The 121,896-nt window shown below is 40.7% G+C and overlaps 5 protein-coding genes across 10 annotated transcripts; 2 read left to right on the top strand and 3 right to left on the bottom strand.

Annotated features, from left to right (window-relative positions):
• Positions 1–359: 359 nt before the first annotated feature.
• LOC137195271 (RIMS-binding protein 2) lies at positions 360–62,632 on the bottom strand. Of its 6 annotated transcripts, XM_067607491.1 has the most exons (32): positions 62,361–62,632; positions 60,367–61,383; positions 37,987–38,094; positions 37,497–37,625; positions 35,610–35,786; positions 34,682–34,867; positions 27,124–27,291; positions 24,699–24,782; positions 24,455–24,544; positions 24,174–24,296; positions 23,975–24,079; positions 23,673–23,723; positions 23,063–23,095; positions 20,872–21,052; positions 19,932–20,021; positions 19,274–19,479; positions 17,222–17,328; positions 17,018–17,127; positions 16,055–16,930; positions 14,134–14,285; positions 13,545–14,012; positions 13,064–13,444; positions 12,275–12,430; positions 10,295–10,394; positions 8,613–8,755; positions 8,075–8,243; positions 6,302–6,370; positions 5,584–5,631; positions 4,705–4,850; positions 4,540–4,611; positions 4,126–4,245; positions 360–3,552 (listed from the first exon to the last, which is right to left on the bottom strand). In XM_067607491.1, the coding sequence occupies exons 2-32, from the start codon at positions 61,291–61,293 to the stop codon at positions 3,244–3,246; spliced, it is 6,084 nt and encodes a 2,027-aa protein (XP_067463592.1). In that variant the 5' UTR covers positions 61,294–61,383; positions 62,361–62,632; the 3' UTR covers positions 360–3,243. The 6 variants fall into 6 exon arrangements, with proteins under 6 accessions (XP_067463592.1, XP_067463594.1, XP_067463593.1 ...); XM_067607493.1 differs by lacking the exon at positions 6,302–6,370 and having other exon boundaries at positions 4,705–4,843; positions 5,580–5,631; positions 62,361–62,631; XM_067607492.1 differs by lacking the exon at positions 6,302–6,370 and having other exon boundaries at positions 62,361–62,631.
• Positions 10,405–12,266, bottom strand: LOC137196240 (uncharacterized). The gene is made up of 2 exons (XM_067609110.1): positions 12,258–12,266; positions 10,405–11,950 (listed from the first exon to the last, which is right to left on the bottom strand). Exons 1-2 carry the CDS (start codon positions 12,264–12,266, stop codon positions 11,075–11,077), a joined length of 885 nt encoding a protein of 294 aa, XP_067465211.1. The 3' UTR covers positions 10,405–11,074.
• A 712-nt stretch (positions 62,633–63,344) lies between the features above and the next one.
• Positions 63,345–82,516, top strand: LOC137195268 (scavenger receptor cysteine-rich domain-containing group B protein). Its single transcript, XM_067607487.1, has 12 exons — positions 63,345–69,435; positions 71,825–71,964; positions 73,216–73,248; positions 73,931–73,969; positions 74,541–74,843; positions 74,963–75,031; positions 76,520–76,834; positions 77,792–77,875; positions 78,178–78,243; positions 78,435–78,749; positions 79,518–79,598; positions 79,689–82,516. The coding sequence occupies exons 2-12, from the start codon at positions 71,829–71,831 to the stop codon at positions 80,003–80,005; spliced, it is 1,758 nt and encodes a 585-aa protein (XP_067463588.1). The 5' UTR covers positions 63,345–69,435; positions 71,825–71,828; the 3' UTR covers positions 80,006–82,516.
• Positions 82,517–86,118: 3,602 nt separating this feature from the next.
• Positions 86,119–103,069, top strand: ywhag1 (3-monooxygenase/tryptophan 5-monooxygenase activation protein, gamma polypeptide 1). Its single transcript, XM_067607489.1, has 2 exons — positions 86,119–86,370; positions 100,871–103,069. The coding sequence occupies exons 1-2, from the start codon at positions 86,284–86,286 to the stop codon at positions 101,525–101,527; spliced, it is 744 nt and encodes a 247-aa protein (XP_067463590.1). The 5' UTR covers positions 86,119–86,283; the 3' UTR covers positions 101,528–103,069.
• An 11,307-nt stretch (positions 103,070–114,376) lies between these two features.
• On the bottom strand, positions 114,377–118,673 carry hspb1 (heat shock protein, alpha-crystallin-related, 1). Its single transcript, XM_067607490.1, has 3 exons — positions 118,188–118,673; positions 115,765–115,828; positions 114,377–115,128 (listed from the first exon to the last, which is right to left on the bottom strand). The coding sequence occupies exons 1-3, from the start codon at positions 118,573–118,575 to the stop codon at positions 114,972–114,974; spliced, it is 609 nt and encodes a 202-aa protein (XP_067463591.1). The 5' UTR covers positions 118,576–118,673; the 3' UTR covers positions 114,377–114,971.
• Positions 118,674–121,896: the final 3,223 nt, after the last annotated feature.

The following is a 121,896-nucleotide window of genomic DNA, read 5'->3' as shown; positions in this document are numbered from 1 at the left end:
GCCACAGTGTAGTGTTTCCTACTTTATGGATGAGTGTACTGTTGGCTTCAGGGAGAGGAGAGGACCCCGGCGCCAGCGCTCACACAGGAAGTCAGAAAAGAGGAAGCTGCTTTGTCTCGCAAGGCCACGCGTTACTCAGAGTGTTGCCCCAGTCTGTTCACATGGGCGGCGTGTGGCTCAGAGCAAAGCTAGCGACTCTTTCCTCCATTTTAGAATTCATGTTTCAACTGACCTGAAAAAAAAAATGTACATACATAACATGTGAAATGTAATCAGTATGATATGAAATAAAGATGAACATTTAAAATGATCTCTCTTTTTTTTTTTTAACCTTTAAGAAACATACATTACAAACTGTGTTTTCTGTGAAAATATACATACTTTATTCCTGTAAAAAGATCCATATTGAAAGAAACCATCACAATTTCAAGTCCTCTGTGCACTACATCTTTAGTTACTGATCCTCCATCGATACTGCCTGAACATGCAAAAAAAAAAAAAAAAAAAAAAAAATCTGAAAAACAATATTAACAAAAATATTTACAGATGAGCTTCCAAAAGGGTAATAAAAACAGTAATATATAAAAAGGTCAATCTTCCACTGGTTTCAAACAATAAATGCAGGTCAGGAAAGACAAAAAAAAAAAAAAAAAAAAAAAAAAAAAAAATCTTGTGCTGTATGAAAATATACCACATGGTCAAAGTCCCAACACTGTTCATTATATACAGACAACTCCTATAGCTTCCTCTCCACTGCATCGACAATCTACAACTCAAATATTGTAGACGAGTCAGCCTAGAAAAACATAAATATGACAATAACATAAATAAGGCCGAACATGGGTATAACATTGGTATGCATGCAGTCAATAAACATCCTGTAAACAACATATTAAGACTAAACAAGGTTGTCTTCTTGTAAGGCTAAATATTATCAACTGAGCTAAAACACTACCTACATGTATATGGGTCTAGGTCCTATTCAGTCAGCAGAGCGGGAGCAGCCTACTCACTACACAGCAGGTAGAGGAATACTTGTGCATTAAAGGCCGTGAAATACAATATCAGTACAAATATTCGCTGTACATTTCGGCAACTTTTTAGAGCATCCGCCCCACCCTTCAGAAAATAAGAAAAACATGAATTAAAACGACACGTACAGTACAGCCTCAGACTTGCCTCTATCCCGGCTATTTCACATCTAAAGTGTCTTTGTCCGTCCGCCCCTCCCCTCCTTCCCTTTTAGTCTTGGCATCATCAAGCTCCCTTTATGTAACACTGACAAACAGTTAAAACTAAAAAACATTCATGACGTTAAAGAAAAAGGTTTGCCTCCGACTTGTGCCTTTAGGTGTGCTCCATCGAAACTGAAATCAGGTCTGATCTTCGCCACAAACCTCCGCGCTCATATCCCCCCGCGCTGTTGGACTGCTCGCTCTCTCTCGTAGCTATGGTAACAGGCAAAGCACCTAAAGATTTTGGCATATTCTGCACTTTTTGACAGCCGGAGACCACGGGTGGCTCGGCATGAATAAGAAACTACATGTATAAACCTGAGAAGTTACAGTGCCTACTGTAACAGCCCTGTGTCACACAGATAAACCATCCGATCAGACTGTTCAACTAGAATACTAAGGCCTGGTCCACACATTCACTTCAATAACACCGCTGCATCCCTAACGTAAAGCTGTCACGAAGCATTAAACGGTACAGTATGGTTCTATTAAACATTGCGGTACACAGTATGCTATATTGCTGAAGTCATATTACTTAGTTTTAACAGAACAGTCGGCATGTTATGGTGCAAATGTGCAGACGTTAAAAAAAAACAACTAATCACTGCTACACTGCGTGGGCTGATAGAGATGTTATAACACTGTTTAGCCTGTCTGACCCAATACTCACACACCACTCACATGGAGGCAAAACAATAAATACGTAATCAACTTATTGCAGAGTCTATCACAGTACAGTAGTGCCGCAAACCACCAGTGCCATGACTGAAAACTGTTCAGTATAAATGCAATTCTACTGTAGCAAGTTCCTGTCAGCTGTGTTATATACTGTAGCTAAAACACCAAACATGCTACATTTAAACCAAACTGAATTTACCAGCCTGATGCTCCACATACAATCAAACCAGGATATTTTGAGTATAAATTAGCCTACTGAACACCAGATACTACATCATTTTTGGACATACTGCAGGTCTCTCTTTCTCTCTTGCACAAACACACACTCACATACGCACAAACAGAAAATATGTAGTATGCAACATTGAGGCCAGTCGTGACTGTTGTCACACACATCGAGAGTTCCCATGTTAATGTTTGAGAAAGGCATCTGTTTTCAGTCTCACCAGTGGACTGGGCGGCTTCGTCTACAAACACACACACACACACACACACACAAACACATACACACGCACATAGAAGGGCGACCCTTCACATTCTGAACATTATCTTCAGCTTCAATTAACAGCGCCGACGGTTAACTTTCTCCATCTAAACTACACATATCAAAGTGGATCGTTGCTGTCTCTGACAGCTCTAAACAACTAAGCTTCTACCCTGATGTCACTTCATGCAACGTGGCCATGATTAGGGCAAGAGTCTGATACAAATAAATAACATGATCTGTACAAAGTACTGTATAAATACTCTTAAAGACAGGAAACACATGTGAGGGACAAGCAGACATATTTAAAATAGTGCATTCTTTACAGTCACACAGAGGAAGAGATGGACTGCTGCTTCTATTCGTTTGCTTCAAATAAATAAAGTGGCACCAGTACACGAGCGGTAAAGCTAACAGTTCATTAGCTGTGTCTGACGTCTGGAGCTGCTTTTCAATAGCGTTCTGTATCACACTGATACAATTAAATAAACCGGCAGAGTACTAAGTGTTTTATATCAAGCGTTAAAGCCTCTGATGAGTTTGCTTCGATAATTAGCAAGTATTTAGAGAGTATATTTGTAAGAGTAGTGAGTTTGCACACTTCAACATGCACTTCAACATGCTCTTGTGATGCTGTAAGCTGTATGTTGATGGTTTTAAGTACTCTATAATTAACAGCTGGTCTAGCAGTGCTCTAAGGCAAATGTATAATTGCTGACGGTTGAAGTATCAGTTATTATATCTGATAGCCACTAACCGCGCCGACTACCAACCGAGAATAACAGTGTAGATAGAAAAAAGTGCTTTCAATGTGACGCGAGTATTCTGAGTTAGATGTTCTAACTCTCATTCTTTCTTGCTGGATCCCAGCCTTTTGAACAGCTTCTTGCCTTTAGAGAAGAAGCCTTTCTTCTTCTTGGCTTGTGCAGAGCAGTCTGTCTGTGCCGGGCTGTCTGCAGGGAGCGGGGCAGGAGGAGAGCGGCAGACGTCTGCTGCAGCTGGAGCCGTGTCCGGGTCTGACGTGGGGCTTGCAGAGGGTAGCGGGTTGGGTTGGAGGTCTATGTGCTCTGTTGGGTCAGGGCGAGGAGGTTCTGGTTGGGGGTGCAGGATTGACGGCCCAGGATCTTGTGGCTCTGTAGAAGATGTCCAGGTACCCTTCAGGAGGAAAAGAAGACTTGTTTAACACTTTATGTCTGTTAAAAATATCCAAAGCTTGGTTTTATCTCAGTATCAGTATTTACTGTGCAAACTAATGTTTAAAACTGCAAAGGAAAAAGGAAACATAAGGATAGGAGCACAGGAGGAAACAAGTTGTTTTTGTTTCGATAACATAAAATCATAAGCAGGTGCAGGATCCTAACCAAAGAAGGAAAGTAGAACTACAGTTAAAGGTGGGAGGAAGAGGACATTAACAAGGAGTAAACAGGGGGCACTACTGTTGATCACTGGGCTGCTATAATCCTGTCAAAAAACACTTACGATCAAGTCTCAAAGTGTACAGTTCGTTTCTGCTTCTGCACAAAGGCCATGCAGGAAACGGTGGGGCAAAAAGAAATCCAACAAAGAAGAATTAAAGAAGCAGAACAAAAAAAAACCACAACAACCAGACTCTGCAAATACTCACAAATGATGAAAAAATAATCTGATGTCAGGGATGATGTATCTGACTGCAGGTCAGACGGACGCTCAAAGCGTAGCACAGTTTATACAGTAATGCATGCTGGGTACCTGCGATTCTTTCTTGGGTTCCGGTGCAGGCGGAGCAGAGACAGGCTCTGCTGGAGCATCCTCTGGTAGGGCCTGCAGGAAGTTGGAGGGCACTAAGCCTCTGTGTCCGTTCAAGTCTCCCTAGAAGGTAAAAACATCATCAGACATGAGAGCATGTTTCAACAATGAGGTTGAAAGTTATATTGAGTTTATTAAACTTTTTGTATTTACAGTCAATAAGGGCTGGGTAGATTTGTGTTCTAGTGTGTTTTATTTTTCAGCAGTTATAACAATGGTTTTGTGAAATAAATGCAAAGAAGAACCTCTCAAAGACCTACACAGTAGGCAAGAGGCACCATAAGTTCATCAGGAAGCGTGGTGAAAATATAACAAAGAACAAACCACTTTAAATTCTACAGGCTTTTTAACACTTACATAAAAGAAGCCATCTTCATCCATGTCACCAAACACATGTATGATGTCTCCTGCACTGAAAGTCAGCTCAGCCTGAAAAAACAAGGCCGATCATGAGCAAACAGCTACTACAAAATACAGTGTCTTGTCTTGAGAAAAGATATCATGCAAAGTGCAAAGTCTGACCTCTATGTCAGTGTTGGGGGAGCTCTCTCGTGGATCATAGTCAAAGATGGCTACCATCCTGCGAGCTCCTGGGGCTGGGTTCCCTGCAGCAGCAGCAGCGGGAGCGGCAGCAGCAGCAGCAGCAGCAGCAGCGGCCTGACTGGGATCTGTCAGTCAAACAGACAGGAGGATAATTAGAGGAGTAAGCTATCTCTGATGTTCTGATCAGCTCATCAGCATGCAGCTCGTCGTGTCTGTGGGTCTGATTCACTCAGCGTCATGCTAAGCTGAGGGAGAGTCACACCACTGCAGTCCGACACATGAAGTAAAAACAAAAGGAGATTAGCAATGAGAGTTAATCATTTATTTCCATTAGAAAATTGCAACACTGTAAAAATGAAGAAAATTATTTGATGATGAAGTGATGCTACTTGAACTGAAATGAAAATAGGAGTTAAGAGGGGGGCACTGCTTGATATTTATAAGATGGGGGTTAATGAAGAACTTAGTATATAAAACATGGTTTAATTTATGATAAGAAGGATCATTTACTTTCTGAAATAGCTCATGCTATTGTTTTCCCATATTTTCATTATTTCTAACTCAAGGAAAGTGCATTTTTTCATGCAGACTGGAAGAATCTATAACAGTTTTTGCTTTGGAGAGGATTTTTTAAAAAAGGTCCACATTCTTCAAGGTACCCCAGTATAATCAAACAGCCCCTAATAAGGATGGATGAAACTAAGTCCTGGTATTATAAGACCTGGTGTTTACAACCAAACAAAAAGAGGCCACAGAATGGCATGTAAAGGCATGCAGGCCTCCGGTGGACACTGAAACAGTCGTCTGGTCATGCAGGTGAAAACAGAGAGGAAGAGGGTCCAAGTGCCGACTACAAACCTTGACTGGAGGAGTCTACGCTCTCCTCCCAGAGTGCTGCAGACTCCACTGGAAGAGATGAGGTGAGGGAAGAGAGCATAAGCACAATCACAGAATCAGCTGTGATTTAACACCCAAATTACACCTTTAAGTCCAAAGAATAATCCTGTCTGACGTTATAGTTTGTATCAGTCATCACACTGGAGTACATAAAGTCACAGATGGAGATCAGAGGGGATGGATGTTTCAACAAGTGACCTTTAAGTGATCATGTAATTCATTTGTGACACAGGAGCAGAATACTGGCAAAAGGACTTTTTCTTTGAGATTATCATTCATTACTGTGACATTCTGCTGCTGTGTCTGCGTAGTATTACATGAATATCCAATGAAAGCTGACAGGACTGGCTCAGTATTCATGCATGTGTCTTTTTACAAGTGTGATGCTGTTGCACAGGTTAAAAATTGAAATCAGGAGAACCTGTGGAACTAGGATAGAAAGTGTAATACTAAGTCTCAGTTATAGAATGTGAAACTAATGCAGGAGACTTATTCATAGTGGAAGTATTTGACTATAATGCTGGGAAACAGTAACTGACCTAAAAATCCCCTCTGGTCGCTAAGTGAGAAGCAGCAACTGAAAGAGCAGAAGCTAAAGTGAAAGAGACAGAAAGAGAAGCAAACCAGGTAACTGAATAAAGGAGGGAGGTGGGAAGCCGCAATCTGCAGCGAGACACACCTTTCTTGGACCGTCTCGGTTTCGGCGGTGGGACAGGGCGACGCGGAAGCTGTGCGTGTGTGCGAGTGCCTTTATGGAGTTTTAGACAGGAAAACCAAAAAATAAAATTGAAACCAAAAAGAAAGACAGAGGTGCAATTTTGAGAGAAGCAGACCAGACAAGGAGACAATGAAAAGCCAGTGAAGAGCAATTTAAAAATGACAACCAGTGAGCAGCAGACACGGCAGCGAGAACAAGTGGAAGTGAAAAGGTTAAAACCATCTGTAAACACTGCTCCGGGTAGAAAGCAGGAAACAGAAGCAAAGTGTCAGCTTGATTCTTTTGAGCAAACACTTTGACTTTATGTTTTAGACACCTGCATGACAATGCAGTCAGTATGTGTTTGAGAATATGTAGATGGTTATGAGTTCCTTCATAGCAACACAGTGAACCAGAAGCCATAAAATAAAATGCCACAATGAACAATTTTGGGTCCATTTTAATGCAGTTCAACTGAAACCAAGTCTTTCTTTGTGCCTCCTGGTGAGTCAAAAAGTCAACAGTCAAGAGGGAGTTTTTACTTCTTCCCTCTAATCTGGTAAGCAGCTTTCATTTTTCAACCAATTGACTGCAGACAAAAAATATTCTAGTATGTCTCAAGACACTGAGCCTCATACAAGAACATTTTCATCCTCTTATCCTAAACCTTGCTTACTTTTTGCTGTGAAGTTTGTTTGTACGAGTGTTCCAAGTCATATTCACCAGACTCTCTTCACAAATTTGTTGTAAATCACTTGTTTCAACCTGAAGAATTCCACCTGTTTATGAGGAGGGGTGCATTCATGAGATTTCTTCATTGGCATAATGAGACAGCTAAAATTGCCATATAAGACTACATGTTCATGTTTCATTTACAAATATAATACCAAAGAAGAATTTCAAATCGCGGAGCTTCAAGTCCTGCCGTCAGAAATCAGCAGATATATTTATCAGTGTCAGTAGAACAATGGTGTTAAATATTAATAAATATTAATAGTACAGCTGCCATCAGAGCAGTGCTGTACTGTGTCAGAAATAAAGAGGGAATTATTTGATATAAAGTTAGATGCTAAAAAATGTCTTTCTAAAGCGAAGTGGTCCGTGACTAATATGAGAGGCGGCCATGTGACATTCACGCCAGTAGGTGATGTTACACTGTCAGGTGTTATATCAGAGGTTGATACTGGACAGATACCTTCATAAAAACCCAGAGGCAGCTGACAGATTGAGACAAGTTTCTTTACTAGTGAAATGTAGAAATTGCTGTGTGAAATATACCAATAAAATCATGAAATGGAGAAAACCAAAACTCTGGTGAATGGTCTCTTAATTTCTGTCATATTTAAACTAGGAATTCATTCAGATGAAGGCATTATGATTTCAGCTCAAATGAGGTTTTTTGTCTTCAAAGGCAAATTTCATTGGCACCACTCGTATCTGACACTTAAGAACAAATCTGTTTGTATGAGTTGTTCTTCCATGAGGCCCCTTATCTTTACATAGCTGAATAGGTTTGGATTCTGCATCACTTGTGCTGCTATTTTCACTTACCACTTAAACATGAACAGCGGTGATATCATGAGTAAAACATTAACATTTACACCTCTGGTAAAGGATGTCCAAATGTACTCCTTTTCTAAGTGTAACAGAACACATTTAACAACAGACAACATCATTAAGATTTACACACAACACACTTTGTTTGTCATTTGGTCTGAAATCTGCTAACAGTCTTTGACTGACAGCATCACATACCTATCTTCTCCATGGAGGCTGCTGTGGACAAGAAGCCCTGCTGCAGTAGCTGCTGCCGGGTCTCCTCATCCTCCACCTGGATCTCAGACACCATGTTGCATGGCACATAACCCAGACGACCACAAGACTCCCCTCGGTAGAACCCGTCTGCATCTTTATCCCCGTAAACCTGAGGAGAGGGGTGTAAAAGTTTACCTATTGAAATGGAATGAGGTGTACGGCCTCTTTCACACATGGCACATTACTGGCTTCATCTATTGGTTCAAGTAATGGCTTCTGTGCTTTAAAACATGGGTCACAGGTACATGTATATTTAACCTTGTGTGCACCATCAATAGGAGCTTCAGATTTGTTGGAAATGTCACAAAAATGTTATTAGTCTACCTATTCAGACTACAAAAATGACACTGACATGTTCAATTGCCAGCAAACAGTGAAGTGCATATGTGAAAAGAGGCTTTACAGAGATGCTTTGAAAGGAAAACATGCATGATCGTCAGTGTTATTCCAGCAGTGTCTGAGCTATGTAGGGACATACTTTGATGATCTGTCCTTCAGTGAAGGGCAGCTCTTCATCAGCAGCGTCAGGATTGGGTGACATGGTGGCGGGATCATAAGGAAAGAGGGCCACAAAGATGCGTATGTCTCCGTCTCCTTTCATCTTTGGTGAGTCAACACCACCTGCAGTAACACACAGAAACTCAGTCACACGCGACCTTCCTTTTGCTTAGACAAGTGAAATGTCGAGAGCATTGGTAATGGTTTGACACGCACACTGAATCAGTTATTTGTTACAACTAATTTGCATAGAATTAAAAGGTGTAACTTGTTTCTTAAACAAGCTTATATCATTTTTGTTTCCATGCAATTCATTTTTCTCTATCTATTTTTTGGTTGTTATGCTTTATGTGCTTTGTAAACATTTTATTGATAAAACTGAAATACAATTTACTATTACTAACATTACAATGACTATCATTATTTCAGCACAACACACACAGTACGAGTAGGAAGTTTGGACACAGTTTATCAGTCCCTTGAATGATAAAGTGTGTCCAAACTTTTGACTAATACTGTACTTTGCCGAAAAGCCATGCACAGCTTGCAAAGCTCTGCAATCAGTGTAGGCAGCTTTCCCCTCCCCCACTGCCCACCAACTGCAGAGCTGCTATGAACAGTGTTCGCTTAGCACAGGCATGTCCTTAAAAGAGGTAATCAAGCTAAACCACTGATCCTAAGCTGTGTGAGCTGTTTGACAAACGTGCGCTCGTTCATGATCTGCAACCGAGCAAGAGGGAACTAGCGTTTGACCCACTCCCTAATCTAAATCTGAGGACGTTTACTGACAACGCAGCCACAAGCACACATACAAAAGAATTATATCAAAGGGGCTTTTATAGTTTGTCACAGATTTTGCAAGATAGCTAATAAATGTGGTGTGTGGCACTGTGTTTAGCACTGCAGGCATGGGGTATGACACCACTAAAAGCATTACATCTGAAGCCTATTTGACAGGGTGAGACATATATGAAGAGCTGTAGTGAGACTTAAGCTGCACTGAAGAGACGTGTTCTCTATCTCATTAGGGAGAATCAGCCCATCTGTGGCAAGAGTCACGGGCAGACGACTTGCACACTTTCACATCCTCACTGATTTTCGAGTAGATAGGACAGAACTTCTCCCTGCTCCCTTCCTCTATCTGTATGCACGTTCACGCTTATGCATGTGTGTGTAGTCAACTGTGCTCCGACACGTATACCAGAAAGGTCAGGTTTACCGAATGAAAACTGCGGTCTGCCTCATTAAGACAAGCGAGAAGAGAAGAGAGGGAGTGATGGGAGATTGTGGAACGAAGAAGAGAAAGAGAGGGGCCTGTACGTTCAACACTGCAGCTTTTTTCTTTGCTGGCTAATCGAGGTTACTATTTTAATGTCTGTCACTTCCTCCTGTCATGACAAGCCACTTTGGGTTAAGCCGGTTCTCAGCTTAGCAGCCTCTCTCTCTCTTCTCCACTGCGGCTACAGCAACCCCCCCCCCCCGCCCCCGCCCCCTCTAACACAAGGTGCTAATCTGACTACCATCATGTGAGAGAGGAGGAGGCTTGCCGACAGAAAGCACAGGTGTGTCAGCATCGTCTCATGCATTTCCACCGCATATGTTAGGGGGAAAGAAACAAGAGACGGAGGAAACAGGAAGACAAAAGAGGAAAGAGTCTCTGACCTTTCAGTTGCCTCGCCGGCAAGCAAGCTGGTTTAGAGGAGAGCTCTGCCTGGGGGGCCCATGCTGGACCGCCCTCAGCTGGTGGCATTTGGCCGGGCTCCTGCTCAACATACAGAAAAAGAAACACGACAATAAGAAAAACAGCTAATACAGAAACAGATTCACTACAAGGGAGGAGAGGACAGCTGGGGGGCTCAGAAAAAAATGAACAGCAAATGCAGCAGTTTATTTTTCCAAACAATATTTCTCAATCTATGCTTCATGTACTGATAATCCTTTTGAGTTGTTGCTTATTGCAGTAGAGATAGAAACCTCATCAAATACAGCAAACCCAAACATTCTACTCTTTAAACATAAATGTGTTGCATTGGGGTGATGTCAAAGCATATCTAGAGTAAGCTAATGCACAAGGCAATGACAAGGCAGTACTGACTAGTTTAAGACAAGAGCAGAATGGTTTACAAGGTGCAGGAGAATTTGAGTGGAACAGGAAGTAGTGCAGTCAGACTGAGGGAGGACACATTCAGCTACACTTTGGCTAAAACAAAATCTTAGTATATACTGACAGTTTGAAGCCTCAGGGTAATGGTAAAAAAGTTTGCAATCACTTTTTGGCTGCATCTGGAAACTCAACAACTATTACTGAATAACAACTTGTACTGTGCTTGCTGTTGTAACAGCAAAACATGCCTCAAAATGAGCTACCTGACCTCCCTCTGTTCACTGCAATGATGATGATGGAACCGGAGGTTGTTGTCTACTGAGCGGTGAGAAGTGATATCAACTAAATGACTCAAATGGGACGATCCACACTGCTACATGGGAAAGGAGGGGGCTGGGACAACACACCCAATGCGGCTGGCCCGCAGCAACGTTTACCAGTGGATCAGCCTTTGGCCCTCGGCGGTTGGGGGGTCTGCTGTGCTCCATTTGAGCCCCCTCTACCCACCATTCAGAACTTATCTGCTCCACCACCACTTCCCCTGGACTGTACTCCACGGGCTCCTCGTTGTCATCTGTGCCGTACTCCACATCGATCTCCATCCCGTGACCAATAGGTGACCTCAGAGTATGTGCTGTTTTGCTGACTGGGTAGGGTCTTGGCGGGGTAAGGCCATGGCCGGGGTTGGCTGCCGCGGCGACAGCCATCTGACTCCTGAGCATGGCCTCCCTCCTAAGGCGGTCCCCTAGCCCTCTGAGCAGTACTCTTTCTTTGCTGTTGGGGGTCGGCTGGGGAGGACAGTGGGCTGAGACCCGCCTGCTGGTGGGACCCTCATATAAACTCATGTCTTCTTCTTCAGGATAAGTGATGGTGTCCACCGTGTCTGCATAGTGCACCCTGTGCTGTGTTTTAGGCTTGACCTGCAATGGTCCGTGCCTCAGTAAAGGCTCTTTGGTTAGGGATCTAGGATCCCTGTTGAAGTGGTGATGGGGAACGTGTGGGTGAGGGTTGGGGTGATGTGGGTGATGCTGGGAGCCATGGTGGCTGGGCCTGGGCTTTCTGTGGTGGGGTAAAGGCTCTTCTTGACTGCTGTCTTCCTCCTCTGTCACCTCGGGAATGCTGAACAGCTGCTTGCTGTGGTAGACCTGAGGAGGCAACTTAAGGATCTTCTCAAGAACCTCCTCATCACTGTCTGGAGGCTCCACCTTGCATGACTACCAGGACCACGCGTCAAAGCAAGTAAGAATGGGTCGGTGATGGTGGGACAGGATATCATATTGTTCAGTGAAAATAAGGGAGGTGCAAAGTAAGCAGAGGACAACGCAACCATGCAAAAGAAAAAGGAAAGAGGAAGAAAAAACAAAAAGAATCACAATCAAGCATGATCAAAAGTATGACAGAAGAAACAAGGCCACTACAAGAACTTGACTATGCAACTTAAAGAAAAGTAGTTCATGTGAAAAGCAGAACTCACAAAGTGAAAACATTTTTTTGGGTGCATATTAGACGCAAAGTATGTACTGCACTCATTCCTTTACCCTGTTAGCTCTGATTGTGTATCCCCTGGCCTGTGCCTCTCCGAGGTGGTCAGAGTAAAGGTCTTCCTCTTCCTCCTCCAGGATGTCAGACAGGTCTGAACGGCTGTTGTCTGCGTGGTAGTCACTGGGAGGCTCCACTAGCCCTCTGCCATAACTCTGTGAAAACATACATCAACATTCTGAGTGAAACTATCCAGAGTGAATTTATTTTGTGAATTTATGTTCAAATTTAAATTATTATTAGTCATTCTATTGTATATTGAGTAAGATAATAAACCTGCAAGTTAAATAATGACATGTTGCCTCTTCGGTAAGAGCTCACATGACTGAAATATGTATCGACTTTCCATGATTTAGGCTTTCTTAACATGCTAAAACTGCATCATTCATTGTCTCTATTCATTTATCAGGACAAAGTGACATTTCCACAGCAACAAATAATCATCAACTAAAAAAGTATATTTTAAAGCTTTCATCCTTCAATGCTGGTAGATTTGACGATGTAATGAACACCGATGGACATTATGGTAAACTTTGACATCAATAGCTGCTCAAGTAGCTGAACATAACCATGGTTAAGTCTAGGATAAACAGCTTAGGGCTCCAAAAGACTTTTATGTAGAGTAATGTTTATTGGTGAATTAGACCTCTGGAGCGTCTCAACCAAACATTCTGGCGTCCCAGAATCTTCCCCCCTTTCAGATCAGTTCTCAGCAATAATCGATAAATAAAAGTCTACTTAGTAAACTACTGCAAATAGTAGGTGGATGTCAATACATCAGTGCTGACCTGCTGCGTCCTGCAGTATGCCGGCTCTTGGTCCTGTCTCAAGAACTCCTCGATGGACACCAGGCGGGTATTCTCTCGCTCATCCTCCACCTCTGACTCCAGCGGTGAATTGCTGGGAGGTCGGAGGAGCAGAGTGTCCTGAGGGTTAAGAATCGCTGCGATCGGGGCTTTGGGTGGTGTGGGGATGCGCTCAGGGATCTCGAGCTTGGCACTGGGGTCCTCAATGAAATCTGTGATAGATGGGAAAGGACGAATTGTTCCGGGGCTGTCGGTGTCTCTGCGCTGCTCCAACTCGGCTGCTGCTGCCAATGCTGGTGCTTGTGCAGCTGCTGCTTCAGGAGAGGGCTGGGGTGATGAGATGGTGGGTGAGGTCACATTAACCTGAGGATGAGAAATACAGTCAATGCAATATCTTTCAATTATTATTCTAGAAAACAAGTGGTGTCTCATATAGCCAGGAGGATGGCAGAGTGAGGATTACCACTGGAGTGATGATGGCAGGTACAGGTGATGTGGCCTCATACACAGCCAAGGCAGCAGCAGATGAGGGGTCGGCCCAGGCGTTCACGTATGAGGCAGATGAGAGAAGAAGATCTGAGTGGAGGGCGTGAGGAGAGTTGGCAGCAGCCTCCACTGTGAGGCCAGTGAACTGTGTGTCTGATGGTAAAGTGCTGGGCAGCATTGAGACTTTGGCAGCAGAGTTCCCGTAGGATGGCGGTGAGGGCAAACCTGCAGGGCTGCAGGATAGGGGTGGCACAACTGGGGCAGTGATAGCTGGGCCGGCCATGATGGCAGCCAGCTTGGGGGGCACATTGACTGGCAAAGAGTCACAGGACTCCCCGTGGGCAGACATAGTGCGGACAGTGAGCTCCTGAGCTGCCTGCAGGGACTGGATCTGAGAGGGGCCCAGCAGGGCGCTGCCAGCTGTTGGGGAAGACACCTCCAGCACCTGGGAGAGGAGAACAACAGGTATGACCCCACCTTACATGTACTGTACATTTTAAAACTCCTTCAAACAGCAATGCACTGCTTGGTTGAAAGGAATTTCAAAGAAAAAACTGAAGTCTTGCCTTTTTCTTGTCAGCGTATATAGTATATCCAGTGACACGGACTCCATTGGAGGTCCCGGCAGCATCTATGGTGACCGGCAGCCAGCTGATGAGGGCAATCCCAGGAGAGGGACCGTGCTCCAGCTGGACATCCAGAGGAGCATCAGGGGGGCCTGAAGGGATCAATAGCATAATACCACAGCCAGTGGCAAGCAAAAAATAGAGAACCATGTTTTTATATTAATATAGAATCAACTGAATAAGTCATATTGAAAATACAGTGCTTGGGATGAGAAATAATTACTATACTCTACTATATACTACACTCTAAAGGGACATTCAGAAATTTAGAAACCATATACCTGTATTCCCAGACTGTGGGCATGAAACTTAAGGAAATTTGAATGATCATTTAGAGAAATACAACTCAAATCCAATATGACACTGATCACAAATACACATCTCTAAGATTTATTCTTGAAAAAAAAGAAAAAATGTTGACTGGGAGGAGCAGAATGGTAATATGATACCTCAAATTGACCAAAAATATTTCTGGGGATTAAAAACTCAGCACATGAATGACTCAGCTCTCATCAAAATATGAACATTAAGCACATTAAGATTCATCATTTACGTGGAATTCCAATTCTTTGAGCTGCCCTTTATACTCTTGTGTAAGGGTAGGAAAATATAAAACAAACGGGTAAAGTGCACTTCAAGATTGGGAAAACACCAACTACTTCTCTCTAAATTATGTCATCACAATGAATACTGGTTTAGAAGTTGTGGTAGAGAATTTGTCATAACAAATCAAGTCCCCAGTTTTCCTTCCTTTTACAAACAATGAATTCGGTGAGTGCCTTAATGTTTTGGCTATTTAATACAGGAAATGAGATTCAGAGCAGCTCACAAAAGCTGTTCTCATGAATAAACTGATGTCCTTGTTTGGGAGGTTCAGAATCACCTCTACATCTTAACCACACATTTGGTTAATTAGTAGCTGTAACTGTGTTGCTCTCATTGAAGAAGAAAAGCTGCCAAACATTTCAGTGAAATTACTGCACCTGAAGAGCTGGACAGAGCCAGCAGTGGACTGTAGGAACAGTTTGGGAGCTGTAGCCTACCAGACAGGTCCCTGATATTAATAGTGGATGTGACTGCCTCAACAATCTATCCAGCAGATGCTAACAGTGCAACTGTCTATAAAACTTCAATCACCACCAACACTACGGCCATTTAGCACATAGGCCTATTTAAAATTAAACCTTAATTTTTGTGAGATTTATATTAAAGACAATTTGTCAATTTATCATCCACACAAAGCTTTGGTAAGCTTCTGCATATGATGTGGGATCTCATTTTTAGTAGATTCAGTACATGTCTGTGATATTTTCATATTTTCCTTTTTTGTAAAAGTCTCATAATGTGGGCTGAAGAACATCAGGAGATACTGGTGCAGAACTTTTCCCACTCCGATTGCTTCAAAAGAGTCACATTTCCATGACATAATCGAACACGTACACATGTACTTGTTCTGTAATGTTTTGCGCTCAGCCATTTTATTCTTTTCCTGTGATTAAAATATGTGTGAATCATAAATTCTATGCAAATAATGTACTTTCAAATTGCCACACTGTGTGGCACTCTGAGGTGCTGTGTGGATAAAATATATGTGTATCTGAGTTACCCAAGGTCATTGGCCATATTCATGGACATACAGTTTCAGGCTACAATAATCATTTTAATAGATTCTCCAAAAGTTTCTCCAAAACTCTTCATCTGGAACAAATATCTGAGCAAGACTGAGTATTAATTGTTCTTAACTTATTCTTTTCCAACTTAAATGTTTGAACGTCAATGTTTTTGAGTGGAGAAAAATTATTCTTATATGTAGTTAGCATTGCATCCTTTGAGAACATCTGATATTAGACAAAATACTGACCTGCCATCAGTGTGTTGAAGGTGATTGTAGCGCTTCTGTGTTCACGTCGCTCCACAGGTAACTCCCATGGTGTGCGGTGAGGCCGCGCCTCAACTTTGACTGTGTACTGCAGGCTGGGCAAAAGGTCATTGAGGCACAGCGAGTAGCAGCCAGCCTTCACCAGCTCACACTCCTCCTCATTCAAGGACACAATGTGCACATAGTTACTGTTGCTGGGCAGCCAGGTCAGGTTGGCAGAGGTGGCAGTTATCCTCTCCACACGCAGTTGCGTGGGCGCCACACAAACGTCCCGACCAACAAGCATGCTGCAGCGCAGCTGGTCAGAGAGGCCCTTCTCTGTCAGGCTCTGCACTGACACACGGTAGGCCTTGAGGTTTATGTCTAGACGCTCCAGAACCGCTTTGGTCTGCGAACCGAAGGGCACATTGAGCCGCAGCTCCTGGTCCACATACACATTATAGCTCCACACATTGCCCCACCCAGCCGGCACCAACGGAGGGTCCCAGCCGATGATAATGCTCTTGGCAAGCTGCTTGATGAGGGTGAGCTTACGTGGGTAAGGCACAATGTCCACTCCCACCTCCTCCAAATCCAAGTCCAGGCCGTTGGTGAGGGGGGCTGGGACAGCCAAGGCCGATGCTGAATCTGAGGGGGCTGAGGCAGGGCCAGAGGCAGCAGAGGCCTCTGTCCTTTCTGAGGCGCTGACGCCTATGTGGAGGTGATGCTGGTGGCTGGCACTGTGCAGGCTGCTGTCTAGCAGCGAGTTGTGGGACATGTCCCCTGTCTCTGGATGGTGAGTGCTCATGACATCATCGTCCGATACACGTTCCACAAAGTTGGAGGGGACCAGCCCTCTCCGTCCATCCATCAACTCACCTGAAAGCACCCAAAGTAAAATACTCTAGACCATGGACAGACAGAAATATGAAAATGTAGATGCAATAAAATATACTTGAAACTCACCTTCATAGAAGCCGTCGTCATCCATGTCTCCATACACATAGATGTATTCTCCCGCAGTGAGTGGTAGCTCCACTTCAGGGTTGTCATTGGGGCCATCATAAGGATTATAGCTGTTGAAAGTTAATTTACCAGGAAGTTATTTTCATCTCATAAAAACAAACTCTTGATGTGGTGAGTTGACTTTTGTCTTAGTATAATACTAACCTGTATCTTGCAATAAAAACCTGAAGCTTTGCAGCTCCTCTGCTGGCTGTGTAAGGTGCCGGGGCCACGTCAATGTCCAGCTCCTCTACTTCACTGGCAGTGTCCACCTGAGAGCACCATAAACAGATGCTAAAATGATTCAACATTCAGACAATTCTAAAACTGATTAAAAATATGAGTTAAAAAAGGGAACAAACAATTTTTTTTTTTTTTTTCAACACAGTAAAGCCACATTCTAACAGACATTGGTGAGACATACTGACATATCCAGAAGGTTATTTCTAAGAAATTTAACATTTTTCTCAATACTAAAACCTGCTTCTAGTAGTGATTATTAGTGATGGGATATTATTAAATTTGGTGTTAGATGAGTGAACATCTACACATATGAAAACTTGAAAATCTTGAAAGGCCATGACTGTTAGGAGTGACTGTACAGGAAATCATTGTCTTTGACTATAAATGACTGTTTCCAGTTTTTTACTCAACTAATCTATTTAAATACAGACCTACAGAGCTAGTTATTAGCTAACACAAATGACTGCTCTCATAAAAATACCATGTACAACCTTCTTGTTATATAGTGAGCTAATAGCTCAATGACTCACTGTTGATGTAGAGAATCAAACTGATACCTGATGTGGAGTTTGATTTCCATTCATAGTTACACACAATACAATATGAGAAGTTGTATATTTATAGCTCCTCGGGAAAACCTTTTTAAGGATAATCACTTACAACTACTACTGTATAACCTTCATAATCCACAGCGGCGAGTGGATTATCTCACTAAATATGAGCTTTATTGAACTGTAGGCAGACGAGTGACTAGATGAAAAGACCACCAACCTGTCTGTTATGCGAGACCAGACACTAACTGTTTGGAGAAATGGCACAATAAAAATACTTAAGCATGGGGGCAGATCCACATAACGTTTCGTGTTTACTATATGTATGAGCTCTGGCAGATTCAGCTATAGTTTGTACTCGCGTGAGATGACAGAGAGTTTAAGGAGGGCTTTTTAATCCATTAAATCCACACAATCAATGCTTGTGCTTGTGCGTAGCTGTCTTGGTAATCTTGATGAGTGATCTGCCTGTCTATAGAGAAACAAAGAAAGCACTGGAGCTACAGGCAGGGGTCCTGACATGAACTCAATGAACATCAAGAGACCAAAGGAGCATTTTCACAAATCTATAACCAAGGCTTAAAATAAATACTCATTAACTGCCAAATGTGGGTAAAAAGAAAACCATTTTGCCTAGCAGATGTCAAAAGGGAAACTCTACTGATTTCACACATCAAAGTCTGTTTAAAGGTGGGCAATACTACTGCATATGTGAAAAAGTTGTATAAAGCTCCAGAGGGAGTTGCATGAAATGTGATAAATTGTTTCAAGTTATGTTACTGGAGTCAGCATCAGTTGGGGCTGAAGACTACAAGTTTGAAATTTTTAAAAATGTGGGGGTGTGGGGTTAGAAAGAAGCAAGATTACCAAACCTCTGTAGCTAGAGGCTAGTGGCTTGAGGCTACATTAGCTGCTACTAGCATAAAAAACCTGAATCTTAATCCGAACTGTTAGCGGTTGAGTTGCATTGTGGGTAATGTACGTACTAGGTTTTGACAAGGAAGAAGAATGCTCGGAATAGAAAAAAACGATATCTCTGGTTCTGCTGCATCAATTCTGATCTTTTTTTTTTTTTTTTTTTTTTACTGCTCATCATGAGTCAACAATGTTGTAGGAGTGCAATGCTAAATTGGTGTACTTGCTGAAGAGTTGTACATGCAAAGTGTATAACTGACTAATAAGTACATTCAGTGTTGTGTGGTAAAACAGTAATGCATTGCAACAAAGTTTATAATTTCTCCAGCAGCAAATTGCCACTTCAATTTCCAAATAATAACAATAGTAATGGTACTAATACCATATTCTCTCAATGACAACTAAGAAAAAACTGAACTAAAAAAAAACAATAACAAAACACAACTGGAAAAGTATGAATTCTGACATGAGTAGCAAATGATGCACTGTACATCCTCATGGTTGGTACCTCATGTGTTGGGCTTGATTTGTGTGGACTGAGGTGGGTGTCAGACTTGGGGGTGAGGTGTGCGGTCTCGGACTTGCTGGAGGAAGAGCCTGACTTGTTGATGCTGATGGTGGGCAGCTCTCGATGTTTGGTGACAGGCGAGCGCTCCACCCTGGACAGCCCTGCAGCGTGGGGGGTGGCCCCCATCCGTAGTGCAGCGGCCACATCTAGCAGGAGAGACAGGAGGAGGATAATGCATAATCCACGACTTTAATAGATGACACCAGCCCTCTCATTGGTAACCTGGTTGAATCCATGAGCAGCTAGGTGGGTGAGGTCACTGGTTGACATGCAGGAGGCTCAAGGTTGAACCTGGCTGATTAAACAGTGGAGAAAAATCCTCCCTCCATCTGTCTGAGGTCAGAGGTCACACTACCTTGTGGCAACTTGCATCACACCTGCACCGCTAAGGGGCTTAACTGGTTCCACAGTCCACAGACATTTCTCACCTCAGCCCATGAGAAATGACCCTCATGAGATTGTGAGACAAGCTCTGTTACACTGTTGGACTGTGACGGTGTGGGTGAGATGACAGGTTAGAACATGCCGTGCTTTTGTGACAGTGCCCAACACATATCATGAGTAACGGAGACAGAACGAGTACCGAGCGGATCATTACCCTCAGGGCAGGAGAGAGTGTCACCTCCCTCGAGACTCCAGAAGGCTATTTCACTCAGAGACACCATATCCCATGAGCCACCAGTGCAGTCTAAAACACATGAACAGCGTAGGAGAAAGAGGTTGGATACATCTGTGGGACACATGCAGTAGTAAAGATATGGACTGTTGTTTCATTTAAGGCAGCTGTGGCTGGGATTACATTATAAAGGATCTTCTAAGAATGCTGCTTGTTCAGTTGAAAAGTAATTTAAAATGCGACTTTAATTCATACTGTAGTAGAGAAAGCTGAAATGTGACACACACAGAGCGGAAATGTAAGAGATTGTGTTCAATTTGTTGTATTGATAAACAAAGGAGACATAATAGTATGACAATAATTTTATTCAAAATAAATTGTATCCTTACTGTTTAAAAGGAAACTACATAGTCATAATGAAAATTATCTACGCATAACGAAAAAATACTACAACCTGAACAGCTGCATCCCTGATGGGACAGTTTAAAAAAAAGGATATGAGTCTTTTTGAAAGCATTTTGTCCATGAGTGGACTGATGCTGTTGGTCTATATTTCCCATGCTATGTTTTGTGCCAGGGGTTGATTCCTCTTTTAGTGATAACTTTTTTTTTGGAACAGAAAGAATTCTAAAAACACTAACAAAGATTATATAACGTGAAAGTTGAATTATGGCAATGATTTAACTATCAGGGTATCAGAGGCAGATAGCTTGAGTCAAAATGGCACTTGGACTTTATTTCTTTGTTGTGAAAACTCTTCAAAGAAACATGGCTGTTGTTCATCTGGTTATTAAGTACCTTTTAAAGCATTAATGCAAGAAAAATTACAAAGAATCCTCTGAAGTAAACGTAATTATAATAAGAAATCCATGATGACAACTATTATTATCTCAAGTGCAAAGCTTGTGGTGGTGGTGCTTACCTCGTTCTGTAGTCAGGCCCACCCCGTTGGTCAGAACAGAGAGGCTGGGATTGTTAAGGAGGCTGGAGCCAGCAAGGTCCACCTTCGAGGCCTGCAGTCGAAACTTCTCCAACTCTTGGGACAGCAAGCCAAACTGTTCGCTCTGGGTGCGACATTTCTCCTCCAGGTCTCGTACCTTTGACTACACATAATGTGTAACAAACATGGAGAACATACATACAGTGAAAACCCAGTTTTAACAAACAAAGAACTGTGACTTGAAATAAGAAAATCCACCTTTCAGCGCCTTTATACAGGCTATCATTGATTTGTGATACATATCAGGTGTAACAGTGATGAAGTGCTTACTTAACTTTACTGTACTTATTTTCTTGTGTACACACTTTAAAGCAATGTACTTTGTTAAATACACAAACAAGTGAGTTAAACGTTGATTACTAGGCTTGTAAAGTAGTATGTGAACACTGTGCTGTGTTTTAAGGTGGATTTCTGCTTTAAATGAATCTCAAATAGATTATTGGAACACATGTGGTCAGTCATGTGGAGGGGTCTAACCCTGTAAAAGTAAATAATAATAATAATAATAATACATAATAAAATAAAGGTAAGCTTCTTTATAAATTGTCAGTGTCATGCAGAAACCTTTTACACCTATACAGCCACTTTATTGGTATTATGGAAAACTTTTTTATCATTGATGTACACACATGTTTAATGCATAAAATTTCACATCTGATCTCGCACACTTATACATTGCTGCTTATGTAAGATATAAGCAATGCATTGTAAAATGAAGTATTGCAATATAAGGTCAGGTTTCTGCAAGACAGACCATATAAACTGTCACTGAAACATTTGTTACAAACTGCAAACACAAATCACAAGGAATTACAAAGATCAGTGGGAAGAAAAGGGAAGGGAAATAAAGGCAGGTAGTTTTCTGGTAAGATGGGACACAAGAGTAAAAACCAGAGTTAGATAGGAAGCATAGGTTATAAGAAGTTATATGTTGTGCTTCTGTCTTACACTGCATTCACTTTAACAAAGCCACTAGACAGCATGATTATTTGCCAGAACACTACAGAGTCTTAGCCTCACTCAGTTTCTATATGTGGCTGATTTCACTTCCGGTTGCGGTGGGAGTTTCCTGGCAGCCTCTGCACGAAACTGTCTGAACAACATTTCCTGTTAGCTCTCACCTACGCAAAGCCTATTCTGCAGTCATCTAGCTACATCGTTATCTAGCTGCACACACTGAGCTGAGGTGGTCATGTACTAAAACAGAGCAATTCCTTATAAATTATAAGTACTCAACTATACACAGCAATCTGCCTTAGTGATGTGTTGGGTGTATACAAAGGAAATCTCAGTATAATGAGATCAAGTAACTAGCCAGCAAGATAAGCATGATAACTGTGCTCAGTGCAGCTGGGAAAATGTGAACGACCTGATTTACACACACTTCTATAACCTAAAAAAAATGGCATCCGCATTTAAAATGGGCCTCTGTAGCCACATGAAGCATTTATGCAAGATGGTTTTACAGTAATAACTGAAGGGGAAATACTCCTGCCTCTAAATTTCTATACACGAAACACAAATGACATACAAGCCAGGCTGTTCTGTCAATGTCCTCAAACTGAAGAATTTAAATAAAAGTAACTGGGGTTTGGTGGTTCTACCTACAGCACAGGGGCTTTTGTGACAGAGAGATTAAAAATTTGGTCCAGGGGATCAAGCAGGCTAAAGGTTAACAGTACCTGCATGCAGTCCAGTGTACTCTGGTTAGCACAAAAAATAACACAAAGGAAAAAGATGTACACAAAAGTAAACACATGCTTGTGAAACATTTAGTAAACATATGAATAAAGTAGAAACACAGCAGCCTGAGTCCAGGTCGGCAATAAAATCCTGTCAGGAGCAAGCATCACCAGAATGTCTCTTGGCCCTCGGCAGTCAACACCTGCCTTTTAAATGAACACACATATTCCTTATAACCTTTGAAAAAAATGTTTTTATCAGATTGGGGAAAAACAGTGTGTTGACTTAGCAACAAAGCTCAGGCTCTCTCATAAGGGAAAGAGACTTTCTCCTGTGATGCTTTAAATTTAAATAGAGGCAGAAAGCGAGAGAAACTAAGCAAGAGGAAGGAAATGAGCATTTTTTAAAAACAGGAGCAACTATACTCTACCAGCTCCCTCCGCAACACAAGCTGAGTCAACTCCTAAAATAAAATACACAATTCATTTAGGAACAAATTTTCATTAAAAAAAAAAAAAAAAAAAAGCAAAAGTGTGGAAAATGGAACACAGACAGTAGGCACACACACAGTCATCAATTGTGGAAGATGAAGTCTGAAGTCTTTTTGATCTAATGTCGTCATTCAAAATCAGCAGCCAATCAGACAGATAGGCATTTCAACTGTCATCGGCTGTCTGGATTCATTTTGAATTCACAGTGTGTAACACTCACACCGAGAGCAAGCGTAAACGTCACACGGCGGCGGAGAAGCCATCTGTTCAAACGGTTACGTCTCCAGGCCCAAGAGTGTTACAAAAATGCCAGGTGTTTAGATAAAGAGCCCATTCCATTGTATATCCATGCCATCTTTTGTCAACCAATAACAAGGCGAGAATTAAATATTCATCTTCTTTAATGCTTGGTGTGTGTTTTGGTACTGCAAGTCATCCTAAACGCTTGAAAGCAACTCAGGGCTTCACTGTATGGTAACAAAAGCACTGCATGGTATAAAAATCTTTTATTTGCCTTTCTTTTTGCACAATGGTGCAACACAAACTCACCTCCAGCATCTGAACCACTCCTTCATGTTCCCTCTTGGCGAATAACTGAGCCTGATGATTAAAAAGACATCAAAATCAGTGTTAACATTGGTTGTTTGCTCATAGAAATTCTAATTCACAACACAGTGAGCTCTGTTTGAATTGCCTTGACAACATGTGATGTTTTATTGGTGCCCAAAGGTTGCCTCCTGCTGGACAAAACCCCCCATTTCTCATAATTAGGCTGAAAGCAACATGGGGGCCGTGAGGGTTTGATTTAAGCTGTCAAACATGAAGAGTGTACAGGAGACTGTGGGTCTTACCCGCTGTAACCGTTTGATTTCATCCTGTTTGAACTTAAGGATAGCCAGTGCCTGCTCATGTTCCAATTCCAGCTGCTGCCTTCGCTCGGCGACCTCTCGCATATGCTGGTCAAAGAGGAAAAATGTCAGAATCTTTTCAAGTAGTATTGTAAGGAGTGAAATTGAAAATAAGCAACGGAATATCTGACTCCAGCAGTACCTTTAGGACCTGCTCTAGGTTCTCCAGTTTGGCACGGAGTCTCTGGTTCTCCTCGAGAACTGAATTGTGTTGAGCGGTCACTTCAGAGAGATCTTCCCTCAGCTCCTCATTCTCAGCCCGAGTCTGAGAAACAACACAGACAAGCAGGTTAACTGACTTGATCAGTTTAAAGGAAAATAATGGGTTTATTTTTTTTTTGCCAAACCATTTGTGTTGCTTAACCTATGTTGGTGAGTAAAACAGACAAGGGAAGGAGCTCAACAGGGAAGGGAGACACTGACCTGGTCGAGCAGCTGTGCCTTCCTCCTGAGGAGATCTGCCTCCTCCTTTAGTTGCTCATTTTTGCCTCGCTCATCCTCAAGCTGGCTCTCCTGTTACGAAACCACAAGACAACGTTCAGATAAAGCTGAGGAAATCCATGTCTCCCAAGTCATCATTATGTCCACTATGGCAATGCTTAAACCAGACTGGAGGGCTGCCAAGGAGCATATGAGAAGGAAATACTGGAGCAAGAAGATTGCTTACCAAATCCAGACATCTCTTCTGTCGCTTCTTTACTTCATGCTCGAGGTTTTCACATTCTTTTCTCTTCTTGCTCAGCTCACTTTCCTGAACCGACAATGATAACAAAGCAAAGATAATTACACTGAATCTTCTTCTTGTAATCTGATATAGCTCTGAAAATACAAGTTCTTTACATGATTTTGACCAGAACAAACACAGATATACTGTGTAAGAGTAAATCCATGAAAAACAATATGTAATGTAATAATAATTTATTTGCTGACAAAGGATAAACTGTTTAATCTACAATTTGCAATGCAGAAAACATTGGCTTTAGTTCCATGCTGACCTCTGACACAATGCAGCGAGGTATTACAAAGCTTAGCATCCTTTAATTATTCTAAATGCAGCTTACATGCAGGACCAGTATAGGAGAAATCAGCTTATTTCAGCATGGCCACAGGACCTCAATCAAGCACTACCACTGTGACTGTGTGGGGGGAAGCCACAGAACAGACAAGCTAATTGCAGAATACCAGTGGCAGACTGGAAGAGACGCTGTACTCTCACCAGCGCTGACACAGCAAGACGATAAAGATAATTAAAATGCAATCTGTGGTCTGATTTGCTTGATTGTGTGTATCGTCGCAGCATTGCAGGCCTGAATAATGTGCATCAAGCCAGTATGCTCTGTTGTATAGTCGACTCATGACTGTGAAGCTAACTGTTCATTTGTTGTGTGCCCAACTTAATGGGTTTGATTGTTTAGTTCCTCATGTGCTAACTCTGTACTGTCAGTTGGCCTGAAGAGGGTGTAGATTTACATGTGTCTCCTCTGATACACACAGTCACCAGAAGCTTCTTTTTGCTAATTGTGGCACTGCGTTTCTTCTCTACACTTCCCCAATCTTGTTTTTTATGCCTTAACTATGTACTGGATTAGGGCTGCAACTAATGATTACTTTCATCATGGATTAATCTGTCAATTATTTTCTCAAATAATTGATTAGTTGTTTGGTCTATAAAATGGTGAAACATGTGAATCACCCAAAACCCAAAACGACATCCTAAAATGTCTTGTTTTGTCCAGACAGTCACCAATCCAAAGATATTCAGTTTGCCATTTTAGAATACTAAAAGAAACCCAGAAAATATTCACATTAGACACGCAGGAGTCAGAGAATTTGGAAAATTTTCCTTAAAAAATTAAATGATTAATCAATTATCAAAACAGTTGGCGATTCATTTAATAGCTGACAACTAATTGATTAATCAACTAATCGTTCAATCAGCTCTACAATGGATTTTGGAAAGTAAAAAATTCAATTCAAATGAATTCAATTACTCCCTCTGCAGCCAGACTGTGCACACTTCAGTTTCAGATGTAATGATGCATAGCACATCTCCTTCTGATTTAAATGATATACTTGCTCATTTCGTCATAACTTTGTCACTCTTTAGAGAAGTCAGTATGCTGAAGCATACGAAAATTATGCATTTGAGCAAATCATGTAGATGCATCTTGGAGATCAGAATTTAAAAAGCAGAACAGCACTTGTTAGAAAACACAGTGACACATCCGCATGTTAATTCTAACATTCTCAACTAAAAGAAAAATGCAGAACAAGCTTTTCAAAATGCTGCTGACACATCCGTGAGAACAGTGGTGGTAGCACAGATATGACCTCGATGGATACAGATCACAGTCATGAAGACACAATAATGGCATGTGAATGGCTCAATGAAGGGTGAGGAGACGGTAAGTTGTTTTTATTTTATCTGCCATGACGTTCAATATGAATGCTCTAACAACAAACAAAACATCAATTATTGTCTAAAATGCCCATCCTAACAAGAAAGTCAATACAGAGCTAAGTGGGGATATGGTCCCACTTGTACAATCAGCAAGGCCAATGTGTTACTCTTCTGTTTCCAAGGGACAAGATCAAAATAATCCCAGCATTACATAACAAATCTGACCATAGTTTTTTTTTCCCCTCGGTGGCAGTCAGCACAGTCACATCACTGAATTCAAGCTCCAGTTTCACATGAAAATGCAAAGTAGATGGAAAAGCTTGAGCCCCACAATTATGCATAATATGCAGTTACTGCGGCTAAGAGGTGCGTAGGACTCTCATGAGTGACTGTTTGGAGGAAAAGATTGATATGAAAGCCATGTCAGTGACATTTAGTGATCCTCTGCATTACTAACCCTCTAATTTCAGCAACAACAAGCAACACACTCTAATTGGTACATTTTATTTGATAATATTAATAGAGATTTTATGAAACTGCTTTCATGAGCAATTGTGTCCTCAAGAAAGCAGCAATATTAAACTGGATCTCATACTGTAATTCAAACGCTGCATGCTCTTTGTCTGAATGCTGCCCTGCATGACAGGGTTATTATGAAGTATCAGCTCAGTATAAAACTAGACACACTCACCAGAAAATGTAGGTGCTGCTCCTCTGTGTGTTCCTCCTGATGGGAGGGGGTCGGGCTGAGGCCCGGTGGGGGCGTCACTCGCAGCCCCGACTCCTCCTCCTCTCCGGGAGTCTTCTCACACCTGGATGGAGCTTCATCTAATGCCACACACGGGGTCTCTCCTACAACCTGGCAGGGGCAGGGAGAATGAATAAGTTAGTCATCTTACATTTACAGAGGTATTCTTGAATAGCTATTTTCCAAGACGCTGCAATAAAACCGTTCTTATCTGGAAAACATGACCAGCGACGGAGAAGGGAGCAAATATATTATTGGTATACTGTACAGTAACACTTAACATTACATCCCCCACTGTGAGCGAGGGATTAGCGGCAAGCCTCCTTCCCAGTGGTCTAACTACAATCAATGAATAATCCAGGGGGAATCCCTCTAGCCTGTGACATGACTAGAACACATTAGCAGGTCGCCGTCCTTTCTAATTAGGCTGTGTGTAGTGGCTTGAATGTTTCACAGTGGGCTATTTTTCTTTACCAATTACTGTTTTACAATCTTTTTAAAATTCGTATGATCCGTCTAACTGAGATCCAGGTGGGTGGGGGACGGGCTGAGATTGGTTAAGGGTTAAGAGTCGGGAATCAGCATCTAATTTTAGAGCAAACCTACTTATGCTCAGAGTAAAACTGTGCTAGTGCAGCCAAGGCCATGACCCAATAACAGGATCAAAGGCGCTCGGCCACGTGCTGCAAAGGGGATCTCTTCTTTACACTCTCCTTTCCTTTACATTGTTAGTCCTGAAAAGACATATCACTTAAGACTTAAAACGCAGTTTCCACACTGGTTAAAGAAAGGAATTCTCTAGGGACTGTCAGTTACTGCATGGAGACATTCATATACTGGACCAACAATTTCTCTGTAGGGATACAGTTAAACAAGTCAAAATCCACCAAAAAAACAACTGGATTGTGAGAAAAAAACCCAAAACAATTAGTATAATTTGTTCCTTCTGGTCCATGCTGTCAAAGTTTTCATTAGCTTGTAATTTCTAGGGTTTTAATGGAAAAAACTCATTTGGGAAAGAAATATAGAAAACAAATGATTTCTCACTATGATCTTACAGCAATGACCTGCAATGCATGTTTAATATTTTATAAACATATACTAATTATGTTCAGTGTTTAGTATTATGGAATTGTCATGAAAGAGTCAATAAAGAAATTAACATTTCTCTATTCATATAACATGAAGGGCAAACACTCACATTAGATACAATACAAAGAAATCGTCCATACAATGACTGTGGCCCAGCTGAAAACTGACACGCAATTCAACCTAAAAACATTTAATCTGTCCTGTTGAAAAAAAGATATACTGAAGAGGCTGAAACTGTAATATGAGAGGATTTCTGACTTGAATGGAAAAAAGAAGAAACCTTGATGTGCACAGTCATCGCTATTCTAAGAAACCACCAAACTGTGACCTGGCAATAACAGATGGACAGAATGGCTTCTATGGAGGACAACCTTTCATTTTATGAAGCAGCTGATTCTCACTGGTATAATTTAACACTATATACATCAAGATATCTATTTCCAAGCCTCATTCAATTTCATTGTACGTGTTACTACTAGCCATGTGAAAAGATTTCTGGCACCATACTGATCTGTTTGTTTGTCTGTTAAATGTGCAGGTGCTTAATGCAGTAGGCTTTTCTTCCTTTCACACAGCTTGAACCTTGGCAGATACAGAAGACCTCAGTATGGGGCTGATAACCCAGTGTGATGGTCAGCACCAAATCGCTGAAATGTCTGTGAAGTTAAGCAAGGCTCTCCCAGGTTTATCTTTTGGAAAGAAGACCAGATGGTGTTAGTAGTGGTGACGAAAGGCCGGCAGGAGGCACTAATTCCATTGGCCCCTGTACAAAAACAGTGCACAGGAATGAGGGCTTTAAACAAATGCTTTGCTGTTTTTTTGTCCCTGATTCCTTTTGAGGGGGTATTAAAGATCCTGTCACATTCATTAGAAGTGCCAGATGATCCCAGCGTCCAGGCAAAAATCCCACCGTTGGTCAGTCATGGTTAAACCAATCAGTCTACTTGTGACTCTTGATTAGCTTGTAGCACTTGTTTGCGCTACAATCCGGCAGCCGTGCACCAAGGTGGGAGTGACATATTAGTGGTGTTGGTCAAGGTAAGATCCCTATACAACGTGAACAAACCCACCCTTTTTAATCATTATTCCACTGCTTTTGCAACTCTTTAACTCTTAACTTTTCATACCTTACCAAACATCCCTACTTAGCAAAAACAGTCATGGTGTTTACCTTAGATAGATATTTTCATATAACTACACAGTGATAACATATTATAATCAGTTTGACATACATCACTATTAGTCTACAGGTCAAATCCTCTAAAAGAGCAGTCTTTTTTGTAAAGGGAATGTGAGAGCTCACAATGAGGAGTTCAAAGCAAACATAATCAGGGTTCAGGCGACGTGTGATATAATTCTGACATCGTTTAGACGAATGGGCACAGAGGGGGAATATTACATAATGTCTCATTTATACAATGCTGTGAGGAATAAAGGGACTGTCACAGAGAGCATTAGACCAGGGCTTAGGCTATTATGAATCATTTCAAAAGGTTTATGTGCCAACACACCAACTTAACAAAACTAGTCATTTCACTGGGTCACAGTGCAGAGTTTGAAGCTAAATGCAATCAAATTGTATGTGCTTACATTTTTTTTTCCTTGTGTGAAAATAATATGTGCACATGACATAAAAAAAACCCAAAATGTTTACACGTTCCTGCAGTTAAGTAAAAACAGAGTTTACATTCTGAATGGTCAAATAAGAGGCCAGAAAAAATAAATGAATAAACAGAAAACAGAGAAGTTGAATAGAAAAATTAAGAACAACAACAGAATAAAAGGTAACAGTGAGGGATGAGAGCTATGGATGTGGGAAACAGCAGGGTGGAGTTTAGGGAGGATGTGTTGGGGTTGTTGTCCAAAGTGTTTGCTAAAGAAGTGGGTAATAAAGTTGTGCAGCATTTCTCAGCACTCACATACATTGAAATGAAATTTGTCCTCTGTATTTGACCCAGCCTATACACTAGGAGCAGTGGGCAGCCGCAGTGCAGCACCCAGGGACCAACTCCAGCTCTTTTTGCCAGTGCCTTGGTCTGGGCCAATGACTAAGCTTATATAAATAGCTTACATTTTAGAGCAAAATATTTATATTGTATATTATATTTTACATTATGCATGTCTGACATATGGTGGCAAAATTACAATATATTTCCCCCCCCAAAAAAATGATCTTATTGGTCTAACGTATTAGCAAATGCACCCATTTTATTTAGTCTCATTATATAAAATTCTTATATACATGAGCTGAAAGGGTTATGATTGAGGTGGCACAAAAACAATAACTGCCCTTTTTTTTTTTTTTTACACTGACAACAGTATGAGGACATGCAGCATTCCTCTAACCACTTAGCACTACAGAATACGGACAGATTGGCCTCATTTTATCTCTTAGTAGTAACAGAAGTTGTCTGCATAAATGTATGTTTTTGGGTTCAGATATTTCATATTTTTTCATATGATTTTGATCAGAAGAAATGTTAACTTGTTGAATCTGATGTGTAAATATTTCTTTAGTGTCCCTAAAGGACCAACTGGCCTCAACAGCTGACATTTTTATTCCTATAAACAACAAATTAGGAATTGGCTATAAGTTAAACAGAGTCATCCTGTATATTAACAAGAATTTTGTGTATGACTTGGCCCTACTAACATTAGTGTATCAAAATCATTATCCACGTATGATTTCACGTTTGCTTATGCATTGACATGTCAGGGAAGGTGGTTTAAGGATTGAATAGAGAAAGTGAAAATAAGGTTTTGTTTACATTTGTACAATATGTTCTTATAATCAGTGGGTTCCTGCTGTGAAATGGTCTCATTAGGCTGACGTCCCAAAATATAGTTTGTAGTTACAAATTAAGTATGTACCTACTTAAGTTATAGTCTAGTAAAATATTTCCTCTTTGTGTTACTGTCCCTCCACCCCAGATCAGCAAGAAAATAATGTCTGAGGAAACAAAAAGAGGAAATTCTGTATTAAAAGGACCGTAACTTCTGTGGTTACCTACTTGATTTCAGACTGCTGAAGCCTAATATTGGCTTCAACTGAACTTTAAGATGCATTTTGATACAGAACAAGGACTGCAGAGTTTGTCCCCCATCTCTTACAATGGAAATGTGTTTGGAGGGGATTTCTTCTTTGTATGGAACAGGAACAACTTCAACCAAAAACTGTTTCAATGTACATACGGGCATGTGAGTAGCGTATTTAGATAGACTTGTGATCCTGTCCTTTAAACTGTGAATTCATTTTTTGAAACGTTTCTCAATGTTGGTCTTTTATTTAACAATATAGAACAATCAGTACGTGTCATGCTGTGTTTTCTTGAAAAGAATAGTGTCAAATTTAAAGATATTACTGCAAATTACCCAACTGTCAACAATTCAAAATGTATTTAGATAACTTACTGTGCACTGTAAATGCCATTTCTGCACAGTGATGAGCTTAAGGCGTTCAAACACATTTGGTATACAAATACATGTTATTCTTGTGGCCACTGGAGCACTTTTAAACCCTGAACACAACTTGTACATATATTCTTATTTTACAAGTCAACGTATAGTTATGATTATTATGATGCTCAGAGGTACATATGTATTTTAATGAGGTGTACCTGTTAAGTAAAGTGTAAAATTATTATAATTTACTTAAATGTATAATATGTAAAAACACTGGAAAGTTGAGGAATAATTTGAGCGTCATTACAAGCTCTGCTCACTTCCTATATTCCCTTCCTTTATTATATCCGACTGATTTTACAGACTATAGCTGATGGAAGCATATTATTTTGGTATATTTGTTGACTTGATTGGCTTGTAACAGAGGGAAGATAATGTAACAGCAGAGAACACTAAGTGCTGGTTAAAATGAGAGAAATCTGAGATCTGAGAAAGCATAATTCACAGCCCCTTCCTGTCTCATCTCTGCTCTTGTGATTTTCACAAATGTGCATGTGTGAGAATGTGTGAAATGAACTTCTTCTTTTTAAGGTTAAGGTTAAAAGGTTCTTTACATGATATTGGTATGCTTGGTCTCTCAGTCCTAGTGATGAATACTTTACTTGGACTAAACTGCTGGAGCATAAGGGGTGTGGCTCTGATCTAAAAATAAAGGCAGTCATGGTGCAAGCATAAAAGACTTGCAATGAATATTAAAGGAATGTATATTGTAAATAATAAAGAAGAAATGAAAATGCTGGACGCATAAAAACACTCATATCATTCATTTTCAATATATGGCCTGATAGAGGGTGCTGCCAAGTCTGTCCTCATGAGCTGATAAATGTTCAGGACACAACAGCTGTGTGTGCTTTTGTCAGAAGTCTTTGCTTATAAACTCACCTCTACTTGCACACTGCTTCACACTATAAGGTGCCATTGTGTACACTTGACACTGATGTGGTCCATGTATTCTAAAGGATCAAGTACACCCTGGGCCCATGCGTACTAAAGCAGGGTCAGATCCCATTCAGCAGGCCCTGAATGCCATAAGCACATTGGTGTAATCCCTGCAGACTACTGAAACGGGTAACTGGATCACTTCTTTTAAAAGCACCTTAATGGATTGGCCTGGCCGTTGATTTTCTTTTTAATACAGAGCATATCGATGTCCACCAATCAAACACTCTACCACCCTGTCACTAAGTCGGTCTGTCTAAATTCTACATCTGGAAGCTCCAAAATGTGACTGTTATAAAACTGGGTTCCTGACAGGCTGCCCTTGACTAGGCCTTATGCATGTCCTGTCTTTCTAATTTTCTAAGAAAGTAGCAGTCCATCACAGACAAGGGTGGAATTTATGGCAAGATTTACTGAAATTAATATTGAAAAACAACAGCTATGAGACCTAAAAGAAAAATCCCCTTAGCTGCGAGTCATATTGTAATACCAACACAGGGTATGTAACATACTAATAATCTGTCAGGAAAAGCTTTTCATTTTTACATCGAACACAAATGCAACACCCGCTGCCTTGAGCCAATTCTCTCACACTCCTGATTCGTCATGACACTGATTCGTTTTCAGCAATAAGTCTCAAGTTTGAGTCCTGCAAGGCTTCAGTCTCACATCCAGGCGGACACATATGAGGTTAGCCAAGGAGAACTACGATGGACCACTGACACTTACACACAAAGACTACAAAACTCAGAAGATGACCTACCCCTTTCGTGTGATCTGTGGCGACGTCAAGGCTTCCCTTGGCCTGCTAGTTATCCAGAGCAGGGCGAGATAGAAAAGTCTTTAGTGCGGCTGGAGTCTTACCTACCACCCAAAACCCTCTCACCGCTGCCACAGCAACAGAGAGCGGATTACTGGACTGTACCATTCTGTTGTTAGAGGGGATTAGAATTCACACAACATGGCCCCTTTCTGGGTGTGCGCGTGCCACTGTGAGTGCGTGTGTGCGTCCCACAAATGAGAGATTACCACAATCGGCATTCTCATTTGAGCTTCACAGGCAGAGAATTTACTCTATTTCACAGGCAGAACAGAATTTTACACACACACACACACACACACACACAAATCCATATATAGAATGCATGCTTTAAACTGATATTAATACACATAAATTATACCTATAAAATGTTCCTTTCAAAACAACATCACAGGAATTACATTTTCCCCTCTGTTACAGATGTTAAATAATGCGGCTGACTAAATTTTACAATTACAAATAATGTCCATCCTGCATTATGTAATGTATTCATATATGCATGAAATATGTGCATTTTTTAATTTTTTGACCAGCGGTAGACATATCTGAGCATCACTTCTACAGTGAAGAAGATAAGAACTGCTTCTAAGAATCAAATATGAAGAGATCAGCATTAAATGCAGAGAGGATCAGAGTGTGAGACTTTGGTATCTTTGATCAGGCCCGAGTTCAAGACAGGGAATCATCTCATTATGGCTTGTGGCAGATTAGTATCGGGTCCAACAACAAGCCATTATATAACACTGCAAAACCGCATCCATTCCAACATAAACATACACAAGGTTTTCAGGCTACATTTTATATTTCCAAACAACGTATAATCCCCACTATACCGTGGTATCGACACCATCAACCTTTCTAGGTGTAAAGACATAATCTGGTTTGTGTTTGTTTGCCCTGATCACATAGTTAACCCCAAGTAAAAGTTTACTGTTACATTTTTTGAACCTGTGCAGTGACTTAAGCTGTATGCATCATTTTGGTTTTTCCTCTGATCAGAGGAGGGAATTTTCCTTCCATTTTTCATTGCTACTTTGATCTCATGTCTAAAAAGCACAAAATGACAGGTGCTTTGATGTTTTAGGTGTGCATAGAAGAGGCTCACTTGCTTTTATTAAAGCTGCTTAAGACCAACAGGGGTCAGTGTAGAGTTGTGCTGTGTACATGATATGAGTGGGGTGACTTTACCTTCTCTTCCCCCTCCTGCTCCTCCTCGGTTTCCTCATGCTTCTCTGGGCCACCTGGATCAGGACTGTGGTTGTGCTGCTGTCTGGATGATGTGACCGACAGCTGCCTCTGGAGCCGCAGCACCTCCCTCTGAGACTCCCTGAGAAGCTTCTCAAATTCCACTCTGCCAGATGGAAAAGGGGAACCCTATGCAGACACATACACATCAAAGACAATGTCTTAATCAATTCAGCACATTGGCATTTGAATTATTTACGTTTCAGTTATTACATTTTTCAAACCGCATCCTAAGTACCAAACTGATTCTAAAAATGATCATCTCAATCAATAACAGCTGTAATCATGTGTATCCAAACCTATTTTACTTGCAATTTAGAGTTGACTGCAAAACATATGAAGGTACGTTTAATAAAAGCACAGTCAGAGGGACCATATAACTAAAAACAAACAAAAAAAATTCAATTTAAACTGAACCTTGTTATCACATGGTGAAAATGTGTTTAGGTTGAGCATGGGATCCCTAGACATTCTCATTAGATCGATGCACAGCTCAGCCTGTAAAACCCTTCATTAATAAATTCAACAGATGTTCACATTCAGGAGAATGAGCTCTTAAGTCACTGGAACAGTAATTAAAAACAGGCACTTATAAAGGCAGCCTATTCCTGCACTGTCATCTAGACATCAGCAGTGACGCAGCCTTTGTAATACGGGCTTAGGAGGGAGTTAGGATGAGCAGTACCCATGTTGTCCAGCAGAGAGCAACCTTGTGGCATTGTTAGCCTTTGTAGAGGATGAGTAGGGTTAGCTGGAACACTAGGACAAAAACTTGGAAGAGTGAAGTGATCTGTTTAAAAAAAAGTCCAAATTAATAACCACAGTTCAATCTGGGCTGAGTGAAGTTGCTGAGGAATTGTTTTATAAATACCTTAGTGGTGCCCAGCCGTGCCTCCAGCTCTCTGCACTCCTGCTGCAAGGCAGCAATCTCCTTGTCCTTGGACAGAAGTGCATCGGCGTGCTGAGCAAGGTCACGAGCTCGTTGACGGGCAAATGCTCTCTTGTACTGTTCTACTGACCCCGGCCTCATCAGTGACGGGGCATTCACCTGGGCAGGAACAAGATGGAGATATACAACATATCAGTGGTGCATTAATCACCAGAGGATTTTATAGAGGAAGTCTGTAATGGACATGAATTTATCTGAAAATTTGCAAACTTTTACATGGTAGCAGGTGGTACAGGGAACGCAGAGCTGTTCCGCAATGATCTACTGCACATACTCTATTAGTTTAAGTGGAAGATCAATCATCAATATCAGACAGGGGGCAGCATTACTGTATAAACACACCCCAGGAAGATAGGACAGGATATTACTGTGTTTTGTGGGGGGTTTATGGCTCTCACTTTGGCTACCAGCAGTGCTATGTAGTGAAGAACATTATGTTAGAAGTCCATACACAATAGTTCAAGAAATGCTGCAGAGCTGTTAAACTTCTTTTCAGTTTTTGTAAATGTCATTTTACCTGAACTACATTGCTCTGCCCTTCAGAGAGCAGCGGGAGGTGAGGGGGGAGGGGAGAGGTCTCTCTTTCACTGTGGTAAACAGGTGCACACAGAATACACAGCAGCCAGGGACGGTAGGAGTCAGGACAGAGATACTGTAGGTGGTCCTTTAATTGTTTTCTAGATTACTGCAGCTCTTCAGGAAGAGACTTTGGCTGGGGGCTCTTTCCCACTTGAGATCTGTTTCGTCAAAAGCATGTTTCAAATACTACTGCGAGATACTGTGCAACACACAGCTTTTAGTTAGAATACTATAACAATACAATACAATTGTATTGTATTAGATTTCATCATGATGTTCACACCATTTGTTAAGAGACTAGACATTTATCAACCTATTTAATGATCATTTCACGTGCAATTTGTGTGTTGAGGCAAGATACTTTTTAAGTGTTGTGTCTTCATCAAAAGTGATGACAGTTGGATCTTCTGGGAAATAATTTATTCTGTCAACAAAAAGATGCCAAAAAATACTGCATAAGCAAATACTATTAATATTAAAAAAGTAGTCAGGGAATACGGACATAAATTTTGCTGAAGCAACTGTATACTTTTATGCTGTTGCATAGTAAAAAGCACATTTTATGTAACTGCTTGTCTTTTCAGACACGCTGCCGCATACACAGAGGGATTCAACCAGTGAATTATCACGTTTATGTACAAATTTTCGACACTGATTTAATTTTTCATCCCTTGATCTGAAAATAGATGTTGATATGTATGTCTATGCAGAGGTACAGATGGTGTCTAACTAGCAACCCCATGTTCTAAAACAACTACTACTGTAAAAGACAATGTCCATCTTTGCTAACGTATCAGTTCTAAAATACTGCATTCAAGAAATGTTTCATGAGGAATGTAAAAGTTTTAAACTGGCAAGGTTGTGGTTTTCTTGACCGTTGTGTTCAATTCCTAGTTTGATTTACATAAAAATGTTTTATAAAAGAGATATCAAGGGACGTCCAAGTCAAACAAAATAAGTAAAAAATCTTCTAAAACTTGTTCTTGTAGTCACTTCAGTGATGCGTTAAATTTTTCAATAGGGTGCTGGTACCTTTCAACAAGGCTCCTATTCATCACATGCTGAACTATTCCATCCATCTCATTACCGGACATCATGGTGATGTGGTGATTTGGATGGTGGTGTTCGATAATGAGTCACTGCCAGTGTTTGGGTCACAGAGAGGGCAAAGCGGCGAGGCAATGCAGTTAAATGAGAACATATTAGAGGTATTTTATTTGTGCGGTATACCACTTTGAGGTTGGCCTCCTGCAGTTTTCGAGCCCTCTCCTCCAGCCTCTTAGCAAGAACAGCCAGCTCTGTGTTCTTTCTCCTCAGTCGCCTGACCTTCTCCTCTGTCTCTGGGGCACTGCTCTTCCGCTAAACACACGGGGGAAACAAATATCATCATCAGACAACGCCTGTAGCACATATTAACACAGCGATGCCAACCGAGAGTCACGAAAACATTTATTCAGTGAGGCTTATTAGGCTTGTTTCATATCATCTGCCTGCGCCACCGGTGGAAATTCAGAAGATAGATGGGGCAAAGCTGGCACACTGACAAAATAATTACCTATTTATGAACTGAATAAATGACAGAGAACAAAAAAACAGAGCAATTTACAGGACTAAACTAAAACAGTGCACATGTACGGTAGATGTTTTGCTCAGTTTCTGTGTCCTACTAGAAAGTAGGCCAGGTGCAGTCAAGACTACAAACTTTTATTTTTAGTCTTACCAGCAGGCCATTTTCCTCCCTCAGTGTGGTGCAAGTCTTCTCCAGCTCATCAAGAGCTCGCAAGAGTTCAGAGTTCTGACGTACCAGGAACCCGTAGTCAGTACCGTTCTGAAAAACAAAATCAGATGCAGGGTTTACCAACTACTGGCACACAAGAGTATCAGTGTATCTGTTTTTGGGGTTTTTTTTTTTGTGAAACAGGGAGCGAGTGCTTATCAATACTAATGAAATGAATTCTCTAGTGTTTCTAAAATCATGTGCCATCTCTGAGTAACATAAAAGCCTTCCTCTGCTGTCAGCCAATGTTTACATAGCACTATCTAATGGTGGCTGACAGATGACAGCCCACTGAATGGGCTTTTCATTAGACTAACTCAGTGAGCCTGCGACTGGCGCTGAACACTTATTATACCACAGTAACTCAGCATAAGAGGAAGATGAGCTCTGCACTCACATTGCACTACAGAGAGAGGGGGAGGAGAGACAGAGAGTGAGAGGGCAGGGAAAAAATGACTGAAGTAGATCCCATACAATGAAGTAAGAATGTTTTTCAATTTCTCATTTTGTTCCTTTATAGATTTAATTTACAATGAGGTTTTTTCTACATCTTGCACTTCATGGTGACATACTCTTAAAACTAATTAGCTAATGTTTATATCATTTACACACATAGTGCCAAACCCACATAGAACCACCAAAGACAGCAATTACAGCTGAGATTTCTCTCAGGTGTGCCTTTAGGCAGTTTCACCAATTCTTTCTCGTAGATCCTCTCAAGCTGTCAAATTGGACAGGAACACCAATTAACTGTGATCTCCAGGTCACCTCATAGATTTTCAGTGGGTTTCAAGTCTGAGCTTTAGCTGTCCCCCTCAAGAATATTCAGTGGATTGTCCCAAAGCCACTTTAGTTCTGTAGCTGTGTGCTTCGGTTTGTTACTGTGAGAACAGATGAACCTTCAGCTTACTTCACTTCTACTCCTCTGATGTTCTAATAATGACCAAATGGCCAAACATTAGCATGTTAATAGGGTAGCCAAATTAGTGAAATTGATGATTTGTCCCAGGCTTCGGGTCTGCTGTGTGTGCAACCTGCACCTTATGGTGATGGACTGTGAGGTCGGTTGTTTTTTATGGAGAAAGAATCAGAAAAGGATATCAAAGATCCTTTGAAACACGCTGCATATTCCAAGATTGCAACCATGTACTGAAACAAATACACATAATAAAGTTTTATAGTGTTAGACAAATGAGCTTGTTATTTTGTCAGCTCCTAGTGAAAGGACAGCTGGACAAAGCAGCGGTGGATGTGGCAGATAGTCAATGTGACAGATAGTCAATGTGGTGATCAAGACTGTCACGAGTGTTTATCATTCATGTGGAGGAAGCCTGGAAGTGGTGGAGACCTCATATTGGTCCATGGTTTGCATGGAAACGATGCCACCCTGACTCTGTGTCAGGGATGCTCTAAATGAGGCCTGGGGCTCAGGGGCAAGAACTGACAGTAGACCTGGCACACATGAATGTAGTGCTGCAGTGAGAGCAGATGGGCAGACGGGGTGAACAGATAAGCTGGATGTAAGGGGAGGGTTTGTCCTCAGTATAAAACACATTCAACAAAACAATAATCTAGACTGACTTTGGCTGCTTATGCATAATGAGAAAGCAATTAACTGTTGAGAAAGGTAACACTGCCTGGTGTTATCTGTGGTCAGCTTGACTCTGACTCAATTGTGAAACAGCCTGCATGTTCCTACCGCCAGCTACTGCAGCACACACACACACAGACAGATGAATAAATGAGTAAGGAACGTGTCTCTCCAAGTGCAAGACTTAACTGTGGTAGGCTACATAACTCAGCATGACAAAAGCACACAGATGGTTCCACATGTGAAACACCAGCACTAACCTTTTCAAATGTGTCCCATTATGGCTCCATAATACTCCAGGGATCTCATTACTAACCTGAAATAACCTTCTGCCACAATGATACTTTTGTAGCAGCACAAAGACTAACGTTATATCAAACATCGTGATGACATGGTGTGGTATAAAAATCACGTGACCGTCATCTTGTGAGATTATGTTAGCGCCTGTGATTCTTATGTTGTCTTGGAAACTGCGGATGATGGGCGATCTGATGGCTCCCTGGAGGGTTTTTAATGCTACTATACAGTACCTGTTATTAAGTCAACACTAATGACCAGCTGTTTACTAACCCAGCAGCTGAGGCTCCTATGTGTTCATCCTCCAATATTATTGCTATAGTAATATCTGACATCCTCTCTGAATATGCAGCTAGTGGGAAACAAACTAAAAAGACCATATGTTTTCAGGGTAAGACCATATAAACTAGTAGACACAATATTTTGACTAGCTGAAAACTTAACACATTGTCTCATGAGGAAAATGATCAAAAAATGAAAACTATTGAAGAAGTAGCATAGAAAAATAAATGTATTTATTAATATTACATATAATATATATTAATCTGCCCAAACCTTCATATCAAACTGGCAGAACGTCGAGTCGAGGGACACAACAGAACTCATGCAGCTATAAATGCTACATCACTTAGTGATGGCCAGTCCCACTGCAGCTTCCCAAAATAAGAGCATGTTTCAGTGAATTCCCAATACAGTCTAAATTAGTTGTGAAAACATTGCAGTCGAAGCAAAGATGTGATCGTTACTTGTCACTGTAGGCAAGAAAAGATGCTTCATGGCTGACATTTATAATCAATACAGGCATTGAGTCTGCAAGTACATTCTCCTTAAACTTGAATGTCCTCTTCGGGCACATCTTGGCACCAGCTAAAACACTGTAAGACAACATTTCATCTCATTATTCTGGTGCATGACAGCACCGAGAAAACTGAAACTATTAGATCATTTCATATAAAGATTATAAAGTAAAAATAAATTGTTAGAACAAGTAAGACAGCTGCCTGAAGTAAAATGTCAACTTCTTTTTTATGGGTCCTGCCTTTTCGGTACTTTTATTTTTACAAACTGAAAAAGTTGCTACTCTCCAACCATTCATTCACTGGTCACTCTTTTCCTGAGCAGGCTCACAGACAGGATTTGAGGTTAAAAACAGGAAATCACTGTGGTTAGGTCACCGGTTTATCAGAGGGTGAACATGCTTACAGACAAACACCCTAACCTTATGATGCAGCGTATGAGAATCTCCTCATTCACTTTAGATGATGTTTTAAGACACATAGAGAAACTTCACACAACTGCGCACAGCTTATTATAAAAAGCTATGACCAGCATTTCATGACCGGACTATTTGCTTTGTTGACGATACATGAATTTTTCAGGGACGCTGCTTATTCAGTTTTCTTGGTTTGATTTATCTCTTGAACTGTATTGTTAGAGATACATAAGTTACTTTAATATTACAGATTTTCAGATACTCTAAGTAGAAATATTTGGTAAATTCTTAAAATTGCATATACTAAACTGGAATGTTTGAAGGTCAGTGGAAATTTTTAACATGAAGCAGCAGCAATCTAAGCAGCAGCACTCTCAGATGTGGAACAACTGGCACAGAATCTGAAGATAAAAGTGGGTTTCTTGTATCGGAATAAAGCATGTTTTTCTCTTGAGGACAGTAAAAGCAATCGACCATAATGTGTCTGTACGTGAGTATGGAGATATTCTGTACTCTTTTAGGTAAACGTAAGAATAGAAATGTAGCACTGAAATAAACCTTCAAACTACAGCAAGTCCTATGTCACATGAGTGGCAGAAATATACTAAAAACTTGAAGTAAAGACTTCATAATGCTTTTGAGGGTGGGGATAGCACATTTTGGCCATAGCAATGTTAGTGAGTGATACACCACAGGATGCCATGATAAAAATGTTACATCAAGCCAATAGCAAAGGACACAACTTACACTTTATAACATCACCAAATGTCACTGAAAGTGGCACACAAGGCAGAGACTGTTGCGGCCTAAATTACTTTTTTCAGATTGAAGCTGAGGAGATCTTACTGGAAAAACGAAAAAACAGCTCTACACAGTGCAGATTCTTTAACGGTTCTAAGAGAGTTAGCCTCAGCTCTCAGGCGAGGCTTTGTGTCCTTGAGAGTTATTTTGCCATCAGTTAGAGGAGTCAGCTGGTCCCTATATCCCAGTCTTCCTCTCAGGACGACGATAGTGAAGCCCAATCAATCACCTCAGAGGAAGGCCAGCCAAAGTGAACTCAGCCTCCGCCTGCCTCCATTCTGATTCTAATGATCTTGGAGCCCGTCCATGTCTCGTGATTGTTCCCAGGGAATCATACTGAAATACAACAGAGGGTTTTCTGTAGGCATGAGGTAATGCTGGCTTCTTACAAACTAAAAACACACTGCTCTTGCTGCCTCAGAAAAGGGCTGCAGGTGGCAAGGTCCACTCAAGGCCAGAGTATTAGCATTCAGCCAGCTCTCCTCTCTCACAGCAGTGCTGTTTTTACATGGGCCTGGCTCAGTAAGCGAGGCAGATGTAACTCAGTAGCAGGAGGGCAGGGGTCTCTACACAAACGTCTGTCAGTAGAGTCTGAGCCTTGGGCAGGGCAGACTGGCCTAACGGAGCCATCTCCCTATGCTCTGTTTGAATCTGTTTACAATAAGTATGGATACAAGCAGATAACTGAAGGGAGTCTTGATTATAAAACACATTGACAGTCACCATAGTGATACTGTCAACAGCCTGCAGGGTCTAGAAAACACCATGATGTACCATAGATGTCAACTTTTTAAACAAAAAATGTATCATTGTGTTTTCAAATTACAATAGCTACTGATAAGCAAAAACTAATTATTCTATTTGACTGTGAAACTGGGATTTTTTTGGTTTGTAATCATAACTTATGTTAGAATTTATCTCAAATGCCAAGTTTCATTTGTCTAAATGGAGATTTGTTCATCCTCACTTTTAAGACATGATTAAGCAGAACAGAAAATGAACCACGCAGTTACAGCCAAAATTTCCCATTCCTATCATAGCCCTGATAGGCTGATTTTGCTGTGTGATCTTTAGTGCAACACAGCTGATAAAAGCAGAGTGGGTGAGAGTTTAACGCCTTTACTGATTGCTGGTGTGTGAGATATTTTCTGCTGAGAAAAACTTCTATGGCATCCAAATCAGCTTTTTATCAGTTTTTCTAGTGCTTTGAAGAGGAATCTCTTTGGGCTTTTAAGATTATTACAAAGAAAGTCAAACTTTCAGATGTATTAAACAGCTATACAGACAGAAAACCCTTTCACACAAACACACTGACGCATTTAAATTCAGAAATGGCAGGAGTCACAGAAAAAATGACTGACGAGTGACACTACAGAAACCACTACTCAATCCAGATAACTGATGCCAACAATGTTGCAGATTCCACTTTTGAAAGTGACTACACTCAGGCCCTGTTCACACCTGGCATTAAAATGCGTCTCGGGTGATCTGATCACAAGTGGAACAGCTCTAAGTACAGGTGTGAATGCACCCAAGATGCATTGAGGACACATTGAGATCTGATCAGTCAGACCGACTTTGGAGATGGTCTGGGCTGCATATGGCCACATTATTTTAGCAGTGTGTATGTAAATGTGTCCTGGGCCACATTGGGACCGCCTACTCAACTGATGTCCTCTGTGTAAGCTAAAGTACATACTCATTCGCACGCCAACAATGTCATAGTACAGTGTGAAACATCAAGAAGAGGCCACAATAACAGGTAAAATGGATTCTACGGCAATATTTTTAAATTTCTGGCAGACACAGGAAGTGCATTGCTGCCTCCTGCCGGTTAAAAACAACAACACATTTGGTTTTTGCAAACGGAAATGATGTACGTGTTTATTTGTATATAGAGCGAAGAAGTGAGATCCGATCACAAGGGTCACTCGAGACACATATGGAGACTCATGTTAATGCCAGATGTGAACTGGGTCTAGCTAAAATTCTAGTATCACATGTTACTGACCTGACGATTATTAGTTTAGGTGATTATACACTAATTAAAACATACTTATGAATATTATATTTGTGCCAAGTCCGTTCTGCTAGATGCCACTAAATTCTACACACTGCACCTTTAAAGGGAAACCTCACAAGTGATTTGCTACTAATTATCCACATGCTTATTACTTATATTGCTAATAACAAGCTGACACTGACAAGACTGAGCTTCGTAAAGAGGGCAGGCGATATTGACTCTTGATTATCTGGGTCAGTTGCTTGTTTTATATGCCTCTAAGGGTCTAAATCAAAGAGGCTAGGGGCTTTCTGAAATTCATCCCTTTCTTGGGCGTTTTATTGCAAGCTCTAAAGTAGAGAAGCAACACAGACACAAGAAAAATAATAGGCAGAACACAGTCTATTGAAAGCATCATATTAAACTGACACTCTTTGTATAAGTCTTATTTGGAGCTTAGACAGCTGCTCATATGTGTAATATCAGTATGTGTGGTTAAAAGGAAAGTTCAGAATCAAATAAACAAGTCATTAACTGCAAAAAAGAATGTGTTTAAATTACTCCATTAATGCTGTCAAAACATACAATATGACAGAGCCAGAACACACAGAACAGAGCCCACGTAGAAGCTGCTACATTACGCCTAATCTTCTAAATCTGTTCTCATGGATTCAATGTGCTACCACTAAGAGTAAAGGAAACTTCTCTGTGTTTTGTGTAATTTAAGTGATTCCCTTCATTCCCATATTTTTTCCTGACTTATGCTGGCTATCTCGACTGCGTTTTACGTTATTTCGTGTATCACAGTAGGAAAGATGTTGGAAGATCATTTGAGGGGCTTCTCACTGTTGACAAAAATGTAAAAAAAGAAAAGAAAAAAAAAAAACAGCAATGTTAGGCATATATGTTTGCAGTATTAATTAGTATATTTTGGGCAGAGATGAAGCAGAAAAAATACATATGCAGGAAATGTTGAGTATAAAAGTAAATCAACAACGATTAGAAAAGATAATTAATTGTACTGGGGCTTATTCTTAAATATTCATAAGGTCACACTACCAGATTATCCTTTTGTCTGGGATCCTCAGCTAGCTTTTGTACGGCGTATGGAAATGTCTACAGTCTGGTTTCACAGAAACACCAACATCAGCATTTTTAGCTGACAGCTAGAAATCCCCCACTATAAGCCTCTAAGGAGACTGCGAGACAAAGACACAGACATGCACACACGGCACACATGCACACAAACACACGTTTGCCATTGTTAACTCTTTGTTGGACATGACGACTGAAGCAGCATTATTAAAGCTCAAAGCTGCAATTGGTGTATCATTTCAGCCAAAGTCCACAGTTTGTATTACTGCAATCACAGGGTCTGCTACTAAAGCAACTCGTCAATTCACCAGTAATTATACCAGTTGTGGATTGGGGCTTGAAAAATATGAAAACCTTTATTTACACTGGTTCAGTTGGTTGCCACTGCTCTTCTACCATTTCCACAGAAATAGCATAAAGCTTATTGTTGGCTAGGTCTGGATGGAAAAAAGGATAATACACGGTAGCAACTGTGTCTCAGTGCTACTAATACTGGAGGCAGCCTCTTTCAGAGATGCATAAGACTGTATTTCTAAAAAGAGTTCTGAAGTTTGTCAAATAAAATTAATGTGAGAGCTTCTGGAGTCAGGTCATGATCATCCCAATATTTTTTTACTCTGGGTTTTCAGAAAACTACAGCTACAATTTTATAAAAGCAAGGTGCACGATCTGTAAGACCTTGCTGCTGAGCTTCATTTAACAGAGTCGCTCGGAGGATTGGAATGAAGGACGCAGTCTGCTGAATCTGAAAATGTGCATTAATTAATTCAGGCCTTGTCTGCTCTTGGCAATAATGGAAGGGGAAAGGTCCCCTTCCATACAAACATCCCTCCAACACCACATGGTCAGAGAAATGACTGCTCAACGCAAATTTAAGGCCTGAATATACTCCCAAGAGGACGCACACTTGGACAACTGCAGACACCATGGACGTGTAGTAGTTCTGTTTATACTACTTTCTGGAGTCCACGTTCCACACATGCACAGTAGATCGGCGCCTACAGGAAGACATATGGATGGTATGTTGTGACTGCAGATTGAAGGTATTAATTACCAGCAGAGGTAAGAATCAGACAAACTATTTAAAGACTGGGAATAGCCGCTCTTCCACTGAAGTTGAGACTCATGGACTTCACAATATCAGTGAGGTGTTACAATTTATAGCTAAGTCAATGACTCTCTTTATCTGTCTCCTACATCATCAGTGGTTTTCTTATGAGGTTTCTTGAACTGCTCTGCCGTCAAAAATCCTCAAAAGACATGGAAAAAGTAAAATAATTAATGTTTTTGATCTCCTACACCTGTAGTTGTGTTGGCTCTACTCTATTACAACCTACACACACACACACAACACTGCTTGTCAGTGCTCTACTACATATTATTTTTACAATAATATTTGCAAACACCCTTTCCAAGCTTGTGTTTTATAATAATTACTATGGGCAAAGCAGCAATATCCACCTAATTCATGGGTCAAAAAAGTAGGCTATGGCAATGCTTAAGATGATTTGAGATCTGTGTCATTGCAAAACTTTCTTATGGTTGAAAAACAGGGAGGCAGCTATCTACAATGATCTCAAACATAGCAGAAAAATATCTCTTGAAAACTACACAAGGAAAGAACCGCAAAGCACATGAAAAAGCAGTTTGTGGCCCGAGGTATTTTATTAACAGCAGCTTTCTCCCTACACTCATATATAAGTCATGAAGAAGCCCTCTTAAGTGTCCTCTCAAATCCCCTCCTGTATTTATCACGACTCATCTCCCCAGGGGTACCTGACGGTGACAGATTAGGGCGTTAGAGAACAAAGAGCCAACACAAGACACCCCTTTACTCCCCTCAGGCGTCCAGCAATCTACCTCTACCACGCCTCATATGAACATCCTCTGGGTGAGGTTGTGCAAAAATAAAATGCACTGTCTGGAAATGCTTGTTAGTGCCTTTTCCCTTCCATATGTTAAGAATATAAGATGTACATACGTTTCAGCTCATACGTGGTGTGAACGATCCAATTTACATCCAGGAATTTCCAACCATTAGACTCTGAGGTCATGCAATCAGATGTCATTATGTATCTCATGAAGCAACCGGCTAATTCATCTGTCACGCCAGTAGTGATTTTACACTTGATACAAGTGAAGAAATCAGCATGGAAGATATGGCAGCTATGTTTTAGCATCTGTAATGATTGGTAATTGTATTCAAGTTAACATTAATTATGACAGCATACCCCATCAGCCTTCAGAGGTGGTCTCTATTACAGCTTGAAGCTGTCTCAAGCTTCTTTCTTACAAAGCCATTATCATGCTGACCTACCAACACAGTTAGTAAAATCCACACTAGCATGACTGCCTCATCTCATAGTCCACAGAAAAAATAAAAATGTCATGATCTCCCGAGCCTCGAAGGCCTTAATAAGGTGTTAGACATGCAGAGAACATCTGGCCTTTTAAAAGTCAAAAGATGGACTGAGGGAAGGGGTCGCCAAATTATACCATTTAGTGCAGTGTCAGCAGAAAATGGATAGAAGCGAGACAGAATGTGGTGGAGATGATTTGTTTCACCCCCTACTCTACACAGGCTGAACCCTGAGAGCTTCAGAAGAATATAACCCTTAATCCTGTCATGGAAAATTGCATATGCAAACAAGCCCCTCAACCCCCCGCTATCACACCAGCAACAACTTAATATGTGGTCTACCACAATAGACACACTTACAAATGGCTTTACTGAATATTTAAAACCACATCAGTCACCATAATAGGGAAAATAGGCAATATTTAAGCAAAACTACAATGGAATCACATAACATTTAGATATTTTGGTGGCATCTGTGTGGTGGATTAAAAAGGTACATGTGACAGCCTTTGTTAACTGGAGCTTTGATGAAATCAAAGTGAGTAAATGACAAATATGGGCAAGACATTTGGCCATTTTCATTCTACAGATTGGGCTGACCTCCAAAAGCTCCAATGCACTCAACCAGAAATGAAAGCACCTAAAATTAATTGAAGAAATGCGTCCAACCAGCCCACAAGGACCTTGTCGTCACTCTCGATGTTGCCAAAAATCACTCCTCCTACTCTGTCACTGTCATCACTGCGGTTTTCCCCGGCCAACATCTCATCACCCAGAGCTCACTGATAAAGAGCTGAAAAATTTCCCCCGGATGTTTCCAGTGTGGAGACAAATTGGGAATTCCCGTCCTTGTATCATCAGCCCTGTGCCAAAATGCTAAATTGTTGTTATTTAAGAGGTATACTAATGTAAATAGATGAATTTCTCTGTACAGATCATGTTGATATCATGATCTAGAAGTAGGCTTCGCCATGAGGCAGATTTATTCAACATATTCAGAAGAACATGGGGTGGAGCGAGCCTGGAGGTTAGTTTCCAGACAGAACCATTAACAAAACACACACAGACACAGACACACACACACACACACACACACACACACACAGTCTAGGAAAGGACAGCGGAGGGTCAAGATAGTCAATAAGTCTGACAACACTGTAGCACTACTCAAATGTCTAAGCAGTATTACAGCGTTCAACAAAAAAAACCTTTACTAGTCACACTCAATAAATGTACCTCTGGTAGAGGCACTTCAGTAATAAAAGGCCCAAGTGACCTTTCTTGACATTCAGTGGTTCAACGAAATGAGTCTCCCTTTCCTCCTCCAGGCAAAAAGTATTGCCCATTGTGAGAGGGAAAACAGGTAATCATGGGTTTAATCTTGCCAGCGGCCAAATGTCACCAACAGAGAGCTCTTGGAGAACAGCAAATACATAGAAGTCTGGATGCAGGCCAGTGAATATGAACGTGAGGAGGAATAGCCAGACACCCTCTGTACGATCAAAAGTCTGAGCATAAGTCTCTAAGAAGGCAAACCCTGCAGGTGCGTTCAAGGTATACTATGCAGGATTTGTCGGTTGGTGTTTGTAAACACACAGCATGCAAAGTTGGCCCCTCCTCCCAGGCTCAACCAGAGCAAGAGAGAAAGAGAGAGAGAGAGAGCAAGAGCGAGAGCGAGCGAGAGAGAGCAGTGGTAGTCAAGAGAGTTAGAGAGTGAATGAAGAGAGCGAGCGGTGCTGGCGTGAACAAAGCTGTGAATCAGATAAGTAAAACGTTATTTTTGGATTGTTTCATGGCAATTGGGTTCTAAAGCACAAATAAACACGCCCACACCTCCGCACAACCCTGCAGGAAGGTGTCACATTGCCAGATTTTATATGAATGCAGAGCTTCATCCTGTCTGCTGTGGCCTCTCTGCTCTGCGTATGTGTAGCTCAGCCCCGCCCTCGGTCAAACAGACACACAGACCTGCGGCTCTTTATACACGCTAGATGTTGAAACATCTACCGTGCATTTGTGATGAGATTATATGCAGTTATATACACAGGATGGGAAAGTTAAATTTAGAAATGGTCACAAAAATCTATGCCATTGTTCTCACAATGGCACAATTGTTTCTCTAAATTAGGTGTCATAATTTAATTTTATGAGAGTATTAGCAGGGAGGTGTGGCAATGAAAGGAAAATGGAAAACAATCAATGGGCACTTTCACATTTCCCATTTGGTGGTTAAAGGTTAACGAGCAAATGTGATGGGTAAAGATGAGAAGAGACTGGAGAGGAATTGCAGAGGCTGAATTTGAGTTGTTCATAAGAATGACTATGATATATGTATTTCCTTGCTTCTGCCATGTGAGTGACATTTCTAATACTGCAAAAATCATAGCGTTACATTTTCATTTTCAATAGTGCTTTATAAGACCTTCCAAGCCTTTGTCAGATTTCAGTCTTTTACACTGTGGAATAAATGCCAAAAGATCAGATCTACAGGGTATATCCTATACATCCCACATACAATACAGTATATGGTGTGGAAGTGACAGCAAGTGAATGTGACAGCAGACACACACTGTCTGACCCCTGTTCCATAGAGAGAGTCTGTACCTCCTTGTAGCCAGACAGTGATGTTTGGGCTGGGATATGGTGAGAGACCAATACTCCAGAGATTACCCTCACACTCCTCTATCAATTATTCAAAGTCATAACATAGACGGCCAATAAAACAAGGCAGAACATTGTGGCTAAAAGGAGCCATGTAGAATCTGCAACAGGAAAACATCTTGCAAAAAATCTTTATCTGGAATGTGAAATGAAATGTTCAAAGAATATGCTGAAAAAGAAATAGTGAACAGAGCCAGAGTCACCCTTGTAAATGTCTAACACAGCAGATGCTATGCTCATCATCAAGGAGCAGAACAATAATGACTCACAATTAAAAGACTCTACCGCAATGGCATGAATATGCCCTCTTTGAGATTTGTGATTAATTTCAGAATATTATGGGCAAAGTGATGGTAAAATCTGACTATCAGGTCTTCTAGAGAGACATAGTGCTCCACTTTCTGTTCTCCCACAGGTACAAACTGGGTCAGTGGTGACCTGCAAGGCTGGCATCAGTGCGTCACACATAATGTCACCTCTCTAATGAGGAGCTAATAGACAGTTTAACACATTCACACCTGGTCTTCAGTTCACTTGACCTCCACATATTTGGTTTGCGTGAGGAAACCCACCCACTGTACTTGTTATGTAGCTGCTTTGAGTAGTATAAAATAGCTCTCTGGAATTTTTGCTGAGCATCAGTAATTCCACCAAAGCAGGGGAAGTGACATATTAACAAGGTAGCAAAGCTTTTATTTACAGACTACAGAACCACTGCTGACAGGAAGAGTGACAAGTACTCTTACGTTTGGAAATGCCCCTGCTAACTGGATTACCGGAGGTAAAGGTATTCCTTGTGTGAACATCAGCACTTCTTATATAATAAATGAGTTACTTCAGCATGATGTCAAGGCTGAAACATGCTTGCACATCCTTGCACTCTCCAAAGTCAAACCGCTTAACCAGACTTTGCTGATGACTCCAAAATAACTGTTTTCATTGACAGATCTGGCAGCCACCGGAATAAAACTGTGTGAGGTTAAGGTGCCAAGATTCCAAGCCCCTGCGGATAAAGTAAATAAATATGTGGGACCATTACAGTACCGCTGTTGTGTTGTAAATTAAGACTATACCTTTGTCTAAACGTGGAGCAAAGGTCTTTATACTGTACAACACTGAACAAAAGAAAACTTTCAAAGAATCTGTGGCTGTGGTAGCCTGGCCATAGCTTCATAACCACAGGGAGCGATCACAGCTAAATACAGGGTGAATCCAAAAAAAATTACTGTCTTCAGTGGAGTGATTTAGGAGAAGCAGGGTTTAGTATACTATTACTTTGTAGCTCCATTTGGAACTCATGGTGTGTAAACCCAACAATCAGAGAGGCAGCCATATGGTATCCAGACAGGTGTTGAAGAGTGTGGATCACAGAGGACCACACAGTCAACAAGCTCATTAGCCTTCAGAGCAATCATGTTTCTTGAAGTAGAAAGACTGACAATGACAACTGCTTTTTGTAATTTGTACCTACAGACTGATATAGGTTTTCCGTAATGGTTCTAAATAACAGTGTAACACTGATACCAGGCAGCTATGAGAAATATGTACACAAACATTATTTTCATCCTGGCTCGCTTGGAAGATTTTGTCCTATGACAGAGTTCAACCTATCCTTTCAGCCACAGCAGAATAAAGTATACTGAATGAAGACTAATCAATACTTTTTTCAACTTGTGTGTGGAACTTTCAGATGGTATTTAAAAATTTCAAGATGAAAAGAAACTCCATTCAAATCCTTAACTGATTTCATATTTCAGATCTTACATTTAACACATTTTTATGAAGGAGCATGCTTGTCGTCCTCAAGCTCTTCAGTCCTATCTCATCCTAACTTGTGTCTAAATATCCCCGCAGTGCTTTAAATGAATAATTAATGTATATTACATATTTTAACAAAAGCTTTTAGTCAGTCAACAGAACTAAAATACCCCTCTGACAGCTTTATGTGGAATACAATGAAGGCACAAAAAAGTGAAAACCTTTCTGCTCTTTGGGCCAAGCCACACTGAATCATGGTGATCTAGAAGATGATTAGCATCTCCTACACTATAAAACCAGCCGTCTTTCTATATACTATTCTATATATACTTATAACCCAGTCAAGTCATGTGAGGGTTTGCTGAACATGATATAGTTTTCCAGCTATATTCTCAGCCTCTTTCCTTCTGCTGTACAATACCTGCTCACCTTCTTGCATGAGTGTTTTACTCTTGCTCTAGAGGATTATAGATAATCATTATGTTCCTATAAAAAATCATCCTGCCACACACACACACACACACAGAGTCATCAATTATGGGTGGAACTGGTGATAAGGAAACAAAAGAACGATCATAGTACCCTCACTGCAAATAATGGCGTAATTATAAACAATAATCTAAGACTGACAGCCCCCTGCTGAAAAACACAACTGCTGACCCCCACTGGTCTGAAATGGCCAAATAATTATTTCTAATGCCTCATTTAATAATGCTGCCTCTCAGCGTCTGTGGCCACAGAGCTTCTCCTAGGTTGTGTTTTGACAGTTCATTAGGGATTTTACTTAACCGTGATTGTGGTGACTGGGTAATGAAGTGGCGGGGGTGGGGGAGCCAGCAGGCAGTGTTGCAATAAAGATCACCACCATGCTTAAATGACAAAATGACAAAATTCTGTCATACTGATACATACTATTGTATTACGGAAGACTTTGTGATAAATACATGCTGTATTATTATATGTTATAGGACAAACAAAAATATGGTCAAAAAAAAAAAAACAGACAACAATTGGCCCCTGGCATTTCAAGCAATCTACTGTATGATTCAAATTAGCTTCAAGTGATGCTGACTCCAAATTTAACAATCAACTATAAAAACAACATGGAAAGACGTGGTAGAAAAACTGAATGTTTTTTACTCAAAAAGTTCAGCTCAACATGGCTCAGGTTGATTCAGCTGCCTTCATGTGTTGCTTTTGATGGTCTACGGTGGCCCGAGTCACTATCTGCATCTGTATTGAAGCTTAGTGGTTAGGAAACACAGTCAGTGATATGGGGTGTCTAGTCAGGACATGTGAGGCAGGAACATCCTTTGAAAGTTTTATTGTGAACTAAATGCAGATACACAGATGGATAGGCACTGTTTCTATTCCTTGGGAGTGTGGTTCTAAATGAGAGGGAAACAAAGACATCAATGTTACGCTACTTAGGCTATACTATCTCTACATTTAAGATAAACCTCACAAGTGGGACTAACTTTCTAGAATTACAGGAAATAAACCCTGCAAAATGGTTACTAAATGCTATAATATACAACAGGAATGCTGCTTGATAAGCTACATATACGAGACAGATAAATTATCACTCGATATAAACTCACTGATAAATTGCTACATAAACAGCTGGTAAACTTACGACATTACAGCATAAATCACCAACAGTAACTAAACATCTTCACAATACACAAATTTAGTACTCACTTGTGGTCATGGACGCACAAGAACTGAGGAAATCAACTGAAACTTCATGTGTTAGAAATCGTTTAACCGTCTAACTTTATATTAGGCTGTCCGCTGTTCTCTACAACCTAGCACGAGCCGTCTGCAAAAGGGCGTTGCCTAGCAACGGGTTAAACCTCACTGTCCAGACGTCTTCATGTTCCTTACACCTTTTGCACAGCATCCTTTATACAGTATCTATTATCTGTGTTTAGACCAGTTAAACCACTCATGATCAATTATTCCAGATGTTTTCGATTATTTTTGTTATAAGGACATTTAGAAGATGTCTTTTGTTAGCTGAGTGGAGTAATTTAAGCAAGTTATTCTGACTGTTCCTTACAATGATGACAATGATGTCATTGTTGTACAAGCATCCATCAGTCACATGAAAATCTCATGGGTTCCCTATTGATTTTCTGTTGGCTACCATTAATTGGATCCTCTGTTTCCTAACAGGATACGCAGAGGTGTGAAATTAAGGACAAGGTTATTATAGGTCAGCATAATTCCAACCAACTGCTTCTACTACAGCACTGTCCCAGATAAAGTGTCAAGAAAATGTGCTGCAATCACAAGTTCAGCGTTGGTAAAGTACAATCACTGTAACCCAGTGCAGATGATAATCCATCTGTCTGCTTAAAACTGTAACAGTGGCTAACTAACTCTGGATAGTCCTGTCACTTTCAGGTATTTTTAGATTCCTCTGCTCTTTATGATAGATTATTAAGAACCAGACAATATATACTGTATACATGAGTACAAGATGTCTGTAGCATGTCTCAATGCCCCAAACTTCTCCATGCCTTTTTAACCATCGAGAATGGCACAGGAAGACACAAAAAATGTTCCACACTTACCTTACATATGCCTTCCGCTTCAAAACCATTGAGGTTCGCATACAGTGAGTGGTGCCGCTTTCCTAACAATGATGTTGAAGTGATATTAGCCGTGGTTAGGCCTGCCTTGTCCAAGAGCCCATGTTGCTTATCACCCTGCTCTTCCGACCTCTTCAACTCCAGCTGTGTTTGTCCTGGAGCTTCAGCCTCCTCACGGCTCTCCATCTCTGTGTGTGCTGATGCAGACTCCGGCTGCTCAGGCCGAGTGCACAGGTCATACATCACTCTCTGTCAAAGTCAAACAGTGCAGACGGGATCAATATGACCAAATGAGGTGCCCAGCGAAGACCATGCCATCACAGGCTTTTCATTTGTCGGAGGAGAATTAAACAGATCAAATCAGCTGCGGCAGGTTGACTTCAGAATGATAAAGATGTCACTGTAGTCCCCTTGTCAACAGTTCATAAGCAGGAGTGTTTTTCATGGGTAAGTTGAAGTGTCAATCAAGCAAAGGGCTTTAACCGCCATGGTTGTTAGTGACCCAATAACAAGCCTCATAAATTTATAAGTCCCAGTAAAGCTTAAGCTGACAAAAACAGCACTATTGGAGGCTTCGTTCCTTGCATAAAATCTGTTACAGCTGTTCCGAGACAAAACCAGTTACAGATAAACCAGTTGTAAAGTGCCTTCTCTCTCTCGGCGCCGTGACGTTTCCCAAAATGAGGACAATCAGCTCCAAAGGGATATTACATATTTTCGGCCTTGGCTTCTGACGGTGATTTAATGAATGTCATCGTTCTGTTAGCATTCTGGAGCAGACTGTGATTAGTATTTAGAGAGTCCTGCTCACTATACTGATATAGGCTGTTTCTTCATGCCTTACCGCTCTGTCGTCTGAGGGGGGTTTGTCACGGGTACTTGTCCAGGAAAGAGAAAAGACAGACCAGTCCACCTTTTATCCTACGTAACGCTGAAACACTGCATGTAGGCCCACAATGAAATAGCAAACAAGAAGACGTGCAACGGAGGAAAAAAAAAAAACGAGAGAGCGATCTAACTAACAGGTCTCCACTCCAGTCCCCGTTCTCTCAGTAGGGCTGAGATGTATGTTGCATTTTGACTCTTGAGCTCTTGAGTCCGTCTTCATTGATGCTGCTGTGTCTTATTGCATTCATCCAGATGCAATAAGACACGACAGGCTGCTTAATCCCATCTTGGTTACAGCGCCATAAAGGTGAAGAAAGAGGACGAAAGGGAAAAATGTGTGTGTGTGTAAGACGGTGAGTGTCGCTGAGAGGAGGGGGTAGGGAGCACTGCTTCCATCGTCCTATCACAAAAAGGCAGGCTTTGAGTCGGGGCCCAATCATTACAGCGACTAGAGCTCGTTTCCATGGAGATGACGCTGGAATGATGTTGGCTCCCTATTGATTGTTCAAGAGGCAGTACACACTGCAACACACGGAGGCTGCAGGAGGCAGGCAGAGGAACAAGTGTGTCCAGTCCAGACTAATTCTAATGTTTTACTGCAGTTGTACACCAGAGAAACAAATTAGACGTCTGACAAGATAATGAGTGTTACTGATGATGTAGTAGTTTAACCTGCCATGGCAGCTTCTTGTTTTTGTGTACTGGGCATTAATCCTTCAGTTGAATCTTAAATGTTAACTTTTTTTTAAATTACTTTAAAGCAATAGGTAATGGTGCAAAAGATTACTATATGAACAAAATCTGGATCACAACTCCAGCTAAATATCTATCAAATGACAAGCTTAAAAGTAGCAGCCTGAATACAGTCTAGGAGGTGGGTTCATATCACCTGCCACTGACATACATTGTCATATGTCACAGTAAGTAAAATGAAGGTACAGATTTATCTCATGTTTCACTCCTAACACCTCTCATCCAGCCTATTATCACCTCATCTACAGAAGGTCAAAACATATTTTAATACTTTCTGACTACTCTGTTGCAGTCACACAGCTTGCTGAAGCTTTAGAGTGTGGTTGCTTTGATGTTGTGCAACAGTCTGCCTTCTGTTCTTTTAAAGGTCACTGAAAATCCATGGCTGGGTGCTGCAAAGTCAAAAACAGACATTTTGCCCTGGTTTCTTGGCATTCTGGTGCACTGCCAGTGCAGCCAGTATTAAAATTGTTACATTTAAATTCCCTTAACTGTCCATCATCCCCATTTTGTGGAATCAGTAACACTGGGGAAAGGGACTGATTTTGAAAAGACGGGCCAAAAAAGTAAAAATAAATATCTGAGAAGCCTCAACCAGACAAATCAAGCTGATGCATATTCCTGGTCTCTCACAGACATGCGCTTCTTATTTTGCCCTTTTTTCACTATTTGCGCCCTGATGAAGATCCTGTGAGGTCAAAATCTGCATTATAACCAAGCAGTAACTTCCAGGACTGTAAAATGAGGCCAACACAAAGTGCTAAAAACTGTAGTACCTCCAATGGCCACTTGAGGCTGGCTCCAAAAGCGAGTCAATTCCCATAGACTCCCATGTTAAAATGCCCAACTTTAAAGCAGAAATAAACATGTTTACAGCCTGGTACAAAAAACAGTTTTGGTCTCTACAGCTAATTTCCCCTTTCAAGACAACTGTGCAAGGGGTGAATTTTTATATAACTCACCCGTTTAAACATTTTTAATGCTTAAAGTTATGCATAATTAAGGGTGTGGCTGCTTTGAGTGACAGGTGAGTGCCGTCACAGGCAAGTTGCTACCACAGTGACAACGTTAGTTAGGTAAGGTAACCATAGTGTAACCTCATATTCACAGAGCATAGGCGTAGCCGCTGCTATTTCAGTTTTCAGTTCATGAAAGTTAATTGTAGCATTTTGGTCAGCTAAAAAAAGTCTTGCTCAGCGTTTGGTTGTACTAAAAGAGGAGTTGCATGTCCAGTTTTTCCCAGTAAGTACATTTTGTTTTAATGGTTTGTAGCCTGAGTTTTGCTAGCGAAAATGAGCATTAGCATTATCACTAACCAAGCTAGCAGCTAGCGCTAGGGTCAGCTCCACCCTCTCGTCCAAATATGGTCACTTCTGGCTCCAAAAATCCAAGATGGCGACAGTCAAAATGCAAACTCAAGGCTTCAAAACCCGAGTCCACAAACCAATGGGTGAGGTCGTGATGGCTACATCCATAATTTTTTTTACAGTCTATGGTTTTAACAAATATGTCTGAATAAATAAATGCTTTTAATATAACTTCTCCTTGTTCTGCCCATGAGTTCCTGAAAAACATTTTCTTTACTGCATTGAATAGTTTCAGTCTGTTCCTTTATTAATTACAGTGTGTTCACAAGACCATGAATTTAATAGCCTTAAGACTGAAAGCAACTCTGACATGAACTCTGCTGAACACTGTTTCTATTCTGCTTCAGCTCCTCTCACTGTTTAAATTTGCACCCTGATTGGAAATAGAGGTGCTGACTGCAAAACAAACACCCAAGTAGAGAATAGGTGAGACAACTGCCACAGACATAACCACTGCCATCAGTGAGCGCACATATCACGCTGTTCACAGCACACTTAGACTAAATACAAAAGAACGTCACTGAGCATAAAAGAATGAAAAGCATCCAGTCAGCATAACTGAATGCATGTCAAACAGCGTATGCTGTGCACAGAAATGAGCTTTAGTCTGGTCCATCATGGCTCAGTGGTATTGACATCCTGTCACACTGACATATTTTGACAGAGTCTCCCTGTCTGCAGCCTGACTGAAAAGCAGGCTGCTGGTAAAATACATCTGACATGAAATGTGCTTCATTAAATTAGGACAGGGAGGAGCACCTCTGAAAAATCATTTGGGATTTTGCAAAAAGCCAAACAGCAAACCAGTGGTTGTCAGCAGACTATTGTTTTAGTATTGCCACATCTTTCAGCTACAACAGCAGATTTATACACTGATTGTATTATTATTATTTCTGATTTAAGTAAATATGCATTTTATTGTATGGCAATTAAAATAATCACAAAAGCCTATTCACCATTTATAAATCAAACACACTAAGAAGTCAGTATGGCCAAAATACAAATGAAGGACTCTGTCCTCACTGTTAACTAGTCTTCTATCACTGTGAAGCCTTAATTTTGTGAAAATCTAATAAGTTGAGATTTAATCGGGTTTATAATAAATATGTTTTTCCAGGTACAGTATGTATGTGTATGTTTTTAACTTGGAAAATCAAACATTTATTGTTCATTACTTAGTTATTCAGAAATATAAAAAGGAGGTGAACTAAATGGAATGAAAATATAACCAAACAGACAATAGATAACATGAATTACAGTAGACACGCTCAAAAGACAATGCATGATTAAAAGAAACAGGCATAAGCCAGTCCATTCTTGTTTTGAAAGGGATTCACATTTGAATACACTTAAAAAATTGACTTCACCCTGATAACAGAGTTGCTATGGGACCAAGGGTGATGCCTCCGAAGTGCTGTGCAAGAAACATGAAGCAACCATGAGGCTGGGTAAATGGGTATTGCTGTTTGGACACAGTTCAAGCTTTAATTAATTATTAAATTTCATATGAAAACTTGATCCAAAATTTAAGAGACAGAAGCACACTGACCCACTTCTGCCACTCATACAAGAGACATGAACAGATCCACGCGCACATGCTAACCCTTCCTCTCTCTTCTCATCGTGCAGAATTTACCTTCCCTGATAACATATCACTGACAGCAACTGATATTTACAAATGTATATTTTACACCATACTGAACCAGTCATATTAAATGCTTTTCAAATATCCTGCATCAAAATGGCAACAAATAAGGCTGTGACATTAGCTAGTGTTTGATTCTCCTTTTTGTCGTAGTAGAGTTTTAGTAGTGTCTAATTACTGGAAACACACCACAACCACTGCTGCCTTTTTACAAAGCTGTCTTGTCTGAGAATAGTGTCCTATTCTTAAACTACCAGGTCTCTGAATGCTTCGCTCATAAAGACAGAACCAATCCCAATCCCGTAGGTTTGTTAGCGGCCATTCTCGCTGCTGTTCAAGCAGCTACTGTGCATTTAGAAATCCCAAGACTTCGGTAGGCAAAGATCTCTGATTGTCTAATATCACGAGACTATCCCACGCTAAGCTTAGCTTAAATAAGGGGGAATCATTTGACAGTTACACACTTTCTGCACTTGATTGAGCGAAATTTGATGTGCAAAAACTACTAATAGGAAAACAGAAAGTTGGTAATGATAGCCTAAATGGTTCATGCGTCAGTTATTTTGTATATAATGTGGACTGTTTGACCCTAACCCTCCTGGTAGAAGTTTTGACCCCACTGGTATAAAGATCTATTGATAAAAAATGGTAATTGATATCAAAATATTTAGATACACATGCTTTGTCCTGTGCTGCTGCCTTGATGATCATGGTGCTAGTCAGCAGGTCTGTTTCTGTGATGTAACTTCCTGTATTATTACTGTGGTGGTGAACTATTAAGCCTTGGTTTACATCTATTCTATGCTTTATGTATAATAATGAGGAAAACTTGAAGTTAATATCTATATTGATCAAGATGATCATTATTATTACTATTATTAACTACTCCAATACAAATCGCATTTTCTTGTGTTAAGTAAATATAAGACACTTGGAAGTAACATTTTCCTTTAAATCACAGGGCAAAGTTGAAAGATGTGTATCCACTGTCTGTTAACTCACATATAAAAAATGTAAAGGTTATGATTGCATTTGTCATCTGGATTTTTTTCTACAATCAACTTCCTCCAAAACAAAAATGCAGTATAGTTTATAAAAACATAGTCAAAAATATTGTATTGCTACAAACCATTCAGGGTTTCATAGTAGAACACCAAAGAGAGTGCAATAGACTACACTTCCATCTGTAATTGCCATCAACATACTGTATATATTCAGTGCACAATTATGTACTTTCTGAATTAACAACTAGTGAAAAAAAGTCAAAGATTCATTTGTAAATATGAAGCTGCTCACCTCCATGTTTCTGTCCATGCATTTGGAGGGCGTTGACTCGTCTGACCCAGAGGACTCAGCGCAGTAGGGGAGCTGGTCGTCCCAGCCTGCATGGGGAGAGTTTGGAGGGTGACAAATATTCAGAGAGCTGCTCCAACAGGTGTCCACTACTGCAGCCGTGGTGCAGGGGTCAGCTGCAACCAAGTCCCGGCCTAAAGGCAGCTTTTGTGGATCTTGTTTGGTTTTCTTCTTCGGTGAGAGGGAGGTATTCTGGGATCTCTGTAGCGAGGCCCTAGAATAGGTCAGACGAGGCCTTGTCTGACAGAAGTTGCTTCTGTCTTGCGTTGGTTTTCTTGAAAGGCTTTTAGAAATGTAGCTGGGGTGTCCTGCACTCTGCCTTCCCTGTCTTTCATGGGCCTCTAGCAGGTGGCAGAGGAAGAAGGCCTTTTCTAGCTCAAATTCCTGCCTGTGATGCAATTTATAGACTCCCTGCTCACCATTTATCTTCTCATACAGTGTCAGCAGCAACTGCTCCAGCTTTGTGCACGTTTCTCCGCTGATCAAACAAAAAGCCTCTTTCCCTGTGGAATCAACGTTACTGTATCGTCCAATGTCTTCAATGTTCACCTCCTTAGCCAGCAGACGCCAGGATCTGTTGGAGTGCCAGTCCTTTTGGCAGCCACGCCTGGCCGTCAGCTCCCTCAAAGCCCTCTGCTGCTTCCTCTCTGCTTCTTCCCGCAGGTGCCTTATCTCCACACAGAGGTGTCGGCGCGCCCGCAGCGTGCGGCTCTTCTCCGCTTCCAAATCAGCACGCAGCCTCTCTAGCTCTCGTCCATACTCCGCCTGGCCCTGGCATGGTTTCTTGGGGGACAGTGCCAGAGGGTTATCCCTGTCTTTCCTCATGATGCCACAGTCACAGCACAACATGCAAGGATGGGCGAGACTCATTCATTTCTAAAGAAGGGCCATGCACCAGAACTGAGTGTAGGTGGGTGATGGGCTATCAGACATGCAGCATGCAATTGTCACACCAGATCACTGGAGAGATGAGACAGTGGAGGATGTGAGAGAAATGGAGACGTGGTCAGGTATTTTTAGGTGTTACAGATGAATGTATTAACAAGAAATGCAATGTGTCTAGTGTGATGAAAGCTGTGATGACTACTCTCTGTTAGTGGGAGAATTCAGGAAAAAAAAGGGCAGCACTCTGTCTAACTTTAAGAAAGAAACCACAATGAATACTCCAATGAAATCCTGTGATTTTTTTGTTATAAATGGAAAAAGAATTTGTCTCTGGAGTGGGGAGGAAGGGAATCTGTAGCCATAGCAGTAGATACATATCTTAATAGCTTTAATAAAATGGTTCAGTACAAATACCTTACCAAGGAAATTATGACTGTCTACACTTGGTATGTTTTTCATTCGCTCCAGCTAAACGTGGCTCATTGGACATATGTCCATATATGGCAGAACTCACTTGATTGATTTTATTAATGGATTATCAGACACAAAAAATAAAAATCCAAGGAATGACATTAAAGTGAAAAACACTTATTTCCAACATAGTCTCGCCTTTAAACAGACACGCCGTCAGTTTATTCATTATGACATACGATTAATGGAGCTTATGTTTAGGAGAAGGAGCGTAACGCTCAGCTGAATATGCAACAAGTGAACCGGTGAACTTCCAGTGAAAAGCACAAACAGCACTGCACCGTTAGCCGTGACGTTAGCCAGTTTTATCCATCAATAGCTCAACATAGCGGTGCCCATATGGGCGTTGGGAAACGGTTCATATTACAGAGAGGATGGGGACTTCGGCTAATTAACTAGCTTGCTTGTTACTAGCAAATGGTCAAGTAGCTGTTGCTGAAATAGATAACGCCATTTAATAACATGAATAACGCTCTGGTGTATTGGAGCTAGAATAAGTCCTGGCTACTAGCTACTGCGTCTTGTTAGCAAACGTTAGCTTAACGGTAAGTTTTCTAGCCACAACTTGTATCAAAACTCACCTCTCAGCGGACTCAACCAATGTATTTAACTTTTCATCAATGAAGTCGTCTTCTTTTAACCAAGGTTGTTTTCTCAACATCAAAATGAGCTATTTAGCAACACTGACAGTGATAACATTAATTGTTAAAAGGTCCATAAAGCCATGCAAGAAGGGGTTTGTTTATCTGTCAGGCACAGTGTCACACACGCAAACACCGTCACTGTGCCTGCTGGACTGTCCAGGAGCTAGGTGCTGCCTTCAAGTGCACTTCGCCCTGCTGTAATGCTGTGTGGCTTGTCGCCTGTTTCAATGACTATCACTAGGAGTACTAAGAGAATTGTTCATGTGAGTTTTGAAAGTCAAATTTGATAGATTTGCAATGTGCTGCAATAACAGAACGAGTAGAGAGAAATGGCTATGTAATTAAAGTTTTCAGCAGTGTATTGTTATTACCGACAGTCTGTGAAGGCAACAACCATGTAACTTGTGTGAGATGGATGACCACTAGTGGCTACAGGCTGCTAGTGCTGACTTGTTAAGGTTTATACATTTACCAGCTACAGCCTGTACAGACTTGAATGAATACATGTTGGCACTCTGATCTCACGACAATTGCATTGGATCATTCTTTCATTTATCATACAAAGGTGTCATTATTTTAATGATTCTTTCTTTATAAATATATGCATGTGTCTTTAGAATAAATAGACGAGAATAATGCAATCTTATGAATCCAGTATAATTATGATATCTGTGAGGAAGTATGTAATTTTATGAAACTGGTATCCTGTGGAAGAAAAACACAATTTTATAAACCTGCTATAAAAAGTTCTCTTGAAAAAGTAACCCCTGCCATGAAATATCTACCCTTAAGAATAAATATCTAATTGTACATCACAAATTGTACATCAAGTATCTGCAACATTTTGACATGTTACAGCAGGAAAAACATAGGTGTCAATGATAAAATCAATGATGACTGAATTCCAATTAGCTGCCTCAGTTCTATGATGTACATATTGGGCTCACTGCCATGGCATACTAGGACACTTGAATTGAACAGAGCCATCATTAATGTTATTAGTAGCCTAACATCTGTGCTTCTCCTATGACAAGTCAAAATGTCTGCTGTGAAAACATTCTGTGGAATCTAATCTTCTGGTAATTTGCAATATTAACACTGAACTTTCCGTCTGCCATTGTTTTCACACATCATATCTTATCTACACTTTTATTGTATATTCTCAGTGCAATGTCAGATGTCTGCAAAGTGTTTATGAAAGAGAAATACTTGTGGTGTGCGTGTTGTGTGTTGTTTCACCGTTTTGGACAATTAGAAAACAGGAAAGAGGAAAAAGCAGACACAGGATACAGCTGGCTGGGCTAAATATAAGTTTAATAAATCAAAGTTAGAAGTCAAGCCCACAAAGACAACTAGCAGGCAAACAAGATGTAAAAAAAGCTTTAGTTGAAAGACAAGTAAAAGGACTACAAAATGGATTAAAACTATGACAGTAAAGTTATGTCTTCAACTAAATGGAGGAAACAGGCCCAGGGTCTATAAATACACCAAGGAGAGCTAATTAGGAAATGAGGAACAGGTGTGCAGGGAAAATCTCTTATCATGAGACCAGGAAAGATCACTCAACAGGGGCGACTAGTGGACAGGTAGGGGATAGCAGCATGGTCCGGAAAGTTCAAATACAAGCAGACACTGGGGAAGGGGAGAAAGTCTGTAGGTGGGGGTAAAGGGAGACTGTGCAGTTATCACCATGACACCTTGTTGGTTTTGTAATAATAGGCCATATCACTTCATCATGTAATGGCTGAGAAATATGTACCATCTTATCTTGTCTTTACCCTTTTATGGTTACTGTACACTCTGGTCACAATAATACGTTTACAGTTATGTGCTGCATTTCATCTAATGTATAATTGCTACTATTACTATCATCCCAGTGTTATATCTCACTTTTTGTCTGCACGTGAGGATATAATCAACAGGAATGTACTGTTTAATATGATACCGGAGACCTTGATAAAAAGCTTCCTGTGATTCCATTATTTGGCAAAGGCAATGATATTGAAATGTATAAATCCTCAGAGGTATGCTACATACCTTTTCACTATCATGTTGCCGAAATCCATCAAAGCGGCAAAGCATACCATGTCTGATCGCTGGCATTTGTATAACCCTCTGTATTTTAGTATTATGTCTGTTACATCAGTAATGCATGAAGTGCAGTATAGCTGACAGCATTTCTAGGGGTTTTGTTCCCTGTGAGGGTGAAACAGACAGAGACAAACAGAAAGAGAGATTCAACATACCACTCTCTGTTATCAGGGTGTCCTTGGGCCGCTCCCTCTCTCATTCCCATCTCTGTCTGCTCACGAGTGGCAGACGGACAAGAGCCAGAAACACCGAGAGGGAGACCGAAATGTGCTGCAAAAATCTCAATCTCCTCATCATTTAGCACCTTCCCATTCACTTAAATGAGAAAGTGTGTCCAAACTTTTGACTGTACATGTGCACCTATATGTTCATACACAGTATGTTATGGCACATATGGCTGTGGTATTATTGGATGTCTATCAGTATGATGATCTGTGAGTACTAAGAACCCCAATTTGCATGAATTGACTCACTTTTGTTCATATTTCTGTTAATTTATAATATATTGGATAATATATATCTACCCAATCTACAATATAATAACCTGTTTGAAATGCATTATTTTTAATACTGTCTTCTTCTTATCTAATTCTCCGCTGCTGTGATGTGTGACCAATCATCCCCAAACTCATCTGGTCTAATCTGATCTTCTGCAAGAACAGAAAAAGAATATCTTTTGTGGCCATGTATCTTTATCGAGATTAGCTTTAGATCTACACGGTGTATTGCTGTCTGCAATTTGTAGTGGGATTACATGTCAAATAAAACCTCTAAACTGTTTTCATTCACACAAGCCAAATAACCAGAGGCAGGTGTAGTGCTGTCTTACACTCCTCTGTTTCCAAGACATTCAAGTCTCCTTTTTTCATCGTGACTCAGTGTGCATCCTGTTATGCATTGGCACTATGCTGCATTATTTGTGTGGCACACAGGACTTCTTGGTATTTCCTTACTGGTTTTAATAAGCATAATATCCTCGAGGTTATGTAAAATACCGGCAACATTGTATTACTGAAATCTTCAATACAAGTTAGATCAAGTTTATTATTGAACACATATTTCATTCATAAAGTTTACTGCTTTCATTCATTTCTATTTAAGGAATGCAGGAATTACAGGCAATACAGGAATTAATTCCAAGTCTTGACGTGTGCATGATATTGGTGAAGTATGTCACAGTTTTCATCACCTGTGATACAGAATACCGCTTGTCTTCATGACCCACTTTATATAACTGTCCAAAGACAAAGGTGTCAGGATGTGATGCTGCACTATTTGTGTCATTTCAAATCCAAGACCCTCATAACTTGGGAACAAAAGCGTTAAGATAACCCATATCTTTGAGAGAAATGGAAACCATGACAGATAACCCTAATCTGTGATCTATGTACCTCTTGCCCCTTACGTATCTCTGAGTTATGTAAAACACTGTGGACTCCGAGAACATGCACAATAGCTGACCTCACCAAATCATCAACACACTGACAAGACTCTTCCAGAAACTTCTTAAATCCCCCCTGAGAATAACCCATTTACTCACACGGTGTATCTCTGCCTGGAAACTCAACTGGGAGATGATAATACTGGTCTTCCTTGAACCTTTTCTTCCTTCAGGCCTTTTGTATGGAATAGCTTTGTTTCCTTTTTTCCATCTTAGCCCTATTAACTCCAGCATAGACCAGCGCAAACATCTGAGATCATTGTATTTCTTTGCAGTAAATATATCAAGTTTAAATAGGTTACTGAGTCACAGGGAAAGCTAGTTAATATACCCTCAAGTGCAATGGAGTCTTGATTTTTTTTTTAAAATTTAAAAACTGTCAATGTGTGTTCATGACATTTACGTAAGCTGATTCTACAAAAAAAAAATCAGACTCGAACATTAACAATATAAAGAAGAAACACCAGTGTGAGAACCAAGTGACGAAATAATATAGTCATCAATCTAACAAAGAGCTTCCTTTTCAAAGCACAGGAGGGCTTTCACTCACAGTCACAGCCATAGATCAGCCAGGTCAGGTTATACTGCAGCTAATCACTACTGACCATCTCTCTGTCATTGTATGTCTTACCACAACTGGGAATCCTTGTAATATGTGTTCGACAACATCCAATCCGTGACACATGAACCTTCCAACACCTGCTGGCCCAGACTGGAAGAGGGATGTAGCCTGTAGATTACACATCAACTAGGACTCCTGCATATGTGGCTTTTATATATGAGGAGACCTCAGCAAAGAAGAGACACTTTAACATTAAAGAACAGTTCTGAAACATTAAACATCATTACCATGGTCACTGTGGGTTTAGTACACTGACAATGTTTCCATGTTGCTGTAGAGGAAAAAAAAAAGAAACACTCTCTGGGGTCATACATTTCTTAGTATCTTGTGGGCATATTGTAAGGTGCTGAATATTTTTGCTTCACATTTTGTACTTTCTCCAGTATCGTTTAATAAGGATCAAGTAGCTGGTAATGAGTGTGGTACAGTAAGTCTATAACCCTTATTTATTACTTTTACTACTGTTACTGTAGAATTACATTTAATATGTTTAAATTACACAACTTTAAAAATGATTCTCTGTAAATTACTGGAATCAATTTGTGCCTGTAGCCCAATTTTTACTTTTTATATAAATTTATATAATTTTATATAATTTTAAAGCAGCTGTGATGGATATTTTTATATTAACAATGGATCGGATGACTTGTATGTGAAAGGAGCTGCTCGTAGTTACAAACCCCCAGAGAATTATCACCTGACTCAGCAGTTCCCCTCAGTTCTGTGGAGCATTTTAGCATCTTTCAGCTCATTGTTTTGGTTTTACAGCATTCACCTTTACTGTTTAGATTCACTCTCACAGCTCTCATCTGCATAGTTTCCAGCAGTAGCAGAAGGCAGCAATTTTATGTGAAACAGCTCTAACAAACCGACTGTATGCTGTCTGCCCATCACCAAACAGCAGACAAATTTAGTGACTGGCTGGTGAACAAACTGCATTTGCAGCATTTTGCGACTAAAGAACTAGATATTTCCCTCATGAGTTGGCAGAAACAAAAACATTCTCTCTTCTGGCTTAAAATGAATATTGTTCTAATATCCATCAGGTGGCAGAGAAATGACTCAAAATGAATGCTAACATTGTACCATATCTGTTGTGTAAGTAATGTTAGCTAATGAGTTCGATATAGCAACTTAAGGTAATCATATGTCAGTGTTGTGTTTACAGCTTGTTTCTGCTGCCTCCAAGTGGTCAAATAATCAATTAATGCAGGTTTAAATATTTCAAACTTAAAGCACTTCAAGCAAGTAATTGGCTAATGCTAATTACTTAAGTAATGTTAATTACTCAATAATGGCTAGTATATTTACAGGAACTACTACTAATACTATTTAGGCTCAGATACTAGTCATTGTCCTCAGTCCTCATACCATTCAACTGTTTCCAAGTTTGCTGACTCAAAATCACACATACACGTGTGTCATATCTGCAAGCTTCCCACCTTAAAGCTAAACTTGTTTTAAGGTGGCAAGTTAACAGCTTCACTATTTCTTTGGTAAGGAAAAAGTTCAGAAACACAAAAAGAAGTAGATCTGTAACTCTGGCTGTCTGGTGTTTGTTTTCTCAATCCGATCCTGGGGGTTTCAGAAGCTTAGTGTAACTCAATCCCCGTATTTTGGCTCCACCACTGATTCGGGTGACACCACAGGAAGGAGCCCTGAATTGGTCCTTGAAAACCCTGACAATGGCCACGGACAGCCAACACGTTTCGCTGCGGCTCAGGAAGGATTAGTGTTTGGAAGCAATTGCTGTTAGTCTCCTGCACATTTCAAAGAGGCCCCGGGCTTTTTCTCATGAGGAGACATACAATTAAAAGAACTATAGAATATCTTCTATGTCTGAAACATAAACACATTGACACACATACTGCTGTAATAGTTCTCTCAACCAACATGTACCCTACATGTTGGTTGAGAGCTTGAAGTGAACACATGAAGATTATAACAATCTTCCAGCAAACCACTGCACTGGTACAGTATGTTCATTCAGCTGATGAAAGATTTCCGAGGTGCTGTAGGAACTTTCATTGGAACATACTGACCCCCACACTGAGTCTTCTGACAAAGATTAAAACAGAAAGTTGGCCAGAGCTGCATTACTAAGCACTCAGCTAATATGTTCATGTTTGCTTTGCTTTGTCTTTTCAGTCCACTGCTGTGGATCAAGCAGCACTCGTCTGTCATCAGTATTCTGATGATTTGTAAAAACTTTAAAACTTTGTAGGAACTATTGTGTGCAACTCTAGGAGTGATTTAATCAAATTTTCATTGCCTCATAACTGTCTTTTGCTTCAGACTGTTTCTGTGAGGGAGAGTCATGCACACACACACATACACACATATACACACACACACACACAGGCTCTGAGCCACAGCCCTGTCCTTCTTGCTGTGAGTGTGTGCAGAGATGAGCAGGACCGCACCTTCTGTGAGCGCTACCTGAAACTGGAGATGCAGGGGTACCAATGAAGGGTTAGCTTTCATTGTCTTTTTTTTTCTGTTTGCCCCTCCTGCTTCTTTTAAGCATAGACAGGTACAGGGCGTTAGAATATTATCATACAATGCTGTGGTATTTATTGTTTTTACATAATCTCTGTCACTGAAGCCAGGTACTTATAGTCAAGCAGGGTTAAGGAGATGAAAGACCTAAAACACGTAGCGCTGGATGGATGCTAGAGTTTCCTGCCTCCATTTCTACACAAAGTTTCTGTGTGACTTGTGGAATTAAACTGCTTGCTACTTGAGCTCTGAGGACAATTTGTTTTAGTTTTTTTTTTTTTCTGGAGGAAACCTATTTTTATTTCTATTTATTTTTTATTTTATTTTTTTGTTGGTGAAGATAAATACTTTCACAACAGGTATGTATTTTTCTAAATACAAAGTTGATTTTGCTTTATGCCTCTGTATTTGTTATAATATCTTATGTTATTATATATCATAATCTGTGATAAATCAGTGTGTATGATTATATCTTTCAATGCAGCCTTACTCTGTAACTGATGTTGTTTTTCTATAACTATATAATATTACAAGGTTGACCCTCAGGGACAGAGGTTAATTAAGATCTTCGTACTGTACAGTGTTGTTGCAAAGCCAATATACAAATTAAGATAATACAATGTCAAACATGTTCAGATTCTGTTAATTATTGCTTAAAATTTTCTCAGTGTCATTGAACAAGGACGTATTTTCAAGAAGATGTCTTTCCTCTGTTATATTTTGTCACGAAAACTAAATCGACTTTGCAGTGTATTGCTCATAAAAGGGCTACAGTCAGGTACACATGCTGACAAATGCACTGATTCTCAGTTTAAATGGCCCAAAATTCTCCCCGTTGAAGTGACTGACAGCGTTATTCTCTGGTTTATCTCAGGCATTAAGGGGTATTTTTGTGGGGCCGAGATCTTTCAGCTATTTCTCAGCACAGGGAAGTGAGAAGGGAGGGGAAGCAGAGCTGACACAAAAGGCAACATTATTCCCCAGCGGATCTGCGCTACATCCTACTATGAATGGAGTATTGAAAAACACAACATTGGGGACTAGATTATTTTTCATCCTCCATAACTGAGCCATTTGTCCTGGAGTTTCGAGTGGTTTGTTAGTACACTCTGCAAATGAGACAGCCGCGGTTCTTGAGCGCTGTGCTGGTGTTAAAATCCCCACCTCCCAATTGGACACACAATGATCTCTCTGTGGGCCTCTGGCCTTCTGCGCCGCACCTATTGAGACAACGCAAGACCAGACCTGGATGAAAATGTATCTATCCAGAGCTTTTTCTCTGGCTGTTGTTAAGTGTTGTTGTGCTACTAATGGCTCAAAATCTACCACAAAGGCTGTGTGACATTGTGTTATATTTACCTGAGCTGAAGATAACTGTATGTATACAGTACAGTGGCTCAAGATTTGAACACCCACCCACCCCCCTCTTCCTCCTCCTCCTGCCTCCTGCTCTCCAAGGAGACGAGAGGCGCCCCTGCAGTGTCATCAGGTGCCTAAGCGTTTTGGAGGGTTCTAGTGACAGATTGCAGGAAGCAGCGTTTATGCCTGACGATGGGGACCACAGAAAGCAGAAATGTCTTTTTGTGCCCCCTGGGCCCGGAATGTCCACTATCTCGAGGGGCCAATATCAAATTCTCCCCTCATCATCCCCTAATACACATTCCAGTGTAAGGTCAGAGGGAATTCTGTATGAGCGAAAAGACAAACAAGCCAAGGCCGAGCCACACACTGTGGTCTCATAATGACAACATGCTTCTAAATACATGCAGAGATATCATTGTGCTGGAGGGTTTTCTTTAAAAGCAGTCGTTGTACACTCCTGATCCCTCCAGGTACAATGACTGGAGGGATCATAATGTCCCCATAGAAGTTTTATAACATACTTTTTTGCTTTTTCTTTTGGCAATGTATGTTAAAAATGTGACGTTTTGTGTTTGTTCAATCACATCCTCACACTATAGGCTTTAAAGCATTCTCTTTCAGTATTTGATAATTGTCATCCCCCATTTTCTCACCTGAGGAGAATGATGGGTATCCAGTGTCTGCCTACAGTCCTATCTAGCTCTGATTAATGAGTGATCGTCAGTAAATCCCAATATTCTTTCTCAAGGAAATCCCCCTCGCATATCGAAAAACTACAACACAGGTGCTTACCTCTACATCTATCTGTAACACAAGCCTGCCTTCCCCCATCCCCAGCTGATGTTAACGCCAGGAAACCTGCAAACTAAGCTTCCTCTGCTCTTACCATCATCAGCTTTTTGCGGCCTCTGTTACCTGCTGCCAGGTTGGTGCATGGCAGCCATTTTGTGCTTACAAAACAGCAACGTAACTCAACTCACTGTTCCTGGTATTTTATTGACAATGGCAGCAGTATGTCTGTGAAAGTGGGATGACTTTATGTTTAATCGGCCGGGAAACGTTTTAATGTTATCATCACTCACTATGGACAAAGTCAGCCATGCGCTTCACATAATCTCTGGAAATGATTTGAACTCCACTGCCCTCAGACTACCATCAATACCTACTACAGCACCACAACAACAACAGCTGCAGGCTCCATCAGAGAAAACAATCCAATATTATAATTAGGCTACACTGAACCAGGATAAAGAGTAGTGATTGTTTTGTTGTAGTAGAAAAGGGACCCCTAGTCGACTACATTTAGAGCTGTGTTAGCTTAGTACTTTGGAAAGCTTGACAGAGAGAGACTGAGAGAGTGTGTGTGTGCGTGTGTGTGTGTTGCAGGCGGATGGTCAGTCAGGCAGCCATGCGAGGCCAGCGTGTGGTGGAGAGCGAGTACAGGTGCTGGAACCCGGCCGTCTGGCTCCTGGTGTCCTTGCTGGGATCCCTGGTCTTGGTGACCCTCAGTGTGCTGCTGCGACTTGGTGAGTGGGTAGGGGGCGGTTGGAGTGAGGGGTGCCGTGTGAGATTTGACCAAAAACAGCTGAAGATCACTCCTTCCAAGCTGCTAGACTGCTGGAGTTGAGCTTTCTGCCATACAGAACACTACATGTGATCAGAAAATCACTTTTTAAAATCAGTTTAAAAATATGTTATGTTATGTTGTCTATATTTGGGTCTATATTTCAGAAATGGGACAAAAGACTGGAGATATAAGAGTAACCTCAGCATTTAATTGAATGGATTTTGCACTGATGAAGTAATTGTTGTGGAAATTGTCTGAACACTAAACACAAATATGGAGTAATACACAAAACACTGCTGGGTTTAAGATTAAAAATATTATTGTACAATAAGGAGACAGATCACACAAAGATTTGCATCAGTTCGTCTCAGCGAACAAAGAGCAACCCTAATCTAATACAGTTGCCGGATAACCTTTACATAATAACATCATGTTTCATTTTCTCAAAATGGCTACAGTAAAATTCATTGATCATGTTTGTGTGACATTGTTATTGTTATAGTGAACAATGTGAAATATATATGGAAAAGTAATAGACCTTAAAAGTGTCAGATAGACACTTATTAAAGTATGTTATTTCCTAAAGGGGGTAATTTTTCATACACTGGCTCAGGACCAGAGGGAGGTTTTATGAAGAATGAAACTGATTCCAAAACTTTATTTAAAGCTATCATATATTGCTGTAACATTTCTTTTTTAAAACTCATACTGTATGTTTTTATTTTTTAAAGTTTTTCAGATTAGTAGTTCATAAATATAATTTTGTTGGCCCTTCCATATCTGACTAAATTAATTTTGAGTTAGAGAAATTTTGATATTCTCGTGGGATAAGAGGAAAGGTTACCACTGCCCTAAACTGAAAGAGAATTGACACATGAGATGATTTCTTGTGTGTCAGTGCTTAACCACATGTTTAAGGCTTTAATAATGCTGGAGAACCAGGTGTACCTGCAAGTGAACTCCCTGTAGATGAGGGCTATTGTGTCCACAGTTACTGCTCTGTGTTTACCAGTGGTACAGTAGCTGGCTGCGAGCCCTGCAGCTGTTTTGAAGCGAGGATTGATTCCACTCACTGGACTTTATGGATCAACAAAGATATGGAACAATTCATCCAAATGTGCTGACACCAGCTTACGAGTTCTATTTCTTAATAGATCCAACAGATATCTAAATGTGTGCCTGACTAACATTTGTCGTATTCTTATTACAGGAGACATGAAAATAAACAGACGGGCTGTATCCAGTAAGTGATATTAAAGTGTTCTGATCCCCCATAGAATAAGAACTGTGTCTGCCCAGAATATAAACCACAATGTAACCTACATGTGACACCATAAACAGATGCATTACCCATCCCTGGGGCTAATGTTAATTAGCTAATTAGAATGTCCTCTATACAGACCCAGAAACAATTTCCACTGTGTCTTCACGGACACCTGGGAAAATATGGATTGCATCAAAACACACACATCTCAGAAATTTAGATCAGAGGCAGATAGCTCAGTCCTGCATGGATCATCTGTCTTTTGCCTTAAAAATATCAACTTTTGTTTTAATTCATACATGAATTGGCTTTTGGATTTATTTTCTCAAGGTCAAATGGTACAAATAAAGAGCACAACTTTGGATTTGGATGTTGTATTCCCCCTTTCTTTTATCTTTTTTTGTTTTTCACTTTCAAAATAAAATCCCAAATTAAAGGAGCAGGCAGAAATATCTCTGTTGTAGCTCTTTTGCTGGTGCAGTATGTGGTCTAAACAGGCCTCCTGTTGTGGTTTCAGGCTGTGTCTAGTGTTACAGGAAAATAGATATAGTAGATATAGAGTACAGTAACTATGCAAGGCCAAGAACCTCCTTTCAACAAATAATTTGACCATACTCTCTCTCCCTCACTCTCCCATATCCCCTCCTCTCTCCTGTTTCAGCCAATACCGTGGAATCCCCCGAGAGGACGCAGTACCAAGGTAAGCATGAGCTTTACAGCACCTCCACCTCCACCTTCATACACCTGACCCAGACACTCATGTTCAGAAAAACACGCCTGCATCCAGGCCACGTCATGAAAACCTATCAGTGGCTGGCTGTATGTCAGTGAAAGAGAGCACAGAAGGTAGATCAGTGCCTGGGGCTTTCTAAACAAGGTCACTTTCCCAGCTCTCCATTTCCCTAATCCCCTCAATGACTTATTTGCTATTTAACCACCCTCCTGCATCCACCTAGTTCACTTCCAGGGAGTCATGTGGCTTATTGTGTGCCTTAACTTGGCAGGATTAGACTTATTCCAGAAGGATGTTTTTTTTCTTCTAATTAACCATCATTACATTACAGCCAAGCCAGTCTTCTCTTCTCTTCTCCTCTCCTCTCCTCTTCCGATACAAAGAGTAAAGCCTTTATGAGCCTCAGTTTTTGTTAGTGAGGTGGCACAAACATAACCAGAGACAAAGGAACGTCCCCACTTCACTCAAAGAGAGACATGACTAACAAATATGACAGAGAGAAGCCCTGACAGATATGATTTGTTTTTCTCCCCCAAAGTGCAACTGGTGAATGGACGTAACAGGTGCGAGGGTCGCGTGGAGGTGCGCTACAACGATACATGGGGCACAGTGTGTGATGACGACTGGGACATGGTGGATGCCAAAGTGGTGTGTCGGCAGCTGGGCTGCGGTGTGGCGGTGGCGGTGGGCAGCAGCTCTCAGTTTGGTCAGGGATCAGGGCTCATCCTGCTGGATAATGTGGACTGCAAAGGAAGTGAGACAGACCTCAGTCAGTGCAACAGTCTGGGCTGGGGCATCCACAACTGTTACCACTATGAGGACGTGGCTGTTACCTGCAGAGGTAAAGCCTTTAATATAACCTTTAGGTGGTACAGGTAGTGGTGAATCATCTCTTACTGTATTACTGAGGGGAGAGTAACTAATATTCCTGCTTCTTTTTCATGTTTCTCCTGCTGCTAGAACCATCAGTGGTTGGGGTAAAAGGTTTCGGGGATCTCACCACACCGTCCCCTGGGAATGCAGGTTTAGGTAAGTGCTCGCTGCTTTTATCTAAATGAGACTGGTCTTCAGCCAACCTGAGAGGTCACAGAGGTAAATCTGTCTTTACAGTAAGAAATTACATGTTAAAAAATGGTCCAGATTTTGCACATTTCAAGTAATCGATTGTGATTTCATAGATAGTGACCAGAATATTTTGAAAACAAATAAGCAAGGGAATTGATCATTTTGAGATAATATACTGTGACAAATTAATACTTACTGTATGTGAACAAGATGCACATACAATAACAAAACCACAGTATGAAACTTATTATAGTCCTTGGAGATGTAATAAAGTTGTCATTTTTTACATTGACCAACTAAATTTTCTTACTATTTATATAAGCATTAGATCCAACATTAAATGTGCCTTTTGGAAAACAGAAACCTCAGCGATATTTGGCATTACTCTTCAGTGAACAGAGGTGATGAAATGAGTCCTCCACCTCCAAAAATGGAACAGTGCCATCAGGCTGATTTGCAAAAAGGTTTATGAACAGGTGCTACATTGTCTCTCCACTAAATAAGTGTACACCTCTTGTTCTAATGCTCATTAAAAAATGCAAATTATTTTACAGGATACTAAGGAAACACTTTATGTGTTGAGAGGAATTAAATTTAATGCCAGCTTTTCTGTGTTTGATGATTATGATTTGTTATAATCTATTATCAAAATCAAACACGCACAGACAGGTGGCATGCCAGATGTTAGGGCAGGTTTCATTAGGTAATGAAAGATGGCTTATTTTTGGATGTGTGTGAATGAGCACACGCACATTCAGAGCAGACATGAGACTGGTCACACTGATATGTTCAAGGTCATAATTTTTTACTTGAGGAGTAATTTTATTTCAGCTTTGATAAACCATCACTAAAACTGTGCTGGACATCAAAGACACAGCTCAGTGGAAAATATCTTTTTAACATCTCCAGGGGAAATACACAATACAGCTCAAAGGGCTCCTGAATTCCAGGCCGTCCCTATTGTTCCCTGGGTTGGCCTTTGTTGTGGTCACCGTGTTTTTTTCTCTTCAATCCCAAGTGGAGTTTCAAATTTAGTTTACATATGACGTATCCAGCTGATTCTCCAGTGGCTGTCATGAATCCCTCTGGGAATGCGAGGAAGCCTCCCAGATTCATGGCTTCCTTTCAGTTGAAGAGCGTTTGTAAATGATGGACACATGAGAATGCCTATTGTCTCTGTTAAAGGTGTGTTGTTGTCAGCCCCAAGGCATAAGGTGACAACATCTGTGCTTAGTGCAATATCAGATGTTCACCTCAACTCTCCTGCTTGCATGTCTTGTATAGGCCCACACCCTTCTACTTTCTCTGTATCACTGTCATTTCCTCACACGCAAATCCCAGCTGTTAACATTTGCTCTGAAACATTTAAAAGCTGATATTAACATAATTTCTTACAGAAACCTACAGTGTCTTAAAACACCAGTCCTTATAAATCTCTCCCTCTCGGTTTAGGAGATGGCACCATCCGTCTGGTGGGTGGACTGAACTCCTGCCAGGGCCGGGTGGAGGTCTACTACCAGGGAAGCTGGGGGACAGTGTGTGATGATGACTGGGGCAATATCGATGCCGACGTGGTGTGCCAGCAGATAGGCTGTGGCCATGTTGTCTCGGCACACACCAACTCCTACTTTGGCTACGGGACCGGCCTGATTCTTCTGGACAATGTCAACTGCCATGGCAACGAGCAGCAGCTGTCTAAATGCAATAGTCTGGGCTGGGGAAACCACAACTGTGGCCATCACGAGGATGCTGGGGTCACCTGCACTGGTATGCTACTCAGATTTTTAAACAGGCAGTTTATTTTATTATACAAACAAATATCTCAGAAAATGCAACAGTTTATTATCTACAATCTTGTTATTATTATTGTTATTAGCAAGTGTTGTAATATCAGTGATAGTACTAGTGGTTATAAAAATACTGATTATTTCCCTTTATAGACACAGGTGCACTAATTTCAGAAGTGCAGTAGTCCAGAGAAACAAAGAATAATGGTCAGTTTACGTAGGAGAAAGATTAGTGGTGGAAGAAATATTAAGATCCTTTACTTGAGTAAAGGTATGATACCACACAGTAAAAATACATCATATCCCAGGTAAAAAGTCCTGCATTGAAAGAGTAAAAGTATGCAAGTTTTATCAGCAAAATGTACTTAAAGTATCGAAAGTAAAAGTACTCAATGCAGAAAAATGGTCCCTTTGAGAAATATACTATTACATATAATATATGCAGATTATTAGTACTGATGTATTACTGTTTAAGTTGCATTTCACCATTGTAGTTGGCCATTGTGGAGCCAATTTTTAGTAGTTGAGTAGCTTATTCTATAATAGTTCATCAACAAGCTCATCATATGTCTTCTATGTTCTGTAAAATCTGAATATGTAAAATTAATTGTAAGTATGGCTGTGAAATAAATACAAATACAATAGTTCCCACTGAAATGTGGTAGAGTAGAAGTACAGGTACTTCAAATTTGTACTTAAGTACAGTATTTTAGTAAATCTACTTAGTTACATTCCACCACTGGGGGAATTAAGTCATTAAGTAAAAAATAAGTAATGATAGTTAAAGTCTGCTTTTTCTAGTTGTAGAAGAAGGAGGAGGAGAGTTGATAATGGCAGTAGTATCGTTGTTAGAGGTACCACTAGTATTAATGGAAATGGTAATAGTGGTGGTTACACTGTACATATAACATCACTTTTATGTCTATCATCTACTCAGGTTCAGGATCCACTACTGCACCTCCTGTGGTGAACACTCCCACTGGAGGTCCGAGATCAATCTGGCCTACACAGGACACTGCAGGTATATTGTTTGTATATTACTTAATGTATACACAAAAGATCTGATGGTCTGCCTCCTCTGCATCAGCTTGGCTGGATCTTTTTTCTTTCACAGTAAAAAATGAAATTTGCACTTTTGCCAAATGACCAACAGGGCGAGCCATTTCTCCCTGATAGTCTTTCAATGTGACACAGTGCTGTACAGCGCCATGAGATATTGTGTTACGCCGCAGACTAATCCCATCATGGTTATTATAGTGTGACAGTAAGTTTGGTGTTTTGGGTCATAAGATAATTTTGTTATGTGTCACATTTTCCTTCCAGCAACAACTGAGGAAGTTACTGTCACCCAAAGTACAACAACTGTTACCACAACTGCCCAGACAAAAGGTAACAGTATTAAACTGATTTCTCCTTTGTAAACACAAGCACAGTAAATCCTAAAATTTAAAGGCACCATCAACATAGACTCAGTTAGTTATACTGCCTTATATGCAAATATCAGCCGAATAGATTTAATTATAAAGCACACGTCTACTCTAAAATTGCAGTAATGTACCTGTCTGTTTATCTCTGTGCAGACAAGCCAGCCATTCGTGTGGTGAATGGAAACAGTAGCTGCCAGGGTCGTGTGGAGGTCCTCTACAGAAACGTTTGGGGAACGGTGTGTGACGACGACTGGGACATGCCCAATGCCAATGTGGTGTGCAGGCAGCTTGGTTGTGGCTTGGCTATCGCAGCCAAGTCTCAGGCTTACTTCGGCTATGGTTCGGGTCCGATCCTGCTCGACAATGTGGAATGTAATGGCAACGAACTAGAGCTGTCCCAGTGCTTCCACCTCGGCTGGGGTCAGCACAACTGTGGCCATCATGAGGATGCTGGAGTTATCTGTGCACGTAAGACTTGACTGGCCATCTCTGACATAATGTGGGGCCATAGCAGGCTACATTAGGCATACATTCATGACGTGCGCATATACAGTACTGCACATACAGTAGGGAATATCTGTATCTACATAATCACACAAGCATCTATCTTACAGTAAGTCATCGCTTCCACTGAAAACATCTATGCCCGCCCCGCTGAGCTGTCCCATTGCAATGCATGACTGTTGTACTCTAAGGAGGTGACAGCCCAGAGAGCATGAAAAATACAGTGGATGAGTCAAGGCACATCAGCGTCACGGCCTGCCTCCAGGCCAAATTTCAGTTCTTTGAGGCTAAATCAAAAAGCACGTACAGACTTCCCTTTACTTACAGCACATCATTCAGCCTGATAGCAAAATATGATTATACCTTTGATTTCTACCAGCAGCATGTTTTATCAGTACTCTTGAGTAATACTGTCCTCAGCAGGAAATCAGAATTGGCAAAGTGGGTATAATCTATATATGACAATGAGGATATAAGCATTGGAACTCTGACAAAATACTTTACAAAACCATTGCTGAAATTGCTCAACAGTTTTGCTGCAAAGGGTGTCTCTGTATCATGGTCATAAAAGAATGAAAGTAATTGGCTTTCTACTACAGTACATATTGATCACTGCAGTAAATATAAGGAGGACAGCCTGGCTAATGCTTTTGTGAACTGATATTTCCTGAGTATGCATGGGACACAGAAGCATCACTCAGTTTTTTTCTGTTTTCCTCTGCTTACTTCTAGCTTTTATGCTAAACATCGGACTTGCACGTGACTTTAGAGTAACAGAAAGGATGCACACCACCACCACACCACCCACTGAAGGTAGGTCAAATAAATCTTCAACTAGCACAACACCAGTTGACATTTTCCTCTTTTTTTGTGTGTGTGTAAGACTCCTCTTTTTTTTTGTAGGAATGGTGAGGCTGGTGGATGGCCAGCATAACTGTGAGGGTCGGGTGGAGATGTACTTAAATTCTGGATGGGGCACAGTGTGTGATGATGCTTGGGACCTCCCTGACGCACAGGTTGTGTGCCGTCAGCTTGGCTGCGGGGAGGCCACGGCAGCTCGGGGAGAAGCTTACTTTGGGCCTGGCACAGGAACAATCCTGCTGGACAATCTCAAGTGCAGCGGTACGGAGGCCTCCCTGCAGCAGTGCTCCCATATATCCTGGAGTGTGCACAACTGTGACCACTCTGAAGATGCTGGCGTCACCTGCTCACTGTCGTGATTTCAATAGAATCACACTCCCACCTTTGCCATGAATTGGAAGTGGGTGTACCAACCTGGGACTTGTATACATTATGTAAATAACAGCTTTTACATTGCTGAAGGAATACTCCACCAACAACAACATACAAACTAACTAATATGACAATATATGATTACATACTATAACTATCTATGCCTATTAAGCACTTTATAAATAAATATATGATACAAAATACAATGTACACAGTTTTTTTTTATTTGATAAACAAAGAAAAACAAGTATTTTAACTGTCTGTCTCTCTTTTTTGCCCTGAGATTCTTAAAAATATTTACTGTGCATGTGCCGAGGGAAGGCCATCAAAAGGAATCATTTTTGTGAACTTTAACTCCACAAATATGTGTCATGAAACAAGAAATATAAATGGGAAAAAAGACAAAAACAGAACCGTCCGGTAAAAATGTGTTATATCTTGTGGATATATCTCTCCATTGACAAATAAATTACGTGTTTTCTGTTAACCATCATATAAATAAATGTAACTAATAATCATTTATGTGACAAAATAAATGTGCTTATTTTTCAGTATATGATATATTTTTGGTGTGAAAACAGAGAATCAATGAATTTTCATTGACCTAATTTAATTGGTCAAATGATGACTCTACAATTTGAAATTATATATATAAATATATAATACATATATAAATAATATTTACAGCAGAAGTTTTACACAGCAAGATTTTAAGCCAGAACATTTTTAAGCCAGATCATTTCCTTACATAAGTCATATGCAATTCCTAGCTGATACTACGGAGGGTTTTAAGGGCCATACTAAATATATAAATACATAAATAATTATATGATTAAATGCTTAAACACATTAATTAATTGATTAATGTATTAAATTGATAATTAATAAATATATAATAAAATGCTTAATTGTCACCATAAATAAATAAATCACAAATTAAATGAGATGTTAAATATGTAAATGTTAAATTTATTAGTGTATTTATATATATATATATATATATATATATATATATATATATATAAACATATCATTCATATATTAATGAATTAATTTACTTATTCATTTATTGACACATTTATTTATTTATAATGTTATTTATTTACTTATTTATTTATTTATATATGCTTTCATTTTTCCATAGTGTAACTTGCTGCAATGAAATTAATAAATATGTCAACTTCACCCATCAAAAGTCAGGGGTCCAACTCTGCCGTGCATCTGGAGGTTGAACTTGAATCTACTGCTTTTGCCTAATTCAAGATGGCAGCACCCAGTGCAGATCTTAATGAAATCCTGCGTGCTACAATGGTAGATATGTTGGCTGTAGCTGAGTAGATGGAGGCAAATGCCAACTCCTGTGCTTTTTTAGATCAGATTGAGTGGTCAGATTGGGTATGCTAAATGATTTGGAATGATATCAGCCCTGACTGACAGAGAAATGAATGAAGCTGTATTAACAATCCCAGATCCTGCTGGGTCTGTAATACTGTTCATTCACCAGTCAGAGGCTTTAACCCGCCCCCTGACTTTTGATGGATGAAGTTGACACATTTATGTATTTCACTGCAGCATGTTACACTATGGATAATTAAAAGCATATATAAATAAATAAATGTGTGAATAAATAAATAAGCAAATATATGAATTAATATATGGATTAATAAATAAATATGTGAATGTGTACATATATAAATATAAATTTAACATTTATATATTCAATGTCTCATTTAATTTTTGATTGATTTATGGTGACGATTAAGCATTAAATTACATAATATTAATTAATTTATTTAAGCAATAAATGATATAATTATATATTTATTAAGCATTTAATTATATAACTATTTATTCATTTACAAAAGAAATGTATTATATAATTATATAATTATATATTTATTAATATATATAAGCATTTAATTATATAATTATTTATGTATTTATATATTTAGTTTTGGCCCTTAAAACCCTCCATATAATAGAAACAAACTAATTGTTAGCTTAGTCAGTCCATGTAACATCACACAGTATGACAACAACTAAGACTTGCTAACATCACATCATGTTGCTCAGAACCTGAGATCTGACCTACTTTTAAGTGAGACTATGCTACTTTTGCTGAACAGTTTTCACTCTGGCCACATGTAACAGTTACAGGATGATGGTAAATGCTAAAACATAGTGCAACAGTAGTGAAAGTTGTGGCTAGTCATAATGTCAGTGAACTGACTCAGTAATGTCAGTTACATAACAATTTTAAACTTGTGAACATTGGCTAATATTAGCCACAATAGTCTATTGGTCATACCAGACCAAGTAAGGCTTTAGCAGCAAAACTTGCAAAACTCATTGGTTATGAATTCAACTGAGAGGGAAGTCTAGCCTATATGATAACATGTCAATAGTGCCAATATATTAAAATGTATCAAACAACTTAGTATGACATGACAGAATATGAAAATCTTTCTACTCTTGGTCTCTCTCTCTTTCTCTATATATATATACACACACACACACACACACACACATATATATATATATATATATATATATATATATATATATGTGTGTGTGTGTGTGTGTGTGTGTGTGTGTGTGTGTGTGTATATATACATATATATATACATATATATATATATGTATATATATATATATATACACATTATATATATATATATATATATATATATATATATATATATATATATATATATATATATATATATATATGTATGTGTATGTATATACATACATACATATACACACATATACACACACACACACACACACATATATACATATATATATATACATACACACACACACACACACACACACACACACACACATACATATATTTTTTTTATGTATGTACCTCTTGTATGTATGTGTGTATATGTATACATACACACACACAAGGGGTTAATCAGCTTTGGTTGAAGCAAAATTGAAATACAAAGTTTCTATATTTTAGTTCAACTTCAATTCAAGACATGCACAAATTATAACATACTGTTTTAAATTATTGTGGTAAACTATTGTACTTTTAGATATAATAATAATAATCATAATCTAATTCTCTTAAATTAGCTAAATATACTGTATGTTTGATTACAATCAGAATGAAGCTTGAGATATAGTATCTTGAATTGGAGTTATGACAAGTCACTACTTACATGGAGGTATTTGACATGTGCATTTCAGATAGTCAAACCTAAAGTGTAGATATCTGTAATACAGTTTGATGGCAAAAGTAACCTTAATCTTAATTGGATTAGAGATTAAATTAATATTTTAAATTAGCATTTTGTATTAGTAAAATATGACTGAAGCTACATTGTTTAAGGTGACATTTTGACTCATAAATTAGCTGCAGATATCTGTGCACCTATTGTGAGTACTGTAAGCAGAAAAAAGAAGCTGAAAAGGCTTCCCATAATCTGCCAGGCTCATTAGTAAAAGTGGAGCTGATTGATCAATCTCAGAAGCATCCAGTGTCTACAGGGACAAGGAAACAGAATGGCCTAAGAGGGCGTGTTTGTATTGGATGACTCATGATAAAATGAATCAGCATTTCAGTTACAATATGGTGCTTCATACCAACAGTCACTACTATCACCAGATATATTAACATGTTTACAAGAGTAGTTTCACAAACATATTATGTAAAAACAAACAGTATTCAATGCATATATTCTTAAGGAGTTATTATATATTGATATCTTGAAAAACAGCACTAGAACTTGCAAACTGTTTAGATGTTTTAAAGCTACAATTATCTTTAGCTTTTAAATGATAATTGGCTCGCATTTCTTCTGCCAAGCGACAGTTGCAGGAGTGTCAAACATAAAATATGAGCTGCTCTGTGCTTTGCTTTGAGAATGACTCAGCCAATCACACGTGGAAACAGAAAATTGTTTCACTGACTATACTCCTTATTATAAAACTTATATATGAAATGTGTATACTTTTTAAATATTACCTGTCACAGCATACTGTTGTCCTATAGTTTGCGTGTGTGTCACTACCTTCTAAGCAAGAAGCGACAGGACTTGCAGTGCTCACAGGGATCCCCTGCAATCACTGTGATATATGGCCTCTACTGTTCACTATTACAAAACGTATTATTTAGTACGTAGAACATTATCTTGTGTTAAACTGTATAATCTTATTTCAGTACAGGTTGGACATGGCATCACTAGGCCATGTCCGGATAAACGTGGTGGACGGCCCCTGGGCAGAAATGATCTGTAGAGCCCCCTCTATGTGCACTGTGCGTAGTATTCCTATCCTGGAGGTTTGCTTGGTGGTAATCTGATTAAAGACATATTGATTAAAGATTATCAATCATGTAAGAAAAATATCAGTTGAAATAGTGGAGGTTTTAAAGTTAGACTCAATTCAAGATTGAAGATCAGGTAATAAAGCAGGACTTATCATGAGGCCATTATCATATCAGCTGATATTGTGCTATTTGTAATACATTGCCATATAGTCAAAGATGTGTTTTGCTTATTGTTACTTCTCTTGGATGTTTGAGCTTCACTGCACAGAATGATGTGTGAACAGAGTTTGACATTCGAAGACAAGCGGCAACCTCCAGGGCTGAAAAATGAAGCCAATGCTTAAGTGCTAAAAACCTGCATTCTCTCTAATGGCCAGCAGGGGGAGACTCCACTGACTGCAAAAAGAAGCCTGAATGTATGGAAGTCTATGAGAAAATGAACCTACTTCTCTCTTGATTTATTACCTCAGTAAACTGTTTCCTAATAAGTTTATGGTCTCAATCGCTAGTTTCAAATCTTCTTCAATACAGCATGATGTTCGTTTTGTAAATTTTGGTCCCATTTAATTTAAATTTGATGATAAAGCAGGGTATGCTTTGGGGTGTGGCTACGTTGTGACTGACAAGTAGCTACCACGGCAATAACATTGCTTACGTAACGTAACCGTTGAGTATAGGCGTAGCTGCTGCTATTTCACAGTGTGTTTTCAGTTCACTGAAGTTAATTGTAACATTGTGGTCGCCTAAAAACTGTATTGTTCAGTGTTTGGTTGTAATAAAAGATCCATCAATGAGTCGTATGATCAGTTTTTCTGGTGAGTACATTTTTAGGCCTGTTTTTTGCTAGTGAAAATTAGCATTAGCATTAGTATTATCACTGTTAACCATAGATTGTAAATGCACAGTGCTAACCACGTTAGCAGCTAGCGCTATGATCAGTTCAACCCTCTCGTCCAAATATGGACACTTCTGGCTCCAAAAATCAAACATGGCCACGGCCAAATCCAAGATGGCGATGGTCAAATCGCTACATTTGAGGCTTCAAAATGGCAGTTCGCAAACCAATGGGTGACGTCACGGTGACTACGTGCATATTTTTTACAGTCTACGGCTTTCACATTCATCTGCTGGAGCTCACCTTAGTTTAAGACATGTACATAGGAGCAGGATTTGTGACATCACAACTAATTTGGGCCAAACATGGTCCAATGTGATACCTACACAAGTGGGACATGGATATTTGAAACCTCGAGTGCAAACACTGAGAATGGACTTTACAGTGAAGTACGAGGCATCTTGTGTCCAGCAGTTCAACTTTTGAAATGAAATATGTTTGTGTATTCATAGAATCTGGATTTCTCAACGTAAGAGAAAGGGTAGATGTCATTTTATGGATTTTAATTAGGTAAATGAACTCTACCTGGTGGTAAAACCATGTCAGACACAAATCATTATTCAAAGCAGTAATATTTTTATGTATCTTGAAACATTTCTAGTGAGGACCTTTAAAGTGTATCATGACAAAGCAACGCAGTGAAAGCTGGGCCTTTGGGGGGCCCTGGTGGTCTGGGGGTCCAGGATAGTTGCCCCCTTGCCCTGTTTGGTAGTCAAGCTTTGCATTTAGCATGTGAGTGAGTGGCATATGTATTTGTATGGTGACATATCACAGCCGTATTATAGTAAAATATACCCCTTTTCCTTTGACATTTGAAGTCCAAACCCTGCAGGGCAATAGGCTACACCGTCCAGCTCTGCGGGCTGCCAGGGTCGTTACATCACTCGGTGAAGACACGCCTTTTTGGGGTGGTGACACAACCGAGGGAAAGTGCTCGGAGGGGGAGGGGTGTCCCGTCGGCAGGCACACAGACAGCAGGCAGCAGCTGCAGCGAGAGGAGCCGCTACCGTTACTCCGCATTAACACATTCACATTACGATTTTTAGCTCGGGACACATAGGACAGCAACACACACACATTTAACAATGGTAGACCGCGAGCAACTGGTGCAGAAAGCCAGGCTGGCCGAGCAGGCAGAGAGGTATGATGATATGGCAGCTGCCATGAAATCGGTAAGTAAAGCTTCCTCTGTAATGACCTTTTTTTCTTTGGGACCAGTTTTATTATCAATAACCTTATCGATATGTGTGTGTGGGTATGTGTGTGTGTGTGAGAGAGCGAGCTATTATAGCATTTGGGGCAGTAATACGCAGACAAGGGACTGAGCCTGTGTGTTAGTCAGAGCACATACAGGCTTTTTGACTTAACCGAATAAGCCACATAAAGTTGGTGTATGAAACTTATGATTAAAGACCACATTCATGAGAAATGCATAATTGTGAGCGTGATAAAATACTGTTATAATACGATTTGGGCAACATCATTTTGAACAGGACTGCAAGGCCTGTAAAGCCTAGGTTCACATTTCATTCGTTTCCATACATGTCAGATGTGTGTCGGTTAATAGTTTTGATAGTCTGAGATTGGACTGTGAATCTCTAATTTGCGGTGAATCAGCCGGTGGTGTTCGGGTGTGCTGCGGCGGGTTTGGCTGTCTGAAATGCGGACTGTTTGATCTTGGGGCGGTGCCTTTCGCCTGGCTCCTTTCTGAACTGCCAGGCAGTGAGAGGAACCGGGCAAATAAAGCACACAAACAGCCCCCCTGACAGCGACAAGACTTGGTTTAATTATGTGTCTGCATCGTAATGAAAGAGTGTTAAAAATGTTCACGTCGAAAGATGCGCATACTGAGCAGCAGAGGACGAGATAGGTGGTACCATGATGATGAGAGGGGACATCGTAGGCTGCGCTGATGGTCGTGTTCCGGTTTGCATGATGCTGAGCACGAAATAATGAGGCATCGATTGAGTGTGAAATAACCAGTTTTCTTTAGCTTGATGAGGAGGAACAACCAGGTAGTGTCCTCGCGTTTGGCGCATTGGGGAAGCAGCAATGTTGGCTGAAGGTTGATCGCAATCGATTTGCGCAGAAGCAGCGCACAACATACGAAGCGTTCACCTTTCAGACGTGGGTGTTGGTGGACGGACAGCTTTCCAGAAAGCTCCGTAGATGTCATATTGCAGCAAATGGTGGGGTTTTTTTTTTTTTACCCCCTTACAAACTGTAGCATGGCGGACTGCTGTGTTAATCGATGCTGTGTAGCAACCGCATCCCTGCGTCCTGGTTCCCACACAGAGGCGTGCCGCAGCATCTGCCAAGATGCAGCACAGGCCCACCCGTAGTGCACCATTTCACTAGTGCTGCTTTTCACCACAGCTTCACAAAAGGTGCATCTCACAATATCACAACTATCAGGACAACAAAAATCATAGAGGAAAGGGCAGTTTGTCAGGAGAGGTGAAGGAATGTGGAGCTGTGAGGAGGCCCACTCTGCTTTATTCAAGAGAATGGCTACAATGTCCATGCAGGGGTTCATACTGTGTACGTGGTTACTCATAGTGACTCCTAGTGATGCTATAGAAGCCTTTACTATCTATTTTACTTTTATAATCAGATACTAGTAGTTTTGGTGCCATATTTCTATAATATTCCTCTAAAAATGAGCATAGAATTGGGCCAGATTTTGTCTAAGGGTGACATCTGTTTGCTTTTGTTAACAAGGCCAGTCTTCAGCACGTGAGCAGGGCAGCAGTCGTGTCTAATGGTGGTGAAAGCAGGATTAGTGGAAGCTACTTTTTCCGCACTCCAAAAGTCAACAAGTAAGGTGTCGGCGTGTTTAAAGGCCACTCACTGTAGTGATAATGCCACAAGGGGCCCCGGCTCCACCCCTTCCCATTTATGCCGAGTCAGAGAGAGCTGCCCCTCACCCAGCCAGTCTCTCTGCAGCACTGGGCAGCGGGGTGTGTCTGCTGCCTCGCCCATCATCTGAGGGGAATCCCTTGCCACTGCAGACATGGTAACCGCCCGGTGGCAACCGAACCAAATCGCTCGGATCACAGACAAAGATTCAGGAACTAGGTCCAACCAGAATGAGCGATAATGTCGACGGGCTGCTGTTAGTGCTGTATTTTCACACAGTGCCTTTATAAGATTACAGTCGATACCAGAACAGCATGTCTCACCATCAGCTATGTTTTTTACAGCATCAATAATGTTCCTCATTTCTTAAAGAATACATCAGGGACAAAGTGAAATCATCAAGTTATCTTTTTTTATCTGGGACAGCTTTGTCTTTTATTTGTGAGCTAGAGATAAAAAAGCAAGGTTTTATATTCAGTGACAGTAATCTAGTCCTATTTTATTTGTCTGCATTAAAAAAAAAATTAAAAACACTGTACTCTTCTCAACAATAAATGTTCCTGCATAGAGTCATTATCAGCTCTCCCGTGTTTCTCCCAATTCATCTTCAGGAGCTATGTGTGACATCACAGATTTGAGAGCAGCCTTATATTCTGCTTGTCCTCTTTCTGTCTGTCGGGGACAGCTGCGAGTGATGCAAGACCCAGTTGCCTGCAAAATATTTTCTGGTTTTATTAGCCTTGAACTAAGAGTCAGAAAAAAAATGAAATTTAAACCCTGGACTTCTAGATGAAAAAAAAAACCATGTGAACCGAAAGTGAGTTTTTAAGTTGTTCAGTAAATTCTCCTGATTATATTTTATTCAAAAGAGACGTTAAAGGCCAAAGACATTGACAAAAAAAATACAATTTGTGCTCAGAACCTTCCACAATAGCTTCCACAATACAAGAAATTATTATTAATAAATCTCCTAGCAACTCAAACATCAGACTCCCAAATACTGTCTAACACGATGATGCCCTCACAAAACTGATTTGCACCATTGTCTATTTGACACACGCCCCATTAACTCTCAAAGCTAACGCCTGCACATGTTATCAGAATCACGCATCTTAAAATACGGTCCATTGCTTGGGATCTAATATTTCCTGACTCATCGGTTTCCTCATCCTCTCGTTGTTAGTGTTTGCAGTCATTTGTTGCAAAGACCTGTACTGCACAGTATACAGTAGTACTCTGAACTGAGCTACTGTATTTTAAACCAGTATATATAACAAAAGCCGTTCTGTTAGAGTGCACTGCTGATGAGGAATTTGCATGTTTGCTTTGTAAGGTTGTGCAGTTATATGTTATTTCTAAATATTCATGTAGGAAGATCTCGGTGTTATACTGTAGCATGTATATCTAATTAACTATTACATCATGGTATCTGCATGGGCACGCTGCCTCAACCTTTTCATAAAGTAAAAGGTTCATTGTCTAAAGCTGATTGTGTTTTTCTGCCTTGTAGGGCAGCCATTGTTTTCCTTTCATTCACCATGAAAATCAACTTGTAGAGACAAAGCGGAGGCATACACAGTATACCAATGCTTGCAGAGAATATGTTAAAAGGATACTTTGACATTTTGAATTTTAGCTTTCTAATTTTTTCCCCTTGTCAGTGTAGCCTGCGACTCGCAGCTTCTTGGTTTGCGGAATAGAAAAAGCATAACCTGCCATTTTTGGGAAAACCTTGAACTATTTATTATTCCCACAAGGAGAGAAGTGTTCAGTGAAGAGGAAAAAAACCAAACTAAATGTCAGGTTATTCCTTAAAGCTTTAGAGGCAGCTAAATCAAATGTTTGACTCCTCCCGAGCCACACAAAGCTCATACCCCTCTCATACACTCCCAGGTATGTTGCACTGTATTGAACCGGTGTTCAACCTGTGTTTGACCTGATTCATATGGGATTGCTTTCACAGGTTAATCCCTGAGCGTCACTGCTCACAGAGACTTCAGTCTGCAACTGAACTCTGTACGAATGTCTGCTAAACCACAGAATTACAGAAAGTAAGCACACAATGATGGTGTAGTTTCACTTTCAGTCTTCCTCTCCCCGTGTCTTTTTTTAAACTATCCGAATCATGCACAAATGTTCAGAATAATATTAGCTGACATACTCTGCCTGTTCATCAAAAGTGGGTAGTGTCCAGCTCATGTTCTGCTCAGGTTGGGAGGAGGATCAAGAAACCATTTTGGATGATGCAGGATGCCCATTCAGCCAACCACAGATGTGGGTTTAATCCATTTCATGGTGCTGGTCTGAAAGAGGTATTACATCTTAAGTCCCAGCAAAAGCAGCCAAGACACAGTTTTTGTCCTGCTCTGTAGTTCATACAGTGCTGTCCCATCATAAAACCAAACCAAATAACTCAGCTGTTTCACTACTATTGCCTAATTTCCTCTAATAACATTCCCTAATTTGGCCTCGGGGTTACTGTGATTACCAGTTTCTGACTTGTAAATATCATTCACACGAACAACCAAGTTGTAATAACAACTGAGAATCGCAGATTTTTCTGAAAGCCTTAAAGTCATACAAATATACTGTAGATACTATTCGATCAAACCCAAAGTTAGAGGATACAGTGCCACATGGTCATCGCACAGTATTTTTAACCCTCATGCAACCATCACACTGCAGTCATACAACTCGTATTAAATTATCAGATGACGCGAACGCTTGAATGTCATAAACATGGGAATCTTTACTATCTCTACTGTTCATTTCCACATCAGTGTAGCATTAGCCAGTATGATTTGCAGATTTGACTCCAGCATTTTGAATTAGTTAAACACGCACACACACACACACACACACACACACACACACCCTGTCGGAGAGCTTACTCCTTTGTCTTAGGAAGTGCATGGCACAGACAGCCAAGGCTGCGATCACACTTAATGGACTGAATGCATTATTCTCTCATGGAAGTCCATTCAATGCATTAACAGATGCATTGTACTGCACTGCTCCATACATTGTATCTACTTTTCATATGTATTGACTATACAAGTGTTGGATAAAAGAAACAGTGCTTTAAAATCATCTACATGTCTGTAAATCCCAGCTAATTATCCAACTGCCTTCATTTCAATCATTTTAAGATACCTAACAGATAAACAACATACAAGCCTGATGAGATGTAAAAACAGATATTAATTTGTTGAAACACTGGGTTTGAAACATAAAAGCAATATGCTCAGGTCCTGCAGGACATGACACAAATGTTGCGGGTGTGGCTGTTGGCATTGGACGTCTCAGTAACATTTCAGTTTCTCGTGTAGATGGTTACATAGATTTCACTGAAAGGTCAATAACGTTTATTAAAATCGCCACCCACATCTGATCTGTAAACAAAAGCGCTGTCACTGCATGGTGAAACATGGACTTGATCCATAGTGTGTTTTATCCACACTCAGTTCTCACCGCTTCATCTTCGGGTGAGGCGGTAATGGTTTGAAATCTTGTGGGAGAAGGTGGGTGTGGGATAGAAAAACAGTAAAAAAGAATTAAATGTGTAATCCATCATGTATGAATGTAATTTGGACTGCAAAGGACATGAGATGCCACTGCAACTGTTTGGATATTACGCCACATTCTCATTTTTTTAATAAGGTACGCAGGAATAAATTAGATTTTATAGACTCAAAATATGGCATGATGTGAATTTGACACCTTTGATGAGCTTCGTTTTAGATAATAAGTGCTACAATCAGTGTGCTAAACTAGGAAATGGGGTTATAGCCCCAGAAAATGTCTGTCTTCTCTCAGTCCCCATTACCAGTTTTCTAGTTCATCATCATCCTCATCAACTTGGAGTTTTTAGCACAGGAAGCATCAAACTTCTGTATTTCTGAGGTGTGAACATACTGCTAAACCTGAATCCAATGACGAATGTGACCAGTCATCCCAGGACATTTCAGGATGGCCCCTAATGAGTTTTGACTCAGTGGTGAGTCACACACGTTAGCCACCTACACACACTTATCAGGTTCATATCACAACATCTACTGTAGGAGCCATTCTTACATCTACAGCAGTATGTGCAGAGTTACAATGAGTGACGTTACTCTGAGTTACAGTAACGGTACTTTATTATCTTGAAGCATAATTCATTTGCTGATGTGATGCTGACTCACCGTCAAGGACTACCTGCACTGTAATGCATTATATTAAACTGCATTATAAAGTATCACATAGACACATCTACTCTAAGCTGCACTTGTGGTACAGTTTAAAAAAGGAAGAACAGCTAAAAAATGTATAGAGAGCATTTATATACAGTAGCTCCTTTTCCTTCCTTTTTCTTGGGTTCTGCAGACGTCCTCTTAGAGCAGAGTGGACAACATGTACAGACTGATGTCTGCTTTTAGGATAGTAGTCTTACAAGCACATTACTCAACAAATACCACCCACAGTTAAAATGTAATTCTGGAGAATTTCACTAAATTAGGCACAAGTAGGGATGTCCTTATTAAGATAGGGCACACCCAAGATACAAGCAGGAAATGAGATAAGATAGAACTTAGGATCCTGAAAGACATTTTTGTGATTGTATAGAATACAAAGTAAAAAATCATTCTATACATACGTAGCAGCAGAATGCATGCAGTGATGATTAAATATGTATCTGCCTCCCTAAATTTGGCACACCTTATTTTTCACAGCTACTTTATCCAAATACTAGAGGGTCCTGGTTCAAAACGTATCACATTAGTAAGCTTCAATTATTGATATGGTATGATTGAAAGCTTAAGTGGGAGAATGCGACTCCTGAAATAGATGTGACGCGATCAGCTCGATCATTTAAATTTTATGCCTCCGTTGGACAGCGACAGTTTAGAGATGACAGGAAACAAGGGGAGAGAGAGAGAGAGAGAGAGAGAGGCAGGGAATGACATGCAACAAAGATCCGCCGCTGGAAATGAACCACGGACATTGCGGGTATGTGGCGTACCAGTAGTCTACCAGGACGCGCCAAGCTCCATCGTTTCACTTGAGATGACTTGTCACTCTGTGGGTTTGTTGGAACTACAAAAACACTCGGTTTTACTCGCTATTGTACAGAGCGCAGTGTCTTCCCTCGCAAGCGTTCTTGCAGCTTGCAGAAAGCACTCAACAGACATATTTAATTTTGGCCTGTTGTCGAGTTACTCATAGAATTAGTTAGTAGCGGCCTATATGACATGCAGCTGGAAATGTTTGTCATTTTAACCCGCGAAAGCAACGGTCAGTGCCGTCTAATAAGTAGAAGGTGCTACTTGAATGTTTTATATACTGCTCTATGCTAATAGGAAAGAGAGAGGAGAGATAAGAGTTGATTACAGATTTGGATGTAGGAGCTTAGTGAATCCATGTATTATGTCAATCTGGGTGTTAGAGCTCGCATGTCACTCGCACTGTTACTTTTGCAAAGTGTTAAAGCCCAGCTCGTCAGCCAGTTGTTATTAAGTGTCAAATAATAATTGACATGATTGCTCCTCAGTGTTCGATTCCTTGAGTAAGACAGTGAACGAGTATGTCGATGTGACAGTTAACATGGCTTGGTAGCATCCTTTCCAGGTTGTAATTTCAAAAACAAATTCTTGCACACTATAAAATCTTAGTGACAGGTGCGTGGGATCAAAAACTCTTGATTCAAAAAGAAAACCCTAAGAACTAACATGACGTTTTGGTCCTCAGACCTTCATTAGGCGAAATTCATACAGACAAGCAGCATGAAGTGAGTTCAACTGATGGGAAGAGGGAGGGTGAGAGGGTTCTTTGGTTTTTCTTTTCAATACTTTCCACGTAAAACCAAGATGGTCAGCGAGGATTTTGACAATGGGGCAAATGAGGACACCGTACTACCATCCTTACAATGAGTTTCAAGAATTTCAGGCTTTACTGACGACTACATCTGCAGACCTTTCTAGCTGGCAAATAAGATTTTTTTTTAGTGTCTTTCCTATTTTAATCATGGTTATGTTCTTGTGTTTACTGTGTTTCTTCCTCTTACTTCATAGAGTGAAATATCACTTGAGGCTACATTTCATGTTTATAAAAGAACGGTTGAAGTTGTTGCTTTATTGCTTCGGCATCATGATGAGGGTTATTTGTCTGGGATATCATGTCCCTGAATGAGTTTGCAGGGTTATTACAGACCTGCAAAGTATGAAAAGAGTGATTTGGGCACCTAGAAGATGCACCAACCGTAAAACTATAAGAGTGAAATGTCAGCCTGTGTCCCTCAGACAGGCTTATAAAAGTATTAGTAGTGCAATTACCCAATACTCTCAGTACTCGGATTGTTAGTAATACTACAAGTTAGAGTCCTGCATGGGTCCAATTGTGCAAACCCGCACCCGCAAAGCTCCATACCAGATCCGACCCTTTACCCGCAATTATCTCTAAATCAAATCCAGACCCACCCCAACCCATTAATATAAGTCCTGTGGTCCAAGTCGAACCCGTAAGGAAACACATAGGCACTCATTTTGTGCTTCACTTTAATTTGTGCAATTTGTCAACAGCCTTAGGCTAAACAGATATCTGATCACGTTGTTTAAATTAGTATATACAAAAAAAAAATACAAATTTTACAGCCAACTGGGTTATGGCCTCTTTGACCTCTCATTTGAGTGGTTTGAGAGTTGCGTTCTTGGAAAAGTATTTGTGAATCGATGCAGCACCCGTGTTCCTGTACATTCATTTTTACCCATATAAATATTATTTTTTACCCGTCATGTACTGTATACTATAAGCAGGTCTCTGCCACAAGTCAATCCTGCTGCTGACTATGATTTGGAAATGAAGAATTATAAGAAAACCCAAAGTTGTCATGTGGTCCTAGTTGTCTAAAGCGACTTAGTAATGTTATTATATCCAGTCAGATCTGTCATTTTTCTGTGCTGTCATAACTATCATAACTCACCTCTGACCTCTGAGGCAGAAAACACATCTGACGTTGCTGCAACTAAACAGGAAAAGATTTGGGCTTGTACACCCATTTTATTGTTTTAAAGTCATTACTCACAGTAATATTTGGTACACGTGCCAACATGTAGCAGGGATTAGCTTCTACTTTTACTTTTGGTCACATTGTATTGTTTCCTTTCTTTGCAGAGAGCTCTCTTTATACCAGCCCAGTAGCTTAATTTGGTCTACAAATCTTTGTCACTCCTTTTGAGTGATAAACCCCTTTATGTGTTTTATTTTTGGATACGCACATCACCTATAATCCAAGAAAAACTACAGTCATATGTGGCAACAAAGAGCTACTTGAAGCTCCCTCTCCAACACCATTACTAAGACACACACGCACACACACACACACACACACACACACACACACACACACACACACACACACACACACACACACACACACACACACACACACACACAGCCTCACTTGCATCCCCCTTTTCTTTGCACGGTGCTCTTTGTGGCTAAACCAGCTAGCCCTATTCACACCGCCAGTGACGTCAGGTAGTCCACAGCGCCTTTGTGCTCTGCTGCCTGAAAGAGGGTCGGCACGGGGGTTGTCACATCAGATTAGGAGTGAGGGAGTGGGGAGCGGGGAGTGAGAGCAAATGAGCAAAGGAAAAGACAGAAGGAAAGCGTGGAGCAGGGAGAAAAATGGGGAGCTGTGGGACCGTGGCAAGCTTTCATTATGTGAGTTGTATTCCAGTAAATGGAAATGTAAGGCGGCGGACATTCAGTTCTAACGCAGCCTCTACTTAGGCCCAACATATCCTCTCACTCTCCCCTCTTACTGTGTCTCTCCTGTGGATATTAATGGCCATGCGGAGAGCTGTCAAAGAGGAAGTTATTGATTGTCCTTCCTGGCCTTTGTTTGTATTAACACTCAGTTGTTTGGAAGTTTGACTGCCTTGTGTAAGGATGAGTCACGAGAGAGCAGGCGCGATTGATGAGCTTTATGGGTAGACAGAGCCCTATTGTCATCCCTGCACCGCAGCTTCCGTCAGGGCTTTCTGCTCACCCTGCAGCCTTCTGAAACAAAGGCAGCCATGTTTTTACAGACGGGTTGTTTAGGCCTTGTTTTTCTGACCTCTCTGTTGCTCCAGTGCTGACCCGTTCTACTGGTTGCATTTGCTATAGGTCAGATCCTCGTTCACGCTAATTGCAATTTAATGGGCTGAGGCGTAGAGCAGTATAGAGCTGAGGCCGGCGCTATGCTTCAGGAATGTCTAATGGTGTGTGCACGGTGACTTTTTTCTTTGCTTGTAAGTGGGCTCATTACATAACGGATGTCATTTTATTGTTTGCCTTTCTTCATACTCTTCCAGCACAGAGGTTGTTTTATTTATGAGGGTTGTAAAATTTACAATGTCTTGTATAGAGCCACTCCTTAGTGAACAATCAGAAAAGTCTACAGGCATGCTTGTGGCCCTCTGGAGGCTGCACTGTCCATTACAATGCAAAATAAGGAACGAGAAGCATTCTGATGGTTTAGCTGATAGAGCCTCACTCATAAGGTAGGAAAAAATAACCAAATTCAAGGATGCTTCCTCTCAGGGGCGTTAAAGTAGATTTTATTGCAGTCTGGCCATTAGTTACCTTTTAGGCCAAGTTGGACCAATCATTTGGTCTTGGGGTGATGCCTGAGGAAAGTGGTCATTTATGCCTGATACTGTGGGGCATTGATGGTTCTTAGTACGTTTCATGGTAATCTGCCTTTTAGATTTTGATTCCTTTGGACTGGGTTGCACCAGCTGTTTGTAATTCCATCACTAAGTTTAATTGGCCACAAGATAAAATAAACTTACAGGTAAACCTTAACAGGTATTTGCATACCTGGAGAAATACATGTTTCAGAATGAGTAGTATTCATGTAGTTTACAATGAGAGGGAAATATCTGCTTATGCTGAGCCAATTGTCGCTATTTGGTAATTTAGTGTTATTTGCATACAGTTTTGTAATTTGAGCTTTAGTGTGTTTTTTTTCTGTGAAATATAAAGTGTCAGGACAGATATGTCGACCATATTAATATTAATTATTAAGACCTCTTTTATGTTTTAATCTAAACAGGTCAGATTTAGCATGCTAATGTTAATCCTCTGGGCAGCATGAATATGCTCAATAAATTTCATGGCAATAAGACTGTTAGATTTTGATATTTTCTATGTACAAGTGAAAATATTTGACTGATGATAGAGTTACCAAATGATTACTAAAAATATTGGAATCATCTAAGGCCCTATGATATCTGTTTTCATTTTTTCCAGATTCTGTTTTATTTTTGAAGAAGTGAAAAAGATATAAACACTATGGTCTGAAATGTGACTGTTCGCACCGTGTGCCATAAAAAATAATGATCAAAAATTAAAGTTAAAGTTTTTTGGATGATTTAGCCTCATCACCCTGAGTGTGTGTGCCTGTGTGTGTTGTAGCGGGTTTGACACGTTTAAATGAAGAGGAGTGCCAGTCAGAGATGACAAATAATAACTATAGAATAGAAAATAGCTCTGTCAAACCATACAAAACAATAAAGCAAATAGCAAGTAGCCATGAAATACACGTCACCAAAAACCAGTAGTGCAAATGGACCAAGACTCAATTCAGTTTTGAATAGATGTATTAAATCAAGCAAGCAAAGCAACGTTTGTGTGTGTGTGTGAGTGTGTAACTCGTCCCACAGTCAATACACAGTCAAGAGTTCAATCCACACGGTAAAGACTCTATTTTGTTTTCCCCACAAACCCAAATCACTTCAGTTCAATCCAGTTTCACAAACATAAAAGAAAGACAACTCAAAGTCCGCTCCGGGTTTTACTGCAGATCCCTGCCCTCAGACATCAGAGGACAGAAGCTGCAGCATGAGCTGCAGCAGCTGCCGTAAATGATACCAAAACGCATTAGAGACTCTCAACATAGTTTTTTTTTCTGTTCATTTGGCTTAGGCACTATGAAAAAATGCTCAGGTGCTGCAGGGAAAACTTTGATTTTATAAATTGCTGACACATTTTGGCAAATTCCATGATGTTCCATGATGCATTTTACAGTTGATTCCATTTTTATTATCAAATTCTGCGATTCTGTCCATGTTTTCCACATTGTGGAAATCATAGGGCCCTAGAATCATCCTTTGGGTAACATGAATGTCTGCACTAAATTATATGAGTATTTGACTGTAGCACTCAAAATATGGATGGACAGACAGACCAACCATCCTCAGGCCCTACATGCCACTAGAAATGTGATTTCAGTGAAGAGGTTGCTTGTGGTTCTTGCATGTTTCATGTGCGGGCTGTTTGCCTTTGAATCATTTGTGTCCTGTACCAAGCCATAAAAATGACATCGCTCAAGCCGACTCCCATTGTGGCTGAAAGGTGTGAGATATGAAATGGCTATCCCCACCCACAGTGCTGCAGCTCTCTCCATACCATCAGCCATGTCAGCATCCTTGCCATTAGCAGCTTGTGGCCAGTGTCTCCAGCAGAGAGAGTATGGCTCTCACAAACAAAGCAGATTTTGCAGTCGCCATGGTAACAGGAGATTGCATCATCAGATTGCTCTTTGCCCTCCACTCCCTCCCTTTTACAGTTGAAGTAATCTTATTGAAGAAGGATGGTCAGGTCTGTTGAATAGAACTGTTGCTTTCTTACTAAGAGCAAAGAATCACAGTGAAAGGTGGGTGGAGGTGTATGGAAGGACTTATGAGGAGTTTATCAGATGAACACATGATTAGTCATAGGTTTGCATCAGTAGAGTCTGTAGTAACAACCGGGAAAGTGGATTAGCAGCTCCTCTGTGCTTCTGCAGGCAGGCTAAAGCAGAGTGACACAGCTGCTAGCTCATGCTGACTGCGGTACACCTCAAAGGTCACAGGTTTAAGCTTTCCTTTGTCAGCGTCCTTGAGCAAGACACTGATGCTAAGCTAATGTGTCGAGGATTCTGGAAGCACTCTACCAATTGAATGATGGGAAACAGAGTCAGGGCTGGTCATGTCTTTGAAATGTCTCTATTAGGTTCATTAAATGTGATCCATTAGAATACTTCAAAACTGTGGCAACAGAGGGCAGCCCCACATTGGTGGTTGGGGGAAGACAAATAAGATAATACACCCAAATAGCAAAACATGTTCAGCTGCAATGAAACAAACAACAGACATTCATGGTCCCCAGAGGATGGATCCTAATGACTTTGGCGATCCGCTGGCTTTACCTCCAGCACCCCCATGAGGTTGACTTTAACTATTGAATGACGTTCATGGTCTCTGCAGGATTAATTGTAACTTTAGTGATCCCTTGAACTTAAATCTTACACCATCAACAGGTCAACATTTGTTAATTTGTCTGATACTTAATGACTGTGTTTAGGGCTAATGTTAACAGTTAGCTAAAGCACTGCTGTGTCTAAATACAGCCTCAAAGAGGATGAATGAATATGGACTAAAATGGAAGCAATTCTAATGTTCTTGTCAATGGAAAGTGCTTAAATTCATTTTGGGTACTGGATTAATGTCAGGTCAAGCCAAATGTTGCTGAATTTATAAATGACGAATGAATGTAATACCAGTAATACCAACACTAAGTTAGGAGCAGGCATCTATAACATAGATTAACATTTACATTACATAGTTTACAAAGTGTGTCTTGTGAACAAATGCTTAAATCCAACTAACAGATGTTTTTTCAGCAGTCACTTTATCATTTTTGTTGTTTCTACGGCATTACAGTAAAAAGCAAAGCAGCTTAATCTTAATCAAGTAAGCTTGTTTTTCTTAATTTAATTAAAGTAATACCAGCACAATCCCATCAGTTTTAAAGCCAGAATGTAGTTTTATGTTGACCGATATTGCCTTCAGTAAAGGCATTGTGAAGAGCTGTTCCACGTGATCGGCCGGGGCCCCCTGCTTTGATATGCTCATGGAACAGAATTCAGTGCTGAAAAAGAAAGTAACAACAGGCTTTATACTGAGAAAAGGTCTGTAAAGATGCCTCTGCTGCACAGTCCCAGTGGGGTATAAAGGATTAAATCCTTCAGCCAGACACAGGCCTGTCAAAACACAACAAAACAAGCTTTCAGAGCTGAGGACAGCCAATCAGCAGTCAGCTCAGAGGGTGATGTCAGGGTGCTGGAGGAGTGGCTCACCCTGCTGGATGCAGTGGCCTATGCCTCGGGTGTAGTCGAGTTTGTCCGGAGCCATCTGTGACCATTTGCAGATCTGAACCTTTTGTCCTTCTTTCCCCGATGTTGTTTATATTCTTGTGATTGCTGTAGTTTGACTGTTAAAATGTTAACATATTGTCAGTTGTTGAATTTGAATGTAAATCAGTAAATTAAAGGGAAAATCCACCTTTTTTGTTGTTGTTTGTTTTTACAGTTTTTCATGTGGAGAACTACTGCATATGTGAAAAGATGTATAAAGCCTTTTGTGGCTCCAGAGGGAGCTGTGTGAAATCTGATGACTCGCCTCAAGTGATGTCACTCGAGTCAGTGTCAGTTGGAGCTGAAGTGAACTTTGATGGGATGGGTTAGAAAGAAGTGAGGTTACCAGACCTCTGTAGCCAGCTCTTCATCTCTACTTGAAGCTAGCAAATCAAGGCTATATTAGCCGTAACTAGTATAAAAAAACAGAATCTCCAACCCCAACTGTTGATGGTCGAGTTGCATTGTGGGTAATGTAGGTGCCAGGTTTTGACAAGGAAGAAAAATGTGTGGAAAAAAAGACGATATCTCTGGTTCTACTACTATTGCTTCTACTTTTTAAATAAACAGATGCTAATACGTGTATATTTTTCTTTTTCTCTCCTCCTCAGGTCACAGAGCTGAATGAAGCACTATCCAATGAGGAGAGGAACCTGCTCTCTGTAGCCTATAAGAATGTGGTTGGGGCAAGGCGTTCATCCTGGCGCGTCATCTCCAGCATTGAGCAGAAGACGTCGGCCGACGGTAATGAGAAGAAGATCGAGATGGTGCGGGCCTACCGGGAAAAGATCGAGAAGGAGCTGGAGGCTGTCTGCCAGGACGTGCTCAACCTCCTCGACAACTTCCTGATCAAGAACTGCAACGAGACGCAGCACGAGAGCAAAGTGTTCTACCTGAAGATGAAGGGCGACTACTACCGTTACCTGGCCGAGGTGGCCACGGGGGAGAAGCGAGCCTCAGTGGTGGAGTCCTCCGAGAAGTCCTACAGCGAGGCCCATGAGATCAGCAAGGAGCACATGCAGCCCACCCACCCCATCCGCCTGGGCCTGGCTCTCAACTACTCCGTCTTCTACTATGAGATCCAGAACGCCCCGGAGCAGGCATGCCACCTGGCCAAGACCGCCTTCGACGACGCCATCGCCGAGCTGGACACCCTCAACGAGGACTCCTACAAAGACTCCACTCTCATCATGCAGCTGCTACGAGACAACTTGACGCTGTGGACGAGCGACCAGCAGGACGACGAGGGAGGAGAGGGCAACAACTAAAGAGTCCAAAACCTCATTCTGCCAAAACAACACAACACGCGCGCTCACAAATGATGACAAAATAATAATAATAGTAAAAAAGTTCTTAGAAATTTAAAAAAAGGGGAAGGGGGAGGGGGCAGTGGAACATCGGCGGCCAATTTAGCCGATGGTACTAACGTGGCTGCTGTTCTTTATTTTTCCACAAATTAAAAGTGAAAAAAGTAGGAGGAGGGAAGACGATTTTAGTTTGAGAAATAACATACAATTAAAAAAAAAAAAAAAAGAATGAAAACCCCCTCCTTGATAGCCTCTGCAGCATTTGCCAAAATACCACTTAGAAGCAAGAGGTATGTCATTCATAACAGTGTGACCATTGGGTAAAGATGCCTTCACACTGGCAGAGACTGGTCTCATCGCGCAAATGAAGCTGAGGTGTCTTATTGTATTCATTGAGGGGCGGAGCATTCAGAAATTGAGTTCAATGCTTGAGCAACACGAAAATTAGAGTAACCTTGAATGTCACGGCCTTGCTTAGCAAGAGAGAGAAAGACAGAGAGAGAGAGAGAGAAAGAGAGAGTGAGTGAGAGAGCAGACGGGTTACAGAGATGAAGACGGGGCTTTTAGGGGTGTCCAACTTCATTGCGTAACTTCAAACGTACCAACGTGGCATCTTTAGTTGCACCACACTACGATCGTCGAGTGAAAAGCAGGTTGTCTCTGTTATCGAAGATAACATTTAAGAAAAATATGTTTTTGTTTTGCTTTGTGTCAGGTGTGTGTCCAGCTCAGTCACACAGTCATACTGTAACTAAAAATACAAATTCATAAAGTAAACTTAGTGCAGCTTGTCCCTCTCATGTGCTGATGTGCTTTATTAAATAAATTAACTGTTTTTGGACACCTAATTCTTATTGTCAGTATTGTCGTTACTATAACAACTTCTATTGGCGCCTTATGTTTGGAGGAAACGATTTGATTTGAAGAAATTCAGATAGAAAGATAAAAATGGAAATTGAACCTCTTAAAAAAAAATGTAGTGATGGGAAATTATCATGAGTCCACCCTTATTCTCCAATTATGCTATCTTCATAACAATCAGTAGGATCTCTGAAATGGCACCTGGAACCACAGAGTCGATTAGTGAACTACATAATTTTTGGGCAGAGCACATGCAATGTTAAGTGGAAGCTCTAAAAGCAGATTTGAGAATTGTGGATTTACTTTGTCTTCAGTTTCTTATTGGTCAAGAAATGCACTTGCCTATTATACTGTTTCTTCAGTGTAAGATGATAACTGCTCCAATATTCTCCATAATACAATATTGTGCATGCTGGTGATGTATTTATACAGTAGCTTCAATTTATTAACTTATACTGTAGATGTTATGTATTCATATGAACATGGAATTACTAGACCTTAATCAGATTATTTTCTATTTATTTCTTTTTATTGCGATTGTTAGCTAGACCTTATTTTAATCTGTGTTTTCTTTACTCCATTTGCTGAAGTACGCTATACCAAAACAGTGATTGTTAACAATAAATTGATCTGTTAAGGACATCAGTATGGTGACATGCAATTCTTGGTAAGGGTGACCAAAAAAAGAAAACATATTGGCTTGTGATATATGACAGTGTTAGCGAGTGTGTTAAAAGTTTTAGGTGGTTTCGGATTTATAATTACATTGGCAGTCACACAAGTAAATAATGATAACTGAAATACAGTAGGTATTAAATAATAAAACATTGCAAAATTTTTCTGACTACATTTGGTTTACTAAACAACTAAATTCTGTTAAATAAAGTCCCGCAGGACCATGAGGGGAATGTTTTGTAGTGCAGTAAAGGATATCTGTAGCTGACTTAATTCAACTGCGTGAAAAACACACAACCACTATTCAGTCAGTACACCACAGGTGAAGCATTTCATGTTTCAGTGAGGACACTTGGTTGTCAACTCGGTTCTAAAATAATGCACCATTTAGATATTTATACATGCATTTAGAACTATCCTTACAAAATTGTGTTACTGCAGTGCACCATGGGGTCTAACATATTTCAACGGAGTGCGAGAGATGGCTCAAGGACATTAAGTACAACAAGTTTTTCATTAAAAAAATCAGAATTCAAAGCATGCTGTACAAGACAGTAGATAAGACCATTAAGTGGTTAACTATCTATCTGCTACAAAGACTAGCAAAAGAGGAAAATACACAGGTACAGATCATAGACTATAAAAAAAATAATGGACGTAGCCACCATAACGTCACTCATTGATTTGTGGACTCCATGAATGTATTATAAGAGCTGGATACGGGACTGAAAATGGTGCCTATTCAGTCCAATAAAAATTGCTCAACTGGCGCATGCGCCAAGAGAGTTTCTAGCTTCCGGGTTTGCTTCCAGAGGTATGCGGCCCACTGAATTTGCGCAGTGTTGTTTTTCCCGCTAGCCCCGCCCGCAAGGTCACACTCAGCCCATAGACTTTACATTGTGGTCACAGATTTTTAAATCGCCTGTCTCAGCTCAAGGAAAGTTTTACAGATATAAAACATCCATGGATCAAAAGTTCGTAATTTTTCATGACTCTTTTACAAAGGTGGTCTATGGGGATTTTTTTTTAGGCCGCAGGGGTAATTTTTCGCTGTGATACCACGCAAGGCTGAGCAGTGGCGCCATGGATCTATAAAGAGAACTGGATACGGCTTTGAAGCAAATTTGACATGGCGGCGAAACCGTGTAGTTACAACGTCACGTGACGCACACTGGCCCAGAAAAAGACTTTCCCATGACTCGTTTTACTATCAGCGTTGGATCCATTCGGCCCAATCACATTAATAAAATTTAATAAAATGATTAAATCGTTTTATCCCCATTCAAGTTAGCCAGAGAGCTAAACCGGAAGTTAACCGGAAGCTCAATGAGCGCATGCAGCCCATAGAGCAGGCGCAGCATGTTTTCATCTGAGTAATTTCTTTACAGCGGGAAGTGTCTTTTTGAGAGGGTGGCGCTGACCCTAACCTAACGCTAGCTGTTAGCATGGTTAGCACAGTGCATTTACAGTCTATGGTTAACTCTGATAATGCTAATGCTAATTTTTGCTAGCAAAAAACATGCTTAAAACCATTCAAACAAAACATACTTACCAAAAAAACTGAGCATCTGACTCCTTAGAGGGTCTTTTAGTACAACCAACCGCTGAACAAGACTTCTTTTAGGTGACCAAAATGTTACAATTAACTTTCATGAACTGAAACACAGAGTTAAGTAGCAGCAGCTGCGCTTATACACTTACTTGTTGCCGTGATAGCAACTTGTCAATCACAACGTAGCCACGCCCTGAAGCATACCCTGCTTTATCATCTATTTTACTCTAAATGGGACCATAATTTGAAAAATGATCATCATGATACATTGAAGAAGACTTGATACTAATGATTGAAACCATAAACTCATTGGGAAAGTGCTTACTGAGGTAACAAATCAAGTGAGAAGTAGAGTCATTTTCTCATAGACTTCCATACAATCTGACTTCTTTTTGGAGCCAGTGGAGTCACCCCCTGCTGGCCATTAGAGAGAATGAAGGTTTAAATCACCTCTGCATTGGCTTCACTTTTCAAACCTGGAGCTACCTGCTTGGTATAGATCCCAAAATAGATCTTACATCCTGAAAAGTATTCTATTTTAAGCCTCTTTATTAAATTTTTGTCCATGAAGACACTATAATTCATTTTAAAAATATTTCTATTTCCTCTTGATGTGTCTAAGACTCATGAGGGTCTCTCTTCAAAAGCTTATTAAATACTTACCTCATCCAGTTATCAGATTTTGTTCTTTGACAGGAACATGAACTGTGACCTGTTCAGATGGAGGAGGCTGCTGCACTAACCTGATAATACAGAAATCAGTGTGTTTGTGATAAACCTCAATTGTTTTCCTCCATTTTGCATTTTTGCTTACAGATGTTTTCAAAATCTAGTAACTCCTGTCCTGATATCTCTTATGTTGGTCAGTGTGTGACTGGATTCAAGACAGACAATGAAAATTGAATAAAATCCCTCACAAAGTATGTATCATTATTAATTTACTTAAATTCCTAATTCATTGCAAGAAGTGAAGAATGCAAAGAATACAGGGTAATCCACAGATGATGCTCACCGTATTCTCCTGAGTGCAAAATAGCATTGATTCATCAATATCCCACAAATTATTTGATGTCTTTCACTCCCACTCCAAATCATGATTTATTCTACACAGAGAAAAGAGACCTTGTTTTTTTTTTTTTTTTTTTTTTTAAATCTTATGCAACTGTTCATCCGTGGAGAACATGATTGAAGTAATGTTCAGTTTGTGTCTCTAATAAAACAGTAAAAGATTTTACAGCCATGTTAGCAGCTCTGCGAGGCTGTACTTAGGCACAGCTAACCTCAGCTAACATGTTTAGCAGGTATAATGTTTACCATGTTCAACATCTTAGTTAAATGGGTTAGCATGCTAACATTTGCTAATTAACACTAAACACAAAGTACAGCTGGAGCTGATGGGATGTCATTAGTTATTGGACAAGTTGAAATTTTGACCTGATGATGGCGCTAAATGAAAAGTCAGTATCACCAAAGTTATTACAATCCTGATGAAGACATGAATGCACACCCAATGTCATGACAATTCATGCAATAGTTGTCAAGATATTTCACTCAAAACCACAAATGTCAACCTCATAGAAGAGGAAGAGGAAAAGTCAGGGGATCCCCAAATTATTATGGTACATGAATGGAATCCATGAATATCTATATAAAATTGTTTGCCAAGTAGATGTTGAAATATTTTCACTGGATAAGTGAGTAAATAAGTTTGAATGTGTATGTCTGTACAAAATTTCACAGCACTCCATCCAATAATTGTTGAGATATTTCAGTCTGGGCCAGTGTGGTGGACAAATCGACTGACCATCCCTGATAAAGATGAGACTCGGCTACGTCTAGACGGCAGAAATGTGGCACCATTAAAGAACTTGCTACATATTGCAGATGATCTCTGAGAATTAATGAGACAGATTCCTCATATATTCAAGGCCTTGATTACTATGCTATTGGTAATGAGTTGAAATAAATAGCTGTCATCTGAGGAATGTATTAAAGTCTCGAGTGAATCCATCCATCTTTTGCATGGTTCATAAAACAATGACATGTTGAGAGCCAAACTGGGCCAAGAACAGGTGTCAACAATTATACTGATCTTACATGTAAGAATTTCTCATCAAATATATACATTTCCATGCAGGTAAGTCAAATGAAATAACCAAGCAAACTTATCTTTGAGCACAATGAATCAGTCTAATCAAGCAAGAATGACTGAAACACTGGAAACTGATGTCAATCAAGAGCAACAATTTATCTAATTAACACCATTAATCAGAGATGGAGAACTAATTATTGAAAACAGCTGGTGAGTGCAAATTGGTTGAAAGGCAATCAACGCTCTGGCCCTGTGATTGGATGAGCCCTGGTCTAAGGTGTTGTCAACAGCCAATCCTGATCTGTTGCTAAGCGGAAAAAAGCCCACCACCTGCTCTCATCAGTGTGCTACACAGAGGTCTCCAGCCTGCACCCTCACTGAAGATGCAAGACCTTCTGTACATCTACAGTTCATCCTTTGTGATTAAGAAACATATTTCAACATTGCTTGAGTGTGCATTGGCCCAATTAGAGTTAGCTTTAGAGATGGTTACCAGGTTTGGAACAATTGGCAAAGTAAGATTAAGAGTAAGATTTATTGCAGGTTTGTTTGCATATGTAAATAAATGCTTTTGTAGGGGGTAAAATTTTAACTTCAACCTGGCCTGCAGTCTATCTATCAGATAGTATATGGTGGAGGGATGACTCTGGTTAGTACCCATTAAGTTTGTTGTAGTGGCCTGAATTCAAGCAGTGTGTAATTAAACTCCACAACAGTAGTTGGAGCCTTCCTGTCCCTCACACTCACCATGTGACCAAGTTTAACTCATTGATTTGCTGAGAAATTCTGAATGAAGGATGTACAAGTTTGGTGTACATGCATTTTTAATTCTGTATTCTGTAACAAAGTGCATGAAGCTGGGATAAAATGACCACTAATCAGCTCTGTTTAAAATGATCATCTGATATTTGGTGAAAAGCTTGTCAATAATTGGTTTGTGCTGTGTTTGTGCCATAGTGAATCTACTAATCTCGTTTATTATTATTTAGGTTTATTGTCATGAACCCCACCCAGCTGTTATTATTGTTTTACTTTATCAGTATTGTCCTTTGATCCATACATGTACAGTATTTCTACTGTAGTAACATTGTTTCAGCAGATCTTATCAATAAACACGGTGTTTTGTGCCAAAGTAGGTTTGTCTTGGTGCAAGTTACCATCACCACCGATTGTCACCATCACTGTCAAACCCTTTGAGCAGTGACAACAATGTTTCACAGTGAGGGTTTGTGTATGTAACACAAACACAAGGCAGGCTTTATCTTTATTTTAATTCACAGATGGTGGAATATGATTTCAGTCTAATAAATCACAATGGAAACAGAGCAGTTGGAGTCTTGGTGCAATCCCAGAAGATAAAAAATGCAAATAACATAAATTGTGAAAATCTTGAATATGTCACTGTCAACCATGACCATTTGATGTTACTATATATCAACAGTAAAGTTTTGTCCTAAAATGAGAAATTAACTGCAGGCTGTTTTCACAGCTACATTCTGACATGTCATAGTAGGAAAAGCACAAAATAAAATGAATGATGGCCATGTACTGTAGCTGCTTCAGTTTCAGGGTCCTGATATTGTGCATGCTGACTCACTGTCACACTGTCATGGCTTACTGGGACACTTAAATAGAACAGAGCCATCATTATGTCATTAGTAACACTTGTGCTTTTCCTGCTATGACAAGTCAAAACGTCTGTTGTCAACAAGGCCTGTTAAAAAAAATGTTTAATTTGTTTGATTTCTTTCCATTTCCCCCATGAGATTCACATTAGTTACATTTCCTCTTAAAAAAAAAATCTGTGCCAGCTACACCTCAAGATCACCTGACAAGGTCTTTGGAAAAGCCAGACCTCTTCAGTCTGATGGCCTGAGTGCAGAGAGGACGAAGAGATCTGAGAGGAATCCTATCTGCAGGCTTGTAGCTAACAGGGCTTCACACGAGGCACTTCCTTGGTTTAAGGACTGGATAGCTCCTGGATTGATGGGGATTGGCATAAATAATTTAGATCTGCATTAAACTGGAAGGAAATGGTGACTCGTGGAAGAGGAAAAGTGGAAATGCTAAGTGGTTTAGAGACTGATTCTTTGGCATAAGTCAGTGTCTGCTGGGCCTCCATGAAAGGCTTTTCTAACAGAGCCTCTGCTAATCTCACTGTGTAGCAGAGTACATATGACACTGCATACATACAGTATAAATGCATGTGCTGTTCAGCAGATAAGATATCTGTTTTGGCAGATGTTTAGAACTATCTCACGCACACTATGTATTTTATTGTGCATATTAAACCGTCAAATGATGTAGAAATGGCTGACATCAGGCTAATGATAACAGATTAGCAGCCTATTAGTCATTACAGGTCTAGAACCGTAGGAGAAAAAAAAAGCACAAGTTCATGTCCGCTATCTACCCTGTGAAACTATACAACATGCTGGAGGCTCAGTGCATAGCAGAGTGCTCTATAAATAGATTTCCCCTGCAGCTTCGGAGTCAGGAGTAGAGTTAGTATGTGCATTAGTGGGCAGGCACGCAACATGAATGACTAGAAGTTGACGGAGAGGAAGAAAAAGAAGTGATGAAAACAACCAGCCACTGAGTACGTCACCAGTTGTGCTGCTACATCTTTCATTTCATCCTGCAGTAACTGATGATTAACTGGAGAACATTAACAAAATTTCATGTGGTATTAGCTTCAAACATGCAGCTGTACAGCATATTGATTGCAGCAGTGCCCTCAGCTCACATGGGTTGTTAATGTAAAGCTGTGATGTCATTTTCAATTGCTTCCCCTAGCCTAGTTCCCTCACTTATATCCTGAGCATGTGTGTTTCTCTACTTGAATGTGTCATAATACACATTCTAACCTTCAGAAAATGTGCAGGATGTTATGAAAATCTCTCAATCTATGTGTTGTGTGGTGTTGTTGAAAAGACACAATTCTTACTGGTCTTGATGAAAGTGTCTCTCCTTTGATAACATAATTACCTTTAAACCAGGGACATTGCTTTAGAATTTCAACTTCTCAGATTGGCACATAAATATCTAATGAAAGGAGATTTAAGAACTGAATCATTGCTTAAGGCATTTTGAATTATGTAACTCTTAATGCATCATGAAAGTGATAAAAACCAAAGTTCGTGTAGAGGGGTAGCCATACCTCAGTGTGAAACTATGAAAAAAAAAAAATAAATAAAAATTATGAACAAGACTAGGAGTCTACATCTATGCTAGAAGCTATGTGAGACTCAGTCACAGCAAGTGTTTGTGTTCAGTTGTTAATTAGCACTAAACACAAAGTACAACTGAGGCTGATGAATGTCATTGGGTATGCAGGTATTACAATTTTGTACCAAATTTCATGGCTATCCAGACAATGGTTGTTGAGACATTTCACTTAAAAACACAATTATCAGCCTCATGGTGGCACTAACTGAAAAGTCAGAGGTTCACCAAAGTTAGTTTGATCTATCCTCTGAGGACCGTGAATATCTGTACAAAATTTCATGGCAATCCATCCAGTAGTTGTTGAGATATTTTAGTCTGGACCAAAGTGGTGGACCAACTGACAGACCTTGCCATCCCCAGCTGCTAGTGAGGCTAAAAACTATACATAGATTTTATTCAATAATAAAATAATAATTGGTTGTACCTCCAGTATCATACACTCACAGTTTCTGGCTCCAGCAGACTATATCCATGCTTGGTGCAATTGTTTTAAATGACCTTGTTCATTCAAAAGTAGAGAGCAAATCTCCATTAATTATGTATCTATCTGGGCATGAATAATTTATCAGAGACATTCTGTATGATGGAATTATGTAATTGTTTTATGACACATTACAGTGTAGATACAGGGCCGAAATCGCTCTTTTTCGCTGTACATATGACACCTATCTCATATAATGGAGTTATTATTATAAAAAAGGTTCAGGAACAATACCACGCCCCTCTCTCTCACTAAATTCAAACACCTGTGCCTCACTAATTCAATCATCCATGCATAACTTTAGAAGCGTGTCTGACCCCTTTCTCTCCCGTTCGTCTCAGTTCTCATGCGACCTACGACACGCTTGCATCGCAAACACTTACCTCCCGCCCGTGCTCCGTGATCCACGTTCCTCGGCAACATACCGCCCACAACTAGATCCAGCAGTACCAACGTGATATCTCCTTCACCACCACATCCACATGGAACCCTTCTCCTCCAGACGCCACGCTTCTGATCACTTGGGATCCAGATGCTCCACACGCATCCACACAATGGCCCACTCAGACGTGGCTCCAGGCGATTAACATCTTCAACCGGATGTTTGCTCACCTCCGGCGAGCTCTCAAGGAGACGGTCGTTCCACTCCTACGAAACGATGATAAAGACAAACTTTCCAACTCTATGCAGACTCTACTTCCATCAACTCTCTCACTGGCAGCTCAAATTCTCCCGCTCCTCTGGGTTCATTGTCCGCCGCCGGGCCGCCGCACACCGATGACGTCACAACGCCGCCTACAACAACAGAGCCCAGACTTCTTCAGCCCCGGCTGAAGGCCAGGCTGAACTCCAGATACAAATCCCGTTTTGCCGAATCGACAACAAAGCCAGGTTCTTCCTGCTTCCCTGCCTCCACACCTCCACCACATGGATGTATAAAGAGAACTGGATAAAGCGTCGGAGGCAGGGCCCGGATCTTCCGCATTGTGCGGCCCATAGAGCATGCACACCAGTGACTTTTGCTGGCCGAGTTGGCTACTTCCGGTTTAGCCCTCCGGCTAACTTGAATGGGGATGAAACAATTCAATCGTGCAGCTCTTTGAGACTTTTGAAATGTGATCGGACCGAATGGATTTAATTCTGATAGTGAGACAAGTCATTTCGCGGGGGTTGTGACGCTCAGAAAAATGTATCCACTGATTTACAGACATCTCTTTCACAATGTAAGTCTATGGGGAAAAAGTCTTTTTGGGCCAGTGTGCATCACGTGACGTTGTAATTACAAGGTTTGGCCGCTAAGTCAAATTTGCTTCAAAGCCTGGCGCTCTTCCTGTATCCAGTTCTCTTTTTACATCCATGCTCCACCACCGCTCTGGACGGCCGCTCATTTCCGGATTCTCCGCCCAGCGCCACCCCTACGCCGCACGTTGGTTACGTTACGACGCAGCTAACTGCTTCAGCCCCCTCGCAGGGCTAGGCCGTATCTCCCCCTGTGCCTGCTCCCTCCCTGTCTGATTTGTCTCGTGTTTTTTGTGTTTTCTCTCATCCCTGTGTCCTGCACAACCAACCCCCGCACATACATCCCCTCATCCTTTCCTCTTCCCTTCCTTCAGCTACAGCTACCTCTACGCTTTCGGCTCCACCTGCTCCAGCAGCTCCTTCTTTTATGTTTCTTCCCTCAACCACCTCTGGTCCTGCGGTTACCACAGCAACTGTTAGACTGAGCCACGGTGCGCCCTCTGATGGACCCTCTCAATTTCCTACTGTTCTATCCCTGTTCCCCTCCCTTCCCCAACACCCAAATGTTTTTTCTGTGTCTTCAGCATCCCCCGTCACCTATCCCCTCACTCCAGCCGTCATTAACACTCTGGCCTCCACCACTTCGCCCCTCCACGGCCTACAAAGCCAGGCTTTCCAGTTCTGCACAGCCTCCAGTTCCACCACCGCTCCAGCCAACCACTCGCTGGCGGGTTCCCTACCCAGCGCCCCCTTTACTGGCACACCAGTGATTCCGTCTTGCCGCCACTACGTCGCGGCAACAGACTGCTTCAGCCCTAGCTAGGGCCAGATCATATTTCCCCACGTGCCTGCTCCCTATGTCTTAATTGCCTCATGTTTTTGTTTCATCCCTGCGTCTGTGAGCTGCACATCTTACCACTTCACACGCATCCCTTCATCCCTCACCCCTTGACCCTCATCCCTTCATCCCTCGACCCTCATTCCTTCATCCCTTGCCCCTCAACCCTCATCCTTTCACCCTCACCCCTCGACCTTCATCCCTCGACCCTCATCACTTCATCCCTCAACCCTCATCCCTTCATCCTTCCCTCGATCCTTCGACCCTCAACCCTCATCCCTTCATCCTTCACTCCTCGACCCTCATCTCTTCATCCCTCACCCTTCGACCCTCATCCCTTCATCCCTCCCTCGATCCGTCCTTTATGAATCATCCTGGCTCTCCTTCATTGATATTATTTGTTTACAGCACCCCTTTTTGCTTTCACCTGCCACAGCTACTATAGCTCCCTCCAGTGAACAATTTTCATTGCAATCACTTCATATCGATTCATTGCTTCAGGGAGCCTGGTTTTCCTCATCATTAGTTGATACGTAAGGAAGCCACAGAGCTCCCTCCTTCCTAGCCCCCTCCGTTTTGTATTTGTTTTCGTTTTCGTCTCATCCCTATGTCCGCAGGCTGTATAATCAACCCCTGCACATACATCCCCTCATCCCGGCATCCTTTCTTCTTCCCTTCCTTCAGCTCTTTCCTTCTCTTTCTTCCCATAGCCACTACTGGTCCTGCTGTTACCTCAGCCACAGTCGCACCGAGCCACGGTGCTCCCTCTACTGGACCCACTCCATTTCCTCCTGTTCCTATCCTGACCCACTACCAAACTCTCTGCACAGGCAACCTGTCTCCCCACATCGACAAAGTCAGTCCACATTCCTAACCGTACTCTGGCCAATTCTTCCGCACTGGAGCCGCTTCAACTGCCTCCAAATAAGAAATCCCAGACCACCTGTTAAAATTAAATAAATAAAATTCTCGACTGCTAGTCTTCCCAAGATTCCATACCTACCTCAGCTACATTTAAAGAGCCCGTTCTCACTTAGTCCAATGAAGTTAACTTTGGGGGATGACGAAGCAGAAAGCTCATCGAGACATGTCCCCCACCCTGAGTCTCGACCCCCGGGTTCCTGGACGCTCCAGCCTCTTTGTGATTCCATTTGGTCCTTTGTCATCCCCATGCCATCAACCCCCTTCATCCCTCTCCTCGACCCCCATCCAGCCCACCATACACTATCCTCATCCAATCCTCAACCCTCTCGACAATCCAAATAAAACTACTTTTTATACCGTTCAAAATGCGTGGTCTTTGTTAGTGAAACAACCATTTACCAGTTTTACTCCACTTCATAAAGTACATACCCCCCCCATCAGTTTCACATCTCACCTACACTGAAAGGGTCCTGTCTGCTGAAGGTCACTGGATGCAAACTGATTGTACTCCTTCAGAATTACACTGATTGGCCAAAAGGGGGCAGTGTAACTAAAGGACCAAATGTTTAAACCAAACATAATGTTTTAGAGACTATAGTTACAATTTTAATAAAACCTGGTGTAGTCTGGCAGTGTGTAGGGATCAATGTAAAAATTATAAACATTAATTTTCACTCATGGGTGCTGACATATTTCACTTGTTCTCTTTTGCATGGATGACCATCAGATGAATAATTTAGCATAAGGTACCGCAACATTAAAAAGCTTTGCATTTCTATCTTTCTGTTGCCAGACCTTTCACAGCTCACAGTAGCTGCTTCAGTATGCTACCTCCGTGAAGAGGAAGACCACCAGCACATCACCATCATGCAAATATACAGCAGAGTTTGTAACTTAAAAAAGAGAGGGAGAAAAAGACAGTCAGTCAGTATTGTTTGTTCTTTATTCTCTGTTTGCGTGACTGAATAGTTTGTTTCCAAAGGCAACTGCAGATGAAACCAGTCTATTTCCAGTCCTAGGAGACCACAGACATTGTTCTGCACTTACAGTAGGGTGGTGGTGTGTATGCTCTCCTGGGACCTTAGCTCCTTAATTTACAAGATCACTGCTATTACAGTCCGCTTTGCTGTTGTCTTTAGTGTGTCTGGAGAGGCCTGAAAGGGAATTTGCTCAGCAGAAATGAGGAAGGTGTGTGTGTAAGTGAGGGAGAGAGAGAAGACTGTGAGTGGGGCTAAGCTGAGATTTCCTACATTCAGATGAAGAGTGTAATTACCACAGAAAGAGCAGGCATATGGCACTGGTGCAGATGTGTTTACACAGTGCACTCAGCTGGGGTTGGCTCATTACCAGAAGAGAGAGAAGAGCAAGGGCAACCCCTCGCTTGTGAGTCTGCTTTAGGTAGAGCTCTTACATCTGAGGAGGAAATAAACTGCTGCCTCACCTTTCTAGAAGCAGTTGTCAAAATAAAGTGTTTGTGTGTGTGTGTGTGTGGGAGACAGTGTGCTGCTTTTCTTTCTACTTCTTCACCACGCCACTTTTGTTGTCCATGGTGACAGGTATTGTGGTCTCGGAAGACTCGATGGCCTGTCTGATCAAAGGAGCCTCCACGGTCAGCAAACCCTCAGGAGACAGGGATGAGGTCACCTTCTCAACGTTAGTGTTAGGGGGGAGGCTGTAGGGGAGCAATACAACACCGTTACAAATTTAACAAACCACTGAAGTGAATTTAAAAAAGCACCAATCTTGATGAAAAAAGTATCACTGCCACTATTTAAACAAAGACGGAGTGAAATGTCAATGCCCAAACAACCCTTGATAGGAAATCCCAGTTTGTATTCTCAGTGTGTGCTTTGGCCCCTGGATGGCAGCAGAGCCCTATTAAGCTAAAAACTCAGACAGAGGAGGGCTGAACGCTAGGTGGTGGAGGCGGCTGCTGCTGCTGCTGCTTTTCAGAGCATGAAATTCAGCTATCAGCAGCAGCCAGCCCTCTACAGGCCGGTACAACCCAAAACTAAAGAGACTCACGTCAGCAAAGCCATGATAAGAGAATCATAGGAATCTGGAGCAAGCCTGAGAAATGCATTTCCTCCATGAAAGTTCATTGCAAAGCCATCATCAAACCACCAAAACCAACTGATTTTTAGTCTTGAATTTGGAAAGTTTTGAAGTGAGTTGTTAACATATTGTATGGCCTCCTTTCATTAACTGGACAACATTCTTGTTAAAAGTGATCAAAAAACTAATAAAATTCAATTACACAGGCTTATTCTTTGATAATGAATGCATTTTAAAACACTGATTTACTTACGTGTATTTCCTGGTAAAGGTTCTGGACACAAATCCGTGCTCGTCCTTCCTCTCCTCATGCTTGCCTATGGACACAGAAAAGATGCATTCAATCTGAATTATAACAAAAACAATGTATTATGATGCACCAATTCTAAAAGAAAACTCTTGTACAGTATGTATTTTTAAAATGCATATTACATGTATATAGAAATAGAAGTGACATGGGTTGCAGAAGCTGATCGAGCACATGAATACAGCATTAGTGGAGGGAATAGTTGCATGGTGTTGTATAGCTGTGAGTACATGTTAATAATTTTATACCTCTTATCCCTGACAATTCCATATTGGTACGCTCCATTTTTAGGATTGCATAAACATACTTAACGAAAATAATACCTTAAAACTGTTATCATAACCATCATAACTCACTTAATAATGAAGCTTGATTGCATTTTTAACAATCAAACTAAACTAGATTCAGTAGTTTGTCATGTTCAGCAGGTCTTTTTCAAGGCAGACATTTTGTTTTGTCAAAGCAAGTAATGCACAGGTGTAACCAATATCCAATATATAGTAATTATGGCTCAGCTCAATTAAGTGTCCCAGAAGGCCATTCAATTGAGCTGTCACACACAATACCAGCTACAAGTTGGTATTCTTAAATGAAAGCCTTTTCTTGCTAATATATGTTTGTCCTGTATTTGATCTACTAGTCTACATAGGTATTATATACTGTATGTCAGATACAAAACCAAAATGTAGATACTTTAAGCAACAGTTCAACACCTTGGGAAATGCCCTTGGGTTTTCTTGCTTGCTTTAAGCCATGGGCAGCAGATGGTTAGCTTAGCTTAGCACAAAGACTAGTGAAGGTAACAAGATCTGTCTACCAGCACCTCTAAAGCTCACCAATGAACACATTATATCTCACTTAATCCATATAAAAGCTGAAGTATAAAAATGACATGTAGAAGTGCTGGTAGGTAGATTTTGTTAACTTTGGACAGAGCCTGGCTAGCTGTTTGCCCCTGTTTCCAGTCTTTATGCTAAGCTAAGCTAACCAGCTCCTGGCTCTAGCTTCATACTTTTTACCTCTAGTACTATACTGTATGTCTAGCAGTGATACAAATGGAATTGGATACTGTTCAGTGACAGTGTTTTGTGTTTACAGAGGCTTTTGTGGTGCTATTTTTATCTTGCACATCTTCTACCAATGTAACCACAGCCATATCACCAGTCTTTATCACCTGTCAGTCTCTCAGAGGCACCCAGATGCCTGGCTGTGATGTTGTAACACTGGCTTTCATTCTGGCTCTATGCAGTAATATGTTTGTTATGACAACGGGCTGATAAAGGTTCTGTTCCTCAGGGGAGCTGTCCGCATTTCAACAGGACGAGACTGTCAGCATGAGTGTGTGTCCGGCTGGGGTAAGCACAAACTTTTTCAACAACTGCATTAAGGGTCATTATTTGTGAGTATGCATGACAAATAAAGAGAGGGCTGTAGCAGGTTGATTTATATACAAAGCTCTTCACTAAAGTGGGTTATATCACCTTTAAACATATCATCTTTGTTTGCTTGTGACAAATGATAATGAGGTGGCAAATTCCACTTGGACTGAATCCTGAGCTTTGTTTAAGCTTTGTTTAGTGTTTCTGACTATGCCCAGTCTCTCAGCAGTGAGATACTGGTCAGACCCCGATTTGGAAAAGATCCAGCAGTCCTTTTAAAGTAGCAGACATACTGGGTGAGTCACGGCTAAATCCCTTACTCAAATTCCTCACTCTAAAAGCATGATGCTTTGTGAAACGACAGACAGAGAGGCTGAGACTAACTGGGAGAAAAAAGGAGCTCATGGCTTCAAAGAGCTAAGCTATTATATGATCCATTCCACACTTCCTTCAGGTTATTTTGCTTTGGTTTTTCACAAGCATAGGCGCACAAGAAACTGTTTTGGCACTATGTTAATCTCTGGGCTGCTGTTAAGTCGACTCCCACATGTTGATTTGTGTATTGTTTTGCATCTAGCAGGCGTGCATCCAACTGCATCCGCCCTTCGGTGTGCTGGAACTTATTATATTGTTTCAAGATATTATGTAACTCTGCAGCAATGCATCTGCCTTGTGTTTGACCCAGCAAGAAGATTTCCTGCCTTTTTAGTGTGTCTTCTTGTTTGGTAGTACAGCAGTTTCTGTTTTTCAGGAAAGACACAAACCTAAGTACACATATTATGTTAAGTTCCTGTCAATGTATCTGTCCTGTATGTAAGCACATCTTTAGGTTCTATCACTTTACTATTAGACTGGCTCTTCCTGACAGTGGATTGTCTTAATACATTTAATGTTTTTAGGCTGTGAGGTTATGAAAATACTTAAATCAGCATGCAATAGGTAACAATGCAGTACAAACAGGGGATCAGTGAAGGAGAAATGAGGGCTCACCAGTGATTTCCACCACACCATCCTTGGTCTTCACCACCAGCTCCTCAGGTGAGAAATGGTTGACATCCAGGGACACCTTCCAGTTGTCTTGGGTCTGCTTGATCTCTGATATGCCACTGCTCATCTGGCGGGACAGGGCACGAGCCTGCTGGGGCATCATGGCATTGGGGTACATCATAGGGGCGTGGGGCATCATGAGGCTCATGTCCGGAGCCATCATAGTGGGCCGCACGTACCCCGGCCAGTGGGTGCTGGGGAATGTGGCAAAGTCCTCAGGCAGGGCCGGCATGCCGAACGCCTGGTCGAAGATACGGCTCTGGTGCCAGTCACGGAATGGGTCCCAGCTCGGGGTGCGCATCAGGGTGAAAGGAATACGTCTCTCTGTCATGGCTGCTGTTTTTTTAGGCGGAAGAGTAGTGTTGCTGTAAGAGCCCTCTGGCCTCTCCGACAATGTTTTCCTAACGTGCTGTCTGCCTCTCAGCTGAGGGCTTTTATACACACTGACACCACCCCTGTCAACAGAGCCCTCCTTTCTGACTCAAGCCCCCATAGCTCACACCCCCAACACATTTATGGAAGGTACTAGAATATCTATTTGTGGCAGACATAGCACTCAAATGGAATCCAACAGGAAGGCCCTCCCCAGTGACAGCTGACCGGTGAACTGTTAAACTTTCCTCCCTCATGCTGTATGTAATCCCCCCAACCCCCTCCCCTCTGGACGTCCCAAACAGCCAGAAGAATCTGGGAGGCTGCTGGGAAGTCAGACGCCTGCTGCGCACATACAAAACTCAGACTTAGATATGACTAACATGCTGTTTTTAACATGGCTGTGTCTGACCATGACATCATGTGATATACAGTAGGCTACAGGCTGTGCTACGCTATTATCAGCCTCATATTAATTACACAGTGCAATGTCAGACACCAGTTTGTGATGTGGATGCAAATGAATATTGCACACACATACACCCATAAATACAAACACAAATACACTATTGAAGGTTTAAAAAACAAAAAGTTTTTTAATATTACTTAATAATAACACTGAATTTCATGATTCATCCTCAGGTCCTTTGTGAAATAATGACACACAAGAAGATGACTGACAAACAAACTTTGATCTACATGTAATTACCACAATATTCAGGTCAAAGTATTCACAATTGCCTGTTACTGTATCAGATATATGCAGTGTCTTTTTCTGCGGTCGCTCATGTTATTAACATCACCAGCGGAGGAATTAATAAGCTGTGGTTTCTCAAAGCTACTGACAGCCTGACAGACTTTTATTGCTGCTGTCTCTGGCTCTATGTGTATGTCATAGATGTGTTCACACTGGCACTCTCATGAGATGTTCTGCATTAGCTCCTGAATTGCACCCTGTCACCCTGAGCTTATAGGATCCAACTATGAGGTAAGTCAGAGGGTTCACAGTCTCCCACAGACTCCTTGAAGTTGCAATCAAGTTTTTTTCCTTCAGCATCACTGTCAGCAGGAGATATGTTGGATTAGATTTGCTTAAATATTATTGGATATATCCCTAGAACCTAACAAAACAATACATTTGAGAATTAATGAAAAGATCACTGATTGAATCAATTCTTTTGGTGTATTTTTTTCAGTTTTGCTGCTCCAATTTAAAGTTACACTTCTGACACAAAGCTTTTGTGTGGGCATGCGGTACAGGCGTACATGCCCACTGGTCAACAGCTTTGTGAGTGACAGTTAATGTCCAAGAAGTCAGACAGTGGGGTAATCCATGATAGCTGGTTAGCTTCCACAGTAACTTAGCAAGCTTTCTCATTAGTAAAAAGAGAGGGGAAGAAAATGAAACAGACAGAATGTGAAGGGAATTTTAGATGCAGAGCGATTATATACAAAGCACAGGTGTAAGTAATAACACTAACGATGGCTCCATTCCATTAATTGTCTTAGTAAGCCATGTCAATGTGTGAGTATCATAGACTGTTTATAAAGATGGATGTAGCAAGGTGTCACGTCGCCCATTGGTTTGCGCTTGAGTCGGTTTGAAGCCCAGAGTTACAGCTCATTGTTGACGCCGTTTGAAGCCAGGACCTTCCACATAAGGAGTTTGGGGTGTTGCCTTTCATGCTTTGGAAACATGCTCCACTACCCTGGATGCAAGCTAACGCTAGCTTACTGGGAACACCAAGCACTGCACACTTGAGCTAATGTTAGTTACTTCAGCTAAATTGTGCTAATAGGGCAAGTATTGTAAACAGGTAACATTAAACTTAGTGAAATATTGTGACAATAGACCGACTCAGTGCGAGTCCTGGAGCTGGGAGAGCAGCAGGTGAGCCAACTGTCAATCACAGCTGTCAATCAACGCCCATATGGCAGATATCAAAGCTAATAGAAGTCTTATTAATGGAGCAATAATTCCCAAAATGATCACCAGCATGCTTTTTAGAGGGCCCAAATTTAGAGATTTAGACCATAATGACTCGCTGAACTGTTGAATTAGTACTTCTAGAGAGAAGTTTACGCTTTTTTGAATAGGTGTCAGTTCTAGTGACACTTTAAAGGTGCAGTGTGTAGAATTTAGTGGCAACTAGCAGAACAGACTCGGCAGAAATGGAATATAATATTCATAAGTATGTTTTAATTAGTGTATAATCCTGTGGAAATAAGAATCTTTGTGTTTTCGTTACCTTAGAATGAGCCCTTTATATCTACATAGGGAGTGGGTCCCCTTCCATGGAGCCTGCCATGTTGCACCGCTATGTTTCTACAGTAGCCCAGAACAGACAAACCAGACACTGGCTCTAGAAAGAGTCTTTTATGTTTTCTGCGAGTTTTGCAGCCTCCGTAGGTTCTTCTACATGGTGGAGGGTGAGGGGTATTCAGTTGGTTGCATTCTGCAACCTCACCACTAGATGCCACTAAATCCTACACACTGGTACTTTAAGGTACTTCTGCACTGGCTTCAGCCTCAAGTTGTGGTAGTTGCCGTTTGGTGAGCATGCACAACACCGAGGCCCTGGAACTCGCTCACCTAAAGGGAATGCAGCCATCAGTAATGTTATTAATTCCACCTGTGCTTTTCCTGCTTTAACAAGTCAAAATGTCTGCCGTTGAAAGGGTCTATTGATGCAAAGACGCATCAGCAAAAGTTGATCATCAAGATAATGCTAGCATGTTGATGTCAGCCTATTAAACATTATACCTATGTTCACCATTTTCACTATCTTATTTTAGCGTATTAGCATGTGAATATTTGCTAACACTAAACACAAAGTAGGCCTACAGGTGATCGCTGATGAGAATGTCATTAGTTTTGAAGGTATTTTTGGTCATAATAGTATTGGATAAAATTACATTTTGACCAGGTGATGGCACTAAATGAAAAGTCAATCAAAGTTATTAAGATTCATCTGGGGACCATGAATGTCAGTACCAAATTTCACAGCAATCCATCCAATAGTTCTCTAAATAAATAAATAAATATACAGTATATTTCCACTAAAAAAAAGCCAAATATGTTTTTGATATTTCCATAAAAAAACATGTCAACCTCATGATGGAGGTAAAGTGACAAAAGTCATTAGGATACACTAGGAACCATGAATGTATGTACAAAATGTGCCAAAGATGTTGAGATATATTTCATTGAATAAGTAATGTATCCTCTAGAGACCTTGAGAAAAACCTGGTGAAAAATGGGCAGCAAAACTGAAAAGTG

The sequence above is a fragment of the Thunnus thynnus genome, chromosome 13, assembly GCF_963924715.1.
Source record: "Thunnus thynnus chromosome 13, fThuThy2.1, whole genome shotgun sequence".
In the NCBI taxonomy this organism is placed as follows: Eukaryota; Metazoa; Chordata; class Actinopteri; order Scombriformes; family Scombridae; genus Thunnus; species Thunnus thynnus.
Note: the sequence above shows the minus strand (reverse complement) of the source record. Positions and strands in the feature narration are given on the sequence as shown.

Bases quoted from the DNA above. Each gene is read 5' to 3' on its own strand.
- LOC137195271 (XM_067607491.1), bottom strand. From the start codon at position 61,293: ATGAGTCTCGCCCATCCTTGCATGTTGTGCTGTGACTGTGGCATCATG. The intron at 14,013-14,133 runs GCAAGACTTCAG...CTCCTCTCCCAG, and splicing joins TATACGCTGACAAGAAAAAG to GTGCTGGAGGTGTCTTCCCC. The intron at 8,756-10,294 runs GTCAGAGACTCT...GTGTTACTGCAG, and splicing joins GCCGGCGAGGCAACTGAAAG to GTGGTGTTGACTCACCAAAG.
- LOC137195268 (XM_067607487.1), top strand. From the start codon at position 71,829: ATGGTCAGTCAGGCAGCCATGCGAGGCCAGCGTGTGGTGGAGAGCGAG. The intron at 73,249-73,930 runs GTAAGTGATATT...CTCCTGTTTCAG, and splicing joins AAACAGACGGGCTGTATCCA to CCAATACCGTGGAATCCCCC. The intron at 79,599-79,688 runs GTAGGTCAAATA...TTTTTTTTGTAG, and splicing joins CACCACACCACCCACTGAAG to GAATGGTGAGGCTGGTGGAT.
- ywhag1 (XM_067607489.1), top strand. From the start codon at position 86,284: ATGGTAGACCGCGAGCAACTGGTGCAGAAAGCCAGGCTGGCCGAGCAG. The intron at 86,371-100,870 runs GTAAGTAAAGCT...TCTCCTCCTCAG, and splicing joins TGGCAGCTGCCATGAAATCG to GTCACAGAGCTGAATGAAGC.
- hspb1 (XM_067607490.1), bottom strand. From the start codon at position 118,575: ATGACAGAGAGACGTATTCCTTTCACCCTGATGCGCACCCCGAGCTGG. The intron at 115,829-118,187 runs GTGAGCCCTCAT...CTGTGTCCATAG, and splicing joins TGGTGTGGTGGAAATCACTG to GCAAGCATGAGGAGAGGAAG. The intron at 115,129-115,764 runs GTAAGTAAATCA...GCTCCCCTACAG, and splicing joins ACCTTTACCAGGAAATACAC to CCTCCCCCCTAACACTAACG.